Source organism: Pristiophorus japonicus, chromosome 1, assembly GCF_044704955.1.
Source record: "Pristiophorus japonicus isolate sPriJap1 chromosome 1, sPriJap1.hap1, whole genome shotgun sequence".
Taxonomy (NCBI): domain Eukaryota; kingdom Metazoa; phylum Chordata; class Chondrichthyes; family Pristiophoridae; genus Pristiophorus; species Pristiophorus japonicus.
This window is the reverse complement of record NC_091977.1, coordinates 37,624,592-37,768,770: the sequence shown is the minus strand read 5'-3', so window position 1 is coordinate 37,768,770 and position 144,179 is coordinate 37,624,592.

The window sequence follows — 144,179 nt, the reverse complement described above, 5'->3', positions numbered from 1 at the left end:
GAGATGAGCCCTGTGTTTGTCGGCCGAATCCTGTCCCAACCATTCCTTAGTGACAAAATGTTGCTGTAGACTCTCAATAAAGTCATCCCAATCATCACCAACCTAGTACCTCTCTTCTGTGCTGCTAGTGACCATGCTCGTGTGGTTTAAATCCCAGTTTCTCATCGCCAATAATATGTCCTTACAGTATAAATGCACACGAGGCCCATACTTGAGAGAAAGTCACTCTGTGACCAGTTACCTTTATTACCAAGACCTCAAGTGATGAAGGTGGGTGGAGCTTCCCCTTTTATACCTGAAAGTCCAGGTTAGGAGTGTCTCCCACAAGTTCACCCTCTTGTGGTCAATGTTCTCAAGGTATACAACTTAGGTCAGCTTATACATGGGTTACAATGATAGTTGAATACATGACAGTGTATATATCCCTATTTGCTGTACACCCTGTAAAGGACTTTTGAAATATGGTGACGCAAGATGGCTCATCTGGATTAGGAAGAAATTTGTTGCTGGGAAAAAAACATGGGGCAGGTCTCTCCCACAGAAAGTGGTTGAGTAGCTGGGTCTGTTCAAATGTTAATTTGAACACTGGCCTGCCAGGGGTCACTAACATCAGAGCTGGATACTATTAGGGACTCTTTTTGTGTGTGGAGCCAGGCTGTCTGGGGAAGAGAGCAAGCTGCTCTGACAAGACCGACACCTGCATTGTCTCCACAACGGTCCAGCAGTCAGAACTGATGGGCCATTTAACACTCACTTGGGAAGCTTTCGGACATGGATTGGCTAGTTTTGTTCAGACCCCAGCATATCTCAGATAAGACCTGAAGAAGCCAGAAAGGTTCCTTGGAGACATCAGAACCATCCAAACCCAGCCAGAATTGTGGAATACAGGAGTATAACTGTCGAGCGTTTTGGAAGCTCGATCTTCATTCTAACGCATCCTACGTGAAGGCACATTTGCCCACCCCTCGAGGATAAGGACTGAGAGTGAAGCCTCGCTTCTCCAACCCGACGGAGTTCAACTTCAACCTGGATCTCGCATGCTTCAGCCAAGCACGGGGCCGTGGAGTCGAATCGCTGAGGAAGGACCAGTGCGCACAGAAGAGCAATTGGGTGAGAACTCAATAGTTGCATGCTCACCAACTGATCCTCTAAAGTGCGCGAGGGGGCGTCAGTGTACCTTAACCAAACCAGAAGTGGGTTTAGAGTTAGTTGGGTCCCGGGAGGGTTTAGCCCATTTGAAAGGTTGGTCTGTTGTAAGGCTAATAAGGGAAGTGCACTGTTTTACTGGGTATTACTGCATTGTGTGGTTCTACTTCTAATGGCCCCGGCCTGCTGATGGTCTTGCAGGCCAGGACTGTGTCGATTTCCAGGCCGGGCCGCCGCACACGACTCCCATTAGAGCGAGCAGCGTACGGCAGCCCGGCTTGGAAATCGGCGCGGTCCCGGCTTGCAAGACCATCAGCAGGCCGGGGCCATTAGAGGGAGCAGCATGTGGCAGCCCGGCCCAGAAATCGCCGCAGTCTCGGCCTGCTGGGGCCATTAGAGGGAGGAGCGTACGGCAGCGTGTGACATGAGGGAGCAACGCGTGCTGCTGCAGAAGGGCGTTGGCTGACTGCAGTGCGGGCAGGTGCAGCAGGAGTGGGGGGGTCGGGGAGAAGGAGCAGCAAGAGTTCATAGAGGGATGTGAGCGGGGCCCAGGAGAGGCGAGAGTTCGGGGCCCAGGGGCAGCACGGGCCAGCCCACACTGCAATTATTTGCGCACACTAGGTCCGTGCAGCAGAGCTGGTCTCCAGTCGTCTTGGTTAATCCTTACCACTGAACCAAGACCTAGCTCTGTAAAGCCCATGTGGTGGCTGGGGTGCAATGGCCACCACACGTTAAAAAAAAAAAAATCCACGCACAGGCATCTTCCACCCTTCAAGATGTAATTCAGGATCCGGAATATTAGGTCCTTCATTGAAACACCTGTGAACTCATCACTTTTCGGTGTGGAAGCAAGTCATCCTCATTTCGAGGGACTGCCTATGATGATGAGATTCTACTTCACAAACATCTGGCCCATGTGGGGGTGTTGATCTGTTGTAATAAACCTTGTGAGATTTTGAACTCGAAACGTTGGTCCGTGTCTCACTGTAAGACAATCCATTTGAACTCTTTTCACCCGAACATAAGGACAGTTAATGTGCTTGCTATAATAAGCGTGTGTTAAATTGGATAATTGTGAGAGACCTATTGGCACCGGTCTCTGCGGAAAACCAACCCGTAGCACAGCAAGCAAGGCAGGGCTGATTTGGCAGTGGTCACTGCCAAGTAAAAACCCTTATGTATTTGGACCCTACGGCAAGGCCTTGAAAACCTCGGGAAATAACTGTAGACTGACCACTTACACCCCATCCCAGGAATCAGTCTGGTGAACCTTCTGTTTTGAATCGCATTTTTTTAATGGAATGTGTGCTCTATGTGACAGTAATATAAGTCATTGTTTAGGAAGTGTTGAAAAGCAATTTGTTTGCATTATCTGCTGGAAATACAGGTCATTAATGTACTTTCACGGAGCAGTTTAAGCTTCCCTTAGGAATTTAGCTGATGTTATTAGTTACAAAATCTGCATTAACTTTTCAATTACTGTTTCAGTGAAGTTGGCACCCACTGTTCTGCTTCTTTAACCAGCCTCCATTATACTTTCCGTAATAGTGTATTTAATATATACTTCACAAGATTATTTGTTTCTGAATGTTGCAATTAATTTAAGTAATTTTATTTATTATTTACTTATTATATTGCAGAGATTTTACAGCACCTTAAAATGATTCAAACCTCTGAACAATGGCTGCGAGAGCGATTCACATCATTAGAAAAAGGAATAATGCCAGTGACTGGGGGACAGTTAATGTTATTCCTATATATAAAAAGGGAGATAGAACAAGTCCAAGGAACTATAGACCAGTTCGCTTGTCGTTGGTAGGAAAGATAATGGACTCTTTACTCAATGATATTATACAACAACATCTATAAATAAAGAGTAGTCAACATAGATTTCAAAAGAGAAGGTCCTGCTTGACCAAACTTAATGAATTCTTTGAAGAAGCAACAAAGTTAGACAGGGTAATATAGTAGATGTTATATATTTGGATTTTTAAAAGGCCTCGATAAGCTACTGTATCGTGGACTCATAACTCATATTGAGTCAGAGGACAGGTGGAGTAGGGTGACCATATTTTCTAAAATGAATCCAGGGACTCATAGGGTGGGAGCACAGCAAAGTAGCCAGGACGGAAAATGTAGGTTGCGCAGTTCAGCGAGGCAGAATTTTTCAGCGGCCTCTGTTCAAAACAAATGCGCATAAAATTACCATGGATGTGACATCAGAATAGGTGTGTAATTGACAAATGAATTTCAATATAGATAAGTATGATGCATTTTGGGAGGAAGAACGAGGAGGCCACATATTGCCTGAATAATAAGAGTGTGAATGGAGTAGAGCAGCAAAGAGATTTCAGGGTACAGATACACAGATGATTAAAAGGAGCAATGTACGGTAATAAGGGCATAAAAAACAAAACAAGCACAGGGGTTCATTTCGAGAGGGATAGAATTGAAAAGCAAAGAAGTTATGATAAACTTGTATCGAACCTTGGTTAGATCACACTTGGGAGTACTGTGAATGGAACAGTCCTGATCTCCATATTATAAGAAGTAGATAAAAACATTGCAGAAAGTGCAAAAAAGATTCACAAGGATGATAATAGAACTGAGAGAATAGACTGATCAGGAAAGGCTGAACCTGCTGGGGCTCTTTTCTCGAGAAAAGAGAAGGTTGAGGGATGACCTGATAGAGACCTTAAGATAATGAAAGGGTTTGATAAGTCAGACATAAAGAAAATATCTCCAATTGTGGGGGAATCCAAAACTAGAGGCCATAAATATAAGACAGTCATGAATAAATCCAATAGGGAATTCAGGAGAAACTTCTTCACCCAAAGAGTAGTAAAAATGTGGAAGTCCCTATCACAAGGAATAGTTGAGGCACATAGCATAGATGCATTCAAGGGGAAGCTAGATAAGCACATGAGGGAGAAAGGAATAGCAGGATATGATGATAGAGTTCGATGAAGTAGGATGGGAGGAAGCTCGTGTGGAGCGTAGACCAGTTGGGCTGAATGGCCTATTTCTGTGACGTACACTCAATGTAACTTCAGTGCCTCATTCTCCAGCCTAAGTAGAACTATGTGGATTTACCCTCAAGGAACGCTAACGGTTAATTGCTACTTGCCCTGAAATTATACGGTGAGAAACCCCCACCAAAATAGAAAAAGTAGAAATTTAAGGCAAACATCAAGCATTCATATACCTGAAAATGTTTATTATGAATTCGGCAAATGTAGTGTAAATTGCCTTTGATCCGCAAGCAAAGTACACACCTACCTGGTGCCTCCGTATCTTTGGCCTCTTGCAGGCCTAAGCTTGCAGGCATATGCCTGCGTAAAGGCCCACAGATTTCAGGGGCACATGCGGCCCAACCAATCAAAAAAGGGGGATTCCCATTATGCTTATTGGATTCCCCATTAGCATAACTGGAATGACACTTTCACACAATCCAAATAAAAATAAATCATCACGTTTAAAATTAATTAAAATACAATTTAATTGAACATTTTAAACAAAAATTTAACTTTGTGAAGGATAAATGTAAACATTTTTAAAGGGACCAAAAATAACCTGAACAAATTTTAAAGGTTTTTGAATGTTTAAATGATTTAAAAAATTTTATGTTTATATTTATTTAAACCCTTATGTTGGTAAAAGAAGGCCCTATGCCTTCTTTTACCATGCATAAGAGTTTCGTGGGCATTCACTGGGCAGTAATTGGGAAAATAGTCCAACACTCTGCCAGCGAATGTCCATTTCCTATGCATGGAGATGATCTGTCAAGCTGAAACTTAACAGATCACAAATTCCATGTTTTTGCACATGCGCAGAGCATACAGAAACTCTGAATTTGCGGGATACTTATGAACGCTTACGCTATGCGTACATCGACATAGGCCCCATAAAATCTGGGCTAGTGTCTCAATTCAACGACCATTAAACTGAAAATGCTCAAATACTTCAGTTGAGGGTAATTCTGGGGAAAGTTTCCCAACAATATCGACTCAGTGCAGTAATTTAATAAATCATTCCTCTAATATTTTAAGAATTTCTTCATGAAGTCAAATGAGTCCTTCAGTTCTGCAAATAAACAGTAAAGCAGATGCACAATTTAGGGATCCTTTTGGAGCATATCGGTTCCTTACTTTTATTGATAATAGCACCAGACTATTTTTAAAACCCATTACAGGCCACTTTTTCCTGCCATTTGCTAAAACGTAGTGATTTTTCTTCACTTACTGAAAAAAACATGAATAAACCATGCCAAGACCTGTCGCAAAACAAGCCCGAAAATAATGGAAAAAATCCAAAGCAGCACTTGAAATGTCTCTGTGCAACAGTCCAGCTTTAATATATGTTTCTCCACTACTCAGCCCATTGGGGGGAAAATTGCAGTTGGAGACTTCCTTCGGGCCAATGCCTCAGACCAGAATTTTTTAATGAAAATATCTGGTGGTCCTGGAGGAACGTAGAATTGCGGTTGGAGGCCTCCATTTGCTGTGCAGTGTACGGGAACACACATCCCAGGTCCGTGTTCGTATCCATGGGATCACATGGGCCTGGAACGCCACTGAACATTTGTACGAGCTCCCATTACTAGCAATGAAAATACCCCCCCCCCAAAAGCAAGAATCACAACACAATAAATAAAATAAAAAACTTCACATTTAAAATTAATTGAAATTTAATGTAATTAAATGTTTTAGAAAAAAAATATTTTTCTGAAATTTTTTTTTTAAAACATATTTTACTAGGGTTAAAATAAACTTAGCTGAATGGAAAGAGTTTTTAATATAAAAATGAGCGATTAAATAAACATTTTTCCAAGGTTTAAAACTCTTACAATGGTAAAAGTAGACTATATGCCTCCTTTTAACAGGTGTAAGAGTTTGAAAGGCATTCGCTGGGCAAGAGTTGGACAAATAGCCCAATCTCTGCCCTGCGGATGTCCTTCCCCCGGGGATGTCGAAAGACATTTTGACAGATCGCAAAAGCCGGTTCTCGGTGCATGCGCATTGCACGCCGAGAACCAGCATATGCGAGGCTTCTTCGGGTGCGCGCGCACTTCCTACGCATCCGGAGAAGCCGCAATTTTCGGCCCATTATGTTGTCACTGATGGTCATCCTGGTGCAATAGATTGGTTTATGAAGCCTTTGTAGGAATGTTGCCAACAACTTAGATCCATGTTCTCAAAAATTAATTACACATCACAGAATTGAAGCTCTCGACTGCCAGAACACCTACCTCACTGTTTTGCAGCCTCAACTTCAAACATCTCAACTCTCAAGGAGGAAGATCAGATTTTTGCTTGATCAGCACAGATTGCTCAGTGAGTTCGGAACAAGGAGGCTCCCTCATAAAAGTAATTTGCCATTTTAAAAGAAAAAACTGTATTTCTATTCAGTGGCAGTATACAGTATTTAAAAAGAAGTTCCATGCATGTATAGATGTCTATATTCATTGATTGTATGTGTCCAGTTGATCCTGCTTCTGTCCTCCAATATGTAATGAGAAAAGTGATAGTGAGCCTCTCACATCGTTTCCTATACAAGATGCTGCCTTGAAAATGTGATCAGGTTGCAGCTGGGAACGGACTGGATGGGGTATCACAATTAAGAGCTACTGCACTCCAGACTTTGAAGATTTATTTCGCAGTATGCTGTAACTTTACGATTCAGGTCTGGATTATTCCTTTCTGGTCTGGAGTAGGATTTCTCCAATCAAATTTAAACAAAGAACTTCAACAGTTCAGTTTATTCAGAAAAGAAAGAAATAAAGAACCCAAGTGTGGTTCTGGATCTTCTTTCCATTCCACCTTAAATTGCAACTTTCCTTCGCACTGCCCCTGCTCACTACTGAGAGGACAACATTTTTGTTTTGTATGGGCGGAGATAAGTAATACTTTTTTGTAGCTATTCAAGGGTCGCTGCAATCACATTCAGTTATTGAAGATAGAAATGTGAAGGGGAGACAAATCCCACAAAAACTTAAGCAACTGGAGAAAATAAATCTAGGTTCATCAAATCAGATAATTTTGGACTTGGATACCTTCTTTTCTTTTTCATATCAAATCTTATTTTTCATTGTGGGAGGCAGTGGTAGGTAAAATGAATTGCAATCGAGGTAGTGCATTTATTTTTATATTTGTCAGTCGCGTCCATTGTAGTTTGGCGGTGAGCCATTCATTTCTGTCTATAATCGGTTGTTTGCATGAATTCAAATAGCTACTTGTCGATATGTGTTCAGTTCCAGGCAGTCTTAACAGTAATTGGGGGAAGGGAGGCATCTATCCAATTTCTGTTGAACTAGTCAACTCTTAACAATACGGCATGACTTGGCAATCTGATGAAGGCTATCAAAACTTCGAATATGGATGGTCCTAATTCTGCAACCTCCTTAGTCCAATTATATCTGAATGAACATGCCTAACTGCTCTTATGGTCTTAAATGTATCCTTTGCAAATACAAAGAAAATAATTATAAAAACCATGCCAAAATGCTTAGATAAAGTACAAATTTCAGAGTCAATTTTTGACCAGGATTGGGTACACAATATAAGCTTTCTCCAGGAACAGAAGCTGCCTGTAAATACAATACATGAAAATAACAAGGGACCTTTATACTTAAAGAAACAGTGCATAACACAACTCAGTGTACCAACATTAAATATACATGCACCATCCTTATCATGAACAAGGTCAGAGAATGCGGAGTCAGGGGAGAAGTAGCAGAATGGATAGCTTGCTGGCTTCAAGACAGAAAGCAGAGAGCAGAGGTAAAATGTAGCTATTCACAATGCAGAAGGTGGATAGTGGTGTTCCACAAGAATCAATGCTGGGACCACTGTTCACAATTTATATCAACAATGTAGATTTTGGAATCAAAAACACAATTTCTAAATTTGCAGATGACACCAAATTTGGAGGGGGGGGGGGGGATGGGGAGGATATTTAATACTCATGAGGACTGCAACAAATTCCAGGAAGACAATTCCAGGATGCCTTCCCGGGACCCGGGAAGGCATCAGAAAAGCCGGTTTCCGGCGCGCAATGCGCATGCACTGAAAACTGTTTTTTCCGATCTGTCAAGTTTCTGGCTGGACAAATGACCGCATCTCGGGGAGAAGGACATTCCCACGGCAGAGATTGGGCTATTTGCCCATAGATCACATGGATGAACTTCAACAATTGTACATCCCTGTCTGGAGTAAAAATAAAACAGGGAAGGTGGTTCAACCGTGGCTAACAAGGGAAATTAAGGATAGTGTTAGATCCAAGGAAGAGACATATAAATTGGCCAGAAAAAGCAGCAAACCTGAGGACTGGGAGAAATTTAGAATTCAGCAGAGGAGGACAAAGAGTTTAATTAGGAGGGGGAAAATAGAGTACGAGAGGAAGCTTGCCGGGAACATAAAAACTGACTGCAAAAGCTTCTATAGATATGTGAAGAGAAAAAGATTAGTGAAGACAAACATAGGTCCCTTGCAGTAGGACTCAGGAGAATTTATAATGGGGAACAAAGAAATGGCAGACCAATTTAACAAATACTTTGGTTCTGTCTTCACGAAGGAAGACACGAGTAACCTTCCGAATGTACTAGGCAGGAAATTGTGTTAGGGAACCCTGCGGCCTGATAGTCTGCATCCCAGACTATTTAAGGAAGTGGCCCTCGAAATAGTGGATGCATTGGTGATCATTTTCCAACTGTTTATCGACTCTGGATCAGTTCCTATGGACTGGAGGGTAACTAATGTCACACCACTTTTTAAAAAAGGAGGGAGAGAGAAAATGGGTAATTATAGACTGGTCAGCCTGACATGAGTAGTGGGGAAAATGTTGGAATCAATCATTAAGGATGAAATAGCAGCGCATTTGGAAAGCAGTGACAGGATCGGTTCAGGTCAGCATGGATTTATGAAAAGGAAATCATGCTTGACGAATCTTCTGGAATTTTTTGAGGATGTAACTAGCAGGGTGGACAAGGGAGAACCAGTGGATGTGGTGTTTTTGGACTTTCAAAAGGCTTTTGACAAGGTCCCGCACAAGAGATTGGTGTGCAAGATCAAAGCACATGGTATTGGGGGTAATGTACTGATGTGGATGGAGAACTGGTTGGCAGAGAGGAAGCAGAGAGTCGGGATAAACGGGTCCTTTTCAGAATGGCAGGCAGTGACTAGTGGAGTGCCGCAGGGCTCAGTGCTGGGACTCCAGCTCTTTACATTATACATTAACGATTTACATGAAGGAATTGAGTGTAATATCTCCAAGTTTGCGGATGACACTAAACTGGGTGGTGGTGTGAGCTGTGAGGAGGACACTAAGCAGCTGCAGGTTGATTTGGACAGGTTAGGTAAGTGGGCAAATGCATGGCAGATGCAGTATAATGTGGATAAATGTGAGGTTATCCATTTTGGGGGAAAAAACATGAAGGCAGAATATTATCTGAATGGCGGCAGATTAGGAAAAGGGGAGATACAATGAGACCTGGGTGTCATGGTTCATCAGTCACTGAAAGTGGGCATGCAGGTACTTCAGGCGGTGAAGAAGGCAAATGGTATTTTGGCCTTCATAGGTACGGGATTTGAGTACAGGAGCAGGGAGGTCTTAATGAAGTTGTACAGGGCCTTAGTGAGGCCTCACCTGGAATACTGTGTTCAGTTTTGGTCTCCTAATCTGAGGAAGGATGTTCTTGCTATTGAGGGAGCGCAGCGAAGGGTCACAAGACTGATTCCAGGGATGACTGGACTGTCATATGAGGAGAGACTGGATCAACTGGGCCTTTATTCACTGGAGTTTCGAAGGATGAGAGGGGATCTCATAGAAATGTATAAGATTCTGACGGGACTGGACAAGTTAGATGCGGGAAGAATGTTCCTGATGTTGGGGAAGTCCAGAACCAGGGGACATAGTCTTAGGATAAGGGGTAGGCCATTTAGGACTGAGATGAGGAGAAACCTCTTCACTCAGAGAGTTGTTAACCTATAGAATTCCCTGCCGCAGAGAGTTGTTGATGCCAGTTCATTGGATATATTCAAGAGGGAGTTAGATATGGCCCTCACGGCTAAGGGGATCAAGAGGTATGGAGAGAAAGCAGGAAAGGGGTACTGAGGGAATGATCAGCCATGATCTTATTGAATGGTGGTGCGGGCTCCTGCACCTATTTTCTATGTTTCTATGTTTCTTGCCGTGCGAATGTCCTTCTAACTTTTGCGCCTGGTAAAAGCAGGCGCATAGCCTATTTGATCAGTGTAACAGTTTAAAAATATATCAAAAACATATTAAAATAACATTTAAAAATACATATTTATGTTAAAAATCCTGCCCACTCAGGTAATTGTATTTTAAACCATAATTAAATCTTTTTTTAAAAATTGGCAAATATATTTTTGAAAAATGTTTCTGTCAACTTCAATTTCTATCTTGTATTTATGTGAGCTGTTTTTTTTAAATGTTTTAGGTCGTTTGGGTGTTTGGGGATGTTTCTCATTCATAGTAATAGGAATTTTGAACTTAACAAAACTCCTATTACTATGAATGAGAAAATACTTCACCTTGATTGGGTGTCCAGGCCCACGTGACTGCTACGGGCGTCCCAACGTTAACGCGCTCAATTGCACAAGAAGAAGAGGCCTCAGGACCGGGATCCCTGGTGAGCATTCAACCAAAAGGTAAGTGAGCATCTTTTCTCCTATTTTTAGTCGAACGCCCGAGGGAAGAACAAACCGGGATTTCAGGACCATTAAGGAGACAAAAGCAAAAGACAGAAAGGAGATGAGGAAAAGTGGAGGGCAGAGAAACCCAAGGCAAAGAACAAAAAGGGCCACTGTACAGCAAAATTCTAAAAGGACAAAGGGTGTTAAAAAAACAAGCCTGAAGGCTTTGTGTCTTAATGCAAGGAGTATCCGTAATAAGGTGGATGAATTAACTGTGCAAATAGATGTTAACAAATATGATGTGATTGGGATTACGGAGACGTGGCTCCAGGATGATCAGGGCTGGGAACTCAACATCCAGGGGTATTCAACATTCAGGAAGGATAGAATAAGAGGAAAAGGAGGTGGGGTAGCATTGCTGGTTAAAGAGGAGATTAATGCAATAGTTAGGAAGGACATTAGCTTGGATGATGTGGAATCTATATGGGTAGAGCTGCAGAACACCAAAGGGCAAAAAACGTTAGTGGCAGTTGTGTACAGACCTCCAAACAGTGGTAGTGATGTTGGGAAGGGCATCAAACAGGAAATTAGGGGTGCATGCAATAAGGATGCAGCAGTTATAATGGGTGACTTTAATATGCACATAGATTGGGCTAACCAAACTGGAAGCAATAAGGTGGAGGAGGATTTCCTGGAGTGCATAAGGGATGGTTTTCTGGACCAATATGTCGAGGAACCAACTTGGGGGGAGGCCATCTTAGATTGGGTGTTGTGTAATGAGAGAGGATTAATCAGCAATCTCGTTGTGCGAGGCCCCTTGGGGAAGAGTGACCATAATATGGTGGAATTCTGTATTAGGATGGAGAATGAAACAGTTAATTCAGAGACCATGGTCCAGAACTTAAAGAAGGGTAACTTTGAAGGTATGAGGCGTGAATTGGCTAGGATAGATTGGCGAATGATACTTAAGGGGTTGACTGTGGATGGGCAATGGCAGACATTTAGAGACCGCATGGATGAACTACAACAATTGTACATTCCTATCTGGCGTAAAAATAAAAAAGGGAAGATGGCTCAACCGTGGCTATCAAGGGAAATCAGGGATAGTAGTAAAGCCAAGGAAGTGGCATACAAATTGGCCAGAAATAGCAGCGAACCCGGAGACTGGGAGAAATTTAGAACTCAGCAGAGGAGGACAAAGGGTTTGATTAGGGCAGGGAAAATGGAGTACGAGAAGAAGCTTGCAGGGAACATTAAGACGGATTGCAAAAGTTTCCATCGATATGTAAAGAGAAAAAGGTTAGTAAAGACAAACGTAGGTCCCCTGCAGTCAGAATCAGGGGAAGTCATAACGGGGAACAAAGAAATGGCAGAGCAATTGAACAAGTACTTTGGTTCGGTATTCACTAAGGAGGACACTAACAAGCTTCCGGATATAAAAGGGGTCAGAGGGTCTAGTAAGGGGGAGGAACTGAGGGAAATCCTTATTAGTCGGGAAATTGTGTTGGGGAAATTGATGGAATTGAAGGCCGATAAATCCCCAGGGCCTGATGGACTGCATACCAGAGTACTTAAGGAGATGGCCTTGGAAATAGCGGATGCATTGACAATCATTTTCCAACATTCCATTGATTCTGGATCAGTTCCTATCGACTGGAGGGTAGCCAATGGAACCCCACTTTTTAAAAAAGGAGGGAGAGAGAAAACAGGAAATTATAGACCGGTCAGCCTGACATCGGTAGTGGGTAAAATGATGGAATCAATTATTAAGGATGTCATAGCAGCGCATTTGGAAAGAGGTGACATGATAGGTCCAAGTCAGCATGGATTTGTGAAAGGGAAATCATGCTTGACAAATCTTCTGGAATTTTTTGAGGATGTTTCCAGTAGAGTGGACAAGGGAGAACCAGTTGATGTGGTATATTTGGACATTCAGAAGGCTTTTGACAAGGTCCCACAAAAGAGATTAATGTGAAAAGTTACAGCACATGGGATTGGGGGTGGTGTGCTGACGTGGATTGAGAACTGGTTGTCAGACAGGAAGCAAAGAGTAGGAGTAAATGGGTACTTTTCAGAATGGCAGGCAGTGACTAGTGGGGTACCACAAGGTTCTGTGCTGGGTCCCCAGCTATTTACATTGTACATTAATGATTTGGACGAGGGGATTAAATGTAGTATCTCCAAATTTGCGGATGACACTAAGTTGGGTGGCAGTGTGAGCTGTGAGGAGGATGCTATGAGGCTGCAGAGCGACTTGGATAGGTTAGGTGAGTGGGCAAATGCATGGCAGATGAAGTATAATGTGGATAAATGTGAGGTTATTCACTTTGGTGGTAAAAACAGAGAGACAGGCTATTATTTGAATGGTGACAGATTAGGAAAAGGGGAGGCGCAACGAGACCTGGGTGTCATGGTACATCAGTCATTGAAGGTTGGAATGTAGGTACAGCAGGCGATAAAGAAAGCAAATGGCATGTTGGCCTTCATAGTGAGGGGATTTGAGTACAGGGGCAGGGAGGTGTTGCTACAGTTGTACAGGGCCTTGGTGAGGCCACACCTGGAATATTGTGTACAGTTTTGATCTCCTAACCTGAGGAAGGACATTCTTGCTATTGAGGGAGTGCAGCGAAGGTTCACCAGACTGATTCCTGGGATGGCAGGACTGACCTATCAAGAAAGACTGGATTAACTGGGCTTGTATTCACTGAAGTTCAGAAGAATGAGAGGGGACCTCACAGAAACGTTTACAATTCTGATGGGTTTCGACAGGTTAGATGCAGGAAGAATATTCCCAATGTTGGGGAAGTCCAGAACCAGGGGTCACAGTCTAAGGATAAGGGGTAAGCCATTTAGGACCGAGATGAGGAGAAACTTCTTCACCCAGAGAGTGGTGAACCTGTGGAATTCTCTGCCACAGAAAGTTGTTGAGGCCAATTCACTAAATTTATTCAAAAAGGAGTTTGATGTAATCCTTACTACTCGGGGGATCAAGGGGTATGGCAAGAAAGCAGGAATGGGGTACTGAAGTTGCATGTTCAGCCATGAACTCATTGAATGGCGGTGCAGGCTAGAAGAGCCGAATGGCCTACTCCTGCACCTATTTTCTATGTTTCTATGTTTCTATTAATAAACTTACAGAATGGGCATATAATTGTCAAATTAAGTTCAACACAGATAAATGTGACGTATTATATTTTGGTAGGAAAAATAGAGGTGTCATTTATTACTTGGAGGATGCAAGTCTGAGTGAGGTAGAAGAGCAAAAGGATCTCGGAGTACAAATACACAAATCACTAAAAGTAGTGACACAGGTTAACAGGACCATAAAAAAGCAAACCAAGCACTCGGGTTTATTTCTGGAGGGATAGAATTGAAAAGTAGTGAAGTTATGCTCAACTTGTATCGAACCTTGGTGAGACCACACTTGGTTGCCTTATTATTAATAGGATTTACAAGGATAATACCAGAATTGTGAGGGTATACCTGTCAGGAAAGGATGAACAGGCTGGGTCTCTTTTCTTTTGAAAAGAAAAATTTGAGGGGTGACCTAATAGAGGGCTTTAAAATTATTGAAAGGTTTTGATAGAGTCGATGCACAGATGCATTTAAGGGGACGTTGGATAAGCATATGAGGGTGAAGGGAATAGAGGGTTATCCTGATAGAGTTAGATGAGGAACGATGGGAGGAGACTCGAGTGGGGCATAAACCCCGGCACGGACTGGTTGGGCCTAATGGCCTGTTTCTGTGCCGTATATCCTGTGAAATCCGGGGTTCAATATTGCCAGTCACTCCTTTGAGCACAGAGGGATTTTAAAGTTGACAACTCATACAGCACTAGATCTACTTTTATGACAGCATAGCCCAGGGATTTAATTGCAGCATCCCCTTGTGATCTGGACAAGACACTTTTGTCTTTCGCAGGTATACTTATTCAATTTCTCCAATGGCAGAGAACACTTGGTGAGATGAGACCTGATAAAAATTCTTTATCCTGCTTTATTTCCCATCAGGTAAACCAAAAGAACAGTTATCATTGGAATCACTTATTTTCATCAATATAACTTACCTCTGCATAATAATATAAAAGTAATGAACATACTGTGCTGTCCCTTCTTCAGTGGGTCACCTTGCTAGACTCAAGTCAAATGTTCGAACGCCTCTTTCCAGCCTATTGCTGCCTGACTCCCTGTGAGGCATCATTTTTCCAAAAGCCAAATTGCTTCTCTTGGTGCGACCAGAAAGAGATCAAAATTCTTCCAAGTGCGAAATTCATCTTCTGGAGAAATGATCAAAAGTTGCCAAACTATCGCAACAATAGCCTTGCAGGAATACATGAGCTTCAAGCTAAAAAGCTTCTGTAATTCTTTCCCCCCACCGCAAAAAAAATATTCAGAACACCAACATTTCAAAGCAAAAAAATTAAGGAATAAGTATTACATTTTCCACCCGGGTAAAACTGGCATTGTGGATCATCCGGCCGCTGTAGAAAGTGCCTGATTTTCTTTCGATTGAAATGGATGGAACTGAAAATAAAGCAGTTTCTGAAATAAAAACAGAAAATGCTGGAAATACTCAGCAGGTCAGGCAGCATCTGTGGAGAGAGAAACTGAGTTAACGTTTCAGGTCGATGACCCTTTGTCCAAACTGGAAAAAGTTAGAGGGTCCAGATAGGGTGTAAATGGAGATGGCAGAATCATCAACTACTGCCGTGCGAAAGAGAGAATCAAAACAGAAAAAAAGAAAAAAAATGGGGGCAGAGGTTTTGGTTTGAAATTGTCGAACTCACTGTTGAGTCCAGAAGGCTGTAAAGTGCCTAAACGAAAGATGAGGTGTTATTCCTCGAGCTTGCGTTGAGCTTCATTGGTACAGTGTAGGAGACTGAGGACAGAGAGGTCAGAGTAGGAGTGGAACGGAGAATTAAAGTGACAGGCGACAGGAAGCTCAGGGTCATGCTTATGAACTGAACGGAGGTGTTCTGCAAAGCGGTCACCCAATCTGCATTTGATCTCCCCAATGTAGAGGAAACCGCATTGTGAGCAGCGAAGACGGTATACTAAACTGAAAGCACAACAAGTAAATCGCTGTTTCACCTGGAAGGAGTGTTTGGGACCCTGGACGGAGGGAAGGGAGGAGGTAAAAGGGCAGGGGGTTGCCTTTCCTGCGCTTGCACAGGAATTTCTATAACGTGACTGATCCACAACCCTAATATTACCCAGGGACGGCAAGTTGAAAATCTATCCCTAAATCGTATAAACTGAACAAATATGACTTTAATATAACACAGATTCCAAACCTACAGCAGATTGTTTAACCAGTACAACAGCAACTAAACTATAGAACTCTCAGGAATCTACGCAACACTAAGGGTGTAGGTATAGTGCAGCTATCAGTCTCTGGTCAGTAGCCAATCTGACCACACCATATTTATCCCGTCTCGGGAGAGAGTCCTGAATGTGTGCTTACCACGCATGCAGCAAACTCCGTTGCTGCCTATTAACTTTGAAATCCTTTGAGGGCCTTGTATTAGAACATCTCAATGCAATTAAATAATCTGTTGATAAACTTAGAAAGTTTGCAGGACAGTCAAAAATCCCTCACCCCATGCCCGGCCTGCACCCCCTTTCAGTTCGACACAGCAATGGAGCCATATTCCACACGACATCGATATCGAGCAATCCAGGACTGTATTCTCCACAATTCTCCCATTGCTCCTTTCTCGAGTCAAGTAGGAACCTGACTCTGAAGTAATACACAGATAAATTTAACAATTTAGCGCTCCTGCTGCAGAGCTTAGTGCGATTGAGGCAAGAAGGCCATCCATCATGGGCTGTGAATCGGGAGCACTGCCCGCAGGCCCAGATTCACAATGTGCGTGATTCTTGCACAAAGCTCGGCGCGGCTCGTTTTAAATTGTAAAATTCATCAGTCTTGCGTTGTTGTGAAGTGTCAAGAAATGTAAATCCATAACTGCTCCCCGAGATTTACTTTACCGTCGTTTTAAAAATGCTTTGCGAAAAGTGTTAAAAGTGATTAAAAAATACGTTTAAAATATTGAGAATGCAGAATATTAAAATGCCACTTACCACTCTTCACTGTTCAGACTTCTGCCAATATTCACCTGCAAATACATAGAAGGCAAGGTATAAATGAAAGTTCATTTACTGCGGAAGGTAGGTAGGTGTGATTAACACCTATATAAAATTTGTACAGTTTACTTTCAGAAATAATCGACAATTTTCTTAACTTCAATGAAGACTAACAGGAAAAACAGCTAGTTAGCAAACTACCTGCACCTGGGTATGCAATAGTTTGGCATAATAGTTGAAAATCAGGTGTGAAAATTTTACTTTAGTATATATACTTGTCTTGATTGTAATCACTTCTTGAAATAAAACTCAAATAAGAGTTAAATTTGGGCTAGATATTCGGGTCCTTTGCGCTCCGGGTTTCACCCCGGAGCAGCGTGAAATTGGGCGGTGTGGTCCCCTGCACCCTGCACCCAGTCGAGAGCTTTGGGTCGGGTTTTGTGGCGGCGCCTCGCCACACCGCCGGCAAGAGCTGCGCCGGGTGTGCAACGCCTCTCGTTGCGACACCGGACTCGCACCCAACCCATAAGCCCTGAAGCGCTCCGCGATGACCGCCAGCTAAACCAGAGCGGTCCAGTCATGCCAGCAGCGGTGAGGTTGGTAAAGTACAGAAAAGGTAAGTTCCAGTGTTTATTCTTTTATTTTTTATTCGCGATTTCTGTTGCGGTGGTGAGGACAATGTTTTTGGAATGCTTTTGTGATTTTTTTGATGGGGTGGGGTATTTTCCCCCCCTGCTAGGCCTCTCTCGGAGCACTCCCAGCCCCACACTTTAGTTGGCAAGGTTCCCATTTTTGCGCAGAAAAGTTGTACAATACTTCCCTTCGCCCTGCGCCCAAATGGAAAATAATTTCTCCCCAGAGCGCAGACTTTTCCCGGCCAGTAACTTTCCTGCCCCGCCTCTGCTTTTGCCCCGAAAATGGCAAAACCGGAAATCCAGCCCTAGTCTGAATGTGGAAGCTGGGAGCTGCAGCACTGTTGAGATTTCGCAGGATTGATTACCATGTTCAGGTATCTGTGTTCTGACCCCAGCCAAAAGTAGCATTGCAACCAGAATATTTATCAGCTTCAAACCTAAGGAGCTAAGTGCATGATCAGCTCTTAAATTCTACAATGATTGATTGTTCCCTCAACCCCACTCATTAAAAACAAGTGTATATGTCTATAGATTTAAGTAGGGAAAGGGAAAGATCCATTTGGAACAATGATTCAAGTCACATTCGTATCAGCCCAAGTAGTTCATCTAAGCATCTTCTGCCTTTGCATCTATCCATCCACTTGTCCTAGAAACTGTTAGGATAGCACTTATGGAAGATTTATTCCAGGCTATGAAAGAAAAATATCATTGATCCAATCATTGTATATACTTTTACAAAAGACATCACATGCAATATCCCTTATGCTGTTCTCTTAGCGATAAGTTAATAAACAAACTACACAAAGGCTGCAATTTGTGGAGACTGCGGTGCCGAAATTCAGGGTTCCGATAAGGCCCGTTACCACCAGAAAGCAGCGACCAGGCGGTGGAGTCGAGCGACCGCCGATGTCGGGTCCAATGGCCGCCGTAAGCGAAATTCACCTCAAAGAATTTTCTGGCCATTCCCAGTTCCGCCCCACTGCTGCCGACCATCTGAACGACATCATCAAAGGACACACCGTTGATCTCCCGCACCATATTCGAAACCTCCAGTGAACGTTAGGCATAAAAATCATCAACCAGCCACGCTTTTTCTGTCAGTGCACCTTGTTTTCACTGTCAGAGCCACAGCAGCGCAGCGGCCCTTCAAAGGGAGGGTGCACTGCCGTGGCCGCTATGTTTTTTTTTTGCCAGCCGACTTCCATATCGGCTGGCCAATCATGCCCCCAGGTTCGGCCGGGCCGCCAACAGGCAGCCTGGCACCCCTTCTTGGGTGGCTGGCCGCTGGCCTGGCCAAAACCCTCCCTGCTGGCCCACTGGGCCGAGGTCCCAAAATGCCGAACGCTCTCCCCTTTAAGTGAAGGGGATAGCGTCGTGACATCATCCCCGTTCCGCTCCTGACTGACAGTGGCAGAGACTCGTCCCGCCCCCATTTCTGCCCCTCACCAAGCACTCACCGCCCCACTTTCACCCCCATTATGACCGACATCCACTCTGCTCCAAAAAAATTGCAAAATTGGTCAAGGGTCCACCTTGTCTGATGCGATGGTAAAAACACTTAGAAAACGGTAGGTGCACCAGGTTTCCGGCAGCAGTGAATTTCTGCCCCTGGGTGTTTGACTCCTTGGTTTTCTTATTTATTGTGCAGCGGATTGAAGCCTGCTCTCTTTCGGTATCGATTTAAGCAAACCATACCACATCCAGTCATGAAACATAGAAACATAGAAAATAGGTGCAGGAATAGGCCATACGGCCCTTCAAGCCTGCACCATGGCAGTGGACAATTAAGCAACGAAGAGGAGGCTCCCTCAATATCCCCATCCCCAACAATGGCGGAGTCCAACATATGAGTGGAAAGGTCAAGGCTGAAGTGCCTGCAACCACCTGAAGCCATAAGTGCCAAGAGGATGCTCCTTCTTAGTCTGCTCCTCAGGTCCGCACCATCACAGATGTCAGTCTTCAGCCAATTCAATTCATGCCAAAAGCCATCAAGAAACTGCCAAATGCATTGGTCACACCAAATGCTATGGGTCCTGACAATATCCCAGCTGTTGTGCTGGTGACCTGTACTGCAGAACTAGCCACACCCGTACGTAAGCTATTCCAGTACACGTATAATACTGACAATGTGGAAAATTGTCCAGCTTTGTCCTATGCAGCTGCAACAATACTCAAAAAGCTTGACACCATCCAGGAAGAAGCAGATAGCACTTCACCCACTAGCCTAAGTATCCACCCCCTTCAGCACCAGTGTACCGTGGCTGCAGTGTGTACTATGTACAGGATGCACTGTTACAACTTGCCAAGGAGTCTTCAGCAAAATCTCCCAAACTGATGAGCTCTGCCACCCAGAAGGATAAGGGCAGCAGGTGCATGGGAACAGCATCACCTCCAAGTTGCACATCATCCCCAACTTGGACACTGTGGCTGGGTCAAAATCCTGAATTCCCCACCTAACATAATTCTGGGAGCGCCCACCTCCACCACACAGCACATCACCACTTTCTCACGGGCGTGTAGGTATAGTTAATAAATGCCAGCTTTGCCATTGATGCTCACACTCCAAATATGATTTTTTTTTTATGCAGTTTACCTGAGTGGATTCGAGATAGATGCAATAATCCCAGACTTTTGTAAGGCATCATTCGCAATAAACTGGGCATTACAACTTGTAGAATTTACCAATATTTCGCAAAGATTCCTTGTACCTTTCCCCTGCAGAGGAGAAGAATCCCTTTCTGAACTTTTAAAATGGAAGGAAAACTTCAGGACACAAATGAGATTAAAGGGGCAGATGAGGCCTGCAGGGGATAAAAGGGGATGCATTCATGGAGACCTCCCCCGCCTCCCCGTGTTTGGACTCATAGGAAAGGGAATTTAATTTGGAACTCGATGAACATTTTGGTATCCAAGGAAAAACTCTGAGGAAGACACCTAAGAGCTTTACAAGTTTAAGATCTCTAAAGGAACAACTTTGGAAGAGACTGCCAGAACAGAGGGTGGGACTTCACTCAGGAATTGGGTATTGGAGCTAATTTAATTTGTCTGGGAGAATGAGTCGATCGATAACTAACAAGAACTGTGAGACATAAAAATTCGCTCCCTAGTGACAATAAGCGCATTAAGAACTATCAGGCTAATCACCGGAGACCATTAGTGGTATGCATGTGCAAATAGACCTATAGAAATCACGGGCCCAGCCCAACGGCCCAAGAGTTTAAACACTGCTTCAACAATGCCAACAGGTGATTTTCCACATTAACACATCATAATCAAATTACTGCTGAACGAGCCCGACAAATTCTGACAAAGAAGAGAGCTCAAAACTAATGAGCAGCTCCCTTGAAACAAAGAGCTAGGCCAGATTTGGTGGGAGATAAGGAAGCCTTTTTGGGGTAGATCTATTCCCAGTTAAAGGTGTGCCTTTTACTTCCCTTTAAACACAATAAAGCCATACCTGCTTCCTACCTTGAAACCGATTGTCTGTCCAAGTCTGTCACAGTCCCTTCATAATTCCAGAGTCCAGAACCAAGGGTGTGGGACGATACGAAACCGCTCATATAAGGTCAGAAGGGAAAGCTGACCCCCCGCCGAAAACCACCCCTGCCAACTTATAGTGAAGTAGCATCTGTGGAGAGTGCAGGGAAGTGGAGCGGAGTCCATGATCGGATCAGCCATGATCTTATTAACTGGCGGAGCAGGCTTGAGGGGCCAAATGGCCAACTCCTGCTCCTATTTCTTATGTTCTGATGTTCTTATTGTCACAATCGAGCTGTAGTGGCACATTACTATGCTGCACTGAGTTTGAGTTCCAGACTTAACCAAGATTTGTAAGTGGATACAATTTTGGGGGAAACAAGTTGAAGGCCAGATAGCCTGCTGCATTGACTGAAATCTCCATTTTAAGGAGAGGAGAAACCAGCTGACAACACGCGTTCATCCCGCAAAGCATTGAATCCCCAATTAAGACCCAAAAAATTCAGCCGCTGCAACGTTAATGCTTTCTTGGCTGCAGTGGAACAAAAATCAACTGAACAGGATGAAAATGTCGTCACTGTTGTAATCATATAGGCCCAGACATCCCGGTTTCTCCTTCCCGTGGGCGTTCGACTGGATTCGACAAAAATGATGCATACCTACCTGTTTCAGCCGCACCCACGCGAGTTCCCGCTCCTGAGGCCTCCACTGACTGCACATCGCAACGCGTGCATGTCAGGACGTGTGCAGGGCTGGAGCTGCAGTCACATGGGGCAGCCAATCAAGGTAAAGTTTGTTCTCATTCATAATAATTCGTGACCATCTTTAAAAAAGGGGACAAGTCGAACTGCGGCAACTACAGAGGAATCTCCCTGCTATCAGCCACTGGGAAAGTTATCACGAGAGTCCTCCTCAACCGTCTTCTCCCTGTGGCCGAGGAGCTCCTCCCGGAGTCACAGTGCGAATTTTGTCTCCTACGGGGCACAATGGACATGATTATTGCAGTGCGACAGCTGCAGGAAAAATGCAGGGAACAGCGCCAGCCCTTATACATGAACTTCTTCAACCTTACAAAGGCCTTTGATACTGTCAACCGTGAGGGTCTATGAGCGTCCTCCTCCTTTTCGGATGCCCACAAAAGTTCGACAACATCCTCCGCCTGCTCCATGACGACATGCTGGCCGTGATCCTTGCCAACGGATCCATTACAGACCCAATCCACGTCCAGATGGGGATCAAACAGAGCCCCAACCCTCGTCTCCATCTTCCTCACTACCATGCTCCACCTCACAGTCAATAAGCACCCTGCTGGAGTGGGACTAAACTACAGAACCAGTGGGAACCTGTTCAACCTTCGCCGTCTCCAGGCCAGGTCCAAGACCAGCCCAAACTCTATCATCGAGCTAACGTACGCGGATGACGTCTGTGTCTGCGCACATACAGAGGCTGAACTCCAATTTATAGTCGATGTATTTACTGAGGCATACGAAAGTTTGGACCTTACGCTAAACATCCGTAAGATAAAGGTCCTCCACCAGCCTGTCCTCGCCGCACAGCACTGCCCCCCAGTCACCACGATCCACGGCGCGGCCCTGGACAATGTGCACCATTTCCCATCCCTCAGGAGCCTCTTATCAACAAGAGCAGAGAAACATAGAAACATAGAAAATAGGTGCAGGAGTAGGCCATTCAGCCCTTCGAGCCTGCACCGCCATTCAATGAGTTCATGGCTGAACATGCAACTTCAGTACCCCATTCCTGCTTTCTCGCCATACCCCTTGATCCCCCTAGTAGTAAGGACTACATCTAACTCCCTTTTGAATATATTTAGTGAATTAGCCTCAACAACTTTCTGTGGTAGAGAATTCCACAGGTTCACCACTCTCTGGGTGAAGAAGTTTCTCCTCATCTCGGTCCTCAATGGCTTACCCCTTATCCTTCAACTGTGACCCCTGGTTCTGGACTTCCCCCAACATTCGGAACATTCTTCCTGCATCTAACCTGTCTAAACCCGTCAGAATTTTAAACGTTTCTGTGAGATCCCCTCTCATTCTTCTGAACTCCAGTGAATACAAGCCCAGTTGATCCAGTCTTTCTTGATATGTCAGTCCCGCCTTCCCGGGAATCAGTCTGGTGAACCTTCGCTGCACTCCCTCAATAGCAAGAATGTCCTTCCTCAAGTTAGGAGACCAAAACTGTACACAATACTCCAGGTGTGGCCCCACCAAGGCCCTGTACAACTGTAGTAAACATCCGTAAGACAAAGGTCCTCCACCAGCCTGTCCTCGCCGCACAGCACTGTCCCCCAATCATCAAGACATTGATGACGAGATTCGACACCGCCTCCAGTGCGCCAGTGCAGCCTTCGGCCGCCTGACGAAAAGAGTGTTCGAAGACCAGGCCCAAAAATATTCCACCAAGCTGATGGCTGTAATAATACCCGCCCTTCTGTAAGGCTCAGAGATATGGACTATGTATAGTAGACACCTCAAGTCGTTGGAGAAATACCACCAACGATGTCTCCGCAAGATCCTACAAATCCATTGGGAGGACAGACGCACCAACATTTGCATCCTCGACCAGGCCAACATCCCCATCATTGAAGCACTGATCACACTTGATGAGTTCCACTGGGCAGGCCACATTGTCTGCATGCCAGACACGAGATTCCCAAAGCAAGCGCTCTACTCAGAACTCCTTCACGGCAAACGAAACCAAAGGTGGGCAGAGGAAACGTTATAAAGACACACTCAAAGCCTCCCTGATAAAGTGCAACATCCCCACTGAACCCTGGGAGACCCTGGCCAAAGACCGCCCTAAGTGGAGGAAGTGCATCCGGGAGGGCGCTGAGCACCGCAAGTCTCATTGCCGAGAGCATGCAGAAATCAAGCGCAGACAGTGGAAAGAGTATGCGGCAAACCTGTCCCACCCTCCCTTACCCTCAATGACTATCTGTCCCACCTGTAACAGGGACCGTGGCTCTCGTATTGGACTGTTCAGCCACCTAAGGACTCATTTTAAGAGTGGAAGCAAGTCATCCTCGATTGCGAGGGACTGCCTATGATGATGAATGGGAACTCCATAAGTTGGAGTTCCCATTATTATGAATGAGAAACCCCCCGATACAAAAAACTTTTATAAAAATAGAAAAAATACAATACATATTTAACATTCATTTAAATTAAAGTTATTTATGTATTGTTCGAAAAAAATCTGATTTTCTCAAAAAAGCTTTTTTAATTATGCTTTAAAATAAATTTAATGTAGTGGGCAGGGTTTTTAAAAGTAAAATGTGTTTTTTTAATGTTATTTTTTATGTTATAAGTGTGTTTTAAAACTCTTATGCCTGTAAAAGTAGGCTATACGTCTGCTTTTATCAGGTGCAAGAGTTTTCAGGACATCCGCTGGGCAAGATATGGGTAAATACCTGGCTGCTGAGATAGAGAGGGATCTGTCAAGCTGCAGCTTGACAAATCAGAAAAGCTGGTTTTCAGCGCATGTGCATTGTGCGCTGAAAACCGGCTTTTGCGATGCCTTCCCGTACGGACCCAGGAGGCCGGAATTTCAGGGCCAGAATCATACAGCACATAAGGAGGCTATTTGGCCCATTGTGCCTGTACCAGATCTTTGAAAGTCCCACTCTCCTACCCTTTCCCCATAGCCCTGCATATTTTTCCATTTCAAATATTCATCCAATACCCCTTTGAAAGTTATTACTGAATCTGCTTCCACTGTCCTATCAGCCAATGTTTTCCTGATCATTAAAACTTGCTGCATAAAAACCTTATTCCTCACATTGTCTTTTGTCCTTTTGCCAATGACCTTAAATCTGTGTCCTCTGGTTACCGACCCTTCTGCCAGTGGAAACAGTTTCTCCTTATTGACTCATCAAGATTTTGAACACCTCCATCAAATCTCCACTTAACCTTGTCTGCTCGAAGGAGTACAATCCAAGTTTCTCTAGTCTCTTCATGTAAGTGAAGTGTTTCATCCCTGGCACCATTTCAAAACATTTCCTCTGCACCAAAGCTTTCGCATTGTTCTGACGAAGGGTCACAGACCTGAAACGTTAATGCTGTTTCTCACCACAGATGCTGCTTGACCTGCATGTTCTGTTTTTAGTTTAGCATTGGTTACGGACCGAGAGCTGGTAATTGGGATTAGACTGGATTGACCTTTTGTTGGTCGGCGCAGATATAATGGTAAGTACTGCAGGGAATAGAATACGGCCAGGGTGATCTCCTGGACTAGTTTTGATCACCTGGATGGGTCAGAGAGGAATTTTCGCAGATTTTTTCTCCCTAAATTGGCCTGGATTTTTATCTGGTTTTGCCTCTCTCAGGAAATCACATGGCTCCAATTGGGATGGAGTGTCAATGTTTTTAGTTTTAAGGGGTGTTGCAGTGGTGTGGGGCAGACTGGTTGGGTTGGGTGCTCTTTGCCTTTCCGTTAGTCTTCATGAATTTATATGAAACCTTTAGGGCTGCTGACGAAGGGCCGTGCGGCTCTTTGTCGGCCGGCGCAGACATGATGGGCCGAAATGGCCTCCTTCTGCGCCATAATTTTCTATGTTTCTGTGTTTCTATAAATTGCCCAGGACGCCAGGGATGGCCTCACCATGGCCAGATTTACCTCACTTAACGCTGTACACCCTGGCTGCCATATGAGGCGTGGCACCGCTGCACAATAACACCATAAAGCAACCCCACAATGCCCAAGCCATTCCTTTCACACTCATCACCTTTGATGGGGTTACCATTATGTCTCACCATTCACTGCAACTCACTAAGCCACTTGCAAAGGTGCACAGATATCTGTCCAAGAATGCAAAGTGTTGAAAATAAAGATTCCAATGCTTGACAGCACATTAACAGAAACTTCACTTGAACATTGTCTGAAACACCCTATTGCCTACCTTTGTGTGTTGTTAGTTGGTATGGTTAGACTCAGATAAGGGTGAGTGTGAGGGGTGGCTGGTGAGAAGGAGAAGTGAGATAATGCAGATAGAGGGGGATGGGTGGAGGTGCAAGGTAAGTTGGTGTGAGTAAGGATGTGTGTGAGTAAGGATGTGCTGGAGTTGGTTAGGGAAGGCAGTTTGATGAAGTTGAGTGTGGCTTTGGAATAACGTTTCGTGATGTACTGAGATTATTGAAGGATTTGTGCCACAACAGCCAGGTCCTTCTGGCCATATCCCTGCTTTGAGTCCTCCTTTGTAATGTGCAACCAAGCTACGTTGGTCTCTTGGGGAGGTCTCTTCGCCCATGTGAAGGGCAGAGGACTCCCTGTGTGCTGTGACTCAGGAGAAAGTCTGGGTGCAAGCTCTGCATCATTGTGCAGTGCTCGTCAGCGTATGCAGCACCACAGAACACTGACAGCACAAATGTCAAAATAAATTTGCGCATGGTCCCTTCAAGGATACCGGCTGATGACGGGTCATCAGGTTACGTCACCTGACCCACTTCCTTCAATTGACCAGGAAACGCGCTGGGTGGGCATAACAAGCCCAATGAGGGGAAAATCATTGTACACGGTGGGCTGGAGCCAGCAGCGAGGCCAGGACCCGACGTCGCCCGCCACGGTTTGTAAAATCCAGCCCCCTCGTGATATCGTCCAGTCCAAAATGGAACATTTTAAATATTCAACCCGGAGTACTAATACAGTCTAACTGTACTTTGGTTTGTAACATGTGAATTAATGACACAATTTGACAAACAAGTTACAAGCAACGACAAATGTTTTTGACTACATGCAAGTCTGAACGTTTTGGTCAGTTCAGATTCTACTGAAGATTCTGTGAATTTCTAAAATCAATTCATCCACAAATAGACATGGCCAGAAACATTTTAGCCTCCAAATGCATCAGCTATTCATCTGTTTCCTGGCAACACACATTGCCCAGTAGTATGACATTACTACTCGTGTAAGATCATTACAGTCTTACAATCAGAAATGTCTATTTCAAACAGAATTTGCAATCCAATTACTTTGCAATAATATATATTGACTGATATTTCCTCATAATTAACTTATGATTGTCGCTGAATAATTTTGCAAAATCAAACAAGAACTGTTAAGGCGGCCACAAACCAACAGAGAAACCATTTTAACGAACTTTGCTGTTCAATTATAAAAGGGGAAAAAAAACACATATTTTGGAATAACTTCAAGCATTCAATCACTTCCAGGTACCCATTATTCTTTATATAATTATCAAAACATATTTTAAGACGAGATCCTTATCCAGTATTTTCATGCTCTTCAGACGCCATCTGTTCCACATGGCTAACTTTTAGTTTGGTTCTTAAAATAGTCTGGCAGACACAAGAACCCAATCGTATGACAACCAAAGATGCGACAAGTATATTTAGAGAATTAACTGAAATTAAGTAGAAAATACATCAATTATGCAGTAACTATTAAGGTGGGGGTGGGGGGGCAGAAAGAAGTCACACACTGATCTTTTCTCAACTGCCAGCCATTGCTCTCCAATTCAAACACTTGCTCAGTTAATTGTTATGAAGCATTCCCACCTATTCCACCAGCAACAGTAATTAGCAAATGCTGCAGGAATCAGAAACTACTACGATTGATTGATGTGTGCACCAGGCCATCAATTCTTATTGCATGCCCTGGTAATTATATTTATAAAAAGTTAATATTTGGAGGCAGAAATAAATGCATTGAGAAAAAGGTTGAATTACTGCTAAATCCATTTGAAGAACGAAAGTAAAAAGTTCAATGGGTTTCTAGAGAGCCCTGTGGTTTTCACAGAGACTGTCGGTTTTATGAAGGCAGTCTCAAAGAAAAGGTCATTTCATTACAACATCATAATAGAATCCAATGAGGTTTCTAAGGTGGCAGTGCAGCAAATTGAAGTGATCATCCCCAGAAGTGCGGCATTGGCTGGTAATATTTCTGATTTACGATTGCTACAATTGCATTGTAGCAGTTGATAAAGACAATACAAAAAAATAATATTGCATTTTAATCATTTGTACTCGCAAGATCAGTGGAAACTTCTGGATAAAATTTTGCTTCTATCAACTTTGTTGCATTCATACTTCTCGATGCATTTTGCTGTGCGTTAAGCATGCACTCTGGGGAATAAACACATTCACATTTTTCACTATCAATACTGTGCGTACAAATATTTATCCCTCAACCAACATCACTAAAACATTGCTTGCTGTGTGCAAATTGGCTGCCGTGTTTCCTACATTACAACAGTGACTACACTTCAAAAGTACTTTGTTGGCTGTAAAGCACTTTGGGATATCCTGAGGTTGGGAAAGATGCTAGACTTTCTTTTTTACTGAGCAATGCTAAGTCAGGTATGCCATAGCTCGATAGAAAGAAAGACTTACATTTATAAAGCTCCTTTCACGACCACCGGACGTCTCAAAGCGCTTTACAGCCAATGAAGTACTTTTGAAGTGCAGTCACTGTTGTAATGTAGGAAACGCGGCAACCAATTTGCATACAAGTAAGCTCTCACAAACAGCAGTGCGATAATGATCAGATAATCTGTGGTTGGTGTGTTATTGAGGGATAAATATTGGCCAGGACACCGGGGATAACTCCCCTGCTCTTCTTCAAAATAAAGCTGTGGGATCTTTTACAGCCACTTGAGAGAGCAGATGGGACCTCGATTTAACATCTCATCTGAAAGACGGCACCTCCAACATTGCAGCACTCCCTTAGCAACGCACTGGAGTGTTAGCTTAGATTACCCAGAGTGGGACTTGAACTCGCAAACTTCCGGCTCAGAGGCGAGTGCACTACCCACAGAGCCACAGTTGACACTGATAGGGCATAAAGGTATTTGCCACAGTGGTGCCATGGGCCATATTCATCGGAGGTTAAGACATAAGGGGGAGGGAGTCCATAATCATCAGAGGTTAAGACACAAGGAAGGGAGGTGGGGGTAAAATAGAAACATAGCAACATAGAAAATAGGTGCAGAAGTAGGCCATTTGGCCCTTCGAGCCTGCGCCACCATTCAATAAGATCATGGCTGAACATTCCCTCAGTACCCCTTTCCTGCTTTCTCTCCATACCCCTTGATTCCTTTAGCCATGAGGGCCATATCTAACTCTCTCTTGAATATATCCAATGAACTGGCATCAACAACTCTCTGCGGTAGAGAATTCCACAGGTTAACAACTCTCTGAGTGAAGAAGTTTCTCCTCATCTCGGTCCTAAATGGCTTACCCCTTATCCTTAGACTGTGACCCCTGGTTCTGGACTTCCCCAACATCGGGAACATTCTTCCTGCATCTAACCTGTCCAGTCCCGTCAGAAATTTATATGTTTCTATGAGATCCCCTCTCATCCTTCTAAACTCCAGTGAATACAGGCCCAGTTGATCCAGTCTCTCCTCATACGTCAGTCCTGCCATCCCGGGAATCAGTCTGGTGAACCTTTGCTGCACTCCCTCAATAGCAAGAACGTCCTCCCTCTGATTAGGAGACTAAAACTGAACACAATATTCCAGGTAAGGATTCACCAAGGCCCTGTACAACTGCGGTAAGACCTCCCTGTTCCTGTACTCAAATCCTCTCGCTATGAAGGCCAACATAACATTTGCCTTCTTCACCACCTGCTGTACCTGCATGCCAATCTTCAATGACTGATGTACCATGACACCCAGGTCTCGTTGCACCTCCCCTTTTCCTAATCTGCCGCCATACAGATAATATTCTGCCTTCCTGTTTTTGCCACCAAAGTGGATAACCTCACATATTTTCAACCTCTGCCCAAAATGGGTGTGAAGTCGGTGCTGGGGCAGTTCCACCCACCCGAAGCCAGCATTGGGCCTCATGGTAATGCAGCTGGTGAGCAGCGGTCGCAAGATATGCACTCCGCTGTCACTTGCCGGTCACGGGCCAGCGGGGAAATTAGCCGTCTTCTACGCTAGTTGGTCGTACTCGAGGGCGGGAGGGCGAGGGCAACTGATGCCGTGGGGTGGAGGGGGGAGGATGCAAGCTGAAGTACTTTTTCTCAAGGCAGGAGGAGCCTTCCTGCTCCTTCTAATCCCACAAAACTAAATAGGAACAAGAGATTTGGAGTCCATGTGTGGAGCACCAGAAGCAGTCCCCTTAAGGACCGCCAGTCTGGCCTCTCACCACCTGGTGCCAATGGGTGGAGCATGCATGGGGCAAGTCCTGCACATTTGTACTCAGAATTGGAATTGGCGTCCAACAACAACTTGTATTTATATAGCGCCTTTAACGTAGTGAAACGTCCCAAGGCACTCCACAGGAAAGTTACGAGACAAAAAAATTTACACTAAGCCACAAAAGGAGAAATTAGGGCAGGTGACCAAAAGCTTGTTCAAATAGGTCGGATTTAAGGAGTGCCTTGAAGGAGGAAAGAGAGCTTGAGAGGCGGAGAGGTTTCGGCAGGAAATTCCAGAGCTTCGGGCCGAGGCAACAGAAGGCACAGCCACCAATGGTTGAGCGATTATAATCAGGGATGCTCAGGAGGGTACAATTATATGGTGTAGGACCGCAAGTTACGTAAACAAATAGCCTTCCGCCGAGATCAGGACAGGCATACTGTGCGCCCATTAATAGGCCTGCCTGAAAATTGCATAGGCTTCAAACGGTGACCGAGGTTCCCCCCACCCACCCTTGTGATTCTCCTCTGTTGGTTGTATATTTCTTTTGGAGAATCAAGAGGGCGCCAATTGAAAATCACCCAATGTGAATTCAAGGGAGAGAGAACAGTTACCCACCCAATCAAAGGGCCTGGGAGAAAACATCCTCCCACTCAGGGTCAGGACTCAGCAATATGTAATCTGTCCACTCAACAGGCAGGGAATTGCAACCTCCGCCCACAATGAGTTCAAGACTGTGTTCCACCCCCACCCCTATTTTAATCTTCCAGTCGTATGTATATCAGGCAAAAGGTTGGTGGACGGCAGATGAAAATCACTCCCAATGTGATACTTATGGGTTGCCAAGTGAAACTGAAGTTGAGGCAGATTTACACACTGTGGACTCATAAGAGTGTCCAAATTAACCTACAGTTGGTTGAGAGGGGAGTCTTACATCCAAGAGGTCCCAGTTGGATTCAAACTCGATTGCTCGAGATGCAAAAGTGGTGCTGTACCTCACTGAAATATTCAATCTCCCTCGGTCCTTTACATTTTCTTTCCATATGTTTTGCATAATCATTTCTTTATCTTTCCATGGAGCAGTGACCTCTAGATTCAGGTTAGGCTTCAAATTGGCTGTTCACAAGATTTCATGTGGTTTGATGGATAGGGAGCTCGATACTTCATTCTCCTGCTGGCGATCCACTGAGGGCTCCAGAGCTGCATCCCAAAAGTACAAAGAGAATTTACTGCAGACGAGACGCTCAAGTGCTTGCTTTACAATGTGGACGTGCGAGTCGTTGAACTGTCCAACACCTAAATCTATCAGCTCGTTATGTTTTCATAGGAACTTGTCAGAGAGCCTTTGAATAATCGAGTCACATAACTGGAACAAATTGCTTGTTTTTTTTTTGTATCCTCCTTCTGCCTGTTCATTGTCAAGTCAAAGCTCTGGATCATCCTCTTCCTTTACTGAGAAAGTGCAGTTTGCAAGGAAATGACTGACAGGCATGGCAAAAACACAAGGGGCAATGGAAGTACCAACTTGCTAGAGAAAACAACAAAAAGTAAACAAGAAGTTTGAAGAGGTGCCCAACAAAAGGAGAAGTATTTAATTCCTGACAAATAAAAATTCAATCGGGTTTCTATTTTTTTTAAAGAAAGATTTTCAATTCTAAGCTCACATCCTCTGGTGTTTTGTGAAGAAAAACAATAGGCAGGAAGTAATTTGTCACTGTCGTTTATTACTCAATGCGTTAAATTGAACAGAGGCATATCGATGCAAGGTGTCAATCTGGGCTTTTCCATGAAGTGTGGCAAAGGATTTTGTTTCGCAATAAACTGCGGAAACCTAATCTGAAGATGCTGATCTCACAGTTTAACTTTCAGAACACAAGTTTGAAAGCTGTTATTCTAGCACAAGGCACTAAGGCCTGTATTTTGCGCAAAGAACAACGGTGAGACTAACAGCGCTCACCACTATTATGGAGTAAATCGGACAGCAACTTCCGGAGTCCACACATGCGCAATTGAACGCGGAAATCTGGAAGTTGCTCCACCAAAAGCTGCGCTACGCCGGTACCTCGCCAAGAGACTCGGCATTGAAATCCATGTAAAGCTGTCAAGTTGCTGCAGTTACCCAGTAAACATGCCAAAAAAAGTTAAGGCAGATGTATCCATGGAAATACCAAATATCTAGAGGAAAAAAAACAAAAAGTAAACAAGAAATTTAAAGAGGTGCCCAAAAAAATGGGAAGTATTTCATTCCTGATAAAAGAAAATTTAGTCGGGTTTCTATTGTTTTAAAGAAAGATTTTCTATTCTAAGCTCAAATCCTCTGATGTTTTGTGACGATAAGATCTTTTAGATGAAAGAAAGATTTGGATTTATATAATGCCTTTCACGACCACCAGACGTCTCAAAGTGCTTTTCAGCCAATGAAGTACTTTTGAAGTGTAGTCACTGTAATAATCATCCAACATCATCATAGGCAGTCCCTCGAAATCGAGGAAGACTTGCTTCCACTCTAAGTGAGTTCTCAGGTGACTGTACAGTCCAATATGGCAATTACAGTCTCTGTCATAGGTGGAACAGACAGTCGATAAAGGAAAGGGTGGATGGGGAGTCTAGTTTGCACGCTCCTTCTGCTGCCTGCGCTTGCTTTCTGCATGCTCTCGGCGATGAGACTCGAGGTGTTCAGCGCCCTCCCAGATTCTCTTCCTCCACTTTGGGGGGTCTTGAGACAGGGATTCTCAGGTGTCGGTGGGGATGTTGCACTTTATCAAGGAGGCTTGGAGGGTGTCCTTGAAATGGTTTCTCTGCCCATCTGGGGCTCCCTTGCCATGAAGGAGTTCCAAATCGAGTGCTTGCTTTGGGAGTCTTGTCAGGCATGCGGACGATGTGGCCCGCCTACGGAGCAAGTCGAGTGTGGTTAGTACTTTGATGCTGGAGATATTGGCCTGATGGAGAACACTGATGTTGGTGCATCTATCCTCCCAGTTGATTTGCAGGATCTTGCGGAGGCAGCGTTGTTGGTATTTCTCCAGCGTTTTGAGGTGTCTACTGTATATGGTCCACATTTCTGAGCCATATAGGAGGTTGGGTACACTACAGCCCTGTAGACCATAAGCTTGGTGCCATATTTGAGGTCCTGGTCTTTGAACACTCTCTTCCTCAGGCGACCAAGGCTGCGCTGGTGCACTGGAGGAAGTGTTGGATCTGGTCATCGATGTCTGCCCTTGCTGATAGTCGGCTCCCGAGGTATGGAAAATGGTCCACATTATCCATGGCCACACCATTGATTTTGATGACCGGGGTGGGGGGGCAATGCTGTGTGGCGAGGTCAGGTTGGTGGAGGACCTTTGTCTTTTAGATTTTTAGTGCAAGGCCCATGCTTTCGTATGGCTCGGTGAAGATGTTGACGATGGCTTGGAGCTGAGCCTCTAAATGTGCGCTGATGCAAGCGTCGTCTGTGTACTGTAGTTCTATGACAGAGGATGTGACGACCTTGGATCTAGCCTGGAGGCGACGAAAGTTGAACAGGTTCGTATTGGTTTTATAGTTAAGTTCCACTCCAACGGGGAGCTTGTTGAGTGTGAGATGGAGCATTGCATTGAGGAAGATCAAGAAGAACGTTGGCGCGATGACGCAGCCCTGCTTGACCCCGGTCCAGATGTGGATTGGGTCTATGGTGGATCCATAGGTCAGGATCATGCCTTGAATGTCATCATGGAGCAGACAGAGGATGGTGACAAATTTTTCAGGACAGCTGAAACGAAGGAGGGCGCTCCATAGTCCCTCGCAGTTGACAGTGTCAAAGGCCTTTGTGAGGTCAAAGAAAGCCATGTACAAGGATTGGTGCTGTTCCCTGAATTTCTCTTGTTAGAATGTAGGAAATGTGTCAGCCAATTTGCGTGCAAGCAAGCTCCCACAAGCAGCAATGTGATAATGACCAGATAATCTGTTTTTGTTATGTTGATTGAGGGATAATTATTGGCCCAGCACACCGGGGATAACTCCCTTGCTCTTCTTCGAAATTGTGCCTTGGGATCTTTTACATCCACTTGAGACAGCCTCGGTTTAACGTCTCATCCGAAAGACGACACCTCCGACCATGCAGCACTCCCTCAGTACTGCACTGGATTGTCAGCCTAAAATTTTTGTGCTCAGTCTCTGGACTGGGACTTAAACCCAAAACCTTCGGACTCAGAGGCGAGAGCACTACCTACTGAGCCACAGCTTTTTTATAACGGAGTGCCAAGTCTTAATTTCTGCCAAACAGACTCTCTGGCACTGAAAATATAATTTTAAAAGTGTGGAGTCCCATTCCTTCAGAATTTCAACACCCCCAAAATTTTTGATTACCTTTTTCTCTGACTTTTATTTCTCTCTCTTAAACTCATCTTTCTTTCCCTCTCTTTAATTTATACTTCCTGGTGTAGATTCTGAGGGAGTAATTTTAACCACAAAAAATGGGTGTGTTGGGGTCGGTTGAGATGTTAAAATTTTAAAAATCTCAAACGTGACGATCCCAACCCACCTCCAACCCTTCCACTTCCAATTTTCAAGGGGGCTGTGGTGTCTGTAAGCACTCGAGTAATGACTCCACGAGGTAAGGTGAACTGTTGTGACCTTAGTCCATTTATTGCAGCTCCTGAATGAGGTTACAGTAAGTTGGGCTCAATTTTATACCTGGTTACGTGCAGTGTACAGGTGACCGCTAGGTCTACACCAGTTGCACCCTCTGGTGGTACAGGCATATTGTATACAGAGTAAAGATACATTCATTGGTCTTATGTAACTGTACATTGAGTGCACAAGGTATATACATACACAACAGGGGTGGGATATGTTGGCTATTTAAATATTATATTGAGGCTGCATGCCTCATTTTTAACCTGTCTTCCAGGTTTAACCCGGCAGGTAAAGGGACCGGTGGGGGGGGCTGCTCCTAAGCCATTGCTTCTGGGCCAGGAGGAGCAGGAGTGCTTCCCCCCCCACCCACCAAGCTTACCTTCTTCCCTGTTCACCATCAGACCCCCGCCAACCCTCACCCCCACCATTAGACCCATCACCCCACCCAAAGACCCAGGGGATCAGATTCCTCCATATTGGTAACCCCCTCCAGGGATTGGCAACCAATCCCCCCCCCCCCCCACCATCCCATGCTCCCACTAACCAAGCCGCAGGCTCCCTATCTACTCCTGGGGCGTTCCCCATCCAATGGGGAGCCGAGCGGGGAAACTACTCGAAAAAAGACGCATGCTGTGAAGTCAAACTCCACAGCATGCGGGGGAACCTGAACTCCCAGGTTTCCCAAGCAAAACTCCTCGTCCCCGCAAACAGAATCTGCCCCAGTCAATAGTGGGACCTGCGTGTCTCAGTGAGGATTCTTCAATCGGACTGATTGAAGAGCTGCACTGTTGTTTTGCACTGCTCACGCACACCACAGTTTCTCTCTAGAGGGCGCCACACTGAAAGTGATTGCTGGGAACCATAAGTTGCCGCTGAAAAACCCATGATAAGTCTTTAAGCATGATAAGCGGTGAGCGCCATTCCTTTGCCACTGGCCACAAAATCAAGGTCTAATTGTTTGAAAACTTTATTTCTGACTAACTTGAACATTGGCTCCAATAAAATGAACATATATAAGACCATTATTTCTAAAATTCAAAGCAAGTGCTCATTAAAAGTTTTTGGCAATTGAATGAGCACAGCCACCCACTCATGCTACAGGGGTGGTCTGTACGCAATCAGCTCAAAACGTAGCTCACACACACTTATTCCAGTTTTAGCAGGTGGAAGTGTTCTTGCTCGGTATCCGTAACCTAGAGATGCACTGCTGGAGCTCATGCAATATCTCAGCAGGGATGCAAGTGGGGAATTGTTATATAGGCAGCTTGCTGATGTGAGGTAGAGCAAGGCAGAGCTCCATGCATCTGCATGGAAATACACATGTAGAGCGCGGTTTACTGACCCCTCACTTCACTGTGGTCACGTCTTACCAATTAATCGCTGGGTCAAAATCCTGGAACTCCCAACCCTAACAGCACTATGCGAATATCTTCATCACACGGACTATAGCGGTTAAAGGCGACGGCTCACCAGCACCTTCTCAAGGGCAATTATGGAAGGGCTATAAATGCTGGCCTTGTCAGCGACGCCCACATCCTGTGAATGAATAAAATAAATCCTCACATCCCCTCTCAGTTTACTTGGTCAACAGACTGCAGTCCCACCATTTTTCTTTCCATAAAGTGAGATTTTCTGAATAATTTCCTTTTTTCCCTCCTTCTTTCCTAAAGGCTTTTGCCCAGGCAGTATTTACCGGCTCCAGTGCAGCCTTCGACCACCTGAGGAAAAGAATGTTTGAAGACTGGGCCCTCAAACCTGCCACCAAGCACATGGTCTACAGGGCTGTAGTAATACCCGCTCTCCTGTATGGATCAGAAACATGGACCATATACAGAAGACACCTCAAGTCGCTGGAGAAATACCACCAACGATGTCTCCGCAAGGTCCTACAAATCCCCCGGGAGGACAGACATACCAACATTAGCACCCTCAGCATCGAAGCACTGACCACACTTGATCAGCTCCACTGGGCAGGCCACATAGTTCGCATGCCAGACACGAGACTCCCAAAGCAAGTGCTCTTCACGGCAAACGAGCCAAAGGTGGGCAGGGGAAACCTTACAACAACACACTCAAATCCTCCCTGATAAAGTGCAACCTCCCCACCGACACCTGGGAGTTCCTGACCCAAGACTGCCCGAAGTGGAGGAAGCGCATCAGGGAGGGCGCTGAGCACCTCGAGTCTCGCCGAGAGCATGCAGAAATCAAGCGCAGACAGTGGAAAGAGCGTGCGGCAAACCTGTCCCACCCACCCCTTCCCTCAAAGACTATCTGCCCCACGTGACAGAGACTGTGGCTCTCATATTGGAAAGTACAGCCACCTATGAACTCATGTTAAGCGTGGAAGCAAGTCTTCCTCGATTCCGAGGAACTTCCTATGATGATGATGATTTACTAACATCCCCTACTCTTCCCCCAATACCTTGCTCAAATGGCCATTCTTCGTGAGTACCTGCACATTGATAAACAACACAATCATTGGGAGAATCCATCTACGTTCGATCCTGTCCTCTGAGATGAGAAGATACACTAAAAAATAGATGGTTGGGGTCAGGTCAGAGGTTAAAAGTTAAAAATTCTCAAACCCATCCCTAACCGGCCTCCAATGCACTCACTTCTGGGTTTAACATAGGCAGGACAGGGGCTTTGCAGCCATCCCACTCCCAGGAGACAGGTTAGCAAAGTAAATATTTTAATGAGGCTGCGTGCCTCATATTTAACCTGCTCTACTGGTTTAACTGTGATCTGTCGGGTGTCCTAGGCCTCGGAAACCCGACAGATGAAGGGAGGCGAGGACAGCTTCAGGGAGAAGGTCAATAGCTTTACAGTACTCCTTTTTGGCAAGGAGCACCCCCACCATCAGACAGGCCCCTACCACACAAAGGACCCTGGGATCAGGAATCAGATCCCTCTCCTGTGAATCGTGGATCGGCCCCCACTCCCCCTCTGGGGTTCAGGATCAGACCTCCCCTGGAATCGGAGCCCCATCGACCAGGTCATGGATCAGACCTAGGAGGTCCTATAGCATGCTCTGGAGTTTGCACCGCCTGACTGGATGCCAAGCCTGTCAATCAGGCTGACTTCCGGGCGGGGGACCTTCAATGATAAAAGGTGTACGTTGTGGAATTAAAAGTCCACAGCATTCAGGGAAACCCAAACTTCTGTCCGAAATTCCACCCCACCGCAACCCGTCCCCCACCCCATCCACCACCACAACCCGTCCCCCTGCCTACATAACCCATCCCTGTTAATATCCAGGCACGAGTGTTTGCCCATCAGCAACAGCACATTGAATATCTCAACAATGTGTTTGAGATTAGGATTGAGAAATAATTCAATCCATTTTATGCAATACCATATTCCATTTTCTTCAGATTATTTCTGTAGTTTAAAAACCCTAAAATTGAAAAACTGACTATGTATCTGAACAATAGGCACTCTCACACATTGTTCTCATGCCTGACACAAGACTCCCAAAGCAAGCACTCTACTCGGAATTTCTACACGGCAAGTGAGCCCCAGGTGGGCAGAGGAAATGTTTCAAAGACACTCTCAAAGCCTCCATGATATAATGCAACATCTCCACCGAAACATAAGAACATAAGAAATAGGAGCAGGAGCAGACCATACGTCCCCTCGAGCCTGCTCCGCCATTTAATACGATCATGGCCGATCTGATCATGGACTCAAGTCCACTTCCCTGCCCACTCTCCATGACCCCTTATTTCCTTATCATTTAAAAAAATGTCTATTTCTGTCTTAAATTTATTCAATGTCCCAGCTTCCACAGCTCTCAGAGGCACAAATTCCACAGATTTACAACCCTCTGAGAGAAGAAATTCCTCCTCATCTCAATTTTAATTGGGCGGCCCCTTATTCTAAGATCATGCCCTGTAGTTTTTGTCTCTCCTTTCAGTGCAAACATCCTCTCTGCATCTACCTTGTCAAGCCCCTTCATAATCTTATATGTTTCGATAAGATCACCTTTCATTCTTCTGCATTCCAATGAGTAGAGGCCCAACCTACTCAACCTTTCCTCTTAATTAACTCCCTCATCTCTGGAATCAACCTAGTGAACCTTCTCTGAACTGTCTCCAAAGCAAGTATATCCTTTCGTAAACATGGAAAACAAAACTGCATGCAATTCTCCAGGTGTGGCCTCACCAATACCCTGTACAACTGTGGCAAGACTTCCCTGCTTTTATACTCCATCCCCTTTGCAATAAAGGCCAAGATTCCATTGGCTTTCCTGATCACTTGGGAGTCCCTGGCCAAAGACCGCCCTAAGTGGAGGAAGAGCATCCAGGAGGGTGCTGAGCACCTCGAGTCTCGTCACCGAGAGCATGCAGAAAACAAGAACAGGCAAAGGAAGGAGTGTGCGGCAAACCAGTCCCACCCACCCTTTCCTTCAATGACTGTCTGTCCCACCTGTGACAGAGACGGTAGTTCCTGTATTGGGCTGTTCTGTCACCTAAGAACTCACTTTTAGAGTGGAAGCAGTCTTCCTGGATTTCGAGGGACTGCCTATGATGATGATGACTCTCGAAGGCCAGCTGGCATGGTTTCTAGTTAGTTTCGCATAATCACTCTGAACCAGAAACTCAATGTCATGGTTTTGGTAGCATTGCTTCTTTTGTCAAAGCTGACTCCTGAAACAGCAATTTTTTTTAGTTTAGCACGAGACCATAAGATGTCATAATACAGATTGAGATTTGGAGAGAGTCATGAAGGAGGTGGTGTAATGGCCCCTTAGCTAATTTTAAGAGCAAGAACATTGGAGAAGATAGTCGGAGCCACCTAGAGGGTTGAACTCATCTAACTGCAATGTGTGCATCTTCTGCGGCAAAGCATCCTTTGTAATCTTGGTGTTTGTCATCAATATCTATGCAACATTTAAATTTTAACAAAACTTTAAGCATTCAACGGCATTTTTCAATTCATTCACATTCCGAGCAGCAGCAAGAGCATTTTTTTTAATTCAGAAATCTAAGCGTCAATAGCTATAGTGCAGGGCACAAGAGTTGAATTGGGTCACTATTGACAGGAAACTTAACTGGACCAGCCACATAAATAATGTGGCAACAAGAGCGGGTCAAAGGATGGGTATTCTGCGGTGAGTGTCTCACCTCCTGACTCCCCCAAGCCTTTTCACTATCTACAAGGCACGAGTCAGGAGGAAGATGGAATACCTGGATGAGTGCAGCTCCAACAACACTCAAAAAGCTCAACACCATCCAGGAAAAAGCCGCCTCCTTGATTGTCACTTCATCCACCACCTTAAACATTCAGTCCCTCCACCACTGGTGCACCATGGCTGCACTGTGTCCCATCTACAAGATGCACTGCAGCAACTCTTCGTCAGAACCGCCCAAACCTCGACCTCTACCACCTAGAAGGACAAGGGCAGCAGGCGCTTTGGAACACCATCACCTCCAGGTTCCTCTCCAAGTCACACACTATCCTGACTTGGAAATGTATTACCGCTTCTTCATCGTCGCTTGGCCAAAATGGTGGAACTCCCTCCCTAACAGCACTGCAGGAGTACCTTCACCAACTGCAGATGTTCGAGAAGGGATGGGCAATAAATACTGGCATTGCCAGTGATGCCCACATTCCATGAATGAATTTCAAAAAAGCAGAGGATAGAAGAGATGAAATTATCAAGCATGAAAAAAAAACATTTATCTGAAATGCCTCAAAATGCATCACCTACAATGAGTTAATTTTAAATGCTCTGACTATTACGATGCAAGCAAATAAAGCAGGCACTTTGAGATCCTGCAAACAGCTATGAGATAGAAACATAGAAACATATAAAGTAGGTGCAGGAGTAGGCCATTTGTCCCTTCGTGCCTGCACCACCATTCAATAAGATCATGGCTGATCATTCACGTCAATACCCCTTTCCTGCTTTCTCTCCATACCCCTTGATCCCTTTAGCCGTAAGGTCCATATCTAACTCCCCCTTGAATATATCCAATGAACTGTCATCAACAACTCTCTGCGGCAGGGAATTCCACAGGTTAATAACTCTCAGAGTGAAGAAGTTTCTCCTCATCTCAGTCCTAAATGGCTTACCCCTTATCCTAAGACTGTATCCCCTGGTTCTGGACTTCCCCAACATTGGGAACATTCTTCCCGCATCTAACCTGTCCCGTCCCGTCAGAATCTTATATGTTTCTATGAGATCCCCTCTCATCCTTCTAAACTCCAGTGTATAAAGGCCAAGTTGATCCAGTCTCTCCTCATATGTCAGTCCAGCCATCCCTGGAATCAGTCTGCTGAACCTTCGCTGCACTCCCTCAATAGCAAGAATGTCCTTCCTCAGATTAGGAGATCAAAACTGAACACAATATTCCAGGTGAGGCCTCACCAAGGCCCTGTACAATTGCAGTAAGACCTCCCTGCTCCTATACTCAAATCCCCTAGCTATGAAGGCCAACATGCCTTTTGCCTTCTTCACTGCCTGCTGTACCTGCATGCCAACTTTCAATGACTGATGAACCATGACACCCAGGTCTTGTTGCACCTCCCCTTTTCCTAATCTGCCGGTATTCAGATAATATTCTGCCTTCATGTTTTTGCCACCAAAGTGGATAACCTCACATTTATCCACATTATACTGCATCTGCCATGCATTTGCCACTCACCTAACCTGTTCAAATCACCCTGCAGCCTCTTAGCATCCTCCTCACAGCTTATACCGCCACCCAGTTTAGTGTCATCTGCAAACTTGGAGATATTACACTCAATTCCTTCATCCAAATTACGAATGTATATTGTAAAGAGCTGGGGTCCCAGCACTGAGCCCTGCGGTACTCCACTAGTCTCTGCCTCCCATTCCGAAAAGGACCCGTTTATCCCGACTCTCTGCTTCCTGTCTGCCAACCAATTTCTCTATCCACGCCAGTACATTACCCCCAATAGCATGTGGTTTGATTTTGCACATCAATCTCTTATGCGGGACCTTGTCGAAGGCCTTTTGAAAGTCCAAATACACCACATCCACTGGTTCTCCCTTGTCCACTCGATTAGTTACATCCTCAAAAAATTCCAGAAGGTTTGTGAAGCATGATTTCCCTTTCGTAAATGAATGGCCTGTTAGTCTGTTTTTTGGTGACAAAGGTTTGAAGGGGGAATACTGGCTATGGCACCAAGAGAACTTCCTGCTCTTCCTCATGTAGTATTTTAGGTTGAGTTGGACTTTTACAGTGAAGTATAGTTCCACTCTAAACCTAGTCAAGTCCCTCCACAGTCTCTCGCAGCTCCTTTGCCCCAACCTCGCTGCTCCTGCTGTATCTGCCACGCTCCAATCACCGACCTGGATCTTGATGATGTCACTCTTCACAGCCATCGCCCTCCTGCACCAGCTCGCACTGTACCTTGCAGTGGCATGCCTCCCCGCTACCCATGGCCGCCGCTCATTTTATGGTCCCGACCTGCCGCTGGGAGGCGCGAGTTCAGGGCCAGGTGCCCAGGGGCAGCATGGACCAGCCCACACTGCGATACGTGTGCGCACTAGGTCCGTGCAGCAGAGCTGGTCTCCAGTTATCTTGGGTAATCCTTGCCACTGGATCAAGACCTAGCTCTGTCAAGCCCGTGTGGTGGCTTGTGTGCAACGGCCACCCCACGTTCAAAAAATGCATGCACAGGCATCTTCCACCCTTTAGGATGTAGTTCGGGTCGTTCATTGAAACACCTGTGAACTCGTCCTTTTTTTTGGCGTGGAAGCAAGTCATCCTCATTTTGAGCGACCGCCTATGATGATGATGATGAGTCAAGTACTGTGTCATAGGAACAAATGACAAAAGGTTACACATTCGTGGTGCATTATACTTTAATAAAGACATTTTTCAATTTAAAAACTATTTATTGCAGCAATACTGGTTAAAGTAGATTGTTTCTTGAAACATTCAGTAGCTCAAAGGTATATTTTCATTTGTGAGCAATGTTCTAGTTGATGTTCACTGTATTGAGAGGAGATTGTTTTGTGCAATGGGTAGTGAATTATAAACCACTGTACAAAAGAACAAGTTTTACAATTCCGGTACACATTTCACTCAAAGGAAGTCTTTCCCCAAGTTTGCATAAACAAAATTAACTTTAACAAAGACCTGCACTGTTTGCAGTACTGAATTCCCCAACCTTGGTTGGATATTAATCATCACTACTCTGCTAGTTAACAAGAGTGTGAATCAGTGAAAATAGGATATTTTTAAAAATTAGTATCTGTTCTAGAAGAAAGGGTAACCTTGATTCAATATTATTGGAAGTCCTTTTCCATGCAAGGGAACTAAAGAAAATATGTTCTGATGAAAGATCATCGACCTGAAACATTAACTTTGCATTTTATATGAAAGATAACAGGTCTTGACCTTATCATTCTGCTCAATGAGCACGTTGCTATAGATTTTGTAGGAATTTGATTAAAGTTGGGACTGAAGATAACATGATTATTTCCTTTAGATACATAATACAATATTACAAAAGCTGAAAATCTGAAATAAAAACAGAAAAAGCTGGAAACACACAGCAGGTCATGCAACATCTGTGGCAAGAGAAATAGAATTAACGGTTCAGGTCGATGACTTTCTGTCAGAACTTTTATTTATTTAACCTTTGACCTTTCAAATGGTCAAGCTGAAACGTTAACTCTGTTTCTCTCTCCACAGATGCTATCTGTCCTGCTGAGTATTTCCAGCATTTTCTGTTTCTAATTAAAGAAATAAATAGTGAGCTACTGTACAAAGTGTCTTCTACATTGATTGTAGAAATAAGCATTAACTAAGAAAACAAAATTGAAAAGCCACAGTAATTTCTGGGATGCTCATTAAGCCAGCTACAAACTGTCTGTCAAATAAGGCTCTCTCTAATTATGACTAGCTATAATATCAGATGCTTCCAACATCCAATCCAACCTGACTGTCAGCAATATTCCATCTCCTTTAAAAATGTAGAACCTAATAGTGCACAAGCAAGAAAATCTCAACACAAAGTTCACTGATCACAGGTAAAAGTGTCAGTATTCTGGCACTTGATGCAATTATGAGGTATTGGACTGCTAAGTGGAAGATATATCAATAGTGAAGGGAAGATGGAGGACAAAAATGGAAACACAAATGGTCAGCAAACCTATTAGCATTGGAGCAGTCCTGAATGTCTACTCTGTTGGTCTGGTTTCCATCTTTTCTCTCCTTACAACTCTGTCAAGCACCTTGGGAAGCTTTTTTATGTTAAAGGATCAATCATCATAGGCAGTCCCTCGAAATGAGGATGACTTGCTTCCACTCCCAAAAAGGAATGCGTTCACAGGTGTTTCAATGAAGGACCAAATATTCTGGATCCCGAACTACATCTTGGAGGGTGGAAGATGCCTGTGCGTGGATTTTTTTAACATGTGGTGGCCGTTGCACACCAGCCACCGCACAGGCTTGACAGAGCTAGGTCTTGGTCCAGTGGCAAGGATTAACCAGGACGACTGGAGACCAGCTGTGCTGCACGGTCCTAGTGCGCACATATATCGCGGTGTGGCCCTCGCCTCTTCTGGACCACGAACTCTAGAAAAAGGATCTATACAAATGCAACAAAAGCAAAATACTGCAGATGCTAGAAATCCGAAATAAAACCAGAAAATGTTGGAAAATATTCTTCAGGTCAGGGAGCATCTGTGGAGAGAGAAACAGAGCTAATGTTTCAGGTCGTTGACCTTTCTTCGGAACTGCCATCATCTGAAAGGTCATCGACCTGAAATGTTAACTCTGGTTCGCTCTCCACAGATGCTGACATTTTCCAGCACCTTCTGGATTTCTACAAGTGTAATTTGTTGGGAAACGGCTGCTGCTGCTATTCCTAATTTCACAATAAATGGACTTGTTGAGAATAGCGTAAAGCAAAGGAAACAATGAACAAAACATCATTCTCTATGTTAATTGATGAAAGGTCAATAATTGTGCATCTCAAAACAAAAATGTTTTCACAAACTATTTTTATTTTTTGGAAGTTTAGTATTTTGCTAAATTAATCAGTTGTTCGAATTCATCTTTTCCACTTTGCATGGTTTTCCTGCCGTTAAAAAATATATATAATCCATGGGGATAGCTGTAAGTGAGAAAAAAAAGTATTTGTAGCTTTGCCAAGTTTTCCAATCTGTGCATAAGATGGTTGAGAATATTTCCGCTAACCAGACACTTCTAAATTTACTTATGGAATCAATGAGAGGTATCAACAAGAGGTTACATTCCAGTGACACACATTCCAAGGTGATATTCATCACTGTAATTGAAGCAGACAGCCAGGCTTTGTGGGTTAAAATGTGAACAAATTTAGCTTCTTTATGTCCTTGTCCTTCGTAGTCTTTTCGTCATTAGTGCTGACTTCATTCCTCCCTCAGCTGAGAAATAAATCCAAGCAACCAAAGTAAGTGGAGGTTATTCCTAATGACATGGGGTTTAAGGCATGCAGAAATCGAGGCGAGAGGCTTCACAAGCACCATTTCCCCATGAATAATTCTTGAATCAGGCTAATTTCTGCATCGCAGGCGCCGCAAGCTATTGGACACGTTCCCAGCTGCTAGTCTGTCAAACTGTGAATATGACAGCATGATGGCAGCTCAGCGCTGCCAACTAGTGACAGCCATATCACATCAGTGTCCAAGCGATGATGAGGAAAAGAAAAGTGAGATTGTGCCTCCAGTGGCTTCTCCAGAGACAACTTGGAACGAAGCAGCCTCGGCTTTTGGAACATTTGATAGCATATCAATCTACCCAAAGTATCTTGACCATAGACAAAGGCGGAGACTCACTAAGATCCTGTAGCTATTCATCAGCTGCATAAGCACTACGACTTAAAAATGAAAGACACAGGCTTCACTGTGAAAATGAAGGAGGCTCTGAAAGGACTAGTGGGATCTGCCTATTCAAATGCATTTAAGAAAGAATACTTTTGCAATGAATTATCTTACACATGCAATTCATCACTGGAAGAATTTAGCTGTGCAGATTGTCTTTGCAGGCCATTCAATGAGCTTTTTAAAAACCGGATCATATTGTGCATTTGGCACTGTACAAGGTTAAAGGGAATGTGCAGAAACAATATTATATTCTAATTTATCCAATAGCTTTGAAACATTAGGACTGCTTCCTAATGGAAGCCATTACTGTGAGCTAAGCATGATGATAACAAAATGGCACAATTTTCCTTATGGTCCAATTTCACTCCAAATGAGTTGTACAATTGGCTCGGTGATAACTGGAATCTTTCAGAAGTCTTCAGAAATGAAGAAACTACTATATAACCTCAATGTTAATTCCACATACATCCATTAATTAGGATGTGCTGATAGATACAAAATTGCTGTGTTTGTCAAATAATCCCCTTGAAGGAATGTCAGCAATCAATACTGAATTAAATTCATTGTAAGCCAAGAGGTAGCTGTGAAATGATACCTTATAAATTAGGTCTGAATTAACAACATTGCATTACAATTGCATCATCTCCACTAGTGCTCTATTTGAAGATGGTTCATTTGTTGAAGCATGGATAGAGGATATTTTGTCCTGAATTAATTAGTTGAATGTTTAGAACATGTGAATATGAGAGGAAATTATTCAGATCTCAAATAGAATTATATTCCAACGATCACCCATGCTGGCTGCTGATTCTGAATGTTGCAGGCTAATGTCCTTACTGCACATGTTCAGACAGGGCATCAGAATATTCATAGCTCATGGTGACAATGGCACGGATGAGGGCGATAGCAGGAGCTGAACTGGCATAGAGACAGCTGATGTTTTGGAGGTGGTTATAGATTTATTTTTTATGATGGAGAGGATATGGAGTTGGAAGCTCAATTCAGGATCAATTAGGATATGGAGGTTGCGAATAGTCTGGTTTGGCCTGATAATGTGGGATTGGGATGGAATTGGTAGCATGGGTACGGTGTGTATGGCTAGAGCTGAAGATGATGGCTTTGGTCTTCTCAATGTTTCATGTAAATATACTATTACCAAGCAACGTAATATTTAAAAAATAGTTGGAAATACTCGGCAGGTCAGGCAGCATTTTGAATGTTAAGGGAGTCAAGGGTTATGGGGAGTGGGCGGGGAGGTGGAGTTGAGACCAGGATCAGATCAGCCATGATCTTATTGAGTGGCAGAGCAGGCTCGAGGGGCAAAATGGCCTACTCCTGTTCCTATTTCTTATGTTCTTATGTTCAGCTGCACAGAGAGAAACAGGGTTAACGTTTCAGCTCAATGACCTTTTGTCAGAACAAAATGTCATCGACCTGAAATGCTAACTCTATTCTGTTTATTTTTCAGATGTCCAGCATCACAGTGTTTTGCTTTTGTAATGTTTGATTATGTATCCAATGGAGATTATTCTAAGTTATCTTCAGTCACAATCTGTAATCCAACACCTACAAAATCTTGAACAAATGCTCATTTCACAGACTTTAAGGTAATGTAAAGACCGATTATTTTTCATAAAATAAAGGGAACACTGCCATATCATGGTACTGTACTATTTCTCAGAAGAACCTTTAAACTCTTTCTTCCGATCAAGGATTATAATAACCACAAGCTACTTGAGCTTCACTCTTACAGCCCATTACATTACAGGAACCCTTGACTGTGCCGATAAATATACTTCCAATTATTTAATATTGATAAGACCATAATTTTTGTTTTTAAACTCTCAGAAGAATTTGCTCTGAAAACTATTGCACCATATTGCTTTGGAGCAGTTACTATAATTGCTGCATTGTGGATTTTTATGTTTAATGATTAGTTTACGAGGGTCAACAACAATTGCTGATAGAAACAATGGGCCCAAGTTTCCACACGCGCCTAGAACGGCGCAGTCCCGACCTGGACGCCCGTTTTTCGCGCCACAAAGTGCGCCGAAAAAAATCCTCGGTATTCTCCATCTACTTGCAGGTCCTCGACGCAGCCAGCACGAGCTGTGGGGGGGCGGAGCCAGGTCCCTGCGCTGAAAACAGTGCCGGGACCTCTGCACATGCGCGCTACTGTGGGCACGCAAGTGCAGTAGCTCCAGGCGCCGAACTGTGTGGGAGGGGCACAAAGCATGCAGCCCCTAGCCCTGGCTGAATGGCCTCATTGGGGCTGCGTGAATAAGGCTCCTCCCACGGCCAGCTCCTGCTCTCTCCCCCCCCACCCCCCAATCAGACCCTACACTCGCTCCCCGCATCCACCCGCCTCCGGACCAGACCCGACCCGACACCTGCTCCCCGCTCCCCCCTGCCTCCGGACCAGACCCGACACTCGCGCCCCCCCACCTCCGCGACTGACCCGACCCGAGCTCCTGTTCCCGCTCCCCGCCTCCCCGACTGGACCCGACCCGACCCGCGCTCCCACCCTATGACCCGACCCCCCCCCACTGGACCCGACCCGACTCCCGCTCCCGGACTGGATCCGACCTGACCGACCGACCTCTCTCTCTCTCTCTCTCTCTCTCTCTCTCTCTCCCTCCCCCCCTCTCTCTCTCTCTCTCTCCCCCCCGACCCGAACCGAACCGAACCTCCCCGACCCGACCCAACGCCACCTACCGGTAAATCTGGTGCTGGGGATGGGCGCTGCCCAAAGTCTCGGGCCGGCCCGTTCAGCCTTCGGTCCCGAAAGGCCTGCCTGAAGCACTTTCACATAGGTAGGAAGATGGTTTATTTAATCTTTTCTTTGCTTATAAATGTTTATTCAGGTTACATTTATTTGTATAATATTTGTATAAGTATAAATAAGGATTTATTATAGAATTTAATCACTTCCCTTCCCCCCCCACCTCGTTCTGGACGCCTAATTTGTAACCTGCGCCTGATTTTTTAATGTGTGGAACAGGTTTTTTCAGTTCTACAAAAATCTTCACTTGCTCCATTCTACTTTAGTTTGCAATACGTTTTCACTGTGGAAACTTTCAAATCAGGCGTCAGTGGCCGGACACGCCCCCTTTTGAAGAAAAAATTCTGTTCCAAAGTAGAACTGTTCGACCTGACTAGAACTGCAGAAAATAAAATGTGGAGAATTGCAATTTCTAAGATAGTCTGTTCTCCACCAGTTGCTCCTAAAAATCAGGCGCAAATCATGTGGAAACTTGGGCCCATAGAAACTTAGGAAATAGGTGCAGGAGTAGACCATTTGGCCCTTCGAGTCTGCATCACGATTCAATAAGATCATGGCTGATCATTCACCTCAGTACCCCTTTCCTGCTTTCTCTCCATACCCCTTGATCCCTTTAGCCTTAAGGGCCATATCTAACTCCCTCTTGAATATATCCAATGAACTGGCATCAACGACTTTCTGCGATAGGCAATTCCACAAGTTAACAATTCTCTGAGTGAAGAAGTTTCTCCTCATCTTAGTCCTAAATGGCTTACCCCTTATCCTTAGACTGTGTCCCCTGGTTCTGGACTTCCCCAACATCGGGAACATTCTTCCTGCATCTAACCTGTCTTGCCCCGTCAGAATTTTATATGTTTCTATCAGATCCCCTCTCATCCTTCTAAACTTCAGTGAATACAGGCCCAGTCGATCCAGCCTTACCTCATATGTCAGTCCTGCCATCACTGGAATCAGTCTGGTGAACCTTCGCTGCACTCCCTCAATAGTAAGAACGTCCTTTCTCAGATTAGGCGGCTAAAACTGAACACAATATTCCAGGTGAGGCCTCACCAAGGCCCTATACAACTGCGGTAAGACCTCGCTGCTCCTATACTCAAATCCCCTAGCTACGAAGGCCAACATACCAGGGAGGTTCTGCTGTAACTGTACAGGGAATTGGTGAGGCCGCACATGGAGTACTGCGTGTAGTTTTGGTCACCTTACTTAAGGAAGGATATACTAGCTTTGGAGGGGTTACAGAGACGATTCACTAGGCTGATTCCGGAGATGAGGGGGTTACCTTATGATAGATTGAGTAGACTGGGTCTTTACTCATTGGAGTTCAGAAGGATGAGGGGTGATCTTATAGAAACATTTAAAATAATGAAAGGGATAGACAAGATAGAGGCAGAGAGGTTGTTTCCACTGGTTGGGGAGACTAGAACTAGGGGGCACAGCCTGAAAATACGGGGGAGCCAACTTAAAACCGAGTTGAGAAGGAATTTCTTCTCCCTGTGGAATTCTCTGCCCAAGGAAGCAGTTGAGGCTAGCTCATTGAATGTATTCAAATCACAGATGGATGGATTTTTAACCAATAAGGGAATTAAGGGTTACGGGGAGTGGGCGGGTAAGTGGAGCTGAGTCCACGGCCAGATCAGCCATGATCTTGTTGAATGGCGGAGCAGGCTCGAGGGGCTAGATGGCCTACTCCTGTTCCTAATTCTTATGTTCTTATGTTCTTATATTAGCCTTCTTCATTGCCTGCTGTACCTGCATGCCAACTTTCAATGACTGATGTACCATGACACCCAGATCTCATTGCACCTCCTCTTTTCCTAATCTGCCATTCAGATAATATGCTGCCTTCCTGTTTTTGTCCCCAAAGTGGATAACCTCACATTTATTCACATTATACTGCATCTGCCATGCATTTGCCCACTCACCTAACCTGTCCAAGTCACCCTGCAGTCTCTTAACGTCCTCCTCACAGCTCACATTGCCACCCAGCTTAGTGTCATCTGCAAACTTGGAGATATTATACTCAATTCCTTAATCTAAATCATTAATGTTTATTGTAAGTAGCTAGGGTCCCAGCACTGAGCCCTGCGGCACTCCTCTAGTCATTGCCTGCCATTCTGAAAAGGACCCATTTATCCCGACTCTCTGCTTCCTGTCTGCCAACCAGTTCTCGATCCACGTCAGTACATCACCCTCAATACCATGTGCTTTAATTTTGAACATCAATCTCTTGTGTGGGACCTTGTCAAAAGCCTTTTGAAAGTCCAAATACACCACATCCACTGTAAAATCAAATTTAAATTTGGGCGCCGGAGGGATTGGAGTGCATCATCCCCCCGGCAACCAAAGTTAAATTTGATTTTGCATGTTTTAAAGTTTAATTTGTTTAATTGCTAGTTTTAGTGTGTGTCCCCCCCCCCCACACTTTTAGCCAGGGGGCACTTGTGTAATTTGTGCTTTAGTACTCTCAAAAAAAAAACCACAAAAAAAACAAGGGGGCACTTGATTTAATTGATTTATTATTTTACAACCAAAATAGTTGTAGAGCTGTTGAGAGGGCGGTCAGACATTGGTCTGTTTCAGCACCCAACATGCAAATTTCTGTCTTCAGACCTTGCAGAGATAGGGAAGACCGCGAGCAAACCAGTGGACATCATGTGCTCCATCTACAGGGACACCCTGGCTCGGATGTAACCGCAGAAGAGAGGCAGGCAGTCGCGCTGAATGACCCCCTCGACCGCCTGCTGCCTGGACCGGGTGATGGCCCCCTTGGCCATGCGCAAGAGCAGTCCTACGAGGAGGCCGTCCAATCCGCCCGCTCCCCTCCGCACAGGGTGCCCAAAGATCAGGAGTGTGGGACTGAAGTGCAACCAGAATTTGAGGAATAGCCCATTTAGATATTGGAATCGGGGCTGCAGCCTCGCACATTCCATAAAAACATGGAATACGGACTCCTCCAGACCACAGAAATTGCAGGTGGCCTGGGAGCCCGTGAACCGACTTAAAAATTTATTGCATGGGACTGCTCCATGCACCACCCTCCAGGCCAAGTCCCCAATAAATAGGGGGAGGACTTCCACGTAGAGTGCACTCCATTGGGGACCCCCGCCTCCTCCGAACGGCAAGATGGTGCACCATGGCATGTCCGGACGGCAGACAAGGATGGCAAGTTGGAGAGTGTGCAGGAGCAGTCTGTACAGGAAACCCCTCCGCGCAGAACTAAAAGGCACGGAGGGGATTTCCCAGAGGAGACTCAAGTTGTGAGGTGCCGGCTCCCGAGGGAGGTTTCAGGGCTTGGCGCCGATGAGGAATTCCATCCGTAAGGGGATCAGTTCGGACGGGATCTCCCCACCTGCTTGAGCCTCCTCGACACAGCTCATGAAGTCAGGGCCCAGTGCTGTTTTTAGCGACTCGATGGTATTAGCCGCGCACCAGACGTCGGCCTAGGATAGGTGTCGTGCCAGCTCGTCTGGCGTCATCCAGCCGGCTCCTCCGCCATCGAGCAGGTCCCTAACCCTGGTCACCTTGCCAGATACAGCCCTCTCGTCCACCTGCCACCTAAAACCGCAGTCGTGGAGGTACGGATTCCTGAGCAGCGGCTCCCGAAGGACAGCCACCAGTCCAGACCGGGAGAACTGCTCTTGGTGGCGACTCTGTTCCAGACACTGATGAGCTCTTGGTAAAAGACAGACAGCCCCCGCATGGTGGTCCTGGTGCCCCCCAGGCTCACAAATAGGAGCTGTGTATCGTAATTGAGGCAGTACTGCTGGCAGAAGAAATGCGTCGCCAGCGCACACCATCTAGGAGGGGGCTCGACGTACAGGTATCTCTGCAGGGTCTGAAAACAGAAAGTCGCATGCTAGGTGCTGACACACACCAATGCCTGACCGCCCTCTCAACAGCTCTACAAACCTGTGAACATACATTACACTCGACAAAAATAATATACATTCATGTTGGAATGGAATGGAAATGGTGGAAATAGACAGCAAGTCCATCAGCATCCAAAAGAAGAGTCAGCAGGGTTTTATGAAAAGGAAATCATTTTTGACAAATTTGCTGGAGTTCTTTGAGGATGTCAGGGTGGATAAGGGGGAACCAGTGGATGTGGTATATTTGGATTTCCAGAAGGTATTCGATAAGGTGCCACATAAGAGGTTACTGCACAAGATAACATCTCATGGAGTTGGGGGTAATATATTAGCATGCATAGAGGATTGGCTAACTAACAGAAAACAGAGAGTCGGGATAAATGAGTCATTTTCTGGATGGTAAACAATGACTAGTGGGATGCCGCAGGGATCGGTGCTGGGGCCTCAACTATTTACAATCTATATTTATGACAGATGAAGGGACCAAGTGTAATGTAACCAAGTTTGCTGATGATACAAAGATGGGTGGGAAAGCAAATTGTGAGGATGACACAAAATATCTGCAAAGGGATATAGACAGGCTAAATGAGTAGGCAAAAATTTGGCACATGGAGTATAATGTGGGAAAATGTGAGGTTATCCACTTTGGCAGAAGTAATAGAAAAACAAATTATAATTTAAATGGAAAAAAATTGCAAAGTGCTGCAGTACAGGGAGACCTGGGGGTCCTTGTGCATGAAACACAAAAGGTTAGCAGGTAGGTGCAGTGAGTAATCAGGAAGACAAATGGAATGTTGTCCTTTATTGCAAGGGGGATAAAGTATAAAAGCAGAGAAGTCCTGCTACAACTCTACAGGGTATTGGTGAAGCCACACCTGGAGTACTGCATACAGTTTTGGTCTCCACATTTAAGGAAGGATATACTTGCATTGGAGGCCGTTCAGGGAAAGTTCACTAGATTGATTCTGGTGATGAGGGGGTTGACCTCTGTGGATAGGTTGAGCCTATACACATTGGAGTTCAGAAGAATGAGAGGTGATCTTATCGAAACATTTCAGTAATGAGGTGACTCAACAAGATGGATGCAGAGAGGATATTTCCACTCATTGGGGCAGCTAAAACTAGTGGGCATAGTCATAGAATAAATGGCCGCCCATTTAAAAGTGAGATGAGGTGAAATTTCTCTCGGAGGATTGTAAATCTTTGGAATTCTCTGCCTCAAAGAGTTGTGGAGGCTGGGTCATTGAATATATTTAATGCAGAGATAGACAGATTTTTGAGTGATAATGGAGGAAAGGGTTATGGGGAGTGGGCAGGGAAGTGGAGCTGAGTCCATGATCAGATCAGCAATGATTTTATTGAATGGCGGAGCAGGCTCGAGGGGCCAAACGGCCTACATTGGCTCCTATTTCTTATGTTCTTACCAGTTCATCCACTCGGCTCACAAATGCATCATGAATGACCTCGACCCAACTGACTGGGGTTTTATTGAGTCTTGTGACCAGCACGTGATTGGCCAAGCCACTCATAATTCAACAGCTCTACAAACTTGTGAGCATACTCACAGGTGCATAGGTTGCACTAGGCAAAAATAATATACATTCATGTTGGAATGGAATGGAAAATGGTGGAAATATACAGCAAGATCATCGGTATCCAAAAGAGCAAGGTGAGGTAACATTTCTGGTGTAACCTTTCATCAGAATGTTGACCCATCTCTTTTTTTTTCCATTTGATATTTTCTTCCAGCATTCCCCACTTTAAGCTGTTAGTTTTGATTTAACAGGCCCAAAAATAAAAGCATAACATCGTGAAAACGGTACAGTTTGATAAATAATGCAGATAAGCTCAAAGGAAAACTAAAAATCCAGTCAAAACTCAACAACTCATATGGCTGGATGACAACAGCTCGACAAACAGAGAAATTGTCCACAGCTTCGAAAGGAAGTTGAAAGGATGCGATTGATTTCACATTCAAGTTCTTGGCATGTACACAGTCCTTCAGGTAATCCCAGAGCAATAAATCACAGCAACCGGGACATCCTAAATGCAGAGACCCGATGTGATGCATGCTGTAAATCTCTGGGGAACCTTTCCTGAAGCTACCCAAGTACAACTGTATTGCTTGTGAGATATAACTCCACCTTGTTAAAAAGCCAATGGTGTTGACATCAGCTCCCCTCAAATCACTTTGCAGCAAGACAAGGAGTCAACTGCAAAAATCTACCAACCTTGTTTTCAAGCAGCTGTCAAGCACATTCAAGATTTCTTTCCATTTCATTGCAACTCGGAACTGAACAAGTGGGCTGCATTAATCTTTCAGGATATCACTCTTCATCCATTAAAGGACTAATAATGGTTAGAATAATCATTTACTTATTCAAGCTTTTAAGTGTCTCGATAAATTGGCAACTTTGTTACAAACATCCACTCAACAGCATTAATTCTCCATATGAAATATGTTGACTATCTGATGTTAGACGTCACATTTTCCTTTCATCTCTACAGCAAACCACTTAAGCGACACATAAATCCCAATCGAGGGTAGCGATACAGCAAGAGAAATTTGTCATGACCTTATAAGAATTCACTCAATGCAGGCATGTAAAATCCTAGAGATGTTCAGAATGACATGATCATTTGTAATAAATATGTTATTAAGGAGATGATCACAAAATGAGATGGTAAATTGGAATTGAGATTCCACAGTCAGTGTTTGACGGTACTTCTTCTCTAACTAACTCGCTTGAAAAGCATTTACAAGCAGACAGAAAGAAAAGCTAAACGGTACCAATTTGAATTTGTAATTTGGATATATTTTTTTACTGACCCATACACGCATCTGCCAGAAGCCTGTCTTAGCAGCAAGTGCTCAAAGAATAATAGGTTATCAAACGTCAAACTGCTGCATGGCAATACTTAGCACTTTGTAATGAATTACTCCTTTGTGTGTGTATAGCAGATACATGTTCTTCTCTCTGAAACACAATACAACAAGTGGATCCCAGGCGAGACAGTCAGTATCACTTATTGATCCATGAGCAAAATAATATTTTCTTTAGCGGCTAGGTTAGTCAATACCAAGAAGGTCACGTTCACCTGAACTGTGTACACAGAGACCCCATGATGCCTCAGCTTAAATACGTGACAACAGGGGTGGTGAAATTCCACACTATTGATTTTACCAAATAACGTCAACAAAGACAAAATGGAACATTTTGTTTCACAACAATGACGTTTTCACTGAGAATGACAGGACCTTTGTGAGACCATACCTAGAGTACTGTGCAGAGTTTTTGTCTCCTTATCTAAGGAAGGATATACCTGCCTTGGATGCTGTACAACGCAGGTTCACTGGATTGATTCCTGGAATGAGAGGGCTGTATTATGATGAGAGATTGTGTAGATTTGGCCTATACTCTCTGGAGTTTAGAAGAATGAGAGGTGATCTCATTAAAACATGCAAGATTCTGAAGGGGATTGACAGGGTAGATGTTGAGAGGTTGTTTCCCCCGGCTGGAGTGTCGAGAACTAGAGGGCACAGTCTCAGGATAAGGGATAGGCCATTTAAGACAGAGATGAGGAAGAGTTTCTTTACGCAGAGGGTTGTGAATCTTTGGAATTATCTGCTTGGAATGCTGAGTTTCTGAATATATTCAAAGCTGAGATAGATAGATTTTTGGAGTCTAGGGGAATCAAGGGATATGGAAATCGGGCGGGAAAGTGGAGTTGCGATCGATGATCAGCCATGATCTTATTGAATGGCGGAGCAGGATCGAGGGGCCATATGGCCTAATCCTGCTCCTATTTCTTTTGTTCTTATGACGGGGGAAGTTTTACCCAAATTTTTTTAGTTACTGGAATCGCGAAGGGAACCCTAAGGGAAGCGACTAAATTAGTGACGATTAAAACTGCACTTTTCTACATTCAAAGCACAATATAAATGTAAGTTTTCATTGTTAGCTTCATCAGCTTAGAAGCACATATAATAAATACATAGATATAATAGATTTGTCGCCTTCAGGCTAGATCGAAGACCGTCCCATCCTCTGTCGTCGAACTACAGTATGCGGATGACGCTTGCGTCTGCGCACATTCAGAGGCTGAACTCCAAGCCATCATCAACATCTTTACCGAGGCGTACGAAAGCATGGTCCTTACACTAAACATCCGTAATACAAAGGTCCTCCTCCAACCTGACCCCGCCACACAGCACTGCCTGATCTATGGCGTGGCCTGGACAACGTGGACCACTTTCTGTGGTGTCCCTGCACCTTACCACAAACTCACACGAGGCATGGATATATCAGACACGGTCACTCTGTGACCTTCACCTTTATTGCCAGGACCAAGGAGCCCTGACCTTGGGTGGGACCTCCCCTTTTATACCTGGAAACCCAGGTGAGGAATGTCTCCCGCAAGTTCACCCCCTGTGGTCAGGGTGTGCATTTCTATGGTACATATACAGTGTACATGAGTTACAGTTACATGACTATGTCATTGCAAGGTGGTTAAATACATGACATCACCTCCCCCCTTAAGTCTTTTTGTTTCAGAGGTTAAGTCTGTCAGGTGGTCGACGCTCTCTCGTGGAGCGCTGCAGTTGTGGCTCTGGTGGCTGAGCCTCGGCACGCGTCTCTGTCACTTGAGGTGATTCCGGCCTGTCCAGGCTGGCCGCAGGGACTGTGCATGCTGTGGACTGTCTTTGTTGCTCGTCCGCTAGCAGTGGTGTGGGTGCCATCTCATGCTCTTCTTCAGGTTCCTTCGTGTCTATGCTGAACCTTTTCTTTATTTGGTCCAAGTGTTTGCGGCATATCTGCCCACTGTTTAGTCGGACCACCATGACTCTGTTTCCTTCTTTGCCAATTATGGTGCCCTCAAGCCACTTGGGTCCCAAAGCATGGTTAAGAACAAATACCGGGTCATCTATTTCTACACACCTCCACCTTGAGTTTCGATCATGGAGCTCGGTTTGGGACTGGCGCTTGCCCTCAACAATGTCTGCCAGGGCTGGTTGAATGAAGGACAGCCGCGTCTTGAGCGTGCGTTTCATGAGGAGTTCCGCTAGCGGGACTCCTGTGAGCGAGTGCGGGCGGGACCTGTAGGCCAGCAGGAAGCGCGATAGGCGGTACTGAAGGGAGGGTCCTTGGATGCATAGCATGCTCTGTTTTATGACTTGGACCGCCCGTTCCACCTGGCCATTGGAAGCTGGCTTGAATGGTGCTGGCCGGACGTGCTTGATACCATTGCCCAACATAAACTCCAGGAATTCATGGCTGGTGGAACACAGGCCATTGTTGCTGACCAGAATGTCCGGCAAGCCATCGGTCGCAAAAACCGTACGCAGACTCTCCACGGTGATGGAAGTCATGCACAAGTTCAATATGTCGATCCACTTCAAGTAGGCATCGACAACGATCAGGAATATTTTCCCCATGAACGGGCCCGCATAGTCTACGTGAATACGTGACCATGGTCTGGTGGGCCAGGGCCACAGGCTGAGTAGGGCCTCCCTCGGGGCCATTGCCCAGCTGGGCACACTTCGTGCACCTGCGAACCCAGTGTTCCAGCACTGAGTCAACCCCGGCCACCATACATGTGACTGGGCAATGGCCTTCATTAATACGATGCCAGGATGCTCGCTGTGGAGTTCTCTGATGAACGCTTCCCTTCCTTTCTGGGGCATGACTACCCGGTTGCCCCATAGCAGGCAGTCGGCTTTGATGGAGAGCTCATCCATCCATCTCTGAAACGGTCTGACTTCCTCACGGCACGCCCTGCGTGCGGGCGCCCAATCCCCAGTCAAGGCACATTTTTTTATCATGGATAGGAGGGGGTCCCTGTTGGTCCAGAGTTTGATCTGGCGGGCTGTGATGGGGGAGCCCGCAGTGTCAAAAGCCTCGACGGCCATGACCATCTTTGTGTTCTGCTCCGACACCCCCTCGGTAGTGGCCAGTGGGAGCCTGCTGAGCGCATCAGCGCAATTTTCGGTGCCTGGCCGGTGCCATATGGTGTAGTCATACGCAGCCAGTGTGAGGGCCCAGCGCTGTATGCGAGCTGACGCATTGGCGTTGACAGCCTTGCTGTCGGACAACAAGGATATTAACAGCTTGTGGTCCGTCTCTAGCTCAAACTGTCAACCAGAAAGGTACTGGTGCATCTTTTTCACACCATAATCACACGCGAGCAGTTCCTTTTCGACCATGCCGTATCCACGCTCTGCCTGGGAGAGCGACCTGGAGGCGTAAGCCACCGGTTGGAGTCAGCCGTCATCGTTACCCTGCTGCAACACACACCGAACCCCGTAGGATGATGCGTCGCATGTTAAAACCAGTTTTTTACAAGGGTCATACAAAGTCAACAGTTTTTTGGAACACAGCAGGTTCCTTGCCTTATTGAAAGCCCGTTCTTAACAGTCCCCCCAAAACCATTCACAACCTTTACACAGGAGCATGTGTAGCAGCTCCAACAATGTGCTTAAGTTCAGCAGAAAGTTCCCAAAATAGTTCAAAAGTCCTAGGAATGACCGCAACTCCGACGTGTTGCCGGGCCTGGGTGCCCAGTGGATTGCCTCCGTTTTGGATTCAGTGGGCCAGATCCCGTCTGCTTGCCACCCTCCTGCCCAAAAATGCGACCTCTGGGACCAAAAACACAGACTTGGCCTTTTTCAGCCGCAAGCCTACCCGATCCAATCGGCGTAGCACCTCCTTCAGGTTGTGGAGATGTTCTTCAGTGTCTCGACCCATTATGAGAATGTCGTCTTGGAATACGATCGTTCCAGGAATGGATTTGAGCAAGTTTTCCATGTTTCTCTGAAAGATGGCTGCTGCCGAATGGATGCCAAACAGACACCTGTTGTAGACAAATAATCCCTTGTGCGTCGTGATGGTGGTCAGAAGCTTGGATTCTTCAGCCAGTTCCTGAGTCATGTAGGCCGAAGTGAGGTCCAACTTCGGGAACAGCTTGCTGCCTGCCATCATGGCAAAAAGGTCCTCCGCTCTCGGAAGCGGGTATTGGTCTTGCAGCGATACTCGGTTGATAGTGGCTTTGTAGTCGCCACAAATCCTAACCGAGCCATCTGCTTTGAGGACGGGGACGATGGGACTTGCCCAGTCGCTGAATTCAACGGCTGAAATTATGCCCTCTCTGAGCAGCCTGTCCAGTTCACATTCAATTTTTTCACGCATCACATACGGCACCGCTCTGGCTTTGTGGTGCACTGGTCTGGCGTCCGGAGTGATGCGTATCACTACTTTAGTGCCCTTGAACGGTCCGACACCAGGTTGAAACAGTGACCCAAATTTTTGCAGGACCTGTGAGCATGAACTTCGTTCCACGGATGAAATGGTGTGCACATCCCCCCATTTCCAATTCAGCTTAGCTGGCCAACTCCTCCCCAAGAGCGCAGAGCCATTTCCCGGAACAATCCAGAGTGGCAGCTGGTTCTGTAGTCCATTATGTGTTACCACCAAGTTTGCACTGCCCAGCACTGGGATGATCTCTTTGGTGTCCGTCCGTAGCTGCGTCTCAATGTGTTCTGGTTTGGGCCTGCTAGCTCTGTGTGGCCATAGTCTCTCAAATTGTTGGGCGCTCATGAGTGACTGGCTAGCTCCCGTATCCAGCTCCATGTGCACCGGGATGCCATTCAGTAAGACTTTCATCATCATGAGTGGCGTTTTAGTGTATGAGCTGTGGACGTCAGCCACATGAACCCACTGAACTTCAGCATTTATGGCTTTACCCCAGGCCTCATCCTGCATTGCGGACCCCTCATCTGGTTCCGCTGTCTCGCAGATTAGCCTCACTACTGCCTTTTTGCACATCCTGGCCAAGTATCCACTGACATTACAAATCCTACAGGTATATTGCTGGAACCTGCAGCTTCTCGCAGTGTGTCTACCCCCGCACCTCCAGCATGAGCTGAGATTGAGATTGCTGTTAACAAAAGGACTATTACCAGGCATTCCTCTCTGATTGCCCATTTGAATCTGCTTTGTTACTATTACATAGCCGATATAGCACAGTAATTCATCACATATTCGACATTTCAATGTGAAAGGCACTATCGAAATGCAAGTGTTATTTACTTAACATGGTATTTATATCACAGCACTCAGTGACTGAAGAAATGTACCTCAGCATTTCATATTTTGTGTCTTTTCCCTATTTTAAGAATAATCTAATTGCTTATACTATCTCTGAGAAATCAACATGGAAATACTTTGCAGGGCATTACTTCAGCAAAAGGAAAAATTTCAGCACTTAATAACACCTCAACAGATCTCTCAGAAGCATTGCTTTGAAATGCAGTGACCTGTGTCGGTAAAACCAGAAGCTAATCATAACAACAGAAGATCAGACAAATCATCATCATCATCATCATAGGCAGTCCCTCGAACGAGGATGACTTGCTTCCACATGAGTTCACAGATGCTTCAATGAAGGACCCGATGTTCCAGTCCTGAACTCCAATTGAGGGGGTGGAAGATGCCTGTGCATTGATTTTTTTAACATGTGGTGACCATTGCACACCAGCCACCACATGGGTTTGACAGAGCTAGGTCTTGGGCCAGTGGCAAGCGTTAATCAGGACGACTGGAGACCTGCTCTACTGCACGGACCTAGTGTGCACACATAACTCCAGGGTGGTATGGTGCCTCCCTGGTGCCAGGGTCAAGGATGTCACAGAGCGGACGCAGGGCATTCTGGGGGGAGAGGGTGAACAGCTAGAGGTCGTGGTCCATATCTGGACCAATGACAGAGGTAGAAAGAGGGATGAGGTCCTGCAGGCAGAGTTTAGGGAGCTCGGGGAAACATTAAAGGGTTGGAACTCAAAGTTAGTAATCTCCGGGTTACCACCGGTGCCACATGCTAATGCGTACAAGAATAGAAGGATCGAGTGGATGAACACGTAGTTGGAGAGTTGGCGCAGGAGGGAGGGCGAAAAATTCCTGAGGCATTGGGACCGCTTCTGGGAGAGATGGGTCCTGTACAAACTGGATGGGTTGCACCTCAACAGCGCCGGGACCAATACCCTCGTGGGGAGTTTTGCTAGTGCTGTTGGGGAGAGTTTAAACTAGCTTGGCAGGGGAATGGGAACCTGAGAACAAATTCAATAGGGAAGGAAGTAAAGCTGTAATTGGAAAGCAAGAATGTAGAAAGTGAATCTGTAAGACAGAGGAAACAAGGGTTGGTAAGTAGTAATCAAGGAGGTCTTTCTGTGCAAAATGGTATAATCAGACAAATAGTAATATGGTGAATAATCAGTTGCTCGTTTTGAAGCTATTGATTGGAGGAGGAAGATTGAATAGGATGCCTTGCTCTTCTTCCTTTGCCAGAGATGGGGAACTAGACAGTATTTATGAAGAGAGACAAGATACTGGAACTATTTCCATTGGAAAAGTCGAGATTTGATGCAGTTTTTAAAAAAAATCTATGAATAAGTCAGGGAAAGACCAGTTCCTCTGAGTCAGTCTGGAAAGATTATCAATTAGAGTGAGAAGAGAGGTTAGGGGAAAAGTTTTTATGCACAGGTTTATTGGAACATGAATGCTTTGTGACAGGAAATGGTTGAGGCAGAAACTATTGCATCTTTTAATGGGAAAAATGAATAAGTAAATATAATCCACTAAAAACAGAAGGACACTACTTATAGTTTTAGGTGGCATGAATAAATAAAGAGGTAGGCAACCAATTAAATTTGAAGAAGAGGATTTATAAGGACTGGAAAAATAATGATTAAAAAGACTAAAGGAGAATATGAGAATATGAAAAAATGGGAAAAGAGGTTAAGAGCAGGGTAAGGAACACTAATTAGGAGCATGAGAAAGAGTTTAAAAATCAAATGGAACTGTAAAGTATTTTACAAGTATGTCAGTAGAAAGAGAATTGATAAAAGCGAGGTGGGTCCCTGAGAGGAGAGGTTTGTCAATTTATAGATGATGTTCCAAAAATGGCAGAGGTATTTAATAAGTACTTCCCACGGGTCTTAACTAAAGAGAATGATATCAGGGAGGAGGTGAATCCTGAAATGATTGAGAGCAGGATGAGCGATAAGTATCATCTCTGCTGATCAAGTAAGAAACTTATGCCTCAGCAAAAATTCACAATTTGACCAATTTGAGACAAAATTGATGAAATACAGATATAGTGCTTTTCATGTGCTCAGTATCTTCTAATGCACGTCACAACCAATTAATTATTTCTATACTTCTGTAATCACTCGTATTTTGTAGGCAAATACAGCAGCCAATCTCACCAACAGCAATAAGATAAATGCTCTGTTAATCTTTGTTGTGGTGATGTTGGTTGTGGGATACATACTGACCAGGACACTAGGAAAACTGCCTAATCGTGTCAAGCGATCTGTTATATCCACCTGAAAAAGTAGATGGGACCTTGATTTAACATCTCAAACAAAAGAAGAACCTCCGACAATGCAGTATGCCCACTGCACTGTACTGAAGTAACGGAAATAGGGCTTGAAACCATGATCTTCTTACTCCGAGGATAGTATGTTACCACTGATCCAAGCTAAACAGTTAGCCCTCGTCTTGAAAATCTTATAATCAAAAAAGACTTCCATGTAATGGTTGATAATTTTAAGCAACCCTAGGAACGGTAGCATAGTGGTTATGTTACTGGACTCGTAATCCTGGTCTAATGATCAGGCAGACATAAGTTTAAATCCCACCACAGCAGCTGTGGAATATAAATTCAGTTAAAACGCTAGTATCAGTGATGGTGACCATGAAACTACTGGATTGTTTTAAAACTCCATCTGGTTCACTAATGTCCTTGAGAGAAGAAATCTGCTGCCTTTATCCAGTCTCATCTATGTGTAACTCCAGGCCCACAGAAATGTGGTTGACTCCTAACTGCCCTCTGAAATGGGCCAGAAAGCCACTCAGTTGTACCAAACTGCTGCAAAGAAGTGCTGCAGTGATTCAAGAAGGCGGCTCATCACCACCTTCTCAAGGGCAAGTCGCAATGGGCAATCAATGCTGCCCTTGCCAGCGACGCCCATATCCCATGAACAAAAAAAAACTCCTTTTGGCACAGTTCGTCACTAGTGTAAATAAAAACAAATTGGCAAATGTATGAGGAATCCTCCTGAAAAAAATAATGGACAGCCTGGTGGGCAATATGCACAAAAGTATTGAATGCAGTTTTATGTTGCTTGCAGATATGAAAAATGGGCTTATGTATATACCTGTACAATGTGAAATATGGGCTCGATTTTCGGGACTGCTCCTTTTGGGGCGGTAAAGTTCACGCTCGGGAAATGTTTGCGCCTCAGTCAGCAAAATTGGGCAGCTGGGCCCCGAGTGTGGGGCGCAGCGCTAAGGGACACATTGCACACCTCTCTTTGGGCGCTAGGCCGGCTGAGCATGTGAACATCCCAAGCTAAACAGCTGGTCTCTGAACGCTCTGAGAGAGGCCTAGAGAGAAAAAAAAACTGTAAATAAACACCAAAAACATTCCCAATACATAGCCCATGCCATCACAACATCATTTGCAAAAAAAAAAAGAAAAAACAATCACACTTACCTGAGAAGGACATTACTTACCTCACTGCAGATGGTAGAGGATGGACTGTCCGTTTTCACACGCGGTCCCAGCAGAGCGCGCTACGCAGCGCTACAGGTCGGGCGGGACTCAAAAATAGAGCCGGGGCGTTGCACACCGGCTCGCCTCTCCCGGGCAGTAATGCTCCACACCCCCGTCGAAACCGGCCTCGAAAACACCGGCGGGGCACTGGAAGTTGGCCGCCCGCCCAGAAGAGCTGACCGCTGCCATTGTTCCCCTTCCGGGGTGAAAACAGTGGCGGACAGGACCGGAAAATCCAGCCCACGGACCATAGAGTTAGATTAGTAATTGCAATAGTATTTCTGTTGAAACGTTTTCGGATTCCCAGCATCTGCTTTATGAGTCACTTCTTACAGCCACCAGCATCGAATGTTCAGACAAAATGTTTGCTTTAACTTGGAAAAGATTACCAATGTCCAGAATAGGTTTAAACTGGCTAAATATTCGACTGGACATGTGCAATAATTTTCTTAAAGATGCAAGTGCAATTTCAGTCATCCAAACTGCTCTAATATTTGCAATATTTAAGGAATATATTTGTACCATAGATTTACATTACAAGTAAAACAACCTCTACAACATAGCATCACATATAGTATTTTTGGTTTCCAGGAAAATAGCAAAGTTGGTCTACCCTATATCAAATCTGACTACTTTCTGGAAAAAAAAACGTTTTTTTTTAATAGTCGTTCCAGGATGTGGGCATCGCTGGCAAGGCCAGCATTTATTGCTTATCCCTGATTGCCCTCGAGATGGTGGTGGTGAGCCGCCATCTTGTACCATTGCAGGTCATGTGGTGAAGGTTCTCCCACAGTGCTGTAAGGGAGGGGGTTCCAGGATTTTGAACCACCAACGAAGGAATATTAGTTATACTACAACCATCCAAGATCTCTGCGCTCATCTAATTCTGGTCTCTTGCGCAATCCCGATTTTCGTCACTCCACCATTGGCAGAGGAGCCTTCAGCTGCCCAGCCCGAAGCTCTGAATTTCCCTCCTTCAATCTTTCTGCCTTCTCCTTTAAGACACTCCTTAAAATCTCTATGATCAAGCTATTGGCCACCTGTCCCCGTAGCTCCTTATATAGCTCAGTGTCAAATGTTGTTTGATAAGGCTCATGTGAAGTACCTTGGGACACATTATGACATTAAAGGCGCTTTACATATGTACTTTGTTGTTGTTGTTTTTGCACAAAGTGCATTAAAGTCTCATCAGCGATGCAAGCCACTGAGCTGAGTGGCAGAGATTGTATGCAAACTAAAGCACATATACAAAGTACTGATTCATGAGCTCTGATTTTGGTGCACATTCGAGCAATGGAAAGAACAAGTTCATCCTGGTGGTCTGACTCCCAATACCAAATCCCTCACCACTGGCACCAAATTACTAAAGCGACACGAAGTTTCTGTGAAAATGGCACTACAATAATGACTTGCATTTACATAGCAGCTTTAATGTTGTAAAACATCCAAAGATGCTTCACAGAGGTATAATCAGGCAGAAATTGACACAGACACAAATTGACATCAAAGCTGGGAGACATTAGGACAGGCCATCAAATGCTTGGTCTCCCATCCTACCTCTTCTTAGAACATAACATAAGAACATAAGAAATAGGGGCAGGAGTAGGCCATTTGACCCCTCGAGCCTGCTCCGCCATTCAACAAAATCATGGCTGATCTGATCATGGACTCAGTTCCACTTCCCTGCCCACTCCCCATAACCCTTCATTCCCTTATCGCTCAAAAATCTGTCTATCTCCGCCTTAAATATATTCAATGACCCAACCTCCACAGCTCTCTGGGGTAGAGAATTCCATAGATTTACAACCCTCTGAAAGAAGAAATTCCTCCTCATCTCACTTTTATTCGAAGACTATGTCCCCTGGTTTCAATTTCCTTCATGATTGGAAATATCCTCCCTGCATCCACCTGGTCAAGCCCCCCTCATTTTATAAGTTTCAGAATCCTTCTGATTCTTCTGAACTCCAATGTTTATAGGCCAAACCTATTCAACCTATCCTTTTAAGGTCAACCCCCTCATCACCAGAATCAACCTAGTGAACCTTCTCTTAACAGTCTCCAATGTAAGTATATCCTTCTTTAAATACAGAGACCAAAACTGTACGCATTTTATCTAGTACTACTTCATTAATGATAGTGATAGTATTAATTTCCTCCCTCCCGATAGCCCCTTGATTATCCACTATTGGGATGTTTTTAGTGTCTTCTACCTTGAAGACCGATACAAAATATTTGTTCAATGTCTCTCATTTCCCTATTCTCCATTATTAATTCCCCAGTCTCATCTTCCAGGGGACCAACATTTACCTTAGCCATTCATTTCCTTTTTATGCACCCTTATTGAGGGTGGTTAAGCAGACAATGGCTAGGAATTAGACAAAGCTAAGAAAAGAAAACATTTGTCAAAGAAAAAAAATCAATATCAAATGAAAGGAACTGGGAAAATAATTATTGAAAATATTAGGGAGTGGAATTCATTATATTCTGACCAGCGGCATTCTAAACTTTGAAGGCTTGTGTCTGTGTTCGAGGCTGAAAAAAAAAGTCAGCAAATGGGCATTCGAAAAAGTACAAAGACCCCTGGTAACAGCACTTGGTCAGGCAGGCAGCATGCCTTATGACGTCAGAATTGGCCAATCAGCAAAAGGAATAAGTTATGTCAGGCCAAGCAGAAACTGGATCCTGAGGAAAAAAGCTTGCTATACAATATGTGAAGAATGGACAAAGAGCTGCTAGCTCGTGTGTCTTAAGGGAGGTATCGATCAGGCCAGTCGACTCTCGGAGTCTATGCCCAACTCGAACTAATCACTCGAGAAGGACTATATGTATACCAGCTAAATTTGGTGCATACTTATTGCGGGGAAGGAATTTAAATCTGGAGTTTTTGATACTTTTAAAACTGTACTCAACAGTGTTAAACTAGGGAACTTATGGGGCTAGAACCTCCACTTTTTTTGCCTGTTTAACGCCCACTTAACACCCATTTTACTGCTGAAATGATGTATATCGCCCATTTTGTCACAAAATGGAAACTGGCAGGCATTTTTTTGAAACTTATTACTGAGCATTACTTTCCCCATGTTCTTAACGCTGAGAAAAAATATTACCGCCCGTTCACTTTTTTGGGGTGGAATCAGCAAAATGGGCGAATTCAATGTCCATAATATTGCCCAATGTTACTTTCTGCACGGAATTAATGCCGAAATTCAATATTAACGCCCGCCCACTGTTTTTTGTCATAAAGAGCATATTTACCCAAACCCAAGCGGCCATGAAGATCGCCCATCATCAATTTCACCACCTCGCACACATATCGTGCACAATATCGCTCGCTCAAAAAAATGCCCACAAAAAGTGGAACTAACCGGGATGAAGCACAGCATTATGAACGCCATGTTCTACATCACATGTTTCAGCCATTAAAAGGCTGCTGTGCTTCAACCTCTGCGGAGTTCGGATATACTCTGCAGGTCATTGGAGTTGATGTGAACATCTCTAAAAACACCTTGACCACACTGTGACCGATTGGAATTGAAGAGATGTCTTTGTCGGGACATTTCGGTGGAAAACTGAGAACTAATGCAATGCGGCCTGTCCTTTCTGATCCTCTCCTGGTGACTACATACATGCAGCAGACTCAACATCGCTGAAGGAATACTCCACTGCATTACGTGCCCAATGTAAGAAGTGACAGACAGATGAGGAGGACGAGACATTACACCCCCCGCAAGTACAAGGAGAAGCATTCTTACCTCGACTTGCCTGACATCCCCTGCCTTCGGAGACTGCGCTTCCACAAAGAGGTTATCACAGTTAATAAGGGCAAATCTGCAGCCTGCCAGCACCATCAAAACTGCACTGTCCGTCGAGGTCAAAGTCACCGCGGTACTATCGTTCTATGCTTCAGGTTCTTTTCAGGGCACAGCTGGCGACATTTGCGGACGTTCTCAGCATGCCACACATTAGACAGGTCACTGAAGCCCTGTACACATGCAGGAGGGACTTGATCAGTTTCCCTATGACCAGGGAGGCACAGAGTGAGAGGGCTCTGGAATTCTCCAGAATTGCAAACTCCCCCAAGGTGCAGGGAGCAAAAGGCTGTACGCACATCGCGATGCAGGCACCTTTTCAGGATGCTGAGGTTTTCAGGAATGCAAGGGATTCCACTCCCTGAATGTCCAGCTGATTGTCGACCACCTGAAAATTATACTGGCTGTGAATGCTCAATTTCCGGGCAGCATCCGGGCAACACCCTGCGCGAGCACCGTATCTGACTTGTTTAACAATGAGCCACAAGATCAATGCTGGATGCTTGGGGACAAAGGATATGGCCTCGCCACCTGGCAGATGACCCCCCTGCATGACACCCACACTGAGGTCGAGAGGCGATTCAATGAGAGTCACAGAGCAACTCGCAATATCGTGGAGAAAACCATTGGAGTGCTTTAGATGCTTGGACCACTCAGGAGCGAGCTCCAATACCACCCTGAGCAGGTAGCTCAATTCATGGTGGTGTGCTCCATGCTACACAACTTGGCTAGCAGGAGGCGACAAGAATTGCCTGATGAGTCTGACAGTCCACCGCACCAGAGAGAGGAAGAGGAGGAGGAGGTGGCGGACGCTGACATCGGGCCAGACAATCAGGCTGATGCTGAAGCCATGCCCCCACCTGCCTGTAGACCAATGGTGTGTATCACCTTGGTGAGAGTTAAAGTTCAAGTTGATTGAAGTTAAGTGTGGTTATACCCTTTGATGTTAAGGAATCACCAGCGTGTAATGGTGCAGCTATCTGAGCCAATGCGCAACAAGGTTTTGTTAAATAAAAACATTTAAACCCACCATTAGTCTGAAATCTTCAGTATTTCTGTACAAACCAACCTTTCCCCTTCCCCCCACCCCACCCCCGCTTCTCCTCCCCACCTCTTACCCTTACCCTTCTGACTCCAAGCCGCCTGGCCAAGGAGGTCCTTAGGCAATGCTTCATTGCGGGGGGGGAGAGGAGGGGGTGGTGATGGCCGAAGTGCTGCTTGGATGGATATGGGAGAGGACAGTTCCAAAGTGGGAGCATGCTCCGAGCCATAAGCAAGATGTTGCTCCTGGCTCTCATGTGTGATTGGCAATGGGGGTGCAGCACCTTGGGGTGCAGTGCCATGCTCCGGGACCACTGGGAGCCCTCTACCACCAGTGTTCCTGGCTACCAGCTGCAGGGCCTCCTTCATTCCTTCCATGTTACATCGTATATCGAGGAAGCATCGGAGAGGCGGAGCAGCAGAGTCGGGAGGCCTCCAAAAGGCCCATCAGTTGGGAGGCGCCAGCGGGAGGTCGAGGAGGCATTGGAGAGGCAGCACAGCAGAGTCTGGAGGCCTACAAGAGGCCAACCGGTGCAGCTGCAGCAGGGAGGCAAAAAAGTAGAAAGAAATCGAAAGGTGACATCACAGCCAAGGGGGTAAGTGATTGTCTGGTGATTGGTGAGTAGTTTTTCTTTTTCTTTTCTATATCACGAAGTAACCTTTAGCATTGTTGTTGCCAAATTAAGTTAATCTAAGGGTTAAGACATGGCAGGAGAGCTCGGACATGTGTTATGCTCCTCCTGTAATATGTGGGAAGTCAGGGAAGTTTCTGGTGTCCCTGACGACTACGTGCGTGGGAAATGTATCCGCCTGCAGCTCCTGACGGACCGCATTGCGGCACTGAAGCTGCGGGTGGATTCACTCTGGAGCATGAATTTTTTCATCCTGTTTTTTACCGATATCGTTGGTACCGAAATGCACCACGACAACTGGCTGTTCATCCTCCCTTTTCAGAATGTCCTGCGCCCGCTCCGAGAATTCCTATGAGATGAATTTCGGGAGCAAGGAGCTAAATTAAAAAGTAAGACCTCAAAAGTAGTAATCTCAGGATTGCTACCAGTGCCACGTGCTAGTCAGAGTAGGAATCACAGGATAGCTCAGATGAATACGTGCTTGAGGAGTGGTGCAGAAGGGAGGGATTCAAATTCCTGGGACATTGGAACTGGTTCTGGGGGAGATGGGACCAGTAAAAACTGGATGGTCTGCACCTGGACAGGACCGGAACCAATGTCCTAGGGGGAGTGTTTGCTAGTGCTGTTGGGGAGGAGTTAAACTAATATAGCAGGGTATGGGAACCTATGCAGGGAGACAGAGTGAAGTAGATTGGGGGTAGAAGCAAAAGATAGAAAGAAGAAAAGTAAAAGTGGAGGGCAGAGAAACCCAAGGCAAAAAGCAAAAAGGGCCACATTACAGCAAAATTCTCAAGGGGCAAAGCATGTTAGAAAGATAAGCCTGAAGGCTCTGTGCCTCAATGCGAGGAGTATTCGGAATAAGGTGGACAAATTAACTGCGCAGATAGCAGTTAACGGGTATGATGTAATTGGCATCACGGAGACATGGCTTCAGGGTGACCAAGGCTGGGAACTCAACATCCAGGGGTATTCAACTTTAAGGAAGGATAGACAGAAAGGAAAAGGAGGCGGAGTGGCGTTGCTGGTTAAAGAGGAAATTAATGCAATAGTAAGGAGGGACATTAGCCTGGATGATGTGGAATCGGTATGGCTGGAGCTGCGGAATACCAAAGGGCAGAAAACGCTAGTGGGAGTTGTGTACAGACCACCAAACAGTAGTAGTGAGGTTGGGGACAGCATCAAACAAGAAATAAGGGATGTGTGCAATAAAGGTATAGCAGTTATCATGGGCGACTTTAATCTACATATTGGTTGGGCTAACCAAACTGGTAGCAATGCAGTGGAGGAGGATTTCCTGGAGTGTATTAGGGATAGTTTTCTAGACCAATATGTCGAGGAACCAACTAGAGAGCTGGCCATCCTAAACTGGATGATGTGTAATAAGAAGGTACTAATTAGCAATCTTGTTGTGCGAGGCTTCTTGGGGAAGCTTGACCATAATATGGTAGAATTCTTTATTAAGATGGAGAGTGACACAGTTAATTCGGAAACTAGGCTCCTGAACTTAAGGAAAGGTAACTTCGACGGTATGAGGTGTGACTTGGCTAGAATAGACTGGCAAATGATACTTAAAGGGTTGACGATGGATAAGCAATGGCAAACATTTAAAGATCACAGGAATGAACTTCAACAATTGTACATCCCTGTCTGGAGTAAAAATAAAACAGGGAAGGTGGCTCAACCGTGGCTAACAAGGGAAATTAAGGATAGTGTTAAAACCAAGGTAGAGGCATATAAATTGGCTAGAAAAAGCAACAAACCTGAGGACTGGGAGAAATTTAGAATTCAACAGAGGAGGACTAAGGTTTAATTAATTAAGGGTTTAATAGTTCGATAAAAATTCAGATGTCTGTGAAAAAATGATTGTCAGATATTCAAACTATCTCAAATTTGATACTACACTTCAAAAGTACCTTATTGACTTTGAGACACAACGAGGTCCTGAAAGGCACTATATAAATGCAAGTTCTTTCTTTGAGTAGCTACTGCTGGTGGAATATCGCGACTGGAGAAAGTTATGCCTCTATTAACTGGTGATATATTCATAATTTGGGAACGTTTGTTTGAAGCCATTCTCACAGTCGCACTTTTATTTCAAAATAACAAAGAAACATGTAAAAAAAGAAACTCAAGCATGTCTGTCACAAATGTGAAAGTTTGTATGAAGTTTAAGGTGCTGAAACTTTGAACAGGTATACTTGCTGCTAAATCTGGCTTGCTTTGAGCGGCGCAACATGACTCTCAGTACTAAGGTGCACAAAGGTCTCGATTCAAATCTCCCTAATTGCAAATTATGGTGAAGGAGGCCTGGACAATTCATAAAATATTGATATGACATCAAACGATCGAGCTAAAAGAGCTGCATGCCCAAGGCAGAGTTTGCTTGCAACAGAATCTTGCATAATGTGATGTTACGCCCTACAGTGTGCCTCACTGAAGTTATTTTCATTTTTAGAAAAAATATTGCGTGTTAAAGTTTGGTTACATTTAGTATAGTTTCTCTGTTATTTTCAGCCTAATGGGCTGAGGGAACTGGCGGATCTTTTGCCTACTTGCATCCTGATCCCAATTAGTTGGTGCATGGACGAATAGGCTCATTAACGTCAATGTCACCTCACTGCATCCAGAGACAATATGGCAAGAGGTCAGACTGGTACAGGGGTACCTCCTCATTTGAATGGGAAAACGTCAATGAAAAAATGTGACCGTAGGAAGAATTGGCATTCATAGCATTTTTCAAATAAGAACATAATGTTCCTTTACTCCTCTCCTTTCACCCCCAGAAAACAGGACATCCACCTTATGCTGACATCAAAATTCCCTTTGCAAAACAATCTTAAATTAGGTGGGTTAGTGAAACGTAAAAATATTGCACTGAGATGGAGCCCGCAACGGTGTGAATTTGCCCGAATGGCTATATTGCAGCAAGGCTTCATCATCATCATCGAAAGCGAGGAAGACTTGCTTCCACTCCAAAAGTGAGTCCTCAGGTGACTGTACAGTCGAATACGAGAATTACAGTCTCTGTCACAGGTGGGACAGACAGTCGTTGAAGGAAAGGGTGGGTGGGGGTCTGGTTTGCCGCTCGTTCCTTCTGCTGCCTGCGCTTGTCTTCCACATGCTCTCGGCAACGAGACTCGAGGTGCTCAACGCCCTCCTGGATGCTCTTCCTCCACTTAGGGCGGTCTTGGGCCAAGGATTCCCAGGTGCCGGTGGGGATGTTGCACTTTATCAAGGACTTTTAGCACTTTAGCAAGGCTTAAAGAACTGGCTGTCCTCAGGATTGCCTAACCTCCTTCAGCACTACCACCTTCCGCCATCTCTGCGCTCCTCCACTTCTGGCCTCATTGCAATAGTGACTACACTCTAAAAGTACTTCATATGCCATAAAGCTCTTTGAGATGTCCGGTGGTCATGGAAGGCGCTATATAAATCCAAGACTGTTTTTTTTTCATGCCCGTCTCCGAATTTCTTTGCTCCAACATTGCCGGCCTTGCCTTCAGCTGTCTAGTCCCCAAGCCTTGGAATTCCCTGCCTAATCCTTTGCCTCTCTATCTCTCTCTCCTCCTTTAAGTTGTGACTTAAAACCTACCTCTTTGACCAAGCTTTTGGTCACCTGTCCTAAAATGCCCTTATATCGGTCGGTGTTAAGTTTTGTTTGATAACGCTGCTGTGAAGTGCCTTGGGTTGTTTTACTATGCTAAAGGCGCTAATTAAATGCACGTTTTTGTTATTGTGTTGCTAAGCTACAAGTAAACAAAACCAGAGGATCCTATTAAGATAGAACTGTATTTCCACTCTGCTCTAGATTACACCAAATCCTGCCGTTTGCTTCAAATCCCAGGCAAAGCTTCTGTTCTAGTCACACACATCTCAACATAATGTATCCGGTTTTTAATCCCATCTGGAGTCACCAGCAAATGCCAGTACAGTAACAGTTCTTTGCCGATGAAATGAAGATTTGTACTTTGAAGGGAAAAATATTGTAAGTAGATGAAAAAAGCAATTAAAAAAAAAAATCCAAAACAACGAAGACCGAGACATTACAATCCACTGTCACCATCTCCCATCTATATGATGAAGAGTAGCAAAGGCAGACACACAGAGAATATCAGCTTCCAGCTATGGAATGTTAGCGATGTACTAAAGGTGCTTAAAATATTTTTAATGAAAATTAAAATATTGCCGAAGTTGATTTTAGGCACCTACAAACATACTAAAAAGAAGGGCAAAGACAGATGGTCCATCAAGACAGCTCCACACGATGATGGCTGGAGCATCATGACTAAACAATTCTTCCCTCCATTCCATGTGCTCCAGCCCCCACCGCCACAGCCATCTATTCTCCTGGGAGAGGCAAAAGATCTATGAATAAAACTCTGGGAAATTCCTTTCCGACCCCCGCAGCTCATTAAAACTGGTCCAGGAGATCACACGGACCAAGTGTTATCTATGAAAGACACTTACCTTCTAAATGCTGCGGTCTCTGCCCCAGTTAAGAACCGGTCCAGCTCCCTCTTGAAGACATAGAGAGAGTCCGCACCCACCGCAACATCCGGCACAGTATTCCAGATGCAATGCATTCCAGTGTTAGCAAGATACTTTCACACTGTATATCCCCGATGGCCATAATCACTTCTTCCTCTAAAGTCTAGTTTTTCTTCTTGTAAATGAAATTGGCTGTAAAGTAACAAATATGAAACTCGATGCAGACTCCAGTCTGGCAAGTCAAGCCTTTGTATTGTTCTTTGGGTGAATTATTGAACCACAGTCACATCTGACCATTTGCTTCCAACAACAATAATTGAAAATAACCTGTATAATATATAGAACTGAATAATCAACTGATAAAATCCTCAGAAAGTGCTTCCCTATAAATCACAAAAAATGTATTAAGTTACAATGTGCTCAGAACAAGATTACCCCTTGTAGTTGCATTTCTCAGTGGAATTGTTCTATTTTCTGGTCAATGAGTACAACAATGTATGACTAAAGCATATCACAAAGTGTCAGAATTTTTGAAACATCTGAAATCCCTCCAGGAAAATATACACACGATAAAATACATCGGCCAAATAACTTCCCAGCCACAAATAGAACAGAGTTCTGAAAAACTAGTTGACAAGTTGACAAAACTGCATACAGTTTTGTCTCCATAGTTAAGGAAGGATATACTTGCATTGGAGGTTGTTCAGAGAAGGTTCACTAAGTTGATTCCAGAGATGAGGGGGTTGACTTATGAAGAGTAGGTTGGGTCTATACTCATTGGAGTTCAGAAGAATGAGAGGTGATCTTATCGAAACATATAAGATCATGAGGGGACTCGACAAGGTGAATGCAGAGAGGATATTTCCACTCATAAGGGAAACTAAAAGTAGGGGACATCGTCTCAGAATAAGGGACTGCCCATTTAAAACTGAGATGAGGAGGAATTTCTTCTCTCAGAGGGCTGTAAATCTATGGAATTCTCTGCCCCAGAGAGTTGTGGAGGCTGGGTCACTGACTATATTTAAGGTGGAGATAGACAGATTTTTGAGCGAGAAGGGAATAAAGGGTTATAGGGAGCGGACAGGAAAGTGGAGCTGAGTCCATGATCAGATCAGCCATGATCTTATTAAATGGTGGAGCAGGCTCAAGGGGCCACGCGGCCTACTCCTGTTCCTATTTCTTATGTTCTTAAGATCTTCCAACCTAGCACTTGGCATAACAATTTTAATTCTACTGCTCAATCTCTTCAGAGTTTCTTAATTCCTCCCCTTTCAAATCAAAAAAGGTATATTATTCATCTCTCAGTCCTTACAGCGATAATTAACATTTCTACGGTGTTCACTGTGTAAAAAGAGACTTCTCGAGTGTGCTTTACTGAATTGCAGTTAACGGAAGGAAGGAAAAGGGTCAAGAAGGGGAACGAAATGCGGTCAATAGAGAGGATCTTAGGTAGGCTTTTGAAGCCAAGGAGGGAGGTGGCAAGGCAGAGATAGTCAAGGATGGAGTTCTAAATGGTGTGATTGAAGGGACTGTCATTGGTGATGGAGCAGGAAACAGGAAGTCAGCCAGTCACACACTGGAGCAGGAAACAGGAAGTGGGTCAGTGGAGGACTGAAGGAGACAAACAGAGACATTGGGCTGAAAGAGTTCAAGGAGAAGTTGGAGGGGAGGAAGGAATTTGTAGCGAGGATTAAAATCTTAAAAGTATCTAAAGGTAAAAGTACATAAGTCAAAACAATGAGGAGTCAATATAATTGTAAATATATTATAATTTTTTTCAATCTAAGGAAACAAGAATGTTATTTTTGACAGTTCTTTTCTGATAACTGTGATCAGTAAGGGTAACATTTGCTTCCTCTTTATTGGCAGCTCTGATTAATCCAGGTACTGTTGATAATGACAAACCATTATTTATAAATTTAATTTGTGCAGCATTTTGCAAGAATCATTATTTTCAGTTTACAGGAGGTATTGGACTATTTTATTAGGCCCTTGTATGTGATCCCACAAATTAAAAGCATTTTACATCTCCATCAAATCTTGCCTTGCATACTGGCACTTAGGAATATGATATAGAATTTCCACAGCCTTGCAATAAATGCAAATTTACTTCTTATTGGAGGTTAATGAGGCCTTAATGAACAATTTCCCAGGCCTCTCATTCGGCCCCACACTGTTCCTGCCTTCCAGTTACAGTCTCTTACACTCTGAGCATCTGAACAATATGAATAGAAAATGTAAACAAAACAGTTTACTGAAGCTGTTGTGCTTGCAAAGGGAAGCTTGCAGTGATGAACCTCCTTTGCTGAACTGTCAAACCTCATAAGCAAACTTAGAACTCAATCCAATCCTCCACAGAGACACATACATTTGATGTCACTTCCATTACTGTTTCTCTGAATGTTTCCACTTGAAAACAAACTCTTCTGACAGATTAGCTTTGAAGTTTGCCTTCCCAGATCCTTTAGTTGTTCAGTCCTGAAACTTCTTTATATAGGATGAGGGACTTCAGCTATGAGGAGAGGTTGGAAAAGTAAGGACTGCTTTCCTTGGAGCAGAGAAGGTTAAGAGGTGACCTGAAAGAGGTTTTCAAGATGTTGTGGGGTTTTGATAGAGTAGAGATAGGCTCTTCCCTCTGGTGAGTGGGTCAATTACCGGAAGTCATGGATTTAATATCACAACATAAATATGTAGAGGGGAAATGAGTCAAATTATTTTCACTCAAAATTGTCAGGGTCTGGAAAGCTGATTCCATAAATAATTTTAAAAGCGAGTTGGACAGGTAGTTGAGAATGAGGAACTTACAGGGTTACGGACAAAAAGCGGAGATGTGGGACAAACTATAACTGCTCTTTCAAAGAGCCACCACAGGCACAACGAGCCGAATGGCCTCCTTCTGTGCTGTAAGTTTCTATGGTTCAAATGGAACAGGGATAGGCCATTCAGCCCCTCGAGCTTGCTGCACCATGCAATTAGATCATGGCCGATCTGTATCTTAACTTCATCTGCCCACCTTGGTTCCATATCCCTGGATACCCTAACCTGACAAAAGTCTATCTTGAAAGCTCCAATTATCCCAACATCCAGTCTTTTGCGGGAGAGAATTCCAGATTTCAGCGATCCGTTGTGCGAAAATCACTCATCATTACTCCGTCTACAGCAATTACTTCAACTAACTATTTGTCCACAGCAAGGTTTATCAGTTTTTTTTTTAAACTTGCATTTATGTAGTGTTTTCCTGACCATCAGATTCCCAAAATGCTTTACAGCCAATGAAGTATTATTGGTGTTTAGTCACCATTGAAATGTAGGAAACATGGCAGCAGCCAAGTTGTGCACAGCAAGCTCCCACAAACAGCACGTGATAATGATCAGATAATCTGTTTTTATGTTAATTGAGGGATAAATATTGGGCATGACACTGGGGATAACTCCCCTGCTCTTCTTTGAAATCGTGCCATGGGATCTTTTATGTCCACCTGAGAGAGCAGACATGGCCTCCGTTTACCACATCTGAAAGACCGAACCTCCAACAGTGCAGCACTCCCTCAGCACTGCACGAGATTGTCAGCCTAGATTTTTGTGCTCTGGAATGAGATTTGAATCCACAACATTCTGGCGATGAAATGCGGTACCAGGGGGGGGCGCAGAAATCCCACCACATGACCGATATTAGGATTACTGCCCCCGAGAGGAAGTGGAGCACAGAATATTGCTCTCCACTTCCTCTTGGGGGTGGGAGCGGGGCGCAAAGCCATGTGACGTTTGCAATGCATAGCATTGGTGCTTAGATAGGGCTCTCCCCCTCCATTAAAGGGGAGGGCCAAGCTGCTGAAGCTGCAGGCGGGAAACAGGGCCATCACTGGACCACCAGGGAGTGGTGTGCCATAGCTGCAAGATCGCGGCACGGACCCCATGATCGACAAATATGGCAGCCATTTTTTTTCCTGATGCACCTCCCGCCGCAGCAGCTTCAGGGGGCGCTACTAAATTTTTGCTCCGGGGCGAAAACAGGTTGCTGCACACGGTGATGACATCGTCTTCGCCGGTGTAGCGTGCTGACAGTTAATGCCGCCTCTAAACTTATGTGGAATTTCGCGGGAGTCGGTAGCGGTGCCTCGTCCAGGCGAAAAGTCGTTTGCACCCCGTTAGCACCCCTGGGAGGCGCAAACTACCCATATTTTCCCCCCTCTGACTCAGAGGCGAGGGCGCTACCAACTGAGCCACAGCTGACACAAACTAAATCTAGTTGTGTTAGTTCCTTGCATTCCTTCACTTCAATGCAAATTGTAGTACTTGCAGTCTGCAGTAAAAAGGTAGGAGAAATTTTGTTCCAGAATTAGGCAGTGATGTTGGCCCTGTGTAATGTAAAATTTATTCTCGTGCTACCAATAAGATCTTTCACCTCACAGTTCATTTTGTTTGTCGTTTAGCCACACGGGGTGGAGATTGCAGGTTTCCGTGGATCTGACAACTGTTAACAGACCCAAATGGGTTTTGGGCAGTTTCAATTGACCTGATGTCAACCCAAATTGCTGCCCTTTGAATATAACAGTAATGTGGCAATGAGGATCTATCCATGAACTGACACTGGCCTATATTTTAGATTAAACAAATATCTATGCTCTGTTGAATAATCTGTTACTACATTGCAGAATTTTCCCTTCTCCACTGTGCAATGGAATTTTATATCTCAAGACAAATGTAAACATATTCCTCAACACCTTCGATTGGGTAGTTGAAAGTTTTATAGTTAAGAATGAACAATTTAACATGTACTAAATAACAGGAATGTTAACATAGTGGTAATGTTACTGGACTAGTAATCCTGAGGCCCTATTGATCCAGAGATGCAAGTTTAAATCCCACCATGGCAACTGGCGAATTTAAATTCAATTAAATAAAATCTGGAATTTAAAAAAAAGCAAGTTTCAGTAATGGTGACCATGAAATTACCGGATTGTCGTAAAAACCCATCTGGTTCACTAAGGTTCTTTACGGAAGGAACTCTGCTGTCCTTACCCGGTCTGGCCTATACATGAATCCAGACCCCACAGCAATGTGGTTGACTCTTGGCCCTCTGAAATGGCCTAGCAAGCCACTCAGTTGTAATAAACCACTACGACAAACAATAAGAATAAAACTAGACGGACCATGTGTCATTGACCTCGGCACAGGCAATGGACACGACAACGGTACACCCAGCCCAGTCAACCGTGCAAACAGTCTGACATAGTCAAACTCACAGAATCATACCTTATAGCCAATGTCCCAGTCTCCTCCGTCACCATCCCTGGGTATGTCCTGTCACATTGGCCCTGGGAGTCCTCAACATTGACTCCAGGCCCCATGAAGTCTCATGGCTTCAGGTCAAGGAAACATCCTACTGACCGAGCTGGCCAAATTCTGAAGGACATAGCTGCCAGACTAGACCTGCGGAAGGTGGTGAGAGAACCAACACGAAGGAAAAACCTACTTGACCTCGTCCTTACCAAGCTACCTGTTGCAGATGCATCTGTCCATGATAGCATTGTTAGCAGTGACCACCGCACAGTAATTGTGGAGATGAAGTCTCGTCTTCAGACTGAGGACACACTCCATCGTGTTGTGTGGCACTACCACCTTGCTAAATGGGACAGATTTAGAACAAATCTAGCAGCTCAAAACTGGGCATCTATGAGGCTCTATGGGCCCTCAGCAGCATCAGAATTGTATTCCACCACAATCTGTAACCTCATGGCTCGGCATATCCTCACTCTACCATCACCATCAAGCCAGGGGACCAACCCTGGTTCAATGAGGACTGCAGAAGTGCATGCCAGGATCAGCACCAGGCATACCTAAAAATGAGGTTTCAACCTGGGAAGCTGTAACATAGGATTACATGCATGCTAAAAAGCGGAAATGACATGCAATAGACAGGACTAAGCGATCCCTCAATCAACCGATCACTTCAAAGCATTGTAGTCCTGCCACATCCAGTCGTGAATGGTGGTGGACCATTAGACAACTAACGGAAGGAGGAGGTTCCATGATTATCCCCATCTTCAATGATGGCCGAGTCCAGCACGTGAGTGCAAAAGACAAGGCTGAAGAATTTGCAACCATCTTCAGCCAGAAGTGCCGAGTGGATGATCTATTTTGGCCTCCTCCGGAGGTCGCTACCATCACAGAAGCCAGTCTTCAGCCAAATCAATTCATTCCATGTGATGTCAAGAAATGTCTGAGCGCACCTGATACATCAAAGGCTGTGGGCCCCGACAACATCCCGGCTATTGTGCTGAAAACTCGTGCTCCAGAACTAGCCACGCCTCTAGCCAAGCTGTTTCAGTACAGCTACAACACTGGCATCTATCCAACAATGTGGTATGCTGCCCAGGTATGTCCTGTCCACAAAAGCAGGACAAATCCAATCCAGCCAATTACTGAGTATGGCATCAAGGAGCCCTTGTAAAACTGATGTCAATGGGAATCAGAGGGAAAATGCTCCACTGGCTGGAGTCATACCTGCTACAAAGGAACATAATTATGGTGGTAGGAGGCCAAAGATTACAGTCCCCAGGACATTGCTGCAGATGTTCCTCAGGGCAGTGTCATAGGCGCAACCATCTTCAGCTGCTTCTGTCTACTCTCAATCATCAGCAAAGTGATGTAAGGTGTCGTTGACAATGCTATCAAACGGTACTTACCAATAACCTGCTCACCGATGCCCATTTTGGGTTCCACCAGGACCACTCGGCTCCAGACCTCATTACAGCCTTGGTCCAAACATGGACAAAGAGGTGAATTCCAGAGGCGAGGGAAGAGTGACTGCCATTGACATCAAGGCAGCATTTGACTGAGTATGGCATCAAGGAGCCTTAGTAAAACTGATGTCAATGGGAATAAGAGGGAAAATGCTCCACTGGCTGGAGTCTTACCTATTACAAAGGAAAATAGTTATGGTGGTTGGAGGTCAAAGATCACAGTCTCACAAGCCTTTAATGCAAATCGCCTTTGCTTTGACTGTGTTCTGGGCTTAGCTCTATCCGGTTGACCTTTGGCGGGTCGTTTAAATCTTGGGTGAGTGGTTGGTGTTTCATTGGCAGTAGATTGCTGGTGGTGTGTGTCCCCTGACTACTCCATTCTCCCCCCCGCCACCCCCACATATAGATTATGCCGGAGGCTCATTGCATTCATATCCATTCAAGACCAGAAAAACAAGTTTGCATTACATTTGTGGTTCAGTTGTGAGACAACTATGTTAGACTGGTGAGATACATTATCGATACATACGGGGCGTCGGTAACCGGTGCATAAGGACAAATTAGTTCCAGAACTGCTGGATGGTGTCCAGGCAGTCTGGTGGCGGCGCGGTGCCCAGTGCTGGCAGTGGGAACCCAGTTGGCTCAAGATGCCTGTGACCACCCTGTCTTTTCTTTGCACTTTGGGTCGCTGCTGCTGCCTGAGGAGCTGTCGCCTAGCAGTACACAAGTAACTGCTGACTCGCTAGATTGGGCGTTGTTTGGTTGGGGATCCTGGCTGGTCCGGTCCCCTTTGGGGGGACTGTTGCGGGTGACCATTCGTTCCTGGGTATAGCCTTGGCGGCGATGGGGTCTGGGTACTGCGCCTTAGCACAGTTTGTTCTTTCAGGCTCGTGGCGGTTGGTGCCATCGGGTGCCTGAGAAGCGGAGCCGATCAGGGGCAGGGTATCGATACCAGTGCCATTGCCCTCTTGAGATCGCTTGCTCTGCAGTTGGCTGCTTGGTGCATAACTCTGCTCCCAGGGATGCAGGCTACAGCGTTGAGTAGCTCGCTGGACCTGTGTGCTCCCAATGGGTGTTTGCCTGCTGCATTGGCTGTGTGCAGTTGAAATCCTATATTGCACAACTGTTGTGTATGTAGGCACCTTTAGTGATGACTCCACGAGGCAGGGTATGGTACTTAAACTGTGCAGACCTGCAGTTCTTTATTAGCAGCTCCTGAGTGCTGACAACAAGCTGTGAGTTCCTTTTTATACTGGGTTACCTGCTCCATGCAGGCAACCCCTGGGTCTCCAGCAACAGCACTCTCTAGTGTACCGGTAAGGTGTGTACAGTAAAAGGGTAGATTCAATTTTGCTAAACAGTGTTACAGACATCACACAGTGAACAGGCATGCCTACACAACAATACTCCCCCCTAAGCATTTTTCATATCCTAGTTGTCATGACCAGGGGAGGTGATCAGGGGTGGGCTATGAGAGGTTGAGGTGAGGGTTGTGTGGTTGCCAGGTGTCACCCCTGTGCTTAAGGCTGGCCTCATACGTTTCCCCTCCCTCACACATAAACCAAGTGGGTGTCACTATTGTGGGATCCCTCGGGGAGGTAGCCACGGCAGCAGTGGGTGGTGTGTATACACTGTGATGTGGGTAGTTGTGGGGTGGTGGACAGGGCCACAAGACTGGGTGGGCTCCTTGTCCACCAATGGGGATGAGGGTCAGGTCATCCCAGGGTTTGCCAGGGAAGCTGGAGGGTATTGGCCTCCTGCTTCTGGTGTTGGCCCTGGTGGCCAGGGCCTGTAGTGCTGGTCTGGTGCCAGTTGCCATTGGTAGTGGCTGGGCTGCCCATTGACCACTGTCCCTGTAGTGGGTCTGCTCCCACTGCCTGTGTGTGTGTGTCTTGCAAGAGACATCACATTCGTTCCAAAGGTCCAATCTACATGTTCAGGTAGCCTGCTGGACCTGGGGGTCTCCAACAGGGGGATTCCACTGGCATTAGCATGGTCCCTGTAGGACCCAACGTCCTTTGGCAGTGTCCTACCAGTATACATGACACCTTGGCTCTGATCACACATAGTCGAGCCTGCATTCTACATTCTAGCACTTGCATCACTTTTGGGTGTCCTGGTTTCAACAGACATAGTTACATTCGGCATTTCACAATCTCTATCATTATTGTTAAGCATAATAAACTTGTTCTTAACCTTACTGACACCTGCATTCATCTCATTAGTCACATTAGTTAAACCAGCATCACAATTCATGATTACATTGCATACATTTTCATACTTGCACCCTTTAATTGCATCTTTAGCTTTAAAGTCCATGTACTCAAATGGTTGGAACTTCCCCTTTAAATTCTTTTAGTTACCGGTCTCCTTTAAGGGAGCTTTCAAATCCAATTGGCCGCTCGATGTCACATGATGCTCCTCCATGTTGACTCGTGGTATGGAGGAGGCCATTTTGAATGCAGGTCTGCTGCCTGTGGTGCTGCAGCCATTTTGTGGTGCTCTTTTCTTCCACATGCTTGTGGTGCTGCAGCCATTCTGTGTTCTTGCTGCACGCAGGCTGTGGTGCTCTTTTCTTCCACAGCACCACTTCGCCTGATGTGGACCTGGTTCATCCAATTCCTGCCCAGCAGCGTGGGACCGTCGCCGGCTACAATCCACAGGGGGAGTTTGTGCAACACACCGCCCTGGGAGACCTGGACATTGACACTGCCAACGATTTGGATTTTACCTTTGGTATAGGTGAGCAGCTTTGCCTGGACAGGAGACAGTTTTGGTTGAGTGGCAGGATTCCTCCAAATTTTTTCAAAGGTCTTTTGGCTCATCACAGACTGGCTCGCCCCTGTGTTGATCTCCATGGAGACTGGGACCCTGTCGATGTCCACTTCCATCATTCACGGAGAACTTCCGGTGGAGCAGGTAAAAATTCCATACTCCTCTCCCAGGGTTAGAGCAACTTCATCTTCATCTGTGTCGGAGCCCAAGTGATTAGCCAACTCATCAAAGACACAGTGAGTACAGCCTTTTCTGCACATTCTCTGAAGGTGCCCTTTTTCTTTGCAGCCTTTGCAGGCATAGTCTTTGTAGCGGCACTGATAGGCCCTGTGGTTTCCTCCACAGCGCCAGCACAGGGCCATCCGGTTTGCCCCATGTGGCGGACTCAGGGTTGCGGGACTCGGGGCAGCATTTCTGCCTTTAGAAGTGTCCATGCAGTGCACTGCACTCGCTGGTTTAGAGTCCTGGGTCCGTATTCACCTGGAGTCACTGGTCGAAACCATGTAGGCCTGGCTCACTTAAATTGCTTTCTGCAGGGTGACCGTGATATCAGCCGAGAGCAATTTGTGTCGGAGGCCTTTATGGCCAATTCCGATGACAAATATGTCCCTTAGTGCTTCATTAAGGTGGTCGCCAAACTCACACGGTGCAGCTAGTCTTCTTCGATGTGCAGCATACTTGGCAATTTCTTGGCCCTCAGGTCGCTGGTAAGTGTAGAACCGGTGCCTGACTGTGAGGATGCTTTCTTTCCATTTTAGTTGTTCCTGTATGATTGTTACAAGCTCTTGGTGGTTGTCTTTTCCGAGGCTAGTAAGTCCCTGACGAGACTGTAGATGGTGGGCCCACAACTGCTAAGCAGGATGGCCCTATGTTTGTTCGGTATTGTGGCCGGTGTGTCCCGTCCAGGTCGTTGGCTATAAAGAAGTGTTCCAATCTTTCCACAAAGGCATCCCAATCTTCCCCCTCTGTAAAATTCTGAAATTGCTGAGGTTACACATGTTGAGCGTGTAGTTCATGATCCCGTATTCCCATCGCCAGTTGTTGTGTATGTAGGCACCTTTAGTAATGACTCCACGAGGCAGGATATGGTACTTAAACTGTGCAGACCTGCAGTCCTTTATTAGCAGCTCCTGAGTGCTGACAACAAGCTGTGTGTTCTTTTTTATACTGGGTTACCTGCCGTGTGCAGGCAACCCCTGGGTCTCCAGCAACAGCACCCTCTAGTGTACTGGTGAGGTGTGTGCAGTACAAGGGTACATTCAATGTTGCATGACAGTGTTATCGACATCACACAGTGAACAGGCATGCCTACACAACAATGGGTGTTTGCCCGCTGCATTGGCTGTGTGCAGTTGAAATCCTACATTGCACAACATTTCATTACTTATTGTGAATACTCTGTAGCTCCGATCGCGATCGCGCGATTTTTCCTTGCTTGTTGCATGTACACAATTCTGATCATCAATTACACATTTTATCTCTAACTCACGGTTGCTATTATATTGTTTGAATGTGTGGAACTGTCCCTTTAAGTGTGGTGAGTTTCAGGCCTCCTTTGAGATAGCCTTGCTTTCTTTACCCCAATCCTCTTCTCCGTTTGGTGCCATGTATTGCTCCATTAGCGCTGCACCTCGTGGTCTGGCCACCGCCATCTTTTACTTCAGCGAATCACCTTGTGGTTCGGGTGCCATCTTTTCTCCATCCATGATGTCGACTGCTGTGATCCTCTTTTCCCCGAGTTCTGCCTCTGAAGCTGGGAAGTCGCCTCTGGATCCGATTTTCTTCCTCCGGAGTCCTGCCACTGGAGCCTGGAAGGTGCGCTGGGGTTGTCCCAGCTGGATCATCTCCACACCGTCATGCTGGGCGGTCTGTGCCTTGGGTGCTGTGCTGGTCTGCGCCTTGGGTGCTGTGCTGGTCTGCACTCTGATGCCAGATCCAACCTCAGGTGAGGGCTTGCTTTGCCTCTGAGTGCAGAGGATGTTGATCGCTGGAGGGATGAAATCTTCCCACTTCCAATGGATCTTCTCCATCCACCTTCTTCCGAGTAGCGTTGGTCCATCACCTGCAACAATCCACAGAGGTAACTTGTGCACTGCACCATCATGGAGTACCTTAACATCCGCACTACCAACAACTGGGATAAGTTCATCGGTGTAGGTGCGCAGCTTTGCCTGAACAGGGACCAACTTGGGTTGTTCAGCTTGATTGTCCCATAGCCTCTCAAAAGCGTCTTGATTCATTACTGACTGGCTCGCCCCCGTGTCCACTTCCATGAAGACTGCAACTCCATCTATCTCGACTTCCATCCTCAACGGGGAACACTCGGTGATGCAGGTAAACATGCTATATATCTCACGCTGGGGCTGAGCTGCCTCTCTGCCTATCGTTTCAGAATCCACGCTGGATTCATGGCCATCTGCAGACTCTTCATCGACACAGTGAGTCCTATTTCTCTTACACATTCACTGGAGGTGGCCCTTTGTGCTGCAGCCTTTGCATATATAGTCTTTAAAACAGCACTGGTGAGCCCTAAAGTTCCTTCCACAATGCCAGCATGGAGCTACTCGATTAGCCCCCCTCGGCAGACTCTGAGTTAAGGGACTCGGGGGCCTGTTCTCTCTTCCCTGAGAAGGTTCGTGCTCTACAGCCCAGCCTCTAAAAGGTGCCACTCTGTGCACAGTTTGAGTCCTGAGGGTGAGTCATCTGCCGACAGCCGCAGGTCGAGGTCATGAATGCCTGGCTCAAAAAGATGGCCTTCTGCAGTGTGACTGTGGTATCCGCCGACGGTAGCTTATGAAGAAGGCCCTCATGGCCAATTCCAATGACAAAAATGTCCCGCAGCGCTTCGGTGAGATGGTCGCCGAAATCACACGGGCCGTTGGTGGGTGTACAACCGGTGTCTAGCTGTGAGGAGGTGCTCTTTGGGCTTGAGTTGCTCATGGATCAATGTTACAAGCTCCTCGTACGTCTTGGTCGTTGTCTTCGCTGGTGCCAGCAAGCCCCTGACGAGGCCATAGACAGTGGGCCCACAACTGGTTAGCGGGATAGCTCTGCGCTTGCCAGCCAGTGTCGCCGGGTTGTCTCCTGCCAGGTCGTTTGCTGTGAAGAAATGGTCGAGCCTCTCCACAAAGGTGTCCCAATCATCACCATCGGCAAACTGCTGCAACGTACCAAGGGTAGCCATTTTCACGAGAAAGTCCGTAATCTCATCGCCAATTGTTATGTCCTTGGATGCTCTGATAATGACTTCATGAGGCAATGTGTTGTACGTGAACGGTAGTGATCTTAGTCCTTTATTGATAACTCCAGGCCAGGCACACCTGTACAGGTAACCTACAAGTCTCCCATTGCTGTGCCCTCTGGTGGCACACCTTGTGATAGTAGCCATGTAGGATACATGAGATAGCTACAGATAATTTTTTTATTTCCTGGTACAGTCAGGTGTGTGGAACCTAAACATTGTGGAGTCATTCATTTGTCTCCCGATGCTTCCTCGGTTAATGGATACCTCTCACCCACTTTACTTTTACACTATGCCTCAATGAACTAGCTCTTCTTAAGTGCCCAAACAGAGGAGCTTTCACTGAGGGTCTCTGTACTGCTGCTATCTGACTGTGTGAGGTGTGCGTTAGTCATGGGTTGAAGGAAGAACTAAGCAGCACATTTTATTGCTACTATGACACACCAAATGACCAGCCTGTATTATTTATGCATGGACAAATTCAGAAGATTCAGAGAAAAGGATTACAAGGTCTTGCTTCGCTAACTCTTCAAAATTGAATGGGTTGAAAATTATATGCTGGTGGAAATCCCTGGCCAGGTAGTCTAAATCACAACACATTTTCATGTTGTCCATTAAAGATTACTTTATTTTTAAATCTTGTTGCATTTTGATTTTGTTTACATTTTAAAAAGGACCCAGACCCATAGAAGGCACAAAAAGACTCTTCATAAAGTAATGGCTTGACAGCACAGGTTGGGTTTATTTGTGGAAGGCTCTTGTAGGAATCTGTAACTAATGTACATAAACATTAGGCGAAGATGGAATCCAGATCTAATACCATCTAACATGCGCATATTTAAACAGGATATGTCATCAAAACTCAATCATGGGCCATTCTATAATGAGCGACCAATTCACAAGACCAATTTATGCCAGGTGTTAAGTTGAAAATCTAGCCCCAGTGACTCTCGGTGCTTCTCATCACTTGAATGTGCTTGCCACTTTCGGGATGTGTTTAGTCTGCTCTTTTGGTTGAATGACAAGGAGAAGCAGCTTGTGACAGAAGAGCTGTAAAACTTCAGAAAGAGACAGATACTCAATATGGCCATCTTCCAGTGCTACAAATGTGGCTTTTGTGGCCTGATCATGAAAAATGAACAACACAAGTGTTCTGTCAGCAGAAAACGACCCCATCTTTTCAGTTGAAGGAGGCTGCAGATCAGTGCGATTGCTCTTGTAGGGGAAGAAAAATAACCTATTGAACTAAGTCATCGAAGAAATGTGACTATCTGTTCAGCCAAGGCCAATTAAACAAATATCAAAAAAGCTGGAATTAATTTTTTCAGACCCCGTGACTGGTCACAGTGCTTAGTTTGAAACACTTGCCTTCACAGATCCTCTGATTGCCAAGCATACCAACAGGAGCAGACAGTGATCCCATGTACATACTGACATGAACAGATGGTGGTTGTCCTCTTCAGGACAATGAGTTGAAACACCAGAAACAGAGAGCTGAAGTAATTAATGTTGCAGATGGCTTCCAGGTTGCATTTTAAGTAGCAAATTGTCAACCATGACTAGCTTGTTTATATCATAACGATAGTAGCAGGTTTCTTCGGAAAATGGAACCTGCCATTCCCTTATAAATTATGTTTCGAACTGTGATCAGACCTTTTAATTCAGAGGCCTGTTTTTTGTAGCCTTCTATAAAGCAAGGATGGCAACATCATTTAATTGTTTCAAATTTTCAGTTTTGCAAACCAGGCGTGATTATATTAATAAGCAAAGTATTAGAGCAAACAGAAAATACATTAGTGTCTCGATGTTAGTCAGCACACTTCCTCATAAGATCCATGTAATAAACTACAATCAAAATTAATTGGTTTGTTCATAGAACATTACATTCTTCTGAATGTCAGCATTTTACTGAGCACATAAAACAATTACTAATCTTCATGAACTCAATGTTCTTCCTGAACTCAATGCGGTGACAAGTGTTCATATTTGTTCAGTGATATTTCATATAATATCTTCATAAATCCATTTCAACTGGTAATTATGGTAATTTATACTTTCCACCAAATTTTACATCACTCCCATTGAATATGTGCCTCAAATACAATCTTAACAACAAATGACCATTATTGTCAGAGGTTTCTGTCTGGCAAATGTTTCTGTATTTAATCACAGGTCTTTTCATCAGTGTTTGGAGGCAATATCAAGTCTGCTAGACTCAAATGTTCACAATGCCAGTATTTTTCAACAAGTAAAGGTAAAAAGCAAGATTTTTCTTTTCTATACTGCCTATTTTATGGTGGTATTGGAGCATCGCATTTGACTACCACCAACAGCAGCATTTAACGTACTTTCCACTGGAAGTGATATCGATTGCTGAAACCACCTGCTCCAATTCAGAGCGATGACTTAAATGAGGCGATAATGATGGATTGATGCCGTGAGTCACATTTTCTGTCATTATTGCCTCAGCAGCACTGGACGCGGAGATCACCAGAACAGAACAGGCGGTCTGCATCAAACCAGTCAGTTGAACTGATGGAGAGACTATTAATGAAGACTTGCAGGAGATGCTAATGGAGATTAGCAGGGTTCTCAGTGTCACCAATTTAGCTTTAATCTGCGAGGCTGCCTGCCTCTTTAAGGTTCAGCAGGTACACCAAACACCCACCACCGATCCCACCCACATGATGAGTTCCCAAGGGCAGGTTGAAAATTGTTGAGCGTCTATTGATATGATGCCAATTAATCTGACCTAGGAAATTTACCAGGTTTAATGCCAATTTAAAGGGTGGATGGATCGCACCTATGCCAGCAAATGGACTGGTGATCAAAATTCTCGCTGAAATAAAAATCATCACTTTGAAACGAACATTTAATGTGGAAAGTGCTATGAATTTTCTTCGAGCTTAATATACAACACTGGATTATTTTTGGTTAAAAAAACACTAAGATGAGACATGATTAGGTGCTATATAAATGAATGTTTTTTCTGATCGTTACAATAGAATATATATGATTTTATTAGTGCTATATTATAAATTGGGCCAGCTAGAGTGCAGTGGAGTCTTGATGCCATTGTGTCAGCTTTCAGAAATGCCCAATGGTGTGCTCATGGAAGAAAGTATTATTGCATATAGCTTGGCTTGTTCTGGATTGCCTATCCACCCAAAGGACTTGGTGAATTATATAGACCGTAATATAAAAGGTTGCTATTAAAAAAAATCGTAACAGTAAGTTTGATATTTCCCAACTGGATATTATTCTGCTAAACTGCTTCATCTGACACGAGGGACAATATTGTTTGAAGCTGCTCTAGGCAGGATATACCAGACAACCAGCAGTGAAACAACATGGAAGAGCCTCATCTGCGGCAGCTAAAATCATGGGGCCTGGTGGAATGGAATTGCTTCTTGGTGCAGCACAGGAATCTACTGAGTTTGTTTACAGAAAAGCTACCATTATACCAAAGGAAACAGTGGCCCGTAATTTGCGACCTCTACGGGCACATACGAGGCATGCACGTGCCCGTAGGCGGCGTGCACGTTCCAGGTTTTCACGCTCGAAGCGCATGCGCGAAAATGTGGAGCTTGCGATCGGTCAAGAATTCTCTTGACAGATCATCCGTATCCCCGGGAAAAGGGCATCAGCGGGCAGAGAGTTGGGCGATTTACCCAACGAACGCCTGTGAAATTCTTATGCCTGGTAAAAGCAGGCTTACCAGCGTAGGAGCTTTTAAAAATGTGAAAAGTTAATCATTTATACATTAAAACACTTGTGCAATAAGGTAAGTTTATTTTTTAGCCATTTTAAAATGAGTTTATTTTAACATTTAATTTTTGTTTTAAAGATTTAATTAAATGGCATTTTAATTAATTTTAAATCTGACATTTTAAAAAAAATGTATTTGATGTGCAGAAGTACTTTTTTGGATATTGCCATTGAAGCTTCTGTACATGCAGAATCGCCATAAGCATGAATGAGGATCCCCTCCTTTTATTGGTTGGGCCAGCCCATGTGATCCCAAGGGTGCTTGCCTCTACACGCGGAATATGTGGGCCTCTACCCGCGGGTATCTGGAGAGGCGCAGGACCACGACTCCATTCTATATTGGGCTTTTGATGCACATATGGACTGACATCACATTTAGTTCAATCACTGATCTCAAGTTAACCAGGCCATTCTAAGAGCTATGGAGCACGAGATTTTATGACAGTGTGTTTTGATGGGGCCCAGTCTGAAAAAGTTATCAGAGCTGCTGCACGCATTTCAGCTCAACTCATTTGGCAGCACTTTTGACCAAGAGATAAGTATTTTAACACATGGTGTAAGTAGGAAGAGAATGCTGCATTGTCAGTTGTAGTGTCTGGCTGTTTGACTATTCAACTTTGTCAGGGGTGCAAAGCAGGAAATGAAAATCAGCCAGGGTGGCCAATCTGCTGATGCCCATTTTGGATAGCTCAATGAAACAAACAGTGCAGTGATCGGATTAGCAAGCAAAGCTAATCAGAAATTGGGATTAAGCAAAGATGTTAATGTATCTTTTCAAGGCACAGTTAAAGCCATATTGTGCAATTCTGGGAATTACAGCAAGGATATCTAGGTATTTGATGCAGTGCAGAAAAGGATAGCAAAGCTAATATTCAACTGTAGGGGGTGAAATTGACCCTTTTTATTGCCCCGTCAGCACCTCTGGGGGGGGAGCGCTAACAGGGTGCAAGGCCATTTTTGCCCAGGAGAGGGGGGGTGCTGCTGCCTCCCGGGAAATTGTCTCGGTGCTTTGGGAGGCATTGTCTCAGCAGCATCGTGTCTTGTCTGGCCGCGTAACCAGCGATGACATCATTGCCACGTGTGGCTACCCTTCACCACCCCATGCCGACCCCTTAATGGCCACGGCGAGGCTCGCGGACATCCGTTCCCAGGGTGCTGTTTAAAGGGGAGGCCTGCAGTGCCCCGGGCGGCCATCTTTGTTGGTCGGCCGTCTCTTGGGTCCGGCTGACCATGGTCGCCCTCGCGTGGACCGGGCCACCATCGTGCAGCCTGGCACTCCGTCATGCTGGCCCAGTCTCATGTATTCTTGATGGCCCAGTGGCACGACCAAAGTACCATGCAGAGTGTGCTGCGGCCCACTCCTTTAATTGAAGGAGAGGGCATTGTAGCACGTTAGCGCCCGCCAGAACATCCGCGTAGCGCTGGACTCAGCACTACACGACCACCCCGGGAGCGCCCCTCCAGTTCCTTTCAGGGGCGTAAGGCCAAATTCTGCATCAGGGGCAGAACTTCCGGGTCGGGCAATAAAAGTCCCGGCCCCGGAAAGTTACCGCCCCCAATCGAGGTGTGGTGCAATTTTGCCCCCTAGGTGTCTATGTTATGAGGAGAGGTTAAAGAGCTTCGACTTGCTTACACTGAATGAAAGACTTCAGGGAATTGTTATTCAAGATGAATGGAATAGATAAATTGAACCCCAATAATGACCCGAATTTCCGATTTGGTTCCCACTGTATGCAACACTTGTGCAGTGAGTGGATATAATATCAATGGATTTCACACATGTGCTATTAAGTAAAAGATTATTTGACCTGACATCATATATTCTATTTATCCCTTCCAGAAGTTTATGGAGAAAAAAAATATATATCTTTGGAATTTTCAAATGTTGTTCTCCACTTGTAAACTGTTCCAACTAACAGCCCTGTGCCTAACAAATGCACATCAGAAATTCATTGACACCGATTCCTATGTTTTCCAACCCATCGCGTCAGATGAGCTCAGAAGGTTGTGGGTTTAAGTCCAACTCCAGAGACTTGAGCACAAAATCTAGGCCGACACTCCAGTGTGGTGCTGAGGGAGTGCTGCACTGTCAGAGGTGTCGTCTTTCGGCTGAGATGTTAAAGCGAAGTCCCGTCTGCTCTCTCAGGTGGACATGAAAGAAAAGCAGGGGGATACCGGCAAATTGGCTGCCGCATTTCCTACATTACAACAGTGACTATACTTCAACGTGGTACTTCATTGGCTATAAAATGCTTTGGGACGTCGTGAAAGGTGCTGTATAAATACAAGTCTTTCGAATTGCTTTATCGACTTCACCGGACTGAACATTACGGGCAGCAGCCTGCCCGCCCCCGGTGAAGCTCAGGCTGTGACTTCACATGTAACTCATCGAGAACCGCAATTAATGTCAGCAGTGGCTGCAAGCAGACACGCAACTGGCTCATAACATGCCTCTGTCCATCAGTTTAGCAGAGACATTAGTCCCTGCTTGTTCATAACAACAGCAGACACGGGGACATCATCTAAATGCATCCTGCGTCTAATATTCTGAACAGTCAGTTCCAGGCTCTCGTCTGCGCTGACAATGGGAGATGTATTATCTCAAGAGCGGCAGGAGGAGGGCAATAATTAAGTAGCACGGCAGTTTTTCAGCTTTCATGCTGTGACGCCCAAGTCGATTAAACTATAATTGCTTAGCTCTTCAGTATGTCTAATTATCTTTTGCATTGGATAAAAGGGTGCACCTAGAAACTGTGAAGGGGAAATTATGATTGCTAATAGCAACACATCTGCTGTTGCTGAAGGCACAAATGAAAATAAATTGAACGAATTCGATTCAAAAGCAGGTAATAGAAATTACATACTTAACTGTAATTTACATAAAGGATTTACAGTCACATTTAGGAAAGTATTTTAAAAGTTATAAACAAAGACTGTGTAGTTAATATGCAAAATTTAGACTGCTTCGAATTTCCTTACACAGCCTTCCCATAAAGTACACCAAATAATTTGTTTTAAAGTAGCAGCCCTCCATCATAAACCACATTCTCTGCAGCAATGCACATCATTTAGAGTTTCCTCATTAGTTTGAAAAAAATATTAAAATGGCCTCTCAATATACCCTGAGCTGGATCATGCTTTTTGTATGGTTCCCGAGTGCAACTTTCAGAGAATCTAATATAATTTGAATTGCACGGGAAAGATGAGACTCCCAAGCGGAGGTATTTGGCAAGATTCTGTGCAGTACAATATGTGGCATTCCAAGATAAAACATCGCTGTAACCTCAACAAAAGCTGAATTCCTTCAAGCGAGAGCTGGACCTGGTCCTGGCTGGTGTGGAGATGGCCATATGCAGAAGGTAGTTACAGCAGGGAATTTAGGGATCTCCTGAACTAGTTTTGATCACCTAGATCGGTTGGAGAGGAAATCCCCAGATTTATTTTCCCCAAATTGGCTTGTTTTTTTTTAATCTGTTTTTTCGCCTATCCAAGGGTTTCGGGTGGGGTGAAGATTATATATTGGAATACACAAAGTAGTGCAATCGTGCAGGACAGGCTCAAAGGACCAGAGGGTCTTTACCTGTCCATCATTGTTCGTATGTTCAAATCATACAATGTATGGATACCTTTGCTCGGATTATGTTAAATAAGGACACAGTAAAATAATCCATTTTATACTATGCGCATCTTACACCAAATAAGCTTTTTGCCTTCAATGCATATATGGATCTGAAATGATCTTTGTTCCCTTGTCACATGGTCACCAAGTATGTGGCTCAAGGAACCTTGCTAGGTCCCATTACCTGCATTTTACCTCTCCATGACATTATCAGAATGTATGGGTTCAGGTTGCCCATGTTTAACCAACGGCACCTTACTATACCCCACTTTCACTGGCACCATGGTCGTCATTGCAAAATTAAAGCACATGGTATTGGGGGTAATGTATTGACGTGGATAGAGAGCTGGTTGGCAGACAGGAAGCAAAGAATAGGAATAAACGGGTCCTTTTCAGAATGGCAGGCAGTGACTAGTGGGGTACCGCAAGGTTCAGTGCTGGGACCCCAGCTATTTACAATATACATCAATGATTTAGACAAAGGAATTGAATGTAATATCTCAAAGTTTGTAGATGACACTAAGCTGGGTAGCAGTGTGAGCTGTGAGGAGGATGCTAAGAGGCTGTCGGGTGACTTGGACAGGTTAGGTGAGTGGGCAAATGCATGGCAGATGCAGTATAATGTAGATAAATGTGAGGTTATCCACTTTGGTGACAAAAACAGGAAGGCAGAATATTATCTGAATGGTGACAGATTAGGAAAAGGGGAGGTGCAACGAGACCTGGGTGTCATGGTAAATCAGTCATTGGAAGTTGGCATGCAGGTACAGCAGGCGGTGAAGAAGGCAAATGGCATGTTGGCCTTCATAGCGAGAGGATTTGAGTATAGGAGCAGGGAGGTCTTACTGCAGGGCTCAAAGGGCCAAATGGCCTACACCTGCACCTATTTTCTATGTTTCTATGTTACAATTGTACAGGGCCTTGGTGAGGCCACCTTGAATATTGTGTACAGTTTTGTTCTCCTAATCTGAGGAAGAACATTCTTGCTATTGAGGGAGTGCAGTGAAGGTTCACCAGACTGATTCCCGGGATGGCAGGACTGACATATGAAGAAAGACTGGATCGACTAGGCTTATATTCACTGGAATTTAGAAGAATGAGAGGGGATCTCATAAAAACATATAAAATTCTGATGGGACGGGACAGGTTAGATGCAAGAAGAATGTTCCCGATGTTGGGGAAGTCAAGAACCAGGTGTCACAGTCTGAGGATAAGGGGTAAGCCATTTAGGGCCAAGATGAGGAGAAACTTCTTCACTCAGAGAATTGTGAACCTGTGGAATTCTCTACCACAGAAAGTTGTTGAGGCCAGTACATTAGATATATTCAAAAAGGAGTTAGATGTGGACCTTATGGCTAAAGGGATTAAGGAGTATGGAGAGAAAGCAGGAATGGGGTACTAAAGTTGCATGATCAGCCATGACCATATTGAATGGGGGTGGAAGCTCAAAGGGCCGAATGGCCTACTCCTGCACCTATTTTCTTTGTTTCTATGTTTCTATCTGACATTAGCTTCGAGATGTGTCACTTTCTTCAGCTTAACATTAGCAAAATCAAATCCACCATTCCTTTTAAAGTATATCATCTCACGTTTCTTCACATTAAATGTTAGCTGGCTTCTAGTTGAACAATCTACTAATTTTCCCACATCTTCCTGAAGTCACTCAAGAGTTCTCTTTCGAGTTGTCTTCCCACATTATTCATTTTCTTCCCCCCCCCCCCCCCACCAAATAACTCCTGCTCAATATCCACCTATCTGTTTGTAAAGCACTGAGACATTCTTTTACATAAGGTACACTGTGTTATACATATACACAAATATACATACACGCACACACACATACATATATATAATATATATATATATCAATACAGCAATTATAGTATGGGGCCAAAATTTTTAATGAAATAATTGTTTCCTTACGCAACATGTTAGGGAAGATTCAAGGGCAAAATTCAAGGGGAATTCCCAAGTACTGGACTAAATTCTTAATAGTGACTCCCAGTGCAGTATCAGATCACCATGTGGGGGAACACCTGGGTGACACCAACTATAATATTATTAAATTCAGTTTGATCAACCAAGTCAATGCTGCTGAAAAAATAATACAAGTGCTGTAATATATGCACCTGTGAGTATGCTCACAGCTTTGTAGAGCTGTTGCCTTGCAGCCCGCCAGCAATTTCTGCACTCTGGAGGAGTCCGTATTCCACGTTTATATGCAGTATCAGAGGTTGCAGCCCCTCTTCCATCATTTGAAGGGGCTGCACCTCAATTTTTGGCTTCACTTCAGTTCCACGCTCTTGCTCTTTGAGCACACAGTGCAGAGGGGAACATGCAGGTCGGAGGGCCTCCTCGTAGGACTGCTCCTGGGCCTGGCCAAGGTGGCCATTAACAGGTCCAGGCAGCGGGCGGTCGTTCAGCCTGACTGCCTGCCTCTCTTCTGTGCTTACATCCGGGCCAGGGTGTCCCTAGAGATGGAGCACGGGGTGTCCACCGGTACGCTCGCGGCCTTCCGCAAGAGGTGGGCGCCGGAGGGACTGGAGTGCATTATCACCCCCGGAAACCAAATTTTAATTTGATTTTATATGTTTTAAAGTTTAATTTGTTTTATTTGCCGGGTTTTAGTGTCCTCCTCCCCTTTTATAGGGGGCACTTGTGTGTATATATATATATATATATATGTGATTTAATGCCCAAAAAAACCCCAAAAAACTGCAAAAAATACAAAAAAACCCCAATAAAAAAACAAAAAAGGGCCTGGAAAAATGGTTGGAGTGTCCCCCAGATCGGGGGGCACTTGATTTAACTGGTTAATTTTGTTTACCTCAAAAGAGTTGTAGAGCTATTGCCTTGCAGGCCGCCAGCAATTTCTACACTCTGGAGGAGTCCGTGTTCCACGTTTATATGCAGTATCAGAAGTTGCAGCCCCTCTTCCATCATTTGAAGGGACTGCACCTCAATTTTTGGCTTCACTTCAGTCCCAAGCTCCTGATCTTTGAGCACACAGTGCAGAGGGGAACGGGCAGGTCGGAGGGCCTCCTCGTAGGACTGCTCCTGGGCCTGGCCAAGGTGGCCATTAACAGGTCCAGGCAGAGAGCGGTCGCGGGAGTCTTTCAGCCCAACTGTCTGTCTCTCTTCCGTGGCTACGTTCGTGCCAGGGTGTCCCTGGAGATGGAGCACACGGAGTTTACTGGTGCGCTCGCGGCCTTCTGCGACAGATGGGCACCAGAGGGACTGGAGTGCAACATTACAACAGGGAACAAAATTTTAATTTAATTTGATTTGACAAGTTTCCCTTTAATGTTTAATTGATAATTTGTGGGTTTTGGTGCCCTTAAAAAAGGAGGCACTTGATTTAAAAGTTTCACCAAAATAGTTGTAGAGCTGTTGCAATGTGAGAGGCTTAGCCAGTCACATGACATTCACAAGACTCAATAAAACACCAGTCAGTTGGGTCTAGGGGATCCACGATGAGGTATGCAGTTGTGAGCCTAGTGGATGAACTAGTAATGTGCAGTGTGATTGTTAAACCTTTGTTAATAAACCAACTAGCTCTTAATTGCAATTTGTTGCTATGAATTCTTAAACAAAGAACCCATGAAGCAAATGCATTACCAGTGCCAAATTATGAGGAGGCTATGTTTGAAAATAAATTATTTGGGTAAGGTTGACTGGGGAAGGAGGTAGGGATCCAACTTGCTGGGAATAATTACATAGGATTACATAACAGCATTGACAATGAGTTGAATACTTTTAAAACCAATCTTCTTTATAAAAAAAAAATTGAAAACAGAAAAGTAAAGAGTATGGCAAAATAAAACCCAGAAATAGCAGAGGGGAACGGGCAGGTCGGAGGGCCTCCTCGTAGGACTGCTCCTGGGCCTGGCCAAGGTGGCCATTAACAGGTCCAGGCAGAGGGCGGTCGCGGGAGTCTTTCAGCCCAACTGTCTGTCTCTCTTCCGTGGCTACGTTCGTGCCAGGGTGTCCTAACCCTAACCCTAACCCTAAATGAAAGAAAGTCAAACTGTAGCAAAATGTAATTTAAACAAATATAAGTTAAATATCTCTCAATAAAAAAAGACCATCAAGGATTGTATAGGATCATTGAGAGATTCTGCAGGACAGATTTGGGTAGAGTTGTAAGATATAGCTAAGGTTTTGAAAGGCTACTTTGCATCAATCTTCACGACTGAAAATGCTGAGCTATCAATACTACAGCATAGTGTTATTGATAGCTCAGTTGATGCTAAAATTGAACCTGGAAAAGTGAATGCAAAAGTTGGTCCTTGCTAGAAGTAAATCAAGTTTCTGGTCCTGATGGTATTCACCTTGGGGTGCTTGATGAAAAGGGGGCTCATATTTAGTTAGTCAGTGAGTTCTGGGATCATTCCAGGGACGGCTGAAAGGCCCTTGTGGTACCTATATTTTAAAAAGGCATGTCAGAACCAGGAAACTATAGGTGAATTGATTTAACTTCAGTTATAGGCGAGTTGCTAGAAGGGATTAATAGAGACATGTTTGTTGTAAGATCATTTTGAAGGAACAAAGGTCATTAAGGAATCGCAACATGGCTTCTGGGAAAGGAGGTTCTGCTCTTCACTTGATTGAATCTTTTGAGGAAGTTATGAAGTTGATGGATCAGGCGAGTCTTCAGTAAAGTGTCACATAAAATGGTGCTACACAAAGTTGCACCTTGTGGGATTGCTGGGCAAGTGAATCTCCAAGCATGTATAGACTATGCAGGTTTGCATACTCTAGACTACTGAATGGGAAAAGGACCTGAGGTTTGTAGTGAATTGAAGGTCCATGACCAGTGTCAGAATGTATTGTGAAAGTAAATGCAATGTTAGGATATATTGTTAGAATCATAAAATACTTTTAGCTTTATATTTAAAATGTTTTAAGATCATTCACAAAAAAGCCAGGGGGAGATCAGGAGAAATATTTTTACTTACGATGGTCTGGAATGCATTGCCTGAAAGGATGGTGGAAGCAGATTCAATAGTAACTTTCAAAAGGGAATTGCAAATCTACTAAAAAAGGAAATATTTGAGGGGCTATGGATATGATTAAGGTGTTAAAAATAATGATGGAATAGGATTCTTTCCACTTGGATAGATCACTTGAGCTAGATGGGCAGGGGTGGACGAGATGGATATTAGTACATGTTATGAAAGTCCAAAGTTAGGTTCGATGCAAGGAATCTGGAACAAGTTGCCAGATTGACTGTGAGCATTCAGAAAGCAGCTGGACAGATTCCTGTGAGTGGAAGCTATTGGATGTTATAACAGGGTTAATCGTACCAATCCCCGTAGTCTCCCAGAACTTAGTTGATGGCCTGTAGACGTCAGAGAGGAATTTCCTTGTAGTATTTTCCTAAATCAGCCCAATGTCTTTTCCTGTCTCTCCCAGGAGAGCGACTGTGGAGGGTGTTATGTATGTAATAACTCGATAGACTGAATATTGTAAACTAACACAGGTACAAACCTGGCTCTGCTTTATTCGGGCCTAAAACATTACATGATGGCTTGCCTTTTATACCTGGCTCGCACACACGCGCATACAGCCCAATGACCTCCGACAGTGGCGCCACCTGGTGGCCAGTAATCCCAAGCATACATACATGACATTATTCCCCTTTAAGATATTAGTAACAGTCTTTTTACAAATTGAGACGGTCCGGGGTTTTCCGCTCCCGCGTTGATCGTCTCAGTTCAACTCCAGTCTTGGGTGAGTGTTCTGAGTCTGTGATGACTGGGGGCTGGGTAGCCGAGCTGATGGGAGTGGCAATGTCCATGTTCGGGATTGAAAGTCCAGATTCATTGATGACAGCGGAGTCCTCTGATGACTGAGGGTAGGTTGGTTGGTCACTGATTGTGTCTTCCTCAGACTGTTCCAGTTCATCCGTGTGCCGCAGCTTTATCTGATCAACATGTTTCCTGCATGTTTGCCCATTCTTGAGCTTGACGATAAACACTCTGTTACCCTCCTTGGCCGTCACAGTACCGGCGATGCACTTGGGACCTTGACTATAATTTAGTACATACACAGGATCATTAACAGAAATGTTGCGTGGCACAGCAGCGCGATCATGATACCACTGCTGACTTTGACGTCTGTATTCAACATGATCGTTCAATCATGGTGGACAAGACAGAGCTTGGTCTTGAGACCTATTTTCATCAATCGTTCAGCAGGGGACCCCGGTAAGCAAGTGGGGTCTTGTCCTGTAATTAAGCAATATGCATGACAAGCAAGTCTGCAGTGAACCTTGAGTTACACATTTCATACTCTGCTTGATGGTTTGGACAGCACACTCTGCTTGACCATTAGATGTGGGTTTGAATGGTGCTGACCTCACATGTTTGATACCATTGAGTTTCATGAACTCTTGAAACTCCAGACTAGTGAAGCAAGGTCCGTTGTCGCTTACAACGATGTCGGGTAGACCATGAGTGGCAAACATGATACTAAGGCTCTCAATGGTAGCTGTGGATGATTATACACTCTATCCACTTGGAATATGCATCCAACACAACTAAAATCTTCTTTCCCAGGAAGGGACCTGCAAAGTCGATGTGGATCCTGGACCATGGTTTAAATGGCCACGACCACAGACTCAGCAGCGATTCCGCTGGTGCTTTACTAAGCTGCATGCAAGTGTTGCAGTGATGCACACATGATTCCAGATCAGAGTCAATTCCAGGCCACCATACATGAGACCTGGCAAAGGCTTTCATAATGACAATATCAGGATGAGTGCTATGTAGATCATGTACAAATTTCTCTCTGCCTTTCTCTCTGCATTGGCACAATTCTCGGTGCCAGGTCTATGGCAAATGACATAACCATAGGCAGATAATGTCAGCGCCCACCTCTGGATGCGGGACGATGCATTGGTATTGATACCTTTGTTTTCCGAAAACAATGAAATGTGTGGCTTGTGATCTGTTTCCAGTTCAAATCGAAGACCAAATAGGTACAGATGCATCTTGTTAACCCCATACACACAGGCTAATGCTTCTTTCTCTACCATGCTGTAGGCTCTTTCCACCTTTGACAAACTTTTAGAAGCATACGCAACAGGTTGTAGTTTACCCGACTCATTAGCTTGTTGACGCACGCAACCAACTCCATATGACAAAGCATCACTGGCCAAAACTAGATGCTTACATCTAGCCTTTTCTTAGCAGCATGTGCAGTGGCTCCAATGAAGTGCTCAATCCAGGTAGGAAATTACCGAAGTAGTTGAGTAGACCCAGGAACGAACGCAGCTCCGTCACATTCTGAGGCTTGGGTGCATCTTTGATGGCCTTGGTTTTCGAGTCCGTAGGTCTGATGCCGTCAGCAGCAATTTTCCTCCCCAGGAATTCGGCTTCCGGTGCCATGAAGACGCACTTCGAACGTTTCAGTCTGAGTCCCATTTTGTCCAGACGATGTAGAACCTCTTCCAGGTTGTTCAGGTGTTCGGCGGTGGCACGACCTGTGACCAGGATGTCATCTTGGAACATGACAGTTCTAGGGACGGACTTCAGTAGATTCTGCATGTGCCTCTGAAATATGGTTGCAGCCAAGTGAATTCCAAAAGGACACCTATTGTAGATAAACAGTCCTTTAAGAGTGTTGATGCACGTAAGTTTCTTCGATGTCGCGACCAGCTCCTGTGTCATGTAGGCCGACACCAGATCCAGTTTAGTGAACGACTTCCCCCCGGCTAGCGTTGCAAACAGGTCATCAGTCTTCGGTAATGGGTATTGATCTTGTTTCGAAACTCGGTTGATCGTAACCTTGTAGACTCTAAAAATCCTGACAGTGCCAACACACTTCAACACATGAACAATGCGGCTGGCCCATTCATTAAATTTGACTGGTGATATGACCCCTTCACGCTGGAGTCTGTCCAGTTCAATTTCGACCTTCTCCCTCATCAGGTACGGAACCACTCGAGCTTTATGATGGACGGGTCTTGCATCCGAGTCCACGTGGATCTGCACCTTGGCTCCCGTGAAATTGCCGATGCCTGGTTTAAGAGCGAGAGGAACTTGGTCAGCAGTTGCGTACATGGTGTATCATTCTCCGACGACAATGCTTTGATATCATTCCAATTCCATTTGATTTTTTCTAGCCAATTCCTGCTGAACAACATTGAACCATTGCCTGGAACAATCCATAATGGTAAATCATGAACCGCACCATCATACGACTGCACTGCCAATCGGTATGATATCTTTAGTGTATGTACACAACTTGGCATTGACTGGACTCAGCTTAGTCCTCATAGCCTTAGTATCCCACAGCTTGTCGAATGTCCTCTGGCTCATTATTGATTGACTCAAACCCATGTCCAATTCCATCGGTACCGACACACCGTTAAGTTTCACATTAATCATTATCGGTTGGCTCTTTGTTAGGAATGAATACAGTCCATACACTTCCTCCTCTGGTATCTCAGATTGCATATCCAGATCCACGCTATACTGGTCATCATCCTCCATGTGGTGTGTAGCAGCACGCTTGCTCAGTTGCGGATACATGCGCTGGAGATGCCCACGTCTCGAACAGCCTTTACAAATGGACTGTTCAAACTGACACTGATGAGGCCGATAATTGCCCCCACAATGCCAACAAGGTGAAATCGAATTAATTCCCGTTGGTGGACTTTGGGCAGCCACAGATTTTGCATACGCAGTCGAGTAGGCCCTGCCATATGCAGCTCTGCCAAACGACAATACAATCTTGTTTACAGTGCTTGCCGAGTTCCGATTTTTCACTGATATCTGTTTTAAGTTTTTGTCCGTCGTCTGGCATGCCTGGGAAATCGTGATGGCCTCGCTCAAGTCCGGCATCTTGGCTGCCAGTAGCTTACACAGGATCACCTTGTGCTTGATGCCGATTACAAAGCATGTCTTCCAACGCATTTTCGAACTTATACGGTCCAGCCAGGCATTTTAGGTCGGCAACGAATTCCGACACATCCTCTACTTCAGAACGAACGTGCTTGTAGAATCGATATCGTGAGGTGATGGTGCCTTCTTCTGGTTTGGGATGGTCACATACCAGAGCACACAATTTCTCATAGTCCTTGTCCGTTGGACTTGCAGGCGAGAGAAGATTCTTTATGAGTCCATAGATTTTTGGACCGCAAACCGTGAGGAAGATCGCCCTGCGCCTAACTGCGTCAGTGGGTTCCTCCATTTTGATGGCCACGACGTACTGGTCCAGGTAATCTACAGAATCTGCCCAGTCCTCTCCCTCCATGAATCTCTCCAGAATTCCAATTTTGCTCATTTTTGCATGCGAAGGTTCTTAATTTACCTCGTCGCCAAATGTTATGTATGTAATAACTCGATAAACTGAATACTGTAAACTAACACAGGTACAAACCTGACTCTGCTTTATTAGGGCCCAAAGTGCTTACATTACATGATGGATTGCCTTTTATACCTGGGCCGCACACTTGTGCGTACAGCCCAATGACCTCCGACAGTGGCGTCCCCTGGTGGCTAGTAACCCTAAGCATACATACATGACAGAGGGGAAGAGGTGAAAGATGTTTGTCGGTTGCACCATGTGAGAATGCAATCATTGGTGGCGTGCCTTCTTTTACCTAGACATCAAGCTCTGGAACGCCCTGCTTAAACCTCTCCGCCTCTCTTTACTCCTTCGAGATGCTCCTTAAAACATACCTCTTTGACCAACCTTTTGGTCACCTGCGCTAATTTCTACTTATGCGGCTCGGTGTAAATTTTTTTGAATCTCGTAGTACTCCTTTGAAACGCCTTGGGATGTTTCACTACGTTAAAGGTGCCATATAAATACAGGTTGTTGTTGTTGTTGGGATGATCTTTTCCTGACTTTTTTTTGTATGTTTGCAAGTTGATGTCGATCGAAGTTGCATAAACCACCACAAAGAGTCATTGCTCTTCATGTGCAGTAGCTTCTCTATAACACTTTCTTTTATTTAAAAAAAAGTGCATAATGAAACATGGAATGAGAAAAGGAGGAACCAGCCCATCAAAGCTTCTCTATCCAGGGAACCTGAGCAGTGTGGTTTATTATCGACTGTATCCCGGATAATTAATCACTGGAGAGAATGGTTTTGCATAGTTTCTCTCTGACCCTCAAAAAACAGAACAAAACTTCACAAGATCAATCTCCACATCTACCTCGATTCTGCTTTCATAGCCAATTGCTTTGAAGAGATGTTTCTCAGGTCGTACAAATCACAACACTCAGCCCCACTCATAAATCAAATATTTATCTTGTTGTTTCTTTTTGGGAAGCAGTTAGCCTTAACTCAATTAAATGATGTGCCCACAAATTGACTATATTGTTGGCATGGGGGAGTAAAGGAGGGAAGAGAACTTCCAATCTCTTCATTCATTTAAGTTCGAGTCCGAGTCACAAACAGTCTGAAGTTGTAAAGAGTTCAAATGTAGATCAAGGGCATCCCTTGGAGGAAAACTGTCAAGTTCAGCTTAGAACAAGTTTGACACCATGTCTGGGAAGTTCTGTTCAAGAGCAAAGGTATCCTCTTTGAAACAAAAAACAAGTGGTTAAGTTTGATTTCTAAACATGGCAAAGTAAGTCCATGGGCTAGAACCTGCACTTTTGTGGAAAATGGGTGATATTTCCGGCATGGGTGGTAAAAAATGGTTTTCAGATCGCCGGCTTCTCACCCATTCTCAAAGCACCTTGTTCCCACTTTTGAAAATGGGGCGTTACCACGAGTGATATAAAATGGTCGGTAGCGTTAAATTTTTTTGACCTTCTGCCATAAAGTGTGGCCGTCCTTAGCAATGTCACGGCAACGCTCGATTCCCGTGATTCTGGAGGTCAAGGGTCATCATGACATGCACAGAAGAGGAGACAGAGAGAGGGGGAGCTCAGAGGGACTGAAGGAATGTCTGGGTGTGGTGTGGCTGCTTTGGGAGGAAGGAGGGAGACTTTAGAGCTTCACAGCTAGCAGGCAATTAAAAAGTAGCTGTTACCAGCCACATATTTGATCGAATTTGGCCTACAATGGAGAGGGAGGAGGAGAAATCACAGCACGCTGTGATGACTGACGCTGGAGAGAGCAGTGAGATGGGAGAGGAGCACATTAGAGGGCGCAAAAGAGCCAGGAGGTTCTCGGACGAGGCAAATGCCTCCCTTCTGCAGGAGGTCGAGTTACGCTGGGGTAACGTGGAAGGCCACCCCAAAAGCATACCAGATGATATGGACCGAGATAGTAGAGGTGGTCCTGTCAGCGACCAACGAAGTGCATGAGGGCAACCAATGCCGCAAACGATGGAACGACCTTGTGCGATCCACAAGAGTAAGTATTACATTGATTTACATGTAGTTATGTATTTATATAATTTGATTTGTGACAGTCATGAGTGACTATCATCAGATGTGAGGTCTTTCACTTTTACCGGGAATGCTTTACTCAAAGCCTGTAGTCACGGTGTACGTATTTAGGTGAAGAATGATAATTATCATAATAATCATGATTACATCTGTCGGTTATGTGTTGTATCAGTGTCTGTGACAGTATCTAGCAATGATATCATGCAATGATCTCATGCCATGTTGTCCTGTCACCTTTTACAGAAGATGCTATCGACCTTGAGGTCCGTGCAGAGGCGAATGGGTGGGGGGCCACCAGTCCCCAGTGACATCACTGACATGGAGGAGCGTGTGCTCGCACTCGTGGGGAAGCACACCCAAACAGCCACCGATGCATCTGTAGACCCTGAAGTGATGACCCTTGAGTAAAACTTACACCAGTGTGTAAAGTCAATCGATGTCACACCTACTCATATCCGAACAATCATATATGATAGATGATTTCTAAAATTGTCATATAGATAATGATGGCCAAATGAAAATCATTGGAATGCAAATGTGTTGATGGTCATGAAATGTGATGATTTTGATAGCGGTGGTGCTTTTGTCGTGCATATGCTGTCTATAGCGCTGGACTCACCTTGTCACCCCCTTCTCCTCTAATAACCTCATGTGTGTTTTGCAGCTCAGCCAGCAGTGCATCGCAAGGCAAGACCATAGAGGCCAGAAGGTGAGGGCGTGGGGCAGGAGTCGGCGGATGATCCTACTACATCTAGTGCTGAGGAGTTCCGATTCTCGCCTGTCAATCCGCTGGATCTGTTCTCCACGGATGAGAGCGCGGACTTCGAGGAACCTGCATTGTCACGCTCCAGATACCATTCCAACCCAAGGCCATCGAATGGTTCTCCGTTCATTCCCGCCTCCACTCTGGAGGTACCGGCCCCAAGCACCTCGCCGCAGGGCACCCCATTTGTCCCCAGGATGGCGCCGACCCTGCGGAGGTCCCGTGGATGCAGCAGGTCTGTTCCACGAGCGCGACATGACAGCAGAAAGATGGTACAGTTGTCCAAAAGGTCTGTAGACATTGGTGACCAGCTCATCGAAGCATTGGGGGGCATATCCCGACAGCTGGCCACCATCTCCGGCACCATAACCGAGTACATTCCACAGATGCCGAAGTCCCTGGATGCGATAACCAGGAACACTGCTGGCACAGACCTCCCAATGGTCCCAGAGCGCAACACTCCACTCCTAGGTTCCCCATCACCAATGCAAACGAAAGATGAGCAAGGACCAAGATCCTGCTTCTGCATCAGAGAATGGTACCCTGTCAGCATCTCCCACTCCCGTACCCGCCCAACGACTGCATCTGCCTTCAACCCCCCAATGATGCACCGCCTGAAGAGCTCCTCGGCCAAGCGCTGTAGAGCGAGGAGGGGAAGGAGTAGAGATGGGAAGAAGAAAGGGAGTGGGAAAGGAAAGTGAGGTGCATGTGCGTAGATGATGTCTGTGTTATATCTCCATCTGGGTGTATGCAATTTGTTGCAATGTATGGGGGCTGGGGACCACGCTCGTGCTTTGCCTTTGTATTCTGTGATGCTGGACATGTTGAACATGTGAGTTATGTCAACGGTGGAAAAAGTGTGGTGTGGGCGGGTGTTAAGTGTCATTGGCTGTGATACTTATGATTTCAGACCAATGTTGGTATTAAATTTTTGTTATTGAACATAACCTTGTTGCGCATTGTCTCAGATAGCTGCACCGTTACAAACTGGTGATTCCTTAACATGAAAGGGTTGCATACAAATTATCAATCAACGTAAACTTTAACTGGTACCGAGGTGATGGGCACCATTACTGTCTGAGCTGCACACACACAGCAGTGTGTCAGCATTGTCACTCACATAAACGCTCTTTGAGGCAAATCGTTGAGATATCAGCTCCTCACGTAAGAGTGGGATTTCAAAAATGCCAGCCACGCCACTGCCATTCATTTAGAACAGTTCCATTTTTTGTGGGCGTTTTTTTTGGGCAAGAGATATTATGGGCGATATGTGTGCGAGGTGATGAAATTGACGCTGGGCGATCTACTAGGCGTTAGTTTCAGTAAATATGCTCTTCACGACAGAAAAAAGTGGGCAGGCATGAATATTGAATCTCGGCGTTAAATCAGTGCGGAAATTAACACTGGGCGATATTATGGGCATTGATTTCGCCCATTCTGATGAATCCGCCCCCAAAAAGTGGGTGGGCCCTTATATTTTTTCCCGGCATTAAGCACATGGGGAAAGTAACGCTCATTGATAAGTTTCCTAAAAATGGGCGTCAGTTTCGATTTTGTGGCTAAATGGGCAATATCTTGGCGTTATACATCATTTCAGTGATAAAAATAGGCATTAAGTGGGTGTTAAGCATGCAAAAAACATGTAGGTTCTAGCCCCATATCTTTTGTTATATACAACTATCAAGTTATGTATGATGATTATTTTGTTACAATTACTTCTTCATTAAGGAGGGAGAAGTGTAATATGTTGCTCTATCTAGTGGACTACTGTGGTAATGCAGTCATTGCTGGAAATACAATAAAAGCATCAGGTGACAGGTCACCTGACAAATTTCTGAGTTGAAGCCATCTTGTAAGTTTGTGTTTGTGATGTTGTCGAGAATATACCACAGTTATCATGCAACATAAAGGAAACACAAGTACTCCTGAGACAGCAGTCATTCTGTTTCTCAGCCCACATCATTACCGACCATAGGTGTTTATGAACATAGGTAGAGAAGTAGATCATTTAGCCTCTCAATCCTGCATCGCCATTCAATTTGGTCATGGTTGATCTGTACATCATCTTCATTTACGCACCTTTGCCCTATATCCCTCGCCACCTGTAATTAACAACCTATCCATCTCGGACTTGAAAATTACAATTGATTCCGCATCCACAGCCCTTTGGGGAGAGTATTCCAGCTATCCACTATCCTTTGTGTGAAAATGTGCTTTGTAATTTCACCCCTAAATGGCCCAACTTTAATTTTACAATCATGCCCCCTTGTTCTGGCCTCTCCCATCAGAGGAAATAGTTACTCTATCTACTTTATATAATTCTTTTATCATTTTAAAGACCTTGATTTGATCACCTCTTATCTCAAGGGAGTACAACCCAAGTTTATGCAACCTCATAATTTGGCTTGTAGTTTATTAATGAGAGACCAGAGTCTGAATTGCAATCTCGACTTACGAATGCCCTTGGGCTTTATCGGGATGACAAGTTGTCCATCTTTGCTGGATCAGGCAGCAGAGGCAGGTGATGGGCAAAAACAGGAATGGAATCCACATGCATAGCCATAGCATCTCCTAGTGGCTGAACTAGGAATAGCATGGTCAACAAAATCAATGGGCCAGCAAAGATTGCTGAAGTGCAGAAAGCATTGGTGAAGGAAGAGAGGAATTGGTGAGGGGTGAGGGAGGGGAAGAGAGAGAGAAATACAAAAACATGCTTTCTATACTATTTATTATAAAGCTCTTTTTGGGTAAAGAGACCATATTTTCTGAGAGAGCTAAAAACACTGTCAAACAAGAGGTTTCTCTTTCTGGTTCTAGGTTATGACGAAAGATCATGGATCAACCATGACCAAATTGAATGGCGATGCAGGATTGAGAGGCTAAATGATCTACTTCTCTACCTATGTTCATGGATCTCTCTCTACAGATGCTGCCTGACCTGCTGAGTGTTTCCAGTACTTTCAGTTTTTACTTCAGATTTCCAGCATCGACAGTATTTTGTTTTTTGTCCTTTTATTATTCTGCCAATTCTTTAGTTGAACTCCACAACACTTTCCAATTAAGAAGACGTGAAGGACATGCTTCAAGGTCACTGCACGTATAAGATGCACAAGGGTACCTCAATTTCATGTTCCGCCTCAAACTGATCGTGTAGAGAAGATATGCTAAACTTATATCGAACCTTGGTTAGATCACACTTGTAGAGTTCTGCGTAGAGTTCTGGTCACCATATTATAAAAAGAATATAGAGGCACTAGAGAGGGTGCAGAGAAGATTTACAAGGCTGATACCAGAAATGCGAGGGTAGACCTATCAGGAAAGGATGAACAGGCTGGGCCTCTTTTTTCTTGAAAAAAGGCTAAGGGGTGACCTAATAGAAATCTTTAAAATTGTGAAAGATTTTGATAATGTGGATACAGAAAGAATGTTTCCACTAGAGGCCATCAATATCAGACAGTCACCAATAACTCCAATAGGCAATTCAGAACAAAATTCTTTACCCAGAATGTGGAACTCGCTAACACAGGGAGTGCATGAAGCGAACAATATCGATGCATTTAAGGGGAAGCTATGAGGGAGAAGGGAATAGAGGGTTATGTGGATAGATTTAGATGAGGAACGACAGGAGGAGGTTTGAGTGGAGCATAAACGCCGGCATGGACCGGTTGGATCGAATGGCCTGTTTCTGTGCAGGATATCCAATGTAATCTCAGTTTAGAAGCTGTCAGTCCTCGTGCAACGTGATGCTGCACTAACACACTCTGCTATCTAGCAACATAAGATCAGATTGAATGAAGAAAGCCCCTTGACCATTTTAGTGTTATCATTTTACAATACCATCTTCGATTAGAGCATAGAGTGGTTTCTTAAAAGAAGTCCAGTGTGTCCACCTTAACCAACCTTCCTGACAATTCCCTTACTGTTGTTTATAGCCCTCTGTGCAAGTAAACCCTGAACCTATGCCCCTTTTCATCTGCTGTTCTGGCATAACTGGAAGTGAACTTTAATCTCTGTACCCTGTTCAATAACTTTCAGAAAGTCCCCCCTTCCCCCTCGAGTAGTTCGAGTTTAAAGTGCCCTATCTTCGCAAGTCAATATTGAAAGTAAAGAACATTTGACCGTTATTTTTTCTGAGATCCAAAGTTGTGTTGAAAGAAAACGCCTCACTATTCTTGAAACTTAAACCATACCAGTTTGAGTTTATTGAAGGGTGAATTATTGCACTGAAGTGTTAGCCTTGGCTCAATTGTAGCCCTCTGACCTCGAAGCCAGAAGCTTATAGGTTTCACTGCCCGCTCCCCCTACCCTCCCCCACTCCAGAGACTTGAATACGTAATCTAGACTGGCACTTCAGTATGGTACAATTCAAAGAAGAGTTGGGGAGTTCTGCCAATGTTCTGAGCAACATTTATCCCCCAGCCAACATCACCCATAAAGAATTTGACCATTATGTCATTGTTGTTTGTGGGACCTTGTATTAATTTGGTTGCAGCGTTCCTCTAATTGCTATAATGACGACACTCCAAAAGTACTTCATTGGATGTGAGATGTCCTGAGGTTATGAAAGGAGCGATGTAATTGGAAGCTCGTCCTTACCCATGCTGCCCTATGCATTTAAACAATTCTCTCAGTGATTAATGAAGAATAATCAGTTGTAGTTATTTATTGTTTGCCTGAATTATTTTAAATTCAAAGAAGGTCCCTCGGACTTCAAATGAAAGGCAAAAATTTTAGCAAACAGTACATAATAAGAACATAAGAATTAGGAACAAGAGTAGGCCATCTAGCCCCTCAAGCCTGCTCCGCCATTCAATAAGATCATGGCTGATCTGGCCATGGACTCAGCTCCACTTACCCGCCCTCTCCCCATAACCCTTAATTCCCTTATTGGTTAAAAATCTATCTATCTGTGACTTGAATACATTCAATGAGCTAGCCTCAACTGCTTCCTTGGGCAGAGAATTCCATAGATTCACAACCCTCTGGGAGAAGAAATTCCTTCTCAACTCGGTTTTAAATTGGCTCTCCCGTATTTTGAGACTGTGCCCCCTAGTTCTAGTCTCCCCTAGCAGTGGAAACAACCTCTCTGCCTCTATCTTGTCTATCCCTTTCATGATTTTAAATGTTTCTATAAGATCACCCCTCATCCTTCTGAACTCCAACGAGTAAAGACTCAGTCTACTCAATCTATCATCATAAGGTAACCCCCTCATCTCCGGAATCAGCCGAGTGAATCGTCTCTGTACCCCTCCAAAGCCAGTATATCCTTCCTTAAGTAAGGTGACCAAAACTGTACGCAGTACTCCAGGTGCGGCCTCACCAATACCCTATACAGTTGCAGCAGGACCTCCCTGCTTTTGTACTCCATCCCTCTCGCAATGAAGGCCAACATTCCATTCGCCTTCCTGATTACCTGCTGCAACTGCAAACTAACTTTTTGGGATTCATGCACAGGGACCCCCAGGTCCCTCTGCACCTCAGCATGTTGTAATTTCTCCCCATTCAAATAATATTCCCTTTTACTGTGTTTTTTCCCCAAGGTGGATGACCTCACACTTTCCAACATTGTATTCCATCTGCCAAACCGTAGCCCATTTGCTTAACCTATCCAAATCTCTTTGCAGCCTCTCTGTGTCCTCTACACAACCCGCTTTCCCACTAATCTTAGTGTCATCTGAAAATTTTGTGACACTACACTCCGTCCCCTCTTCCAGGTCATCTATGTATATTGTAAACAGTTCGAGTCCCAGCACCGATCCCTGTGGCACACCATTAACCACCGATTTCCAACCCGAAAAGGACACATTTATCCCGACTCTCTGCTTTCTGTTCGCCAGCCAATTCTTTATCCATGCTAATACATTTCCTCTGACTCCGCATACCTTTATCTTCTGCAGTAACCTTTTGTGTGGCACCTTATCGAATGCCTTTTGGAAATCTAAATACACCACATCCATCGGTACACTTCTATCCACCATGCTCGTTATATCCTCAAAGAATTCCAGTAAATTAGTTAAACATGATTTCCCCTTCATGAATCCATGCTGCGTCTGCTTGATTACACTATTCCTATCTAGATGTCCCGCTATTTCTTCCTGTCCCGCTATTTCTTCCTTAATGATAGTTTCAAGCATTTTCCCCACTACAGATGTTAAACTAACCGGACTATAGTTACCTGCCTTTTGTCTGCCCCCTTTTTTAAACAGAGGCGTTACATTAGCTGCTTTTCAATCCACTGGTACCTCCCCAGAGTCCAGAGAATTTTGGCAGATTATAACGAATGCATCTGCTATAACTTCCGCCATCTCTTTTAATACCCTGGGATGCATTTCATCAGGACCAGGGCCAGCACGACCCCCCTCGTGATAGTGATTGTCTCAAGGTCCTCCCTTCCCACAATCCTGTGCCCAGCAAATTTTGGCATGGTTTTTGTGTCTTCCACTGTGAAGACCGAAGCAAAATAATTGTTTAAGGTCTCAGCCATTTCCACATTTCCCATTATTAAATCCCCCTTCTCATCTTCTAAGGGACCAACATTTACTTTAGTCAATCTTTTCTGTTTTATATATCTGTAAATGCTTTTACTATCTGTTTTGATGTTTTGCGCAAGTTTACCTTCGTAATCTTTTTTTCCTTTCTTTATTGCTTTTTTAGACATTCTTTGCTGTTGTTTAAAATTTTCCCAATCCTCTAGTTTCCCACTAACCTTGGCCACCTTATATGCATTGGTCTTTGATTTGATACTCTCCTTTATTTCCTTGGTTATCCACGGCTGGTTATCCCTTCTCTTACCGCCCTTCTTTTTCACTTGAATATATTTTTGTTGCGCACTATGAAAGAGCTCCTTAAAAGTCCTCCACTGTTCCTCAATTGTGCCACCGTTTAGTCTGTGTTCCCAGTCTACTTTTGCCAACTCTGCCCTCATCCCACTGTAGTCCCCTTTGTTTAAGCATAGTATGCTCGTTTCTGACACAACTTCCTCACCCTCAATCTGTATTACAAATTCAACCATACTGTGATCACTCATTCCGAGAGGATCTTTTATGAGATCATCATTTATTTTTCCTGTCTCATTACACAGGACCAGATCTAAGATAGATTGCTCCCTTGTAGGTTCTGTTACATACTGTTCTAAGAAACAATCCCGTATGCATTCTATGAATTCCTCCTCCAGGCTACCCCGTGCAATTTGAGTTGACCAATCGATATGACTCCCCATGACTACTGCCGTTCCTTTTTCACATGCCTCCATTATTCCCTTGATTATTGCCCGCCCCACCGTGAAGTTATTATTTGGGGGCCTATAAACTACGCCCACCAGTAACTTTTTCCCCTTACTATCTCTAATCTCCACCCACAATGATTCAAACATTTTGTTCATTAGAGCCAATATCGTCTCTCACAACTGCCCTGATATCATCCTTTATTAACAGAGCTACCCCACCTCCTTTCCCTTCTTGTCTATCTTTCCGAATCGTCAGATACCCCTGTATGTTTAATTCCCAGTCTTGGCCACCCTGCAACCATGTTTCTGTAATGGCCACCAAATCATACCCATTTGTAATGATTTGTGCCGTCAACTCATTTACTTTATTTCGAATGCTGCGTGCATTTAGGTAGAGTGTTTTAATCCTAGTTTTTAAACCATGATTTTTAGTTTTGACCCCTCCTGCAGCCCCTTTATATTCAGTGGCCCTTTTTGCTTTTTGCCTTGAGTTTCTCTTACCTCCACTTTTACTCATCTCCTTTCTGTCTTTTGCTTTTGTCTCCTTTTTGTTTCCCTCTGTCTCCCTGCATTGGTTCCCATCACCCTGCCATATTAGTTTAACCCCTCCCCAACAGCACTAGCAAACACTCCCCCTAGGACATTGGTTCCGGTCCTGCCCAGGTGCAGACCGTCCGGTTTGTACTGGTCCCACCTCCCCCAGAACCTGTTCCAATGCCCCAGGAATTTGAATCCCTCCCTGCTGCACCACTGTTCAAGCCACGTATTCATCTGCGCTATTCTGCGATTCCTACTCCGACTAGCACGTGGCACTGGTAGCAATCCTGAGATTACTACTTTTGAGGTCCTACTTTTTAAATTTAGCTCCTAGCTCCTTAAATTAGTCTCGAAGGACCTCCTCCCTTTTTTTTACCTATGTCGTTGGTACCAATGTGCACCACGACAACTGGCTGTTCTCCCTCCCTTTTTAGAATGTCCTGCACCCGCTCCGAAACATCCTTGAGGGAGGCAACATACCATCCTGGAGTCTCGGTTGCGGCCGCAGAAACGCCTATCTATTCCCCTTACAATTGAATCCCCTATCACTATCACTCTCCCACTATTTTTTCTGCCCTCCTGTGCAACAGAGCCAGCCACGGTGCCATGAACTTGGCTGCTGCTGCCCTCCCCTGATGAGTCATCCCCCTCAACAGTACTCAAAACGGTATATCTGTTTTGCGGGGGGATGACCGCAGGCGACCCTGCACTACCTTCCTCGCACTGCTCTTCCTGCTGGTCTTCCATTCCCTAGCTGGCTGTGGACCCTTCACCTGCGGTAAAACCAACTCGCTACACGTGCTACTCACATCATTCTCAGCATCATGGATGCTCCAGAGTGAATCCACCCTCAGCTCCAATTCGTAGAAAGTTTTGGAGCTTTCAAATAGTTAGAGTGTCATTAGACTAGAACTGGGTCTTATATGGAGTCAAGTCAGGGTCAGCAGATTAGAGTTACAAAGCAACTTTGCTCTCTGCCCAGGGCCAAAAAAGCTCTGCCTGCATATATAATTCTCTTTTCACCAGCATCTAGATGCAGGTTAATGTTTTCTGGGTGCTGGGAGCAAACTAATATTAAAACGGAACATCGCTTTGCATCGGAGAGCAGTTATTGATCAACTCAAAGTAAATAATATCAATAGAGAAAAAATACTTGGGAAAATAATGGGACTAAAAGCCGCCATTTCTTTTTGTATTCGTTCCGGGATGTGGGCGTCGCTGGCAAGGCCAGCATTTATTGCCCATCTCGACTTGCCCTCGAGAAGGAGGTGGTGAGCTGCCTTCTTGAACCGCTGCAGTCCTTGTGGTTAAAGAGGAGATTAATGCAATAGTTAGGAAAGACATTAGCTTGGATGATGTGGAATCTATATGGGTAGAGCTGCAGAACACCAAAGGGCAAAAAACGTTAGTAGGAGTTGTGTACAGACCTCCAAACAGTAATAGGGATGTTGGGGAGGGCATCAAACAGGAAATTAGGGGTGCATGCAATAAAGGTGTAGCAGTTATAATGGGTGACTTTAATATGCACATAGATTGGGCTAGCCAAACTGGAAGCAATACGGTGGAGGAGGATTTCCTGGAGTGCATAAGGGATGGTTTTCTAGACCAATATGTTGAGGAACCAACTAGGGGGGAGGCCATCTTAGACTGGGTGTTGTGTAATGAGAGAGGATTAATTAGCAATCTCATTGTGCGAGGCCCCTTGGGGAAGAGTGACCATAATATGGTGGAATTCTGCATTAGGATGGAGAATGAAACAGTAAATTCAGAGACCATGGTCCAGAACTTAAAGAAGGGTAACTTTGAAGGTATGAGGCGTGAATTGGCTAGGATAGATTGGCGAATGATACTTAGGGGGTTGACTGTGGATGGGCAATGGCAGACATTTAGAGACCGCATGGATGAATTACAACAATTGTACATTCCTGTCTGGCGTAAAAATAAAAAAGGGAAGGTGGCTCAACCGTGGCTATCTAGGGAAATCAGGGATAGTATTAAAGCTAAGGAAGTGGCATACAAATTGGCCAGAAATAGCAGCGAACCCGGGGACTGGGAGAAATTTAGAACTCAGCAGAGGAGGACAAAGGGTTTGATTAGGGCAGGGAAAATGGAGTACGAGAAGAAGCTTGCAGGGAACATTAAGGTGGATTGCAAAAGTTTCTATAGGTATGTAAAGAGAAAAAGGTTAGTAAAGACAAACGTAGGTCCCCTGCAGTCAGAATCAGGGGAAGTCATAACGGGGAACAAAGAAATGGCAGACCAATTGAACAAGTACTTTGGTTCGGTATTCACTAAGGAGGATACAAACAACCTTCCGGATATAAAAGGGGTCAGAGGGTCTAGTAAGGAGGGGGAACTGAAGGAAATCTTTATTAGTCGGGAAATTGTGTTGGGGAAATTGATGGGCTTGAAGGCCGATAAATCCCCAGGGCCTGATGGACTGCATCCCAGAGTACTTAAGGAGGTGGCCTTGGAAATAGCGGATGCATTGACAGTCATTTTCCAACATTCCATTGACTCTGGATCAGTTCCTATCGAGTGGAGGGTAGCCAATGTAACCCCACTTTTTAAAAAAGGAGGGAGAGAGAAAACAGGGAATTATAGACCGGTCAGCCTGACCTCAGTAGTGGGTAAAATGATGGAATCAATTATTAAGGATGTCATAGCAGTGCATCTGGAAAATGGTGACATGATAGGTCCAAGTCAGCATGGATTTGTGAAAGGGAAATCATGCTTGACAAATCTTCTGGAATTTTTTGAGGATGTTTCCAGTAAAGTGGACAAAGGAGAACCAGTTGAGGTGGTATATTTGGACTTTCAGAAGGCTTTCGACAAGGTCCCACACAAGAGATTAATGTGCAAAGTTAAAGCACATGGGATTGGGGGTAGTGTGCTGACGTGGATTGAGAACTGGTTGTCAGACAGGAAGCAAAGAGTAGGAGTAAACGGGTACTTTTCAGAATGGCAGGCAGTGACTACTGGGGTGCCGCAAGGTTCTGTGCTGGGGCCCCAGCTGTTTACATTGTACATTAATGATTTAGACGAGTATGCAGTATCTCCAAATTTGCAGATGACATTAAGTTGGGTGGCAGTGTGAGCTGCGAGGAGGATGCTATTAGGCTGCAGAGTGACTTGGATAGGTTAGGTGAGTGGGCAAATGCATGGCAGATGAAGTATAATGTGGATAAATGTGAGGTTATCCACTTTGGTTGTAAAAACAGAGAGACAGACTATTATCTGAATGGTGACAGATTAGGAAAAGGGAAGGTGCAACGAGACCTGGGTGTCATGGTACATCAGTCATTGAAGGTTAGCATGCAGGTACAGCAGGCGGTTAAGAAAGCAAATGGCATGTTGGCCTTCATAGCGAGGGGATTTGAATACAGGGGCAGGGAGGTGTTGCTACAGTTGTACAGGGCCTTGGTGAGGCCACACCTGGAGTATTGTGTACAGTTTTGGTCTCCTAACTTGAGGAAGGACATTCTTGCTATTGAGGGAGTGCAGCGAAGATTCACCAGACTGATTCCCGGGATGGCGGGACTGACCTATCAAGAAAGACTGGATCAACTGGGCTTGTATTCACTGGAGTTCAGAAGAATGAGAGGGGACCTCATAGAAACGTTAAAAATTCTGACGGGTTTAGACAGGTTAGATGCAGGAAGAATGTTCCCAATGTTGGGGAAGTCCAGAACCAGGGGTCACAGTCTGAGGATAAGGGGTAAGCCATTTAGGACCGAGATGAGGAGAAACTTCTTCACCCAGAGAGTGGTGAACCTGTGGAATTCTCTACCACAGAAAGTAGTTGAGGCCAATTCACTAAATATATTCAAAAGGGAGTTAGATGAAGTCCTTACTACTCGGGGGATCAAGGGTTATGGCGAGAAAGCAGGAAGGGGGTACTGAAGTTTCATGTTCAGCCATGAACTCATTGAATGGCGGTGCAGGCTAGAAGGGCTGAATGGCCTGCTCCTGCACCTATTTTCTATGTTTCTATGTACTCCCACAGTGCTGTTAGGGAGGGAATTCCAGGATTTTGACCCAGCGACAATCAAGGAACGGCGATATATTTCCAAGTCAGTCCCCTGGACCTGATGGACTACGTTCTAAAAGAGGTGGTTGAAGAGATAGTGGATGCATTGGTTGTGATCTTACAAAATTCCCTAGATTCTGGAAAGGTCCCAATTGATTGGGAGGTAGCAAATGTAACCCCACTATTCAAGAAAGATGTGAGAGAGAAAACAGGGAACTGCAAGCCAGTTAGCCTGACACCAGTCATTGGGAAAATGCTAGAATCCATTGTTAAAGAAGTGGTAACAGGGCACTTGGAAAATTATCCCTGGTTAGGCAGAGTCAGCATGGTTTTATGAAAGGGAAATCATGTTTGACAAATTTATTAGAGATTTTTGAGGATGTAACTAGCAGAGTCGATGAAAGCGAACCAGTGGATGTAGCATATTTGGATTTCAGAAAGGCCTCAGCTATTTACAATTTATATTAATGACTTAGCTAAAAGGGACAGAGTGTACTGTATCCAAGTTTGCTAATGATACAAAGCCAGGTGGGACAGTAAGCTGTGAGGAGAATACAAAGCATCTGCAAAGGGATATCGAGAGATTAAGTGATTGGGCAGTAAGGTGGCAGATGGATTATAATGTGAAGAAATATGAGGTTATTCACGTTGGTAGGAAGAATAGAAAAACAGAATATTTTTTTAAATTGTGAGAAATTATAAAATGTTTGTGTTGAGAGAGATTTCGGTGTCCTCCTTACAGGAAACAGAGAGCTGGTGTGCAGGTACAGCAAGTAATTAGGAAGGCAAATGGCATGTTGGCCTTTATTACTGGGGGTAGAGTACAAGAGTTCGGGGGGCTGAAATTGCCCCTTCCTTTTAGGCACATTACCACCGGAAATCGGCGGCCACACTGCGGAGTGGAATGGCTGCCATTTAGAAAATTCTGCTCCTGCGGTATCCCGACGGTGACTCACTCCCCCCACTACTGCTCCGCTGCTGCCGATCCGTCCTGAGTGCGTTATCAGAGAGCGCACTGCCGATGTTCCATCCCGATCGCAAAATTCCACCGAGAAAATCTTGCTGCCGCAGCTCGGTGCTATCAACAACTTTTTCTGTTGGTGCACTGTGCTTAGAGTGCTTCCAAAATGGCGGTGCGGCTGCCATTAAAGGGGATGGCCTACTGCTATGGCCGGCATCTTCATTTTTTTTGTCGGCCGATTGTCTTGTCAGGCTGACAATTATGCGCCCAAGTTCGGCTGGGCCGCCAAAAGGCAGTCTGACACCCATTCTTGGTTGCCTGACCACTGGCCTGGCCAAAATCCTCCCTGGTGACCCAGTGGACCTAACTTAAAGAATGGCAGTGCGATGACGTCATCAGCGCTATGTTGATGACTGACAGTGAAGGACAGACCGCCCAGCCTCAACTTCCGCCCCTCTCGTGTGCGCTCACCATAGCTGAGGCCCAAGCACTGATCCTTGAGGCACCCCACTAGTTACAGCCTGCTCATCTGAAAATGACTCGTTTATCCAAACTCTCTGTTTTCTGTCCATTAACCAATCCTCTAGACATGCTCATATATTACACCGCCGCATTTCTGCTCCCATTATGACCGACTTCCAGGCCGCTCGAGAAAAAAAGCCAAAGAGCAGAATTTCGCTCAAGAAGCCACCACATCTATCATAGAAACACCGAAAATAGGTGCAGGAGTAGGGCATTCGGCCCTTTGAGCCTGCACCACCATTCCAGAAGATCATGGCTGATCATTCACCTCAGTACCCATTCCTGCTTTCTCTCCATACCCCTTGATCCCTTTAGCCGTAAGGGCCATATCTAACTCCCTCTTGAATATATCTAATGAACTGGCATCAAAAACACTCTGTGGTAGGGAATTCCACAGGTTAACAACTCTCTGATTGAAGAAGTTTCTCCTCAGCTCAGTCCTAAATGGCTTACCCTTTATCCTTAGACTGTGTCCCCTGGTTCTGGACTTCCCTAACATTCTTCCAGCATCTAACCTATCCAGTCCCGTCAGAATTTTATGTTTCTATCAAAGGTCCTCTTATCCTTCTAAACTGCAGTGAATACAGGCCCAATCAATCCAGTCTCTCATATGTCAGTCCTGCCATCCCGGGAATCAGTCTGGTGAACCTTGCTGCACTCCCTCAACAGCAAGAACGTCCTTCCTCAGATTCGGAGACCAAAACTCAACACAATATTCCAGGTGAGGCTTCACCAAGGCCCTGTACAACTGCAGTAAGACCTTCCTGCTCCTATACTCAAAGCCCCTAGCTATGAAGGCCAATATATCATTTGCCTTCTTCACCTCCTGCTGTACCTGCATGCCAGCTTTCAATGACTGATCAACCATGACACCCAGGTCTCATTGCACCTCCCCTTTTCCTAATCTGCTGCCATTCAGATAATATTCTGCCTTCGTGTTTTTGCCCCCAAAATGGATAACCTCACATTTATCCACATTATACTGCATCTACCATGCATTTGCCAACTCACCTAACCTGTCCAAGTCACCCTACAGCCTCTTAGCGTTCTCCTCACAGCTCATACCACCACCCAGTTTAGTGTCATCTGCAAACTTGGAGATATTACACGCAATTCCTTCATCTAAATCATTAATGCATATTGGAAAGAGCTGGGGTCCCAGCACTGAGCCCTGCGGTACTCCACTAGTCATTGCCTCCCATTCTGAAAAGGAACCGTGTATCTCGACTCTGTGCTTCCTGTCTGCCAATTATTTTTCTATCCATGTCAGTACATTACCCCCAATACCATGTACTTTAAATTTGCACACCAATCTCTCATGTGGGACCTTGTAAAAAGCCTTTTGAAAGTCCAAATACACCATATCCACTGGTTCTCCCTTGTCCACTCTACTAGTTACTTGCTCAAAAAATTCCAGAAGATTTGTCAAAGCATGATTTCCCTTTCAAAAATCCATGCTGACTTGGACCGATCCTGTCACTGCTTTCCAAATGCACTGCTATTTCATCTTTATTAATTGATTCCAACATTTTCCCCACTATTGATGTCAGGCTAACCAGTCTATAATTACCCCTTTTCTCTCTCCCTCCTTTTTTAAAAAGTAGTGTTCCATTAGCTACCCTCCAGTCCATAGGAACTGATCGACTGTTGGAAAATGATCACCAATGCATCCACTATTTCTAGGGCCACTTTCTTAAGTACTCTGGGATGCAGACTATCAGGCCCCGGGGATTTATCGGCCTTCAATCCCATCAATTTCCCGCCTAATAAGAATATCCTCCAGTTCCTCCTTCTCACTAGACCCACTGTCATCTAGTACATCCGGAAGGTTATTTGTGTCTTCTTTCGTGAAGACAGAACCGAAGTATTTGTTCAATTGGTCTGCCATTTCTTTGTTTACCATTATAAATTCACCTGAATCCGAATGCAAGAGACCTACGTTTGCCTTTACCAATCTTTTTCTCTTCACATATTTAAAGAAGCTTTTGCAGTCAGTTTTTATGTTCCCAGCAAGCTTCCTCTCGTACTCTATTTCCCCTCTCTTAATTAAACCCTAAGTCCTCCTTTGTTGAATTCTAAATTTCTCCCAGTCCTCAGGTTTGTTGCTTTTTCTAGGCAATTTATATGCCTCTTCCTTGGGAGATATCACGTGTTGGAGCTGGGGATTTTTGCTCAATCTGCTGAATGGATAATGAGCAACAGAATCGGTTCAATTCTTTGCCCAGTGTCATATTTCATTGCTTTACCGCTCATAATAATAATATAAAGGCTCAATTAAACTTCATCCAACTTGGTCATCTAATTTAATTTTTTTTTTCCTCATACGTTCACAGATTTCAAAGGTTGACTGCGACAATTTTATTCCCCTTCGGGCTGGCATAGTTAAAGTTTTTCTCATTTGATGGAAAAGGGAAGCCAGGCTTCATGTTGGTACAAGTTTCCATATACCTCATCGACATGGCCCATTTGCTCAGTACCTTCAGCTCTGACAACTGTCATAAGAAGATTGATTCCCACTCCTAATTGCAGTTGAGCAGATACCCCACTTAGCGGCTGCACAGAGAGTCATGACAGAAAAAAAAAAAGGTGCTTTGATTCACATGTGTCATCTGCAGAGCTCGTGGCCAGGAGTGGGTTGCACTAATTGACTAAGGGAGAAAAAAAAGTAGTCAAATTTAAATGTGGACTGTTTGTAACAATGTTTCTATGTGGTAAAAATCTGTTAAATGACAGCACGAGTCCTCTTGACATTTAGAAGGTAATTGAAGTCTGCACAATGGCAAAAATAAAGAAGAAAGTGGTTGACTAATGATCATGGGCTGTCTGTTGATCTACAGAGACCTGCTGATGCGAATGTGACCTACACCCACATTTCTTTGAACCTTTCCACTGAGCATCATAATGTGCTCATTATCCCTTCAGAGAGACAAACATATAACCAAGTTGAAAATTCAAAATTATTTTGGAGATGCCTATTCTTAAATAACTTTGTGCATCCCTGTGATGCAATGTTTCCACATGCAATAACCACAGTACTCGTGGTTAAAATTAACTAGATCTCTCCGTGCCCATACACATCCTCCGCTAAGTTGAGCATTTGCCATCGGCAATCAGAATCAAAGCACTAAAAGCAGTCTATTAAAAAAATAAACCATTTCTTAACTGCTTTTAAAAAAAATTAAAACAGAGGGGGTAATTTTAAGCCCCAAAAATGGGTGGATTTAATCAGGCTGCGTTTATCTGTCTTTCAGTTTTAATGCTAGCTGGTCGTGTTTCCCGGGCCTCAGGAAACCAGCAGCGTAAATGGAGGCGACAACTGCTGCGTAGAAGAACATAAGAATTAGGAACAGGAGTAGGCCATCTAACCCCTCGAGCCTGCTCCGCCATTCAATAAGATCATGGCTGATCTGGCCGTGGACTCAGCTCCACTTACCCGCCCGCTCCCCGTAACCCTTAATTCCCTTATTGGTTAAAAATCTATCTATCTGTGATTTGAATACATTCAATGAGCTAGCCTCAACTGCTTCCTTGGGCAGAGAATTCCACAGATTCACAACCCTCTGGGAGAAGAAATTCCTTCTCAACTCGGTTTTAAATTGGCTCCCCCGTATTTTGAGGCTGTGCCCCCTAGTTCTAGCCTCCCCTAACAGTGGAAACAACCTCTCTGCCTCTACCTTGTCTATCCCTTTCATGATTTTAAATGTTTCTATAAGATCACCCCTCATCCTTCTGAACTCCAACGAGTAAAGACCCAGTCTACTCAATCTATCATCATAAGGTAACCCCCTCATGTCCGGAATCAGCCTCGTGAATCGTCTCTGTACCCCCTCCAAAGCCACTATATCCTTCCTTAAGTAAGGTGACCAAAACAGCACGCAGTACTCCAGGTGCGGCCTCACCAATACCCTATACAGTTGCAGCAGGACCTCCCTGCTATTGTACTCCATCCCTCTCGCAATGAAGGCCAACATTCCATTCGCCTTCCTGATTACCTGCTACACCTGCAAACTAACTTTTTGGATTCATGCACAAGGACCCCCAGGTCCCTCTGCACCTCAGCATGTTGTAATTTCTCCCCATTCAAATAATATTCCCTTTTACTGGTTTTTTTCCCAAGGTGGATGACCTCGCACTTTCCGACATTGTATTCCATCTGCCAAACCTTAGCCCATTCGCTTAACCTATCCAAATCTCTTTGCACCCTCTCTGTGTCCTCTTCATAACTCGCTTTCCCACTAATCTTAGTGTCATCTGCAAATTTTGTTACACTACACTCTGTCCCCTCTTCCAGGTCATCTATGTATATTGTAAACAGATGGGGTCCCAGAACCGATCCCTGTGGCACAGCACTAACCACCGATTTCCAACCCGAAAAGGACCCATTTATCCCGACTCTCTGCTTTCTGTTCGCCAGCCAATTCTCTATCTATGCCAATAAATTTCCTCTGACTCCACGTACCTCTATCTTCTGCAGTAACCTTTTGTGTGGCACCTTATTGGAAATCTAAATACACCACATCCATCGGTGTACCTGTATCCACCATGCTCGTTATATCCTCAAAGAATTCCAGTAAATTAGTTAAACATGATTTCCCCTTCATGAATCCATGCTGCGTCTGCTTGATTGCACTATTCCTATCTAGATGTCCCGCTATTTCTTCCTTAATGATAGCTTCAAGCATTTTCCCCACTACAGATGTTAAACTAACCGGCCTATCGTTACCTGCCTTTTGTCTGTCCCCTTTTTTAAACAGAGGCGTTACATTAGCTGCTTTCCAATCCGCTGGTACCTCCCCAGAGTCCAGAGAATTTTGGTAGATTATAACGAATGCATCTGCTGTAACTTCCGCCATCTCTTTTAATACCCTGGGATGCATTTCATCAGGACCAGGGGACTTGTCTACCTTGAATCCCATTAGCCTGTCCAGCACTACCCCCCTAGTGATAGTGATTGTCTCAAGGTCCTCCCTTCCCACTTTCCTGTGACCAGCAATTTTTGGCAAGTGCTCTTCCCTACACTGCTTGTGAGCCAGGAGGAGCAGGTTTGCTTCTCCCGGTCCCCCCACTCGCCAAGCTATCGGTTTCCCTCCCCACGATCAAATCCCCCCCGACCCCCTCCCACCCCCACAATCATTGACCCCTCTCCTTAACCACCATCTCTCTCAGATCCCTCATGATCAACCCCCCACCCGCCAAGCCATGCAGTATCCACCAATCCCCTCGGAATCTCCAACCCAGCAGCAGCAAACCTACTTGCTCCCGGGCTGCGGCCTTTTCTGGAGCGTTCCCCATCTGACAGGAAGCCGAGCCTGTCAATCTGGCTGCCTAACAGGAAGAGATCCTGTTGAATAAAAACCATGCTTGCTGTGGAGTTAAATCTCAACAGCGTTTGGAAATCCTCACCGCACCCCCCCGCCCCCGCCCCCCCCACCCCCCGCTCTCCGACACTTGATTGAAAACCATGCCCCAGTAAAGTTCGGGGCCATAGTGTCTCAACGTAGTGGGGGGAAAATTGTGGTCGGAGGCTTCCTTCGGACGAACGCCTCCAACCGGAATTACTTTAACGTGGATGTCCTTCCTGCGGGGATGCGTGTGATCTGTCAAAAGCATCGTGCGCCGAGAATCGGCTTTTGCGAGACCTCTTAGGGTGCGAGCCCACATCGTACGCACCCGGCGAGGCCGCAATTTCCGGCCCATTGAATTGACTACCTTGTTTCAAATATGGAGGCTGCAAGACTTGACCTCGGACAATGGGTTTTCAATTCTTGGGCAGAAGAGAAAGGGTACTGTTTGTAAATAACTTGATATCCAGGGCCACTTTTAAACATCACCAAAGTTTTGACTTCTGAAACCGTTGTCTAAAACAATGTCCACAGTCTGATCAGATTTAGAAATCTAGGAAGCTCAAGAGATGGATAATTTTCCGTAAAAGCAACAATGTGCCTGAGTATTCATAACACATCGAAGAGACACAGCTTCCCTTTATCATCCTTTCATGTATATTTTGTTCTATTTTTATGACACTTTTATTAGTTGTTATAGAATGGCAGGAGTTCCCATTTCTGCTTCAGTCAAATTCAGCCAACACAAAGCCATCACAGTTAATGAAAGCAAACTGATCAATCACAGCCCACTGTTAATAACGCTCATTTCATAATTTTCAATCTCTTGTATAAAAGCAGCATAATCTGAAAGTTATCTTGTTCATCTGGCTATGGACTATACAAACTTAGTTGGATTGGCTTGAAGATCTCAAAGATAGGGATATAAAAAGGGCCTGATCAAGTGGTATGATGAGGATGGATGTCAAACCTTTAGCCAGTGCGACAGCTGACTAATATCCAATACAAGATGATGACTTTAGAGTGGGAGAGGGGGGTTGTGTGAGCTGCAGTTACATTTCCCTTATTCCCTTCAATTGGTAGACCTGGCCCAACTCTTCTTGAGTCTGAACTGCATCTGGCCTGCAGCTATCAATTTACTTCACATGTACAACTGCAACTCCTGCACTTGTATGACAAAACAAGTGTTTTCTACCATATTACAACTGCCAGTTTGAATATGTTTGCACTGAGAACAGAAATACTGAAGTGTCCGCTTACTTTTCAAACTGTGGTGTGGTAACAGAAGAGTGTAACTAATTCACTTTCAGCCATCCAAATTTTCACCCTCAGCATAAGTATATTTATCCATTCAGACAGCAAATCAGACTGCCTTCATTTATTTGAGAGAGAGTGTTTTAAAGTCATCGGGCTAGAAATTCATTTTTTGGCGAAAACTGTATTTTTTTTGCCAAAAATACTACTTTCACTCCGCTACCACTAAAACGCCTAAAATTCAAGCTTCAATTTGCATAGCGGTAAAAATTGGCGTTGCATGAGGATTCGTGGCGCAAACAACGAATTTTCTGCAACTTTACTCCGAGGCCAATATCGCTGCAAGAGAGGCATTGGGAGGGGGGAAAACATCAAAAAAAAGTTGCAAAATTAAAAAAAAAAATCACAAAACATTGAGACCTTTAACTATCGAATCGCTGAAAAAGAATTAAAAAATAAAAACTTTAACTTACCTTTTTGCAGGTCCAAGGGCTACAATGCAGCTTTTTATCTGGTGTTTTTTTTCGCGCAGAATACGGGTGTGCGCTGAGCCAAATTTTTGGCGAAAGCGCTATTTCGAGCCTTATACGGCAGCTTCCCTCTCCTCAGCGGTACTTAAAAACCGTCCCCGCAACACTTCTCTGAATTTCCCGCCGGATGGTTTTTGGGCAAAAACGGCGAAATATCGTCAAAGAAACGGGTGCAAGGTTGGAGAATTTTTAGCCCATAATCTTAAAAAAATTAGACTTAGTCTCATCCCCATAGAACCATAGACATTCAGCACAGAAGGAGGCCATTCAACCCATCAAGTCGATGCCAGTTTCTGCAGTTAGCCATTTTTAACTGCATCTTCCACTTGCTTGCTCCTTCCGCTAACTTGTCTGTCTTCCTGAAGTCGTTTACAGTCCTCTTGACAATTTTCAAAACCTCCCTTAGATAAAAGTCTATCTTCTCTAGATGAAGAATAGAATCCTGACGGCTATATTTATTCATTGCAGTTTGTGAATATTTAATGGGCTTAATGCATAATTTAAAATAAAATCCCCCCCCCCGCCCCCCACTATATAACAATTCAGCCACCCTTGAACGATCCATTCACATGATTTTTTTCCAATTCCCTTTCAGCCCTTTTGTAATGCAAGTCAGAATCTTTGGTTTATTGGTGCTTTCTACAGGTCTTGCTCACTTTGCACCCGGAGGAATACAAGGACCCCTCCCCAATAATTGTCCTAACATCTCTTCCCACTCTGACACAGTTAAATCATAATATGAAATATCAAAACATACATGATTCAGGCAGCAAGAAAGCTGAACCCATTCTTTTTTTGTCCTCGGTTGTAATTCATGCCTTTGTGTAGTTCATGAGGTTTAATGCAGAGTATGTTGCAGTTGTGTTTATTTTATGAGTTGTTTCAAATGCAAGCCTCCATTGTTGTCAATTTGTTGTGTTTATTCAAGTTCGTGACTTCTAATGTGGGTGAGAAAGAAGGGAAAATTGCATCTTGCCTTCACGAATAGAATGCTGAAGTGATTGTGTTTGTCAAGTTCTTACATGTGAATATCAAAAGCATCTGCTTATCAACTGCTTTAAAAAAAATTAAAACTGCTGTTTATACAACTCAATATGGTATTTAAAAGTTGTGAATGCTAATAGTCTTTAATGTTAAATTAGCCGTGGGGTTTAAAAGTAACTGGGATTATGCACTTGGGTCTACTTTTGCCATGATTTTCAAAGCATTCGGAGGATTAAGATAGAACATTCCAAGCATAAAGTTATTCCTGTCATTTGTTCGATACTTCCGCCCACCCTCAAATGAAAAACAAATTAAACATTACACACGTTTTCCAATATAGAAGTGTCAGCCGTGGCTCAGTGGGTAGCACTCTCGCCCGAGTCAGAAAGCTGTGGGTTCAAGTCCCACTCCAGGGACTTGAGCACAAAAAAAAATCTAGGTCGCAGAAATGAAGTACAACCAATGAAGTACTTTTGAAGTGTAGTCACTGTTGTAATGTCAGAAACACGGCAGCTAATTTGTGCACAGCAAGCTCCCACAAACAGCAATGTGATAATTACCAGATAATCTATTTTTGTTATTGTTTAGTGATGATGATTGAGGGATAAATGTTGGTCAGGACACCAGGGATAACTACTCTGCTCTTCTTCAAAATCATGTCAGGGGATCTTTTACATCCACCTAAGAGAGGGCAAACGGGCCTCGGTTTAGCATCCTCTCTCAAAACAGTGCAGCACTTCCTCGGTGTTGCCCTAGATTTTTATGCTCAGGTCCCTGGAGTGGGACTTGAACCCACAACCATCTGACTCAGAAGCTAAAGCGCTACTACCCACTGAGCCACAGCATTGTTTCTCAAATATAAAAATAACAATCTCACTGAACTGCAAAATGTATGAAGCTTTTGAAATCTTGTTTTATAATATCTTGTTTTCTTACTGCTTTGACTGTATATCAATTGGTTTCAATTCTAATGTAGCTAAATCATAATTCTAATCCAGTCATAAGCCACTTGGACTTGGCTGGTGCTGAAATTTAGTTTGATCAAAAATGCTAGGCCTTGCAATTTGGATTTCAAAATTCATGGAAAAATGAAAAATTGAAAAATTGATGGCTCATTATACACCAAGAAGCTTCTCAGTGGTAACAATGGGCCCATGTTTCCGCCCCCTGTAAAAACGGCGCACCTCCATGAGGTATGCCGACTTTCTAGAATAAAAAGGGGGCCGAAAAGTTACCTCCTAATTCTCCGAGCTCCTCAGGACGTCTTCGGCCTCGGCATAGTGCAACACAAGTGGTGGGGGGCAGAGCCAGGTCAGTGCCGGGATCTCTGCACATGCGCGCTAAAGTGTGCACGCATGTGCAGTAGCTCCTCACAGCCCGAATCTCTGCGATGTTGCATGGGAGGGGCCCGAAGCACGCCACCCCTAGCCCTGACTGAATGGACCCCCCGAGCATTGAAGATATGCTTAGTTATTCGGACTCTGGCTTCCGAGAAACACCCACACCGATTATCGTTGGGATGATCCGATTACCTGGGAGCTCAGAAAGCAATGTCTGCCTGAGATGTCTGGGAGGGAAATCGCTGGTTTCATTGACGGACCGACTGACAAATCACCCTATGGGAAGTAAGTTGGAGGGAGAGCCCACTCACTTCCTGTGGACGGGAGTTACACAAGCCCATGTTCGGAGTCAGTTTGTGCTCCATTCAGAAGATGGGCGCTCTGGCCACGGACAACTCTGAGCTGGACTTGGGATCCATGTCTTTGAACATTCTCTGACAACCACAGATTTCGGCAAAGTAAGGAGATGACACTTCAAGATCGCATCTGCGGGGAGCATGCCTAGACTGGGGGAGAAACGCCCTGCTTTTATTCCGGACTGGTTGAAATTCTAAAAGTGGAATCTTGCAATCTGGAAACACCAAATTAATAAACACCTAAGTTAATAAGCGTCTAGCTACAAAATATGTCAATTCCAGTGCATGCTCCAGTCGGCAAGGTAGGACTTCTAATTTTTATTACTTGATTTAATGTTCATTTATTGTTACTTAAAAATGATGATGGTTTCTATGCATCTTTATGGTTAAAAGTGAAGTGTTTAATTCCCGAACTTCCCTTCCCCCTATTTCTCGCTGCCTGTGCCTAATTTATAAGGTGTAGGCAAGGTTTTTCTGAGTGTACAAAAATCTACACTTACTCCATTCTAAGTTAGTTTGGAATAAGTTTTCGCTGCCTAAACTTGCAAAACAAGCGTAAGTGGCTGGTAACGCCCCCTTTAAAAAAAAAAATTGTTCTAAAATGAATATATTCGAACTAACGAGATGCCAATTGCAATTTCTAAGATACTCCATACTAAACTAGTTGCTCCAAAAAAATAGGAGCAACTCGAGCCAAAACTTGAGCCCAATGTTACATTCAATTATTTTTCATACATAAGAAAGACTGAGTTACGATGGGCTTGATGAAATGAGATTAACAGTTTCTTCCTCTTGCCAGGTATTCACTTCACTTGGGAAATTATCCAGACAAAAGAGAGTACAGTTCAGCATGTGAATAGTATGTAACATTCAAATATTTTTTAAACGATATCTGAAACCTAAGTATAAATGACGTGTTGGATCTAAACATACTCTACCCCAGCGGCTGTGGATGCTCAGTCGTTGAGTATATTCAAGACAGAGTTCGATAGATTTTTGAATCTTGAGAATCAAGGGCTATGGGGATAATGTGGGAAGGTGGAGTTGAGGTAGAAGATCAGCCATGATCTCATTGAATGGCGGAGCAGGCTCGAGGGGCTGAATGGCCTACTCTTGCTCCTATTTCTTAGGATTAACAAACAGAGGAATGTATAAGAACCTATGTAAAAGTAGACAAGTATAAGGCAGTGGTCCCCACAGCATGGGGTTTATTAAGTCATCCTATTCTGCCAGTGCTGATCTGCACTGCTCATCCAGTGCTGATCTGCACTGGACAAGATTATCGATTGGAGATAACACTGTAGCACCAATTCTCTGACCTGTGCTCCCATTGCATGGGACTCATACTCGGAGTGCAGAATCAACAACATCAAACTGCGGTGAAAATCGCTGATGTGCAAAAGGCCAGAATTGGAGGAGTGCACAGATCTCGGAAAGTTGTAGGGCTGCAGGAGGTTACAGAGATAGAGGGGTAAGGCCACAGTGAGATTGGAAAACAAAGCTGAGAATTTTAAAAATCGAGGTGTTGCCAGAAAGGGAGCTAATGTAGATCAGCGAACACAGGTGTGATGAGTGAACAGGACTTGTTGCGAGTTAGGATCCGGGAAGCAGAGTTTTGGATGAGCTCATGTTTACAGAGGATGCAAGGTAAGAGGCCAGCCAGGAGAGCATTGAATAGTCGAGTCTAGAGGTAACATAGGTATGGATGAGGATTTCAGCAACAGGTGTGCTAAAGCAGGGGCGGAGATGGGCGATGTTACGGAAGTGGAAGTAAGCGGTCTTGGAGATGTATAGGATATGGGGTCGGAACCTCACCTCGGGGTCAAATAGGATGGCAAGATTGCGAACAGTCTGGTTCAGCCTCAGACAGTGGCCAAGAAAAGGGATGGAGTCAGCAGCTAGGAAATGGAGTTTATGGCGTCAACCGAAGAAAATGGCGCAGGAGTAGGCCATTCGGCCCTTCAAGCCTGCACCACCATTCGATAAGATCATGGCTGATCATTCTCTCAGTACCCCTTTCCTGCTTTCTCTCCATACCCCTTGGTCCCCTGAGCCGTAAGGGCCATATTTAACTCCCTGTTGAATATATCCAATGAACTGGCATCAACAACTCTCTGCAGTAGGGAATTCCACAGGCTAACAACTCTCTGAGTGAAGAAGTTTCTCCTCATCTCAGTCCTAAATGGCCTACCCCTTATCCTAAGACTGTGTCCCCTGGTTCTGGACTTCCCCAATATCGGGAACATTCTTCCTGCGTCTAACCTGTCCAGTCCCGTCAGAATTTTATGTGTTTCTATGAGATCCGCTCTCATCCTTCTAAACTCCAGTGAATAAAGGCCCAGTCGATCCAGTCTCTCCTCATATGTCAGACCAGCCATCCCAGGAATCAGTCTGGTGAACCTTCGCTGCACTCCTTCAATAGCAAGAACGTCCTTCCTCAGATTAGGAGACCAAAACTGAAAACAATATTCGAGGTGAGGCCTCACCAAGGCCCTGTACAATTGCAGTAAGACCTCCCTGCTCCGATACTCAAATCCCCTAGCTATGAAGGCCAACATACCATTTGCCTTTTTCACCACCTGCTGTACCTGCATGCCCACTTTCAGTGACTGATGAATCATGACACCCAGGTCTCGTTGCACCTCCCCTTTTCATAATCTGCCACCATTCAGATAATATTCTGTCTTCGCGTTTTTGCCCCCAAAGTGGATAACCTCACATTTATCCACATTATACTGCATCTGCCATGCATTTGCCCACTCACCTAACCTGTCCAAGTTACCCTGCAGCCTCTTAGCGTCCCCCTCAGAGCTCACACCGCCACCCAGTTTAGTGTCATCTGTAAACTTGGAGATATTACACTCAATTCCTTCATCCAAATCATTGATGTATATTGTAAAGAGCTGGGGTCCCAGCACTGAGCCCTGCGGCACTCCACTAGTCACTGCCTGCCATTCTGAAAAGGACACGTTTATCCCGACTCTCTGCTTCCTGTCTGCCAACCAGTTCTCTATCCACGTCAGTACATTACCCCCAATACCATGTGTTTTGATTTTGCACAGCAATCTCTTGTGTGGAACCTTGTCAAAAGCCCAATAATTATGTGAAGGAAATTTCTGCAAATCCAATACTGGATGTTGGACAAGCAGCGTGGCAAATCAGAGAGAGTGGAGGGATGATGAAGTAGATCTGGGTGTGGAAGCTGATGTGTTTTCAGATGACATAGCCATTGAAATATAGGAATAGGGCCAATGATAGATTCTTGGGGGACTCCAGAGGTAATGGTGTGGGAAGAGAATCACTGAATAAATCCATATAACCCAGACGATAGTGATGTGTATTGTGCATGGCATGAAATACAGCAAAATCCAATGTTCTCAATATAGTAACTTGCGCAACAAAAAATCTTCGTATCGGAACGGGGAGAAGTGCTTACACTAATCTTTCCGGACGTAGACCACACTACACAAATATCATCACTAGAGGGAAAGAACACATCAGATTTGTATACAAATTACTCAAAAGTATAAGATAACTTTCTTTTCAAAGAAATCCAGATATGCCATTTAATTTTTGAGTAAAAATACAAAACTTTAATTTTCTTGCCCATATACTCTCATTTTACTCAATTGCATAGTTACCAAGAGCATTTTATCCTGCATCTAAAAACAGAGTTTAAATTATAGTTGAACTGTGAGAAGCTCTGCTCCGATTCAGAGGCTCAATGGCAGTGGAGATGGGGGTCCAAAATTATCACCTCAATTTTCGGACCGACACTCACCAGTGGTGAGGTTCTGCATTTGCAGCAGAGATTTGCAAAAGTACTCCATATATTTACTTTGAGAACACTAACAGAATTATACTGCAGATATATAGTTGCTCACAACAGGCTGAGTAAACTTTCAGGCCAGGAAATTTGATAAGACCCGAAAATGGGTGGGGGCACCACAGGGTGAGATTTGCTCGAGCCCCTTTAGAAATCTCAGGCAGCACGTTAATTTGGTGCTGCCCGCTAATCTAAATGATTTTCGCGCACAGCGCAGCGGCTATCGCGCTGCTCATTGGCTGAGGCACAAGGTCACATTGTCGGAGCAAAGCTGCATTCTCTTAAAACAAGGCTGAGAGTTTTGATGGCAATCTGCAGCCCTGAAATGTGAACTGCCTTCTCGAAAAAAAAAAATCATTCAAAGTTAAGCTCTTAATGCTGTACTGTCTTCTGCACATAACATGTTTTAATAGTGCTTCAGCACGAACACAAATGGCTTAACAAGTCAGGAAAAGGGCATCAAGGGTCTCGGGCGCGGCACTCAAGCTTTGTGCAACACTGGAAGGGAGGTCCTCTACCCACAGGAAGCACTCCAGAAAGAAGGATGTGGAACCAAATCGCCAAGGCGGTCACTGGCAGAGTTGCCCCTAGGATCTGGTCCCAGTGCCCAAAGAAGATTCATGGCCTCAGACAAATGGTCAAGATCAGTGAATACATCTGCAAAAGCCATCTCCTATCAACTGCACCACTCGCCTCACACACTGCTTAATGCATGACCCTCCCCCCCTTTCACCGACCAGCAATCTCTATCAAACACGAGGCACACCTCATACGCTTGGAGGAGACCGCCAGTCTTGGCAGGGGCATGGTCGAGCCCTTGGCAAAGGTTAGACTGAAAGGTTTCAAGATGCTGGTATCTATAACATTGCTCCCCTTAGTGGAATACTGCTCCACCCAGTGGACCACTGTGGTAATGCAACTACTGATGTAAAATTATAAAAATCATGTGACAAAGGCACATGATGTATTGGAGCCATCTTTTGTAGTGTGTTTGTTAGTGATGTCATAAAGAATATGTCACATTTGGTAACATAGAATGGGATTTCTGGATTTCCTTGCTGGAATTTTTGTTGATGGATGTTCCTGCCTACCTACAAAGACACTTTGAGAGGTTTTTTTTCAGAAGCGCTAAAATCCAAGGTAAATTATAAGCACACTTGGCTGAACTGTCAGAGTCCAAATGGCTATGCCTTTGCGAATAATCGGGTGCATGGGTGAGTTCCATTGTGACCGAGAGACTTTCAGAGCATATGTGGAGTGGCTAGAAGTGTTTTTCACCACAAATAGTATCGTGGAAGTCCTCAATGATGAAAACCATGACCGGGTGGTTTTATAAAGAAAACAAGCTTTTTTTTTTGACTGAAGCAGTCCCCGAGGTGTATGAAACCCTGACAAATGTGCTTGTTCCCATCAAACGGAAGGACACGCCACTAACGGAGATTCTAATGAACAGCACTACAGTTCTGGACTCCTGGAAATTGCTGAAAGTTATCATTTTGGAAGATGAATGATGAGAGTATCAGTGAGTACATTATAGCTTTAAAAAGGCTATCCATTCAGCCATTTCAGAAACTTTCAGGACCGAGCATTGCGTGACCGCTTTGTTCGTCGGATGAAAAATGAAGCAATCATAGAAATATAGAAACAGAAATCTACAGCCCAGGAGGCCATTTTGACCCATCGTATCCGCGCCGGCCGACAAAGAGCTGCATGGCCCTCGGTCAGCAGTCCTGAAGGTTACACATAAACCTATGGTCAATAGCGGAAAGGAGCAGGGAGGTCTTACAGCAGTTATACAGGGCCTTGGTGAGGCCACACCTTGAATATTGTGTGCAATGTTGTTCTCCTAATCGAGGAAGAACATTCTTGCTATTGAGGGAGTGCAGCGAAGGTTCACCAGACTGATTCCCGGGATGGCACGACTGACATATGAAGAAAGACTGGATAGGCTTATATTCACTGGAATTTAGAAGAATGAGAGCGGATCTTAAAGAAACATATAAAAATCTGATGGGATTGGGCAGGTGAGATGCAGGAAGAATGGTCCTGATGTTGTGGAAGTCCAGAACCAGGGGTCACAGTCTAAGGGCATGGGGTAAGTCATTTAGGACCGAGATGAGGAGAAACTTCTTCACAGAGAATTGTGAACCTGTGGAATTTTCTACCACAGAAAGTTGTTGAGGCCAGTTCGTTAGATATATTCAAAAGGGTGTTAGATGTGGCCCTTACAGCTAAAGGGATCAAGGGGTATGGAGAGAAAGCAGGAATGGGATACTAAAGTTGCAAATACGATCAGCCATTTTCATATTGAATGGTGTTGAGGCTCGAAGGGCCGAATGGCCTACTCCTGCACCTATTTTCTATGTTTCTATGTTTCTCTGTAAGGAATATCCAACCCAACCAGTCCACCCCACACAACTACGACACCCCTTGCACCGAAAACATTCTACACTCCACCCCAACTGGAGCCATGTGATCTCCTGGATAAAAGCCCAGTCCAATTGGGGAAAACAAATCTGGGAAAATTCCTCTCCAACCCATCCAGGCGATAATCACTATCCTAAGAGATCACCCTGGCCGTATTCGATTCTCTGCAGTACTTACCATCGTATCTGCGCCAGCCAACAGAGGTTATCCAGTCTAATCCCACTTACCAGCTCTCAGTCCATAACCTTGCAGGTTACGGCACTTCAAGTGCCCATTCAAGCACCTTTTAAAGAAAATTGTTGACAACCCCTAATTTGACTTTTGATTTAGCTTGTCAGACAGCTATGTCGATGGATATGGCCAACCAATACTCCCGAGAATTTCACACCATTTCCAGTCGTCAGACAACTGAGGTGAATCGGCTGCAGGCAAAAGGTAATTGGGTCGAAGGCCTCAGCAACTGGCCAAGGTAACAGTACATTGAAGTCATACTATCGGTGCCTGGGACAACACATTGCTCAAAGCTGTCCATATGTGAAAGCAGAGTGTTTCTTTTGCAAGAAAACTGGGCATCTTGCGAAGGCATGTCAACTGAAGAGTAAACCGACATTCAATGCTCGAAGCAGAAATTGCCAGACACTACATAGCACTGAGGAGAAGCAACAGGATGAGGAGGTTTAGGAGATACACGTCATCAAGAGTACGAGGATATCTAACAAATATTTGTGATATATCATCATCCAAGTCGACATTGCAGGAACCAGAATACCCATGGAAATCGACATTGGTGCATCCATGAGCATAGTACCTGAATTGCTACATCTCAACAAGTTGAGTGATTTTCCACTGAAGAAGTTGAGGTTAGAGCTGTGAGGCTACTCAGGAGAGCAAATCCCTGTGGTAGGACATATCACCATACCAGTGAAATACAAAGATCACTTTCAGAGTATGCCTGCCCATAGTAATGGCAGGTGACAAGCCTGCCTTGAGATGTAGAAATTGGTTGGGATCACTGAAGCTGGATTGGAATGAGATTTTTCATATAGAAACGAAATGTGCATCGAAAGAGGATCTCATCAAATAGTATCCAAAGGTGTTCCGTGAAACAGGCAGTCTGATCCAGGTTGAGTGTCAGAGTGCAGAAGGTTGCTACACCAGTTTACTGTGAGCCACGTTCCATACCATATGCCCTCAAGGAGAAAGTTGAGCACAAACTCAGAAGACTAGAAACTGAGAATATTATCTCTAAGATAGAAGAAGTTTTCTATTTTTCATACACTGATTAATTGCCAGTCACAGCTGAAGAAATTAGCAGAGAAACCAGACGTGACCCAGTTATCTCAATGGTGCATGATTACATAGCAAATGGCTGGCCAAACTAGGTATCAGAGATAGATATTCACCCATATTTTGTTCAGAGGAATGAATTATCAGTGGATAAAGATTGTATCATGTGGAGTGCAAGAGTAGTTATCACAAATAAGTTCTAGTCCAAATTGTTAGGAGATCTTCATGACCAGCACCTGGGAATGTGCTTGACCAAGAGTTTTGCATGGAATTACTTATGGTGGTGTGAGTGGTTTTGCTCCTGGTGATTTCGAATCACCCATCTTACAATAGTTCTCGACACCGGAATTATAATATACAGTCATAGACTAATCTTTTCAGTCTCCACCATCACAATCCTTTTATTCAAGATAAAACACACCTGCACCCAGTAAAAACACACCCTGATAGTGTAATACAAACCGACACAGTACAACACACAATCTGACCTGTCTAAACAGGCCCCTAACGCGAAGTACCCACGTCTAAACCACCCCTGCTCGGATTCAAAATTGCACCACTGGATCTATCCAACAGAATGTGCGTATGCATAATGATCCTTCCAAAAACGTCCCCACTAAAAGCCCTAAGGCTTGGTTGGGACACACGACACCCTTTCACACTATGCGGTGGTCTTAAAGATGCATGGGTTGGGATAAATGCTCACCAATTACCCCTCTGGCTTACTCGCTGCTTCTCCCGATGAGGCGTATCTTCTGGGTCTTCAAGTCCAGCCTCAGGGTCAGCTTCTCAGTTGAAGTAGCAAGGCTCTCTGGTGTTTCTTCTCTCCATCCCAGACAGAATGCTCAGTCCTTGTGTGTTGTAAGCAGGCATTGATGAGGGGAGAGAGAAAGATGGCAGCCAAAACTGCCTCTCTTATACTTGCAAAAATGCGTCTTCTTGCGCCAAAAGTCCAACTGTACTTCCCTGAGGCTGTGCAACTCAAAAGCAAAATCAAGTTTCTGGCTGGTTCAACTGGGCTATACCTCGATGTGTGGCTCTGACGAGTCTGTGGTCAAAAAGATTCCCTTTGTCTTTCGATGGCCTGAAACCTCGGCCACTTTACTTAATGTCTCACTGATGGGTTCCCATTCCATGACAAAAGGCGCCCATCAACCATGATGTTCCTGCTTTCAGCCATTCTCATTCCGGTCCAACTGATGTGTATTCAATTTAAACATGTTTGGACCCGCCCCAGGTCAGTGCAGTCTCCTCTCTGCAGTTATAAAAAATGTGTCCAAGCAATGACCAAAAGTTTACGTTTTTGCTGTCAAGTTTTCACCGAATCTTACAGTGGCCAGGTTTACATAAAGGTATAGAGTACATCATTAGTCAGTGTACAACATGTCAATGGGTAAGCAAGAAACCACCATCAGTACCATCACAGCCATGGAAATGTCCTCCCAGGGTGTGGCAAACGTTACATATAGATTTTGCTGAGCTGGAAGGACAACAATTGTTCATTGTGATTGATAGCCATTCGAAGAGGGTAGAGGTGTTTCCGATGCAGAAAATAACAAGTAAATCACTCGACAATTTGTGAAGATTGTTTTCTTCACATGATCTCCCAGAAGAAATTGTGTCTGATAATGGGCCATAATTTTGTTCGAAAGAATTTGCACAGTTCATGAGCAGAAATGGTGTGAAACATACCAAAGTTCCACCATATCAGCCAGCTTCAAATGGTGCAGCAGAGCATACAATACAAATTGTAAAACGTGCCCTCGTCAACCAAATCCAAGGAAGCGGCATTTGTCGTTCGACCACAAACTAGCAAAATTTTCGAATTACTTATCGTAATATTCCTCATACAATTACTGGTATAACACTAGCAGAGTTGTTTATCAAATGACAGCCACGAATCAGGTTCTCATTTTTAAAGCCAAACTTGGCACAGTCAGTAGAAGAGAAATAATCAAGACAGAATGAAAATCATGATAGAGGTAGAGTAAGAGAGAAAAGTGTGAAATTGAATCAGAAGGTGAGAGTGAAGAACCATCACCATAAATGGTTAAAGTGGTTACCAGGAAGAGTAGTGAAGATGTGTGGCACTCACACACATTTGGTTAAGATGTTTGATAATGGAAAGGTTATGTTTGTTCACATTTTACCGACAGATGTGGAAGGAGTTGAAAGTTGGAATAATTCGATTATTTCTGATGAGTCAGATAGTCTTGTTACAAGTGGAGTACCAGTAGCAAATCCTACATCAGATGTACTCGAAACAAGTCCAGAGAAAGTCAGAATCTAAGTCTGAGTCTGAGTCAGGCAGACAAATAGTCTGAAGTTGTAGAGAGTCCAAATGTAGATCATGGGTTATCCTTGGAGAAAAACTTTCCTCATGCTCAGCGTAGAATGAGTAAGAATGAGTAAGAATGACACCATGTTTGGGAAGTTCTGTTCTAGAGCAAAGGTATCCTCTTCAAAACAGAAAATCAGTGGTTAGGTCTGATTTGTAAATATGGAAAAATAAAGTCCATATCTTTTGTTGTGTCTAACCATGCAATCATTATATATCATGATTATTTTATGATTACTTCTTCATTAAGGAGGGAAGTGTGTAATATAGCTCCCTCTAGTGGACTACTGCTCAACCTGGTGGACTATTGTGGTAATGCAACTACTGGTGTATAACAATAAAAGATCACATGATGTATTGGAGCTATCCTGTGTAGTGTGCTTATATTAGCAATGTTGTAAATAATATATCACCGTATCCTCATACGTTATCCTTCTTCTCATATCCCACTTTCCCATCATCCTCTCCCAAGAAATCCAGCCTTGGGGGGCTGGGTATTGCGAGGAGGAATAGGAATAGGAAGAGGAGGCAGAAAAGGAAGAGGGAAGAGAAGGAGGAAGAGGAGGTGTCAGAGGAAGAGGGGAGAAGAAGGAAGAGGAAGAGGAGGATGAAGAGGAGAAAGATGTAGAGGAAGGGGGAAGGAGGAAGGAGGTACACCATCACTTGATTTCATATTCCCAGCTACAAGCTCCTCGCAAGGCCATCTTAAGTGTCCCCCACTAAAAGTCCGCAGCCTTCCACCAGCCATGTTATTATGCTGCACCCATTCGGGTAGCACTGTGTTACATCACTAGGATAGGTAATTGCAGATGCAAGACAGTCATTAAGGGAATACATAAGGGTGATTAGTTGATTTTTTGGTGTAATATTGATTGCCTATATGGATAAAGTTGAATTTTAAAGTTTGCTTTGTGATGGATTTATTTCAGCATTGTGGCCAAGAGGACGCTGTGATGGTCAGTTACAGTGGGAGATAAGGTGTGGGACCAATGTTGAAAGGGGAATTGTGGTTGTGTTCACTCATACCGCTGATGGATAATTGGATTCCGGATATCCCAGCCAGAAAGGGGCTATCTGAATTGATTCCTTCCATCCGTTTCCTTTTCAGAATGGCAGGCAGTGACTAGTGGAGTGCCGCAGGGCTCAGTGCTGGGACCCCAGCTCTTTACAATTTACATTAACAATTTAGATGAAGGAATTGAATGTAATATCTCCAAGTTTGCAGATGACACTAAACTGGGTGGCGGTGTGAGCTGTGAGGAGGACGCTAAGAGGCTGTAGGGTGACTTGGACAGGTTAGGTGAGTGGGAAAATGCATGGCAGATGCAGTATAATGTGGATATATGCGAGGTTATCCATTTTGGGGGCAAAAACACGAAGGCATAACACAAGAATATTATCTGAATGGCAGCAGATTAGGAAAAGGGGAGGTGCAATGAGACCTGGGTGTCATGGTTCATCAGTCACTGAAAGTGGGCATGCAGGTACAGCAGGTGGTGAAGAAGACAAATGGTATGTTGGCCTTCATAGCTCGGGGATTTGAGTATAGGAGCAGGGAGGTCTTACTGCAGTAGTACAGGGCCTTAATGAGGCCTCACCTGGAATATTGTGTTCAGTTTTGGTCTCCTAATCTGAGGAAGGATGTTCTTGCTATTGAGGGAGTGCAGCGAATGTTCACCAGACTGATTCCCAGGATGGCTGGACTGTCATATGAGGAGAGACTGGATCAACTGGGCCTTTATTCACTGGAGTTTAGAAGGATGAGAGGGGATCTCATAGAAACGTATAAGATTCTGACGGGACTGGACAGGTTAGATGCGGGAAGAATGTTCCCGATGTTGGGGAAGTCCAAAACCAGGGGACATAGTCTTAGGATAGGGGGTAAGCCATTTAGGACTGAGATGAGGAGAAACTTCTTCACTCAGAGAGTTGTTAACCTGTGGAATTCCCTGCCGCAGAGAGTTGCTGATGCCATTTCTTTGGATATATTCAAGAGGGAGTTTGATATGGCCCTCACGGCTAAGGGGATCAAGGGGTATGGAGAGAAAGCAGGAAAGGGGTACTGAGGGATTGATCAGCCATGTTCTTATTGAATGGCGGTGCAGGCTCGAAAGGCCGAATGGCCTGCTCCTGCACCTATTTTCTATGTTTCTATGTGGATTGAGAGGACAGGGTATTCCACCCAAATGTAGCACTGATCCAAATGGAGCTTTTGTTTAAAGCAGGAAGTTCTCATTTGTTTCCTCACAGTGTGCCTATAATCCAAAGCCATCTGTTCTGACCTTGAACCCTTTTTGTCCCATAATCAGTTCTTTAATCACAATTTTGCCACCTCCGAATAAATGAAAGGTGGTATGGACTGTAATTACATTTTTGCTGTGCAAAGGTCTAAAGATGACTTGATAGACATCACATTCTCAAACAATCCACGTTGAAGAGATTTAATTTTCCAGGCAGGGATTTGACATCAGGAACGGTGCAATTCATGTGCACACAACCCTGACTGCAACTCCTTTCACTCACTTATGAATGAATAGCTGAATACACCCAGCGTTGAAGAGCAGGGGCCAGAATCAAACATACAGATTAAAGCTTTTCTGTAACAAAAAGAAATCAACTTATTTCCAAAATTGGCTTATGTTTGAAAAGTGATTTTTGTTTTGTCATGTCGGAACTTTTCATTCTCATGTGGGATTATTCCCGTTTATTATTATAATAACTTTTATTTATAATGCGCCTTTAATGTAAAGTTTCCCAAGATACTTCACAACAGGGTTGCAAGACAAAACAGATAAATTTGACACCAAGCCACAAAAGAAGAAATTAAGGCAGATGAGCAAAAGCTTGTGTAAAGAGGTAGGTTTTAAGACAGGTAGAGAGGCGGAGAGGTTTAGGTTTCAGACACATTGGGGGCAATTTGGACTTTAGACAATATTGTAAAACATGTGACATTGGCGCAGTCTCTTGCTAAAGACTTCATCTGATTTTCGGTTTCATCGATGGTGCCTGAGCCAATATTCTTTTTACACGATCTAAAATCAAAATTCACTCTTTGGAGGAAGGCTTCCTGCAACTCTCCAAGTCCCCTATTTAAGAAAGGAGGGAGAGAAAAATGGGGATCTACAGGCCAGTTAGCCTGACATCAGTAGTAGGTAAAATGCTAGAATCTATTATTAGGAACATGGTAACAGGACACTTAGACAATTACGATTAGCAGAGTCAACATGGTTTTGAAAGAGAAATCGTGTTTGACAAATCTGTTGAGTTTTTTGACGATATAACTAGTCGGATGGAAAAGGGGAAACTTGTGGATGTAGTGTATTTGGATTTACAAAAAGCATTCTATAAGGTGCCACACATTATTAGAACTCATGGGATTGGGGGCAATATATTAGCTTGGATTGAGAATTGGTTAATGGCCAGAAAACAGAGCAGGAAGACACAGGACTTGTTTTGTTTGGCAAGCTGTAACTAGCAGGGTACTGCAAGGATGAGTGCTTGGGCCTCAGCTATTTACAATCTATTATCAATGACTTAGGTGAAGAGACTGTGTAACGCATCCAAGTTTGCGGATGACACAAAGTTAGGTGGGAAAATAAGTTGTGAGGAGGACGCAAAGAGGCTGCAGAGAGTTATAGACAGGTTGACTGAGTGGGCAAAAACATGGCAAATGTACTACAATGTGAGGAAGTGGGAATTTATCCACTTTGGTCGGAAAAACAAAAAAGCAGAATATTTTTCAAATGGCGAGAGACTTGAAAATGTTTGCATTCAGAGGGACCTGGGTGCCGTTGTACATGAATCACAGAAAGTTAACAAGCAAGGTACAGCAAGCAATTAGGAAAGCAAACAGTATGTTAGCTTTAGTTACAAAGGGATTAGAGTAGAAGAGTAAAGAAGTCTTATTAAAATTATACAGGGCTTTGGTGAGGTCACACCTGGAGTATTGTGTACAGTTCTGGTTTCTTCTCATAAGGAAAGACATACTTGCTTTAGAGGGAGTGCAACAAAGGTTCACTAGACGGGTTTGTGGGATGAGAGGATTTCCCCATGAGGAGAGATTGGGTCGACTAGGCCTGTATTCACTGGAGTTTAGAAGAATGTGAGGGGATTTCATTGAAACATATAAAATTCTGACTGTGTTGGATAGTCAGGATGCGGTGAGGATGTTTCCCCTGGCTGGGAAGTCTAGAACAAGGGGTCACAGTCTCACGATACTTGATAGGAAATTTAGGACCGAAATGAGGAGAAATTTTTTCATTCAAAAGGGTGGTGAACCTGTGGAATTCTCTACCATAGAAGGCTGTGGATATATTTAAGAGGGAGATAGATAGATTTTTAGAAAAAAAAGGCATCAAGGGGTATCTGGAAAAAATGCGAATATGGTGTTGAGATAAAGGATCAGCCATGATCATATTAAATGGTGGTGCAGACTTGAAGGGCCGAATGGCCTACTACTGCTCCTATTTTCTATGTTTCTATGTTTCTAAACTAACATTTTCACCCCTTCCAGCCTTTTTGTGCAAAATGGCCTGACTGCGTCATCAAATCACACACCAGTGAAGAACATGAGAAATAGGAGCAGTAGTAGACCATACAGCACCTCGGGTCTGCTCCGCCATTTAATAAAATCATGGCTGATCTGATCTTGGCCTCAACTCCACTTTCCTGCCTGCTCTTCATAAACCTGGACTCCCCCATCGTTCAAGAATCTATCGATCTCAGCCTTGAATATATTCAATGACTCAGTTTCTACAGCTCTCTGGGGTAGATAATTCCAAAGATTCATGATGCTCAGAGAAGAAATTCTTCCTCATCTCCATCTTAAATGGGTGACCCCCCCCCCCACACCTTATTCTGAAACTATGCCCCCTAGTTCTAGATTCCAAGAGGGGAAACATCCTCTCAGCAAATATCCTGTCAAAATCGTTCAGAATCTTATGTTTCAATAAGATCACCTCATTCTTCTAAACTCCAATGAGTACAGGCCCAACCTGCTCAGCCTTTCTTCATATGACAACCACTTCATCTCAGGAATCAACCTCGTGAACTTTCTCTGAACTGCCTCCAATGGAAGTATATCCTTCCTTAAATAAGACGACCAAAACTGCACACAATACTCTGAGGGTGTTCTCACCAA